Source organism: Cololabis saira, chromosome 15 (genome assembly GCF_033807715.1).
Source record: "Cololabis saira isolate AMF1-May2022 chromosome 15, fColSai1.1, whole genome shotgun sequence".
NCBI lineage: Eukaryota > Metazoa > Chordata > Actinopteri > Beloniformes > Belonidae > Cololabis > Cololabis saira.
The window spans coordinates 24,074,101-24,200,161 of NC_084601.1; the positions used below are offsets into that span (position 1 = coordinate 24,074,101).

General features: G+C 41.4%; 6 protein-coding genes across 7 annotated transcripts; 1 reads left to right on the plus strand and 5 right to left on the minus strand.

The window, feature by feature from the left end:
* Nucleotides 1-9,033: 9,033 nt before the first annotated feature.
* On the plus strand, nt 9,034-11,049 carry tnfa (tumor necrosis factor a (TNF superfamily, member 2)). Its single transcript, XM_061742021.1, has 3 exons — nt 9,034-9,314; nt 10,001-10,057; nt 10,230-11,049. Exons 1-3 carry the CDS (start codon nt 9,113-9,115, stop codon nt 10,700-10,702), a joined length of 732 nt encoding a protein of 243 aa, XP_061598005.1. The 5' UTR covers nt 9,034-9,112; the 3' UTR covers nt 10,703-11,049.
* A 15,842-nt stretch (nt 11,050-26,891) lies between these two features.
* gabbr1b (gamma-aminobutyric acid (GABA) B receptor, 1b) lies at nt 26,892-66,982 on the minus strand. 2 transcript variants are annotated; one of them, XM_061742023.1, is made up of 18 exons: nt 66,440-66,982; nt 57,611-57,745; nt 55,852-56,022; nt 55,455-55,556; nt 54,177-54,242; nt 50,545-50,736; nt 47,394-47,639; nt 42,044-42,107; nt 41,547-41,624; nt 37,459-37,609; nt 34,844-34,976; nt 34,377-34,493; nt 33,362-33,469; nt 32,413-32,506; nt 31,107-31,234; nt 28,932-29,060; nt 28,207-28,350; nt 26,892-27,237 (listed from the first exon to the last, which is right to left on the minus strand). In XM_061742023.1, the coding sequence occupies exons 1-18, from the start codon at nt 66,692-66,694 to the stop codon at nt 26,962-26,964; spliced, it is 2,589 nt and encodes an 862-aa protein (XP_061598007.1). In that variant the 5' UTR covers nt 66,695-66,982; the 3' UTR covers nt 26,892-26,961. The 2 variants fall into 2 exon arrangements, with proteins under 2 accessions (XP_061598007.1, XP_061598006.1); XM_061742022.1 differs by having other exon boundaries at nt 33,362-33,472.
* A 4,033-nt stretch (nt 66,983-71,015) lies between these two features.
* On the minus strand, nt 71,016-85,264 carry sh3bp5lb (SH3-binding domain protein 5-like, b). Its single transcript, XM_061742024.1, has 6 exons — nt 84,870-85,264; nt 84,725-84,787; nt 80,829-80,957; nt 78,472-78,633; nt 74,634-74,807; nt 71,016-71,690 (listed from the first exon to the last, which is right to left on the minus strand). Exons 1-6 carry the CDS (start codon nt 85,110-85,112, stop codon nt 71,112-71,114), a joined length of 1,350 nt encoding a protein of 449 aa, XP_061598008.1. The 5' UTR covers nt 85,113-85,264; the 3' UTR covers nt 71,016-71,111.
* Nucleotides 85,265-87,041: 1,777 nt separating this feature from the next.
* On the minus strand, nt 87,042-100,200 carry gtf2h4 (general transcription factor IIH, polypeptide 4). The gene is made up of 13 exons (XM_061742025.1): nt 99,922-100,200; nt 97,654-97,758; nt 96,747-96,878; nt 94,983-95,165; nt 94,792-94,900; nt 92,977-93,045; nt 91,973-92,056; nt 90,234-90,390; nt 89,890-90,020; nt 88,874-88,921; nt 88,707-88,785; nt 88,457-88,518; nt 87,042-87,297 (listed from the first exon to the last, which is right to left on the minus strand). The coding sequence occupies exons 1-13, from the start codon at nt 100,038-100,040 to the stop codon at nt 87,187-87,189; spliced, it is 1,389 nt and encodes a 462-aa protein (XP_061598009.1). The 5' UTR covers nt 100,041-100,200; the 3' UTR covers nt 87,042-87,186.
* Nucleotides 100,201-102,333: 2,133 nt separating this feature from the next.
* On the minus strand, nt 102,334-107,668 carry polr1h (RNA polymerase I subunit H). Its single transcript, XM_061742027.1, has 5 exons — nt 107,592-107,668; nt 106,845-106,964; nt 104,752-104,852; nt 102,751-102,860; nt 102,334-102,672 (listed from the first exon to the last, which is right to left on the minus strand). Exons 2-5 carry the CDS (start codon nt 106,960-106,962, stop codon nt 102,648-102,650), a joined length of 354 nt encoding a protein of 117 aa, XP_061598011.1. The 5' UTR covers nt 106,963-106,964; nt 107,592-107,668; the 3' UTR covers nt 102,334-102,647.
* A 3,404-nt stretch (nt 107,669-111,072) lies between these two features.
* Nucleotides 111,073-116,875, minus strand: mgat1b (alpha-1,3-mannosyl-glycoprotein 2-beta-N-acetylglucosaminyltransferase b). The gene is made up of 2 exons (XM_061741143.1): nt 115,789-116,875; nt 111,073-113,426 (listed from the first exon to the last, which is right to left on the minus strand). Exons 1-2 carry the CDS (start codon nt 116,626-116,628, stop codon nt 112,725-112,727), a joined length of 1,542 nt encoding a protein of 513 aa, XP_061597127.1. The 5' UTR covers nt 116,629-116,875; the 3' UTR covers nt 111,073-112,724.
* Nucleotides 116,876-126,061: the final 9,186 nt, after the last annotated feature.

The window sequence follows — 126,061 nt, forward strand, 5'->3', positions numbered from 1 at the left end:
ACATAATTATGCTGATCCTGTTTTTATTACTGTGTATTTGAAAGTGGTCACTAGATCATGATGAGGCTGAGTAGGACCCAGATGCAGGAGATCCAGAAAACAGATATAGAAAATAGATATTTCTACACGCTTCAAAGCATACAAGTACACATATACTTATTACTGTCCATTTATGTATAGATACACGCATACATTTAAACACATACATGGACCCACAACCACACAAGTCCAGAGACATCAATTATTCCAATTATTCCAGTTCTTATTATACAATCTGTTTAGACGTTCTTCTTGGTTCTGCTTCTGCTGGAGGTTTCCTCCAGTTAAAAGGGAGTATTTTCTTTCTTCTCTTTCTATGTGCTCGTTCAGGATTTAGCTGAACCGCTCTGAACATCTTAATTGTCTCTGTCCTGAGATGACTTCTATGTTGAATTGGTGTTGCACAAATAAACTGAGTTGACTTTGATTCCATTGAATATCAGCGGTGTCACAGTGACAGTTCATTCAGTGAGAATGACTAAACTTCACCTCAGTGGGAGGGGAGTGTACCTAAAACCAAGACAGGAAGGATGTGAAAGAAAGGCATGAATTTTTCCTAAAACTACCCCCCCAATGTGACCCACTTTCACACCCAGCCTCCAATTTCTAATTTTGCTTTTGGATTTAAGAGAAAATTTCAAGAAAAACTCCCATCACATTGCGCCACATCAGCCTGCTTGTCACATTTATTCTGTTTCTAAAAAAAAAATACATGCAACATACAAATCCCCTCGTCTAAAAAAGGATCTGATACTGTCACACAAGAGCTCGCTTCACCACTTCCTCAATTTGCTGTGGTCAGACTCGAGAGCGCTCCAATTGATGCCGATTCCAAGCTCTGCTCTTCCAAGACGACGTGATTAAAAATAACCAGCATGAATATGGAGTTGCTTGACCAGTGTGACACTGCAGAATGATAGACTGCATCATTTACACTGTGAAGTCACAGTTTAGGAGAAGTGTACCCACTTCAATAGAAGCCATCCTCCAGAAAAACCCTTTAATCTTCTCTTATTCACGTGTCTTTATAATGTTTTGCAGATAATGTATTACAAGATATTGGTATCTTTGTTTTGTTTGGTAAGTTACAGCCATGTTTCCATTCCTGCAACACGTTACAAGCAAGGTCGGGACGGTAAAGCTTTAATTGGTGGGGTGGCAGTGGCTCAGGTGGTAGAGCAGGTTGTCCAATTATTGAAGGATTGGAGGTAGATATACTGCATGTAAATTCACTCATGCACAGTGTACATGAGTCCCCTCGTGTCTGCATGCTTGTCCATCTGTGTGATGAATTGGACATGACAGGGACATGGAGGAAAGAAATACAGAGGATGGATGGATGGGTTATGTTTCTCAAAAGTCAGCCCTCATCTGTATGGAGGATTTTTTGTGCCAAAATTAAATAAATAAATACATCATTAATTAATTAAAATGGGAATGAAATATATAATTAATTAATTAACTGTGTCATTAATTAATTAAAATTAGAATGAAATATGTCATTAATTAATTGAAATACAATTAATTTTAAGTAAAAATATATATTTATTATTTCAGCATTTAATTAATTAATGACACATTTAATTAATGATTTCGTGTTGCGTGTGAATCATGAAATGTAAAACTGCATTTAATTAATTAATGACACATTTAATTAATGATTTTGTGTTGCTGAATCTTGAAATGTAAATGTAAAACTGTCAGTTTCACTCACTCGCGCGTGTGTGTGTGTGTGTGTGTGTGTGTGTGTGTGTGTGTGTGTGTGTGTGTGTGTGTGTGTGTGTGTGTGTGTGTGTGTGTGTGTGTGTGTGTGTGTGTGTAATAAACCAAACAAAGCTCCACCTGAAGTGTATCTATAGTGGGGGAGGGGTGGGAGCAACCCCTCCACCCGCGAGACCAGGGGCCGACCAGGAAGAACCCGGAACCCAAGCCACCAGCAACCCCACATCTCTTAAGTAAATTTCTACGGGAGGGTCAGGGTTGCCGTAGAGATACGCAGATTTTAGTTTAGTTTTTTCTTTTTAAATACAAACCTTTGCGTAGAAGGTGGCGTCCGCATCTTTCAAGCCCTGTTTTGTGCGCAAGCTTTATAAATGAGGCCCCAGATCTTTACTGTTCTATATTATTGCCTTTATTAGGGCATGTTGGCAAACACCACAGCTATCATGATGAATAAGAGCGATTTATCATAGCTGGTTATCCCACACTTCCCCACTTCATCTCACCCACACGCAGATGAATATACAACATCATTATATGCAAACAGACAATTGTATCTCGAAAGATCCGATAACATATTTCTAACTTTGAAACCATCAGATGTGGTTTGGTAAAAAAACTGCATCCTGGTTACCATGCAAACAGGAAGACGTGTGTGTGTGTGTGTGTGTGTGTGTGTGTGTGTGTGTGTGTGTGTGTGTGTGTGTGTGTGTGTGTGTGTGTGTGTGTGTGTGTGTGTTTTAGTTGGATGTTGAGGATGTTTTCTTATCTTTTGTGGGTCCTTGAATGTCATTTGTGGGTCCTTGTGAAAGGTTATTTTAAGTTAAATTGTGTAAATTGACTGTCCTAATAAGGATAGCTGTAAAAAATATGTGTGCACGTTTTAGGTTCTACTACTTCATGAGGACTTCCTCTTGTTTCAGTCTCTGACCTTGTTTGGAATGGTAGACCACAGCCAAGTTGTTATTATTATTAATACAAAATGAGAATATGTGGAGCAAACAGGCCTGGAATCTGGCTGGAACGCCCCAGTTACCCCAAAGTAGTTACCGTAGCTTGGCTGGCTTAGTTTATGCTAGTCTATCATGCTAACTAATGTTACCTTCATCTTCTTTTGATCAAATCTATCCAAACATCCTCATTTTAGATGTCTCTACCAAAACAACATCTAAAATTAGAGCTCCCAGAGCTGAAACAAAAATTAGCTCCACCTGCAGTCACTATGAGTACATGCACTCAGTCGAATTGTTGCCTTAGTCCGACTGATATCTACGTTTTAAAAGCCATGTATACACCTTAGCCACCTTAGCTGTAGTCGAACCGAACTGGCGCTCTTGAAATCAAGCTATTAGTGCCAGATAATGCGGTCCTAAATCGAGCTGTTCCGAGCTGTTTTGTCACTGATGGGGACATGTATAAATCCCCTTTTGGACACAGGGGTGTCCAAAGTCAGTCCGAGACGGCTGCTGTATGTTTCAGATGTTTCCCTGCACCAACAGATTTGTTTCTAATAAATGGATCGTCACCATTTGTCATCAAAGTCTGTGCAAGTCTGTTAATGACACAGTCATTAGTATCAGGGTTTGTTGAAGTAATGTTAAAATAAAAAGGATGACAAATTAGTAAGATGGTAACACGTCACTACCATCAGAATTAAACGTTGCTGTTTGTCACCAAAATTCTTTGCATGTGAATATAACAGGCTCTGCATACTAATCATTTTTTTGCACAACACTGCAGTTTTCTGACAATTTTAACAGGATGTACTCTCTGAGGGACTGTAGAAGAACTGACAGGGATCATATTTACACTTTTACAGTGGGCTGTCTTTCTACAGTGAGTTTAAAGACCATGTTCTTCAAAGTAACAAACTATTTTAGCTTGCACCAAAGCAGCATGAAAACTAGCATTATTGACTCTATGGGATGAATGTTGTGCCAATAGGAAGTGAATTTGAATTCTTTACACATGAATTCTTTCTCAATGTGATTCATTCAATTTGAAACTGTATTGAGTGATTTGAATAATTGCTTTTAAAATCTGAATCGGAATGGACTAATTTGAAATGGAATCTATGGGTTTGAATGTGTATCACAATAAAATAGAAACTGTATTTCATTCCCTAATTCATTTTCATTTTTCAGTTTCACTTCTCCTTATTCAAATTTAGCTTTTGTATTCAATATTTTGTGCCACACATCCGGGCTCTCGGGTCAGGTAAAACTAGACGAACGCAGAGGGGAAGAAGTTGGTTTTATGAACAGTAACCCGCTTTACGCCGTCTATACCTGGCGTGAACACCTGGAGGAGTGATGTCCAGCGACCATCGGGCCAATGCTCACGTTTGTAAAAAAGCCCATTACTAGCGTAAAATCAGCCAATCTGGATTTAGATGTGCATGTAACTGCACTGACTGATCTCTAAGTACAGTTAACCACACATCAAGCCATACTGGTTTAGAATAAAATGACTTCCCTGTTAGGTCTTTATTCACAGCTGCAGCAGAAGAAGCTTCTGACTGAGGACACTGTGTTGCTGTTGTAATTAATACTGCTTTCAATGTTACTCCATGAATCAGATAACATTTTGTAGTAAACACTATAATTGTTATGTAAATTCTTTAGATGACAAATGTATAGATGTTTGTATATAAATCACATAAAACAGATGTATACACATAAATCTATGTATTGATTGTCATATATGAAAAAAAGAGTTAAAGCGACACTACGTAACTTTTCCACCTTAATATCATATTTCCAGAGTCATTGTGATGGTACATCAACTTCCAACAGGTTTAATGACACCTCTGTCATGGTCTGAGGGGTCTGTATCACCTTCACTGGCACTATGTAACTTTGAGGAGCATGGTAGGAACCCTGCCACACTAAAAAACTACAAATCGTTACGACTTTGACTGCTTTACGGCATACGTCACTTCCCCCTCCTTCCCGATTCGCAGTCGAGACGAAAATGGGCGGGGCGTGGACAGCCCCCGGGTCTCCCACTCAGAAGGCGCGCCGATTTTTTCCAGTGGCCAGCCGCGGTACTGCAACCAAAAATCCCATGCGGCCCAGAAAGCTTTTTTACCATAGACCGCAATAGTAAAAGAGAAGCCTCTAAAACTGTTCACAGGACACCTCCAGCTGTAATCACCGGCTATTACTAATCTTTGTATTCTATATTTTTAAGTCATGGACTTTATATCTGTCAAAAAATGTTTTATAACGGCCAGAAAAGTCAAAGAAAAGTCTCTTTCTGGGCGTGACGTCACGGCTGACGTCACAGCCGTGTCCGTGCATTCCACGGATGTTTATATTAATATATATTATGTAATTATATTATATTAATACATTAATAATATATGTAATACTATACATGTAATAATATACATTAATTAAGATATTATATTAATACATATTATATTAATACTCGCGTCATTGCCCCGGGGCATGATGGGAGGCCCCAGAGCATCATGGGAGGTGACTCAACTGCGCATGCTCTATGGGCCGCTGTATGCGGAAGTAAACCCGGAAGTCAGAGATTTTTTCGGCTTATGCGCTGGCTGAGCAGAATGCATTGAAATGAATGGGCGGCCATTTTTGACGTCCGATCCAGTTTTATAATACATCCATGGGCGTGGAGCGCAGAGCTCAGCAGAAGCTGTTGCTGCGTTGTGGCTGCAGCAGCTCCACATAACGTGGGGAAAAGACCCTAATGGTTTAACTTTTCAACGGTTTCCTGCTCGGAGGCAGAACCACGCAGGCCAAGTATCTGATAACAAAAGTAAAAGAGTGAAAGAGCCGTCGGCTCGCTTTGGATCGCGGCTGTAACGACCAAACACACAGTAAAGCATGATTTATGGTTCTGCGTTAAATCGACGCAGAGCCACGGCGTAGGGTACGTGGCGACGCGCAACGTACGGTGCGTGTCGCCGCGTACCCTACGCCGTGGCTCTGCGTCGATTTAACGCAGAACCATAAACAGCCTTATACCACAAACACTCACACAGACCGGGGTCGGATCAAAACACAGGTTTTATTCCCCACTTCGCCAGCTAAACGCAGTTGCTGGCCAGCTCTCTGCGGAGCAATTAACCCCAATCTTCAGATAAAACTAGTTTGTTGAGGAAAAAATATTAACTCTATTTGTAGCTGCAGAGGAAAAAAATAATCTCACGAGGAAAACAAAAATATTGCTCACGCCTCTTCAACATAATATAGCAGTCAAAAAAAAAGAAAAGAGAAGTAAGAGGGATACAAAACATGTACTGTATGTTGTACTATTATACAAATTTATTGAAACACATGGCTCTTCAGGGATTCAGGGATCTCTTAGGGATTTCATATGGATCCAGACCGTTAATAATCATTATTTTCTCCATATACCGCTCCCTGGCTTCCTTGTTTAAGGTATCCCGGTAAATTCCAGTTCCTTTCCAGCAGTTTAACATCTTTTTTTTGCGTTCCTTCTGTTCACTTGGTGAAACAGAAAAGCGTCCTGTCTTCTCTCATCAAAACAAATGCACGCGACGGGATAGGAGTTTTCCAGCAGTACGCGCTGGTGCTCATGGGAAACGTAGTGTTCTTTCTGGTAAAACACTACCGATTTTGTCCACAAGATGCCGCCAAACTCAGAAAAGCTGAAAGTTACGTTGTGCTGCTTTAATGTTGTTGTAAATATGTATACTTGTAAGTACGTATAAATGTATTTATATGTGTAAATATTTATGTACAGTGTGTGTGTGTGTGTGTGTGTGTGTGTGTGTGTGTGTGTGTGTGTGTGTGTGTGTGTATATATATATATATATGTACATAAATGTACATAAATACATATATATGTGTGTGTGTGTGTGTGGGGGGCTTCATGTTTGTGTCCTTTATTTATCTGACTCTTATCATTATTATCATTATTAGTAGTAGTCGAAGTAGTACTATATGTCTGCAGACATATTTTCAGAAATTAGTATGCAGTCATGTGTATGTATGTTTTAGGTATTGCTCGGTTCTTCCATCAGTACGTGCACATCCATATGTATATTTTGTTGTAATTGTAATGTTTGTTTTATAAATGTTATGTCTATTAATGTTAATCTATTCTGCCCTCCCCCCCACCCCATGTACACACACACATTGCACACATGTGGAGAAGCATGCACACATACATATTCATCATGCACACATGTACACGCACATACTTACACATCCTAACTGGAGAATAACGAAGAAAATGCTGCTGTCCTTCTCTTAAATATCGCACCATTCCAAACAGGCTTTCCAACAGTAGATTTATTGCCAAGAAGCAATGTTACAACAAAGAAATAATCTAGAAAACACAAAAATATTCCTAAAAAATGGAAGGTGATTAGTGTAAGGGAAAGCGTGTTTGGGAAAATGTTTGACTTAAGTCTTCCTATTAGTTAATGCCTCCGCTCAACTACTGTGCACCTGTAGACACATGGTGCTTGCAGCCCTAGCAGCTTGTCTCAGTTCAGGATGTTCTCATGTGTGATTCTGCCATGGTGGAACGAGCTGATGAATACTTTAGGGAAAGTCCCTCTTTTCTTGAAGGATGTTATGAAGATTTGTATCTTAGAATTCTCCTTTTTGTAACACTTAAAACGCCTTCACAAACATTAACTTCTGCATCTGTTCTATTTATACCCTGTCAGTGAAAGAGATGTGAAACCCAACGCAGAGGCCAGAGTTTCTGTGTATGCTAAAGCTTGAATGTTTTTCCTCATTTGTAAATAATTTGCCCAAATACTAAGGGTACTTTCAGACCTGTGGCCCGTTTGTTTTGTTCCGATTCAGGGGCTAAATCGATACAGTTGTTTCATTTTTAATTTGTGTTGACAAGGCAACCGTCCGTAGCGGTTCAAAGCTGTTAACAAATGCCATGCGTGAACCAACTGTTCTCTGATTGGTCAGAAATGAACGCGGGAGTTTCCTCTTCCGTACCCCGGGGAAAAACAACTATGGTTATAACCCCTTTCACAGAGAGGGCGCAAAGCGCAGACCGCCTCCGCTGATCCTATTCATTGTGTATGTGCTACCGCGGTGCAAGAGCAGACCGCTCTGCCGCCGAGCTCAGCGGCGCCTGCCCGAATTGAACATTTTTTAATTTCACCGTGCCACGCTGTGACGACATCTCGGCACGTCCAATAGAAGAGAAGGGAGAAGAGAGAGAAGGAAGAGAGAAAGTTGTGTCCAATAGGAGAGAAGGTGGTGGAGGCTGCGCCGACTCTTCTCCTTGCGCCGTGGTAGCACATACACGATGAATGGAGTTGTGTCGGTTGCTGTGTGGATTATGTTCTCACTGCAAACGCACCGCTCCAGGTCTGGAATGGAAGCGAGCCGAGACCACCTCTCCTAGGAGATCTCGGCTTGCTTGTTTTGTCCCGCATGTGAGCGCGATTGCTGTGTTCATATACGTAGCAAGCTCGTTGCCACTGGGGCCGACCGACAGGACAGAGGACACAGGGTTTAGTGCAGGAACTCCTTTATTCAATCACACCGCCACACGTGCACCAGCAGAACCTTCTCCCAGCAGACTTCTTGCTGGTGTGCAGCCACTTCTTATGTAGCCAGGCAGGGTGGAGAGGTTGATTGGGCACAGGTGTGCCCAATCGGCTGAGTGGCTGCTCCTCCACCCTGCCACAATATATACCAAACGAACCGATCTTTAGGGGGAAACGCTCCCTGTTTCGGAACAACTGCTCCAAACGGGACAGGTGTGAAAGAACCCTTAATCTCTAAATGTAATATCATGTCTTAATAAAGATATCTGAAGAAACCTGCTTGTGGATGTGTGTTGTCGTCTTTGTTGTATTATAGAGACTATTTCTCCATGCAGTTACTGATCCTTTGGGGACCAAAGCCTGGTTCTGATGAGACAGAATCATCACCTTTCTAGTTCCGGTTGGAGTTGGAAACAGGGTTTGAATGGAGGTTAGTTTCAGGTTAGAGCCACGTTTGGGTTACGGAACAAATGAAAGTCAATGAAATGTCCCTATAAGGAAAGCTCTATATGTGTGAGAGAGCTTTGTGGGATGATGTGTGTTTTTTCAGACTGGGTTTGTCCACAGGTGATTTTGTTTTAGTGGGACAACCCAGTCATGGAGGTTGAGTGTGAGCGTGGGAGTGTGTTAGGTTAGATTCTGGGCTCGTCTTCCTCATCACATCTCCATTCAGTCACAGCTCGTGACATCACTGGAGTTTCCCTCGAAAGGAGGAAACTGTTTTAAAAGAGCCACTCGCAGTGTCAGTCACCAGATTAGAGCAGCAAGAGAAGAAGAACGCTCACGATAGAGCTCAGACTGAACCAAAAGGACACAAGTATCTTCTCTGAAGCAATGGAAGGTGAATGCAAAGTGGTTCTCGATGCTGCTGTCGGCACAGAAGTTGGGAAACAGACAAGAACAAGCTGTAAGACGACCACGGTCCTACTCGCCTTCACCCTCTGCCTGGCTGCCGCTGCCGCCGCTGTTCTGCTCTTCAACACTCACACCAAGGCCGGTTCCAGACCAGACTCCAGACCAGAAGAGGACAGTTTCGGTGAGTACCATACTCTCTGTAGCTGCTGTGAAACATAATACACTTTGAACAAGTGGACCAAAACGTCCCAGATGGACTGAACCGAAGCAACCTAATTTTTAGTGGGCCTTTTGAAAGATTTTGTTCGAGAGTCTTTAGTGACAGGGCATTTCTAACCGTTCAAGGTGGTCTATGAAAATGATGAGTGGGTCTCTTACACTTTGAAGAGAAAGCAACCTGAATTTGTAATTCTAAATTTAAAGTGTAAGTCCAGCTAATAGGTTAAACCTAGCTAGCTACAAAACAACATTTAGGAATGAGAAATTCTAAAAATTCAAGTTGGAAAACATGCAACACAGAGATTTTTAATTTATAAACTCACAAATTTGAGAAATAAAAAACTTGCACAAAGATTTTAAAAAATTGTGACTTGATGAACTCAGAAAGTGGCAAGAGAAACCTCAGAAACTCTAAGTGTAGAACCTAAAAAAAAAGAAAGTGTACAACTTTGGGGGTGAAAAAAAATCCCTTCATAAATTTAAAAATTTCCAGGAAAACCTTTTCTGATCCCAATAGATTGTGGAGATCAGAGGTGGCCACATGTACACCGGTCATATTGTTCCTTTGATTTATTGGGAAAGAAAGAAACTGCTTTGGTTTATGAATTGATAATGGAGTTTATAAACGTCTTTCTTTTCCTCTTACAGATCTTCATCACACACTGAGACAAGTGTCAAACGTGAGAGCCGCCATCCACTTAACAGGTAAAAATCCATCTTTTACATTTAATACCCAACATGCTTCTGAAAACAAGTGTATTTCTCAGCGCTTTTTAGTGGATCAGTGGGAAGATTGAAGGAAAGGGCTCCTAAGAAAAATGAGGGAGCTCTTCATGTCGGAAAATGATGTTCACCTTATTCCTCTTGTGTTGAACAGGGCAGCGCAATACCAACTTGACGACTTCGGTGGAGTGGCTGAGCGATGTGGATGACTCCCACTCTCAAGGAGGACTCAAGCTGAAGAACAACGAGATTGTGATTCCCCGCACCGGCCTCTACTTCGTTTACAGCCAAGCCTCCTTCCAGGTCAGCTGTGGTGGCAATGAGGACGATGCCAGCTCAGCACCCATGGTCCACCTGAGCCACACCGTGAAGCGCTGGTCCAGCTCCTTCGGGAACGACGACAGCGAGGAATCCTTCCAGACCATCTTGCACTCCATCCGAACGGCCTGCCAGAGGACGGCTGGCGGGGATCCGGATGTCGACGGGTACTGGTACTCGGCCGTGTACATGGGAGCAGTGTTCAACCTGAGGAAAGGGGACCGTCTGAAGACGCTAATGGAGGAGAAAATGCTGCATCTGCTGGAGGATGATGCGGGGAAGACTTTCTTTGGTGTGTTTGCTCTGTGAGGACATTGCTGTCCACGGAGAAGCTTCACTGCTGCCCTGAGCTCCCTCAGTCTCATGAGAGGAGCTTCAGTGAGCAGCATTTACCATTGAACCAATGGTAACTAAGCAAAGCTAACCTTAACTTGTTGACATGAAACCGATCTCTATGAGTCTACCGTGTTGTGTACTGTGTACTCATACCTGTGCCGCCTTTTGATATACTTGCACTGATGTGGTGCTGCTAGTGTCGTTTCACTACAAACTGATGGAGGATAATGTATTTTTTTTATATATTTATCATATTTATTGAGTTATTTATTGATTATTTATTGTGCTGAGTGTTAGTATTTGTATAATTTATTTATTTTATTTTTAGTTTGTTCTAACTTATGTGGTACTGTATTAATGGCTGAATAAAGAAAATATTTAAAAGAAAATGTAACCTGTAAGAGTCATTAACTGTCGAAACGAGGGAGGTCATAAAGAGGCGCCCTGTCGAACAAATTCTTCTGCAAATGCTTCGTGTCAGGCTTGTGGGCAGGAAGTTGCAGCATGAAGTCTGTGGTTTCGATAACAACCACACGGCACAAAAACCGCAGTATCTGAAGGGAGAGGCTGCACATTTTTATCTCTGAACCTGTTCCAGTCACGTAAAACTTTACAACTTAATCTCATTTCACGTATTCAGATATTTGCTGCAGAGCATCACTGACTTCAACAGCTGTCTGCATTCTCGGCGGAAGGTGCAGCAGACTCGCTTCTTCGAGGGAATCCTTGTGAAAGTTGCTCATCTACAAACTGACCTGAATATTTTTTTTTATTTTTTTTTTCAAGATTTATTATTTGCCCTAGTGGCCCTTATTCAAAGCTTAAACAGGAAGGGGATAAAGAGAGAGAAATGGGGACAACATTCAGCAAAGGGCCGCAGGCTGGGACTCGTACCTGCCTCAGTACATGACCTGACCTGAGTAATTGATCATTGATCATTTTCAGTGACTACGTTTACATGCAGTAAATAACCCTAACGGTACCAGCGGGTCCGACCCATCTACCTTCCCGTTGTTGTTTTGGATTTGGATACAGGAAGAAGAAGCGGAAATGACGGGAATTGCGTCATGATGTTCTCCGTGCGTTGCTGGTTTGATCGAGATATCCCAAATGATTAATTACCATGTAAACAGGGATGGAAACAGATTATTCAGAATGTTTCAATAACCGGAATATTGACCGAATTTTGACTACATGTAAACGTAGTCACTGACAACCAAGCATCCCCTAGCATAATTTCTAGTTTACACAATAAAGAGTGGGTGCTGGTTTCATAATAATATACATTTTAACTGAAGGTGGTCTGCTCATGTCATATTCATAAGATTCACTGGTACGATAAGAGTCGTATTTGTGGTTAGTAACATTTGATTGTTGCTGGTGCTCAAAGCTCAAAGACATTCGCACTGACACACACACACACACACACACACACACACACACACACACACACACACACACACACACACACACACACACACACACACACACACACACACACACACACACACACACACACACACACACACACACACATACGTATATAAACTGAAGTTTGTTTTTAATGTTTAGTACCTCCTCATCCCCTTCCTCTTCCTGTTCTTCCTCTGCTTCTTCTTCTTCAAGGATATCAAGTTCTGGGCTGGGCCCTGGTGGCCGGCTCGGGTGCAGGCAGGGGAATAGGCAGGCAGGGGGATAGGACTCAGATGCAGGTGACCAGAAGGCAGGAGTTCCAAAAGACGTGTTTATTTTGAACTTAACCAAAACAAAAAGCAATAAGCAGGATTACAAAAAAAAAAACAGAACATGAAGATATACACAGAAGGCTTGACAAGACAGGCAACCGATCACGGCAGATGGGAAGAAGGGAAGTCAAGACATAACTTAAACACAATGACACGGAGTTTCAAAATAAAACAGGAACTAAATACCAAAACCATGACACATATGAATACATTTACAAAACACAAAAAAGAACACAACACATAAGTTGATTTAACATCTGAGAAGGAATTATCCTTCCTATCCTCCATTTCATCTTCTCCTCACTTCCCCCCTTCCTTATTTTCCTTCTTTTCCCCTTCATCCTTGTCTTCTTCTTCCATCAACACTTATTATAACTTTAATTTTAAATTTAAAGTTATCATGTGGGCGATATCAAGTACCCCTACTTTAGGTTTGAATAATTTTTAATCCGTTTTTAGTAATGAAAACTCGACTTATTTGAAATGTATTAGAGATGGATTGAGAGTTGTCAGATGGAGGGATGAATTTGATAAATTACACTAAACTTGAATGTTCTTCAAGTTTTACTCAAAGGTCACAAGTGTATTTAAGTATTTCAGCCGTCATCCAACAGCCATTCAGCCTTCGCACATCAGTCTAGAGAGCAAATATTTTCTTTTCAAAGAAAGGTATCGAGCAACAGTGGTGTTTTACATGCATACAGCCTCAAACCAGTCAGATAGAACACAATATTTGATTGGGATTAAAACAGTCACTGATCTAATTACAGTAAATACACGCTTTCCATGCGATAAAACCAAAATAAAAAGACACAAATTCTTGGACCTTTAAACAGAGTATAAATGTGGTCACACCGATCGATCCCTCCTCCCTAACCTTAATGGTGCTTTGTCTCCACTAAAAGAATGACTTAGTAAAAAAAACAAAACAAAAAAAAACTATACTATACTATACTAAAACTATACTAAAAACAACAACCAAACAGTGCACCGACTTCTGTAATACACAAAGATACAAATTTTACCCTCCAACAATATACATTGCATTCAATGAAGCACATATTATAGCACTTTTCCACTAGGACCTACTCGGCTCAACTCAACTTGGCCAAGTTTCTTTTCCATAACAATTCAGCACCTGGAGCAGAAGTAGGAGGTTGTTGTCTTCTAAACGAAGAAGACAACAACACTAAAGATGTAGAACCTGGAGGAGATGATGTATGTGCTGCTGGGTCTGTGGCTTGTGTTCGATATCAAGTTAAAAAATGAGAGTGAGAGAAGCTTCAAGTGGCAACGCTTTTTAATTTTTTTTAGTTTGTCTCAGCACTTGACTTGTTGCTTTTTGTTTGTTTGTTTGTTTGTCTCGGTGCTGCTGAAAAGTCAGCTGGGAGCCGCGAGCAGCTATGAAGTGACAGAGCTCCTGGTAGATCTGATCGTTCCTTATCGCCCGTCTAGATCCCTTTTTAATTCTCTCCTCAGCCACCAGGTTTATGAACATCTGCACCTCAGAGTTGGATCAGGAAACAGACTTTTGCTGCCATTGCTGATCAAATAAAATGAACAAGACGCCGCCGTCAGTCACTCTTTCACTGATGTCACATCCTGACTCAGACGTCTGACTCCAACCCCCCGACCAATCGGTGGCCTGTAGTGTGATGACGTCAGATACAGCCGACTCAGCAGCTTAGAACCACGGCAGAATAGATACAGAAAAGTATCTACTCAGCACGTTAGACCCCTGGAGGAAAAGAACCTAACCGAGGCGAGTCCAGTCAGGCTGAGTAGGTACTACTGGAAAAGCGCCATTAATGGTGCTTTGTGTCCACTAAAAGAACAACTTAATAAAAAACACAAAAAAACAGTAAATTACTAAAACTATACTAAAAACAACAACCAAACAGTGCACTGACTTCTGTAATACAAAAAGATACAAATGTTACCCTCCAACAATATACATTGCATTCAATGAAGCACATATTAGAAAGGACACCGTAAAAATAAAAACAAAAGTAAAATCACACAACACATGCTGCTTTGTCTTGAGTATGTGTGTCTGAGCTCCTCACTGAGATGCTTTCCCGATATCCGTCTCCAGCGGTACGCGACTACGCCTCCGCCTCCCCCACCTGTCACTACAGTCATTTAGTGAAAAGCCATCAGGCTCTAGATGTCAGTGTTATTGGTTCTGTTTGAGGGGGGTTACAATCTTAAAACTACATTATGAACTACCAGGTATCTGCAATGTAAATATATATGTAAATTATATATTCTATATTCATATTTATTGTATTTTTTATATATTTTTAATTTTTTACTTTTTAGTCTTTTTACCCCTCCCCTGCATGTGTGTGCTAAGTGTACTGCTGCCAACAAAATAAGTTTCCCCACTGAGGGAGAAAATAAAGGATTATCTTATCTTATCTTATCTTATAAATGCAGGGAAACAAATCCAGAGGTTTGTTGTGGTTGGTTTGGATTTTCCCTAAAATGGAGCAGAAATAGACTGATTAAATGATTATCACGAAACAGAATGGACATTAAAAAAATGAATGTAGGGTCTTAACTCAGCTTTAGTAGTAGATTTCTGCCTACGTCCTAGAAAAGGTTGTTTTTTTAAATCAACTCCATACATTCATGACATTGGTGAAGGTTTAAGCCTGATTTTAAATCATGTCAGAATAGAAATTGTTCTTGTCAGAGCTTTTGACTTAAGACTAAGGAAACTCTGAGACTTTACTGCTTTTACGTTGGTTTGCAGCCTCTGATACACGAAACTGTGTCATCAACACTTAGTTGATATCAGAGATTTAAGTTTTTTTTCGTCAAAGCTGACAGGGAGAATTGTTCTGTTCCTCTTTAGAATTGTCTCTCATTTTTGGTCCTGTACTATTTTCACAGTCACTGTTGCCTCTGGAGTTAGAAAACATATTTCCTTTTCTCTTTTGCTGATGACATCCAGATTTATCTGCCCATTTAGTTAGACAGGGGTTCTTACCAGTTAAAATAAAAATAACTTAAAATCACAGTTAGTGATGAATGCCACCCTAGAATATTAATTCGTTTTAGTTACGGGCATCTGATAACATCGACCTGAAGGCATGAGAGTAAAATAAGAAGATAAATGTGCTTCTGATTCAAACCATTTATCCGTCTCGCTGTACTGATCCGACTCTCCCGGAGGACGCCAGGTCCCTCTGCTGAACACCAATGATCTATGAGCACACTTTAACAACGCCATTCAGGCTCTTTACCAACAGACCACTGCACCGAACAAATAAAAGAAAATGATTTTCAATAAATGAGCAATAAAACACTTGTAGGACCTTCTTATTAACACTGAATGTTTTACATCAAACTAGGTCACAGGAAGCCTGCTACTGACTCAGCCTGAGCTCAGAGTTTTCCATTTCAGTTTCAAGCAAGTGCACCTGTTAGAAAGTCATCTCAGGACACTTTAGACAGAACGTAAACAGATGCTCTGCTCTCCACCTGTACTCCACTTATATTCCAATGCCAATTTGTAAAAAGAATACAATAACTAATAGACCTGAATTTGATACTTATCAACCCCATGAACGTGACTGGGACTTGCTTTCTGGGTGGTGGTCTCATCACTGGTGATGGATCAGGACATCACTAGCGATGGTCGATGTTAGTTCATAAACCACAGGCACTTGTATCTGCATCGTGTTCATCAAGACTATATTTAACTAGAAGCAAAGTCTGTATGAAGAGAACCGGACAAACGCTTACTGAGATCTCCTACATGTTTCTGAAGAGAGGATTTGAATTTGTCACCAGCATCTTGGAGAAGCTGACTCCATCTAACTCTGACAATGTAATGAACAAGACAGACAGGTGGTTGGAGCAGCAGAATACAAGCTAGCTACTTAACCTAGCTCAGCTCACGTGATCCCTCGATATTAATAATGCTACATTACAATCATTATAATGGACTCCACCCATCTATCCCAATGTCAGATATTGCAAAGAACTTCTGAAATATGAACTGTCATCTCCAGCGATTGCCGGTTAATTACAGTTAACTTTGATTCCCTTTGCAGAGCAAGTTTCCTTGAAACAGATAATTTTAGTTAACTTTTATTTGCTTAACATTAGACTTTTACAATGGCCAGCTAATTATAGTGAATTTTAACTTGCTTAGCTTTGAAAGTGTACTGGAGCCAACTAACCTTAGCTAATTTTACATTGTATAACAGTTTCAGTTTCATTGAAATAACTAACTGAAGCCTACTAAAGTTGACCTAAAACAGCTAATTTGAGGCAACTTGATTAACGTTCCAATTTCACTGGAGCGAGTCAATGTTAACTAACTTAAGGAAAACCAGAGGTAATGCCTCGAGCAGATCAAAGTTTCCAGTGGAGAACCAGTTCCTCAGCAGTTCTACAAAGCTGACGAGGGGAAGTCCCTGGTACTCCCCCTCTAGCAGCCCACAGAGCAACACCACACACCAACAATGGAAATGTCTGATCTCATAATAAAAAAACATTTTTCTTCAGTCCAAAATGATTTTTTTCTTCTGACACTTACACCTGTAATTTCTGTTTGTGTAGACGCAACAACTTAAGACGCAGCAGCACTTGAAAAATTTAAAGTAACAATGAACAAGAAAGACGTCAAAGGCTCAAAGGAAACAGCGTTGACAACAAGTAAGATTGATGAAGCTCAAGCTGATTCACATTGAAAGCAACTCGTGGTTGAACAGCCTTTGTAGCTGGTCCGTGACGTGCTTTTGATAACTTTTGGTCAATGGTGTGTGCAGACGATGCAAAATTTGCAACTGCAGGAAGGACATCCAAGGGGTTTGTTTTCCCGTCTCTTTTTAATGAAACTGTACAAGTTCGAAACACTGAGGGAATAGAGATGTAATAATGGAGCCATTTTATTTGCCAAAATATATGGAATCAGAGATCCAAGACATTTTTTTTTTCCATCAACTGATGAGATGAGAAACTGCGAAACTGGCAATTATATATCTCACTGGCCAGTTGGTCTCAACTTCAGTTCACTTACATCATTACGAAAGATATTTAATAGTTTTATAAACATTGATCCTTTGTATTTTAAGATACTATACTCAGGTATAGTACTCAGGTGTTCATAATGTTGAACACCTGATCACCTGCCTGCCACACCCACCTCATCAGTGCAGCTTCACCTGTGCTGTTACCTCACCAGATATACACTCCTTCCACTCAGGCGTTTTGAAAAATACCATCATTTACACAAACCTGCATAAATACGCTGTTAAGGTACTGTGAGCAGCCAAACCTACAGGTGTCAGTGTAACGAGAAGCATAAAGTCATGCTAACCAATCAGAATCCTGGAAAAGAATATCAACAAATGACACGAGTAACTACGGTGGACAAACAAATTGTGAACAGGTCGCACACATGATGCTGGTGACATTTCTGTCGCATAATGTTCTGAAGGCTAAAGGCTGAATTATGGTTCTGCGTTCAACGCAGAGCCTACGCTGTAGGGTACGGGGCTACGCGGGAGGCTCCGTAGCCTGCGCCGTAGCCTGACGTGCACCTCCCAAAAATGTAACTACGCGTCGAGGCGACGCAGACCCAATGCAGACCGAGAGGGCTGTGATTGGTTTGCTTGGTAGCAACGCATTTCCGGTTCTGGTTTGTGAAGCAGTAGTGAACTTTCAGCGCTCTTTTCTTCGTGTGTGTGTGATTTTCTTTCTTTTTGTTTGTTTTTTTGCACAATAGTTGTCCTTATCTCTTTGATTCACTGTGACCGGAAAAGCCGGAAGCTAAACAAAGTAACAACTAGTGCTCTGGGGGGGTATTGCACTGCGGCGAAATGGAGTGACGGAGAAGTCCGAAGGATTCAAAACGGCGTCACGGCCACGGCGTAGGCTCTGTTTGGCTTTAATGTCCGTTTCCCTCTGTTTACAGGCAAATGTGAAGATGGAGTTTTTGTGTAAACGAACGGCCAAAACACATGAAAACACCATCGTTTTTACTACGTGTAAACGGGGCCTCAGTCTTTGCCTGATTGCTGTTTTCTCTGGGTTGTCTTGTTGGTTTCAACCCTGCCTGTTCCTGACTGCTCTGCCTGCTCGTCGCTTGTCTGGTTCCCGGTTGCTTGGATTCCCTGCCTGAAGCTTTCTGCGTCTAAGAAGGACTAATTTTTAGGTTGTGGACTACCGCCTTCAGCTTTGGCTTGTACCACCTTATTTTTGGATATAGCGAAATTCTGTCTGGGCATATAACGGAAACATTTAGATGAAATTCACGTTCACGCTACTATGGTGTCATGGAAGTCCCAGTTTCCTTTCTCTTTCTGCCACAAAAAGCTTCTGTTGGCATGCAGAGGTCACCAAGAAAAGAAAAGAGAACCAAAAAAAGGAAATACTCAACATTATTCTCAGGTCAAATGTGAGGGTTGTTTGGTTTTCATGAAACTAATTTTAGAGTTGAAGGAAACATGTTGGTTAAGTTTAACTGATACACAGAGGTAAGGAGGACTCGGGTCCAGTCGGTGAACGGTGTTCGACAGGCTCTATTTCAGATGGTCTCTTTATACTCCACTCCAGTGATGTTCATTCCTGGTCCTCAAGGGCCGCCGTCCTGCACGTTTTTGATGTTTTCCTGCTTCAACACACCTGATTGTAATGAATCATCACCAACTTGTCATCAAGGTCTGCAGAGTTCTGATGGTGACAGTCATCTGTACCAGGGTGTATAGAAGCAGGGAATTGATGGTCCAATCAAAATTCTGTCAACACATTTTCATCAGTTTGCTCTGTAGATAAAGAATCCCAAGTTTAGGAAAAATTAGATTGTGAATTTTTTACTTTAGATTTCGTTATCCCATTTTTCTTTAGCGTTATCTATTATGGACTTTACCCGCCTCTCCACCACACAATTACTTTGTTCTTCGTCTGCAAATGGTCCTAATAGGCTGTTGTGCTAGCTCAGGTAGCCTCAGCAAAATATATGTGTGGCAACTAGAATTATTCAGTTATCTCAACTTGACTTTGAACTTTAGCTTCACAAGTTTAGTTGGTTTTCTTTTCTTACAAATTTGCACATTTGATAAGTCATATATTCTGGGGGGGGGGGTTAAAAAATGTCACAAATTTCTGAGTTTTCTCTGGTATACATTTTGCAAGTTTATGAAGTCATACGTTATTACATTTTTCTGCAGAATTTTACCCCCTCCTCAGTACGTAACTTTTTTCCTGCCTAATGGTCCCAATGCGCCATTTGCTAGCTCAGCTAGCTTTAGGCAAATCCAGTTTAAATGGTTTGGTTTATTTTGGATCCTCAGTGTGAATTTCAGTGTTAACTATGCTAATCTAGCCTAATAATGCATCATTATATCACAGTCATGGTGAAGAAAGAGCTGAGTCGAAAAGCGAAGCTCTCGATTTACCGGTCAATCTACGTCCCTACCCTCACCTATGGTCATGAACTTTGGGTAGTGACCGAAAGGACAAGATCATGGATACAAGCGGCCGAGATGAGTTTCCTCCGCAGGCTGGACGCTCCCTTAGAGATAGGGTGAGGAGTTCGGTCACATGGGAGGAGCTCGGAGTCGAGCCGCTGCTCCTTCACATTGAGAGGAGTCAGCTGAGGTGGCTTGGGCATCTGTACCGGATCCTCCTGGACGCCTCCCTAGGGAGGTGTTCCAGGCATGTCCCCCCGAGAGGAGACCCCGGGGAAGACCCAGGACACGCTGGAGAGACTATGTCTCTCGGCTGGCCTGGGAACGTCTCGGACTCCCCTTGGAAGAGCTGGAGGAAGTGTCTGGGGTGAAGGAAGTCTGGGCATCCCTGCTGAGGCTGCTGCCCCCGCGACCCGGTAACGGATGAAGCGGAAGAAGATGGATGGAATGATTATATTAAAGGGTTTGATGACCTCCATCACACTATAGTTGTAAGAAACAGGGCCAAAAGCTAAAACAACCCTGAGAAATCCAAGTTTCAATAGAAATATTTCCTTATATTTCTTCCAATGTTCAATTACAGAAATAGGCAACAAGAAAAAGAACTATTGTTTCTTGTTTGTTTATTTTTAAGGATCCCCATTAGCTATGCCCTTAAACACAGCTAGTCTTACTGGGGTCCACATTAAAAAAACAATACATTAAAAAACATACAGTTAAAAACAAGACATAAAGAAAGAAAACGAAATAACACGACAAACCTACATTAAACTTTACCATACATGTAAATCATTATCTTAAAGCAAAAAAAAAAAAAACATACATAAATTATTCCAATATACAGTAAAACATCATCTAGGCCATGAAAATCAAAAATACCCCTAACCCTGTCCAGTATGTATACGTATCTGTATAAGTGTGTATGAGTGTATGGTATCCTATACATATGATATTACAAGGTGTTTCTTAATTTGCTTTTTGAATATTGATTTCTGTGTTAATTTAGTCATATAGTGGAAAAGAATTCCATGATTTCATTGATCTATATTTTACTGTATGCTTCAGAAAATTTGTGTTTTGCTTAGGAAGTGAAAACCAGCCCTTTGTTACCTGTCTAGTGGCGTATGTATATGACTCTAGATTGTGTCTTAACTGATTGTACTGATATAATGGAGTTTTGGATTGTAAAACCTTCCATATTGAAAACAGAAGTGCAGCATTCATTTATTCATCAAAAATCCCAACAAAAATCAGGGTTAATTACACCAAAATCGAAAGGAAATGAACCTTTTCTAATAAAGAGAAGTGAAACTGCATTATCTGAGTGATTCCTTCACAATTTTCTCCGGCCCACATTTTCAGCTTTACTGTGGTCCAATAGCTTTTATTATTTCCTCGTTGTTTATCATGTCTTGTTTTTCTTTCCTGGCCTACCTTGACTTTTGAAAAGGATTTGTTCAGTATTTGAGACAGATAATGTTTGTGAATATCGAAATTCTGTCTGGGCATATCACCGAAATATTTAGATGAAATTCACGTTCAGCACATGACATCAAAAGGACCACGCTACTGTGGTGTCATGGAAGTCATAGTTTCCTTTCTCTTTCTGCCACAAAAAGCTTTTGTTGGCATGCAGAAGTGTCACCAAGAAAAGAAAAGAGAACCAAAAAAGGGAAATACTCATTTCATGAAACTGATTTTAGAATTGAATGAAACATGTTGGTTAAATTTAACTGGTACACAGAGGCTGTGTGAGTCAGACCTGGGTGGTAAGGAGGACTCGGGTCCAATCGGTGAACGGTGTTCGACAGGCTTTATTTCAGATGGTCTCTTTATACTCCATGGGGCGCAGCAAAGAGTCGAAGGCCGGGATTTGAACCAGCACTCATTTTTGTTGTTTTGCGCTTTAAATTGTCGGGCTCATGACTTTCAGGCACACTTCCTGGTAAAATTCCCTCATACATGCATGTCTGAGCTGAACTTGAATTCGGTTGATGCTGAGAATAAATTTTCCCTCTTTGTTTTCAAATTCACATTTCAGCGCAGAAGTCATGCGTTAAAAATGTTTTTTGGCAAATTTCAAAAAGCAGCATTCGCAATCCTCTGAAAATGTACAGAAAGTGATGTTATAAAGTTTTTCACGTCACCAACAACTGAGGCCATGTCAAAAAAGGTTTTTGAGAGCAGAAGAGGAGGCAGGAAGTTCAATGACGCTTTCTTCCATTGAACTGATGCCTGCTAATTCCTTGGATCATTTCATAAGCACTTTATTCTCACATTGAACTGCAAATGGGACATGTATATTGAAATTTCCCTGAGAATGGACTCCCTGGCCCCTGAGGTTCGCATGTTCGAACACATCAGGCAGCATGACAAACCGTGCAACCGAGACGTTTTATGTTCCAAACAAAACCAGTCACATAAACAGCCGACTTAGGTGGTATGTCTGAACTCTTTTTAACTGCAGTTTACTTCTTCCACCATTTGTGTCAGTCTTGTTTCATTCCAAGCAGTAAGGCCAGGCTTTTAGGGAGACGGCCTCTCAGCTGGGGTTTGGCGGTACTAAGTCGGTGGCGGCCCCTACACTCTGGAATAACCTGCCGTTTCATGCTAACAGTCTGTATGATTTCACTAATCATGTCAGCAAGAGTGGCGTGTATGTCGATGGCTCTTTCATCTAACATGATTATTTTCCTCTTTAATAAGGTAAATCTTGCCTTTGTGTTGACTCACGTTGTTCTCTGTCTGGTTGGAAATGCTCGCTTGAACAGTGACAGCAGCAAGTGCTTAATTGTTAGGTTAACCTCAAAGCTTTACGTTCTATCCATTGCAAAGCCCTCTTAGCAACTCCCTGTCATGGCGCACACACGTAAACCCGGCAACGATGCCACTTTAAAAGGGCCTCAGTTAAGAACAGGGAGTTGCCAGATGAAAACGCTCACATTTTTAACCATTACAAACACATGTCTTAAAAGTAAGTGTCAGCCGTATTGACGGAGCGCTGTGCATGCACTGATTGAGACTCATGTGGAGGAGGTGCGGAGAAATGATGTACAACACTGAAAGGAAAGGGGCTATGTTTTCTCTAACTGGTCACACTGTTCAGTTAGTTGAGTGGGTTTACTGTAGGTGCAGATGAAGCTCTGAGGCTTTGTTTTTAGCTGTGCCTACAAAATATTCAGAGGTTCAAGGCTTCAGTCTATAACAACAGTGCCATCTAGTGTCACAGCAGCCTCTCGAGAACGCGGCTGTATATATATATATATACATATATATATATATATATATATATATATATATATATATATATATATATATATATATATATATATATATATATATATATATATATATATATATATATATATATATATATATATATATATATATATATATTCACACACAAAACACTTTGTGGAACCCAGCACACTTTGTTCAGGTCTGCCTCCCTCCCTCCTTCACGGCTGCTGCATCGTTGATTTGGTAGGGTCGCACAGCCAAGGTTATCCTATGATCATTATAAACTATCTCAATCACGGTGTTTTAGTAAAGGTACAATCAGATTGTACTAACTTCTGTTTATGTCTCGGCAGCCATGATTGCAACTGCTGCATTGACGCCACTGAGTCGAATTTTGTATTTTACTCTTTTACTCTATAGTTTGTTATAAATGTGAGTCATGCAGAGATGGCGGAGTATTTTTGTTTGGATTGCATGTTATATTTGCTGTTAGTTTTACCCCAACCTTAAAAAGGCGAAAACTTTTTTTTTTGTATGTTTCCTTGATTTCTGTCAGGGTCCTCCTGTCTTGTTTTATGATGGTTAGGCTGGTTTTAATTAGGAATATTTTCAAATCACTGGAGCCTAGACACTGGTTAATCCCATTCAGTTGATGTCTTTGTATGATGACGACTATAACATGTTGCATCACTCTAAAAAATATTAAAAGCAAAAGCTTTTTGATTACATTAAACCTATTCTTTGCTCCTTTTATTGTGACATTTACTTGTGCGGTCAGTGTTACAGATAGTGTACCCTCTGGGTGAGGCTCCAGGGCAGTCCTGTCTGTTTCTTAGGCTGTACTGTGCTCTATACTTTTTATTTTCTGGTTGTTTATATTTAAGCCCCCATCTGCAGTTCTGTTTTACAAACTTGACTTGCAATTGACTTGTATTCAATAAAGAATTGAAGGAAGGTGGGAAAGAGATCCTCTTATAACCCTTCCAAGTTGATTAACCACTAGCCAGCAAGGCCTCAGCTGCACTAGGCCACCCGTCACCTGGTTCCCCTTTGCTTGGTCATCTCGGTGGGCTCCAGCTAGCTTCCTGCTCTGCTTATTTCATGCAATTACAGGTTTTTGAGTCAACCTGGCTTCCAAAGTACTCTTCAGAAATTGCAGAATTATACAGGTTTGTCCAGTTTTTATACAGTCCATGTTGTGAACATGCAGGTGGACAGTTTACAACAGTCATAAATTTAGATTGAACCGGCACAATGTTGTATTGGGATCATTAGGGAAAAAAAAGAAAAGAAAGGGGGGGGGGGGTTAACAAACTAAAAGCCAGGGGAACAATACACCACAAAGTGGTTCCTGGGAGAACTAGAAATCAGCACTGCGACAGAGGCCCTTTCTGGGACACACCCTTAACTCTGGTCACGTCTCTGACACGTGTTGTGTGTTAATTCACTGCCAGTTCATAAGCGTAACATCAAGCACCTTTAATGTTGTGACACAGGTAACTCTCCAGTCAAGAATCCTTTCAAAATAAAGGCATGCTGCATCATACAGGGCTTTCAATTTGTATTGGAAGTCAGATTTGGGAATATCGCACCTTAATGTAAAGCATTCCAGATACAAGATTCAGACGGGCCATTCCAGCAACAGTCATTCATATGAATGCTGTACATAGTAATGAGTACCAACACGTAGCAATATTTCGACTTATTAGAAAGTCAAGTGTTTGTGTTCTTCCCATTGTGTATAATATAAAAGTGAGTGTTTGGGTTGTTGATGCAAGTCTCCATGTAGTGAAGTTGGGGTACACAGGGTTTTCTTCAACGTTCCAGTTCAAATTGACAACCAGGAACTCAGAAATTCCAACTTCCAAGTACAAAGGGATGTACTGTTGTCTTTAGCTTGGATGACACTGTGTACATAGGACATAATCCATAAAACCCAGTACACAGTCTGTACTGCACACTGGCCCACTGCATTATGGGACAGTGTAAGTGATAGACAGGTCAGTTGTACACTGGAAGTTGAGCTGTGAGGAGCACACCAATGTAGTACTTTCTATAATTCTGTGTATTACATTTTTATCAGATGAGTACATACTAGCAGTGTAGTATGTGGTGTCAAAAACAACCTTTATGTACTGAATGTGCTCGCTGAAGTCACCGTTTCAAAGAAAAAAACAAACAAAAAACACTTCTGCAAACTTCTACTTCTACTTTCAGCACATGTGATAATACGGGTCATAAATCTTATCTAGGAAGGTACCAGCCGACAGTCTGCCCTAGGTATTAAGTTAGCAGTGTTTTTAAGCCATAAAACAGCAACTGCACAACCACAACTCTAGAGAAAGTTGGGACACTGCATAAAATGTAAATAAAGACAATATGAAATGATTTGCAAATATAATAAACTAAAATTTATATGAAGTATAAGTTAGAAAATGCATTAAAGATCTGACTGCAGGCAGAGCAGATCAGCACCCAGACCTTCCTACGTGGAAAGCCTGCAGCCACCAGGGCCCCCCGGAGCTACAAGATCAGTCTCAACATTCAGCATTTGTGGAGGAACCAAAATTGAAACAGAAAATGGACAGACATTATTTTCTTGTCGATTTGAATTTGTTTTTTTTTTTAAAGATTTTAGAAAGTCACAAGACGGGTACCTACATCGGCATTCCAGGTGAACTCTGGTTCTGGTGACTGTGACCATAGCTGTTTTATATATCAGTACTATTTTTTATTTATTTTTTTCTTTTCTTTCTTTCCTTCTTAATTCAGGTATTTACTCATTTAACTATTTATTGTTGTTGTCATTATTTTCTGTATTATATTTTATGATTTATTCTATTTTGTTGTTGTGTATGATTTGATGAACGTATTGTGTAATTTATGATTTTTCTAATTCGTATTTCCTTTAGAGCATCTGGGAACATGGGGTGGTGAGGGTGGGGCGGCAGGGATTTATAATGTGAAGTTTCTTAACATGTGACTTGTACACGATGTTTTGAACAAAAATGCCAATAAACAGATTTAAAAAAAAAAAAGATTTCAGAAAGTCCGAAAAGATATTTCATGAACATTTTTGAGTTTATTTAACTTAAATCTTAAATATTTTAGTAACTTTATAAAGTCAGAAAATGTGAGACTGTATTTTAATAAAGAGATAATTTCCTTTTCTTCCACTAAATGTTTGAGTTCATAAGGTCTGAATATGGGGCCTTTCTGTAAAGTCATATAATTTGAGTTTTTCTTAATAAACGTCGTCCTTTTGCAGAATCAAAAGGACAGTTTTCCACGTTGCACCTGTCTATCTCAAACAAGCTTTGACGCAGAGATGACGCTGGTGTCCCTCGATTATATCCACACACAGTATCTCATTTTCTTTGCATGACTTATCGCTTTAACCTGAATTTGTGGATGGCGTGGAGAACTGTGTTCATGGAGCTTTCTGGAAGTCTTCCTGAGCCAGTGGTGTGATTTCCTTTACACATCAAGTCTGAGCTCCTGGACACTGAGGTTTGGCCTTGACTTAGGAGCACAGAGATTTCTTCACATTCTCAGAAACTCACCCAAATATTTCACTTTCAAGATTTTATACAGTTTCTGTGTTCTATTGTAAATACAATATGGGTTTCTGAGATTTGGAAAACAAAGATTACACTTGGAAAATTACACTTAGTAAATTTCAGTAAAGGTGATTTTACTGATATTTAGAAAAGCTTGACCCACAGGAAGTGCCTTTCAAATGGAAAGTTCTGAGTTTAGATCACATCCTTCTCCATCATGCGTGCATGTGGAAGAGCAGGGGTCATTGGAAATACAGTTTTTACTTGTAGAGCATCTGCAGGGGGCTGGTGTGGCAGTTATTCCTGCTGATTCTGCTGTCTGCCTGATAGAGGCTGGCTGAGTTAGTGAAGGACGGGGACATGGAGTGGGTGTCGCAGATGGGCGTGGGGTATCCTGGGGGGGGGCCCAGGGACCGGGGGTCGCTGATGGGGAGAGGAACGGGGATGTGGTTCATGCTGATGGATGTTGGTCTCCGTGATCGCAGGGCCTGGCGCTCGACCAGCTGGTTTCTCAGCTCCGACACTCGCTCTTCCTTCTGTAAAGACGAAACAAGACCACTGAGTTCGCTTTCAGCAACATGTTAACTAGCTGTTATGAAACGTCAGCCGCAGACTTTCCAGGAGTGACGACACCTGAGGGCTTGTTTTACCTCACATCTTCGAACTAGGAATGACGGCATTCCCGAGTTTAACTTGTTCCAGTTGCAAAGCAGAAAATTGATGGAATGGCGGATGGATGGAAAATTGACTTGAAAATTTTATATCGGAGTAGCCGTTGTCAGCAGTACTAATTTATACACATTATACACAATTCATTGGTATCCTTTTATGAAAGAAACAAAAATCCAAAATGGTCAGTAAAATAACTTGAAACTGACAAAAGTAATAATTATTTGGTGAACATTGACCGATAAAAATCTGACACTGTGGGCCGCTCGGTTGCACAGTGGGTTAAGCAAGCGGCTCATATACTGAGGCTACAGTCCTCCTCCTGCAGTGGTCGCAGGTTCGAAACCCGGCCTGTGCACCTTTGCTGCATGTCATCCCCATTTTCTTTCTCTACCCTCTTCCTGTCTGGTTTTGAATAAAAGACCACTAGAGCCCAAGAAAATCTTTTAAAAAAAAAACTAAAATGTGTCCTGAATCTGTACTCCAGGTTTGAAGTTTCGGTTTTTGCCGCCCACTTTGAGGACAGAAAAACTGATTGAATCCTAAAATATTTCCACTTTTTTTGCGAGAACTTCAGATATTTAATTTCCCCAACAGACAGTGAGCAGAAGATGAGGACATGTTGGTGTTTGTTCATGTGAGTAAAGCTGTTGTACAGGGAGATGTTCTGGCACCAGCTGTCATTCCAGCTGAGCACATGTAAATCCTGGTATATAATTACTTATTCCCTCATTAACTTCCTCATGTTCAGATGAGCCAGTGGTTTTCTGTTCAGAGAAGGATTTGAACACCGACAAACTAAATCTGAGCCTCCTGGGGATAAACTGGTGTCTGACCTCCTGGATGATCTTCTGAAGCTCCTGGTTCTCCTTCTCCAGCTGTCTGGACTTCTCCTCATCGTGGTTGTTGGTGGATGAGCCGGTCTTCATCGTCTCCTGAGCGTCAGAATGCCACTCGCCGCGGGTGATCAGGCGCCGCATCTGAAAGACGTTCACACAGACGAGGCCGTTTCCAGCCGTTTCAGGGAAAACATGCCGCGTTCTGGATCTGGCCTTTTGTTGTTTTTTTCTTAACTAACTGTATGAACTCAAAACTTTGAAAAAGAGATTCGATAACATGTTACTCAACTATATTTAAAAAATAAATAAAAATGATATAGGATTTTTATAAAGTTTCAAGAACAAAAACTACAGACATTTTACTGTATGAACTCACAAAATTTTTACTTGAACAGTTTCAAGTAAATAAACACACATTTTCAAGAAGAATTTATAAATCACCCAAAACTTAAAAAAAACTTAACTTTAAAGAAAAAATAAGAGTAAAGTATAAAGAAATATGCTAAAAAAGTTGGATTTTATAAATACAAAAAAAAAACATACAATCCGACAGATAAAAAATAGAAAGAAAAATCTGCAATTCTGACCTGAGTTTGTACATTTGTGCAAAAACCATAAACAGATGGATTGGCGGGGATGGATGGATGGATGGACGGACGGACGGACGGGCGGACGGGTTGGCGGGCGAGCGGGTGGGCGGGCGGATGAGGGATGGTCTTTACCTTGGGGATGAACAGAACCACCAGGGTGATGTAGACAGAGAAGACGATGGCCAGAGAGGCGAAGGCGAAGGAGGCGTCCTGCTGCGAGGACAGGATCAACGTGACCGGAGCCGTGATGAGGCACAACACCTGACCAGGAGAAAACGACCAAAATCCTCTTTTATTAGTGAAAAAAGAAGCTGCACGCAAGATAAATGATAAAGATCAAAAGAAAAATTTCATTGAAAATAAAAAGATGTAAAAAAATGTTAATATGGTATGCATAAAATAAAGTAAAAATAATACCATAAACAAAATATACAATCAAAATATATAAAAAATGTACATAAATAAACAGAGCAATGAAAACCGACTGAACCGGCCTCATGGGTGGAGGGATAGCCTGACAGCTGACTTTGAATGAAGAATTACGATAAATATATACTGATGGTCTTTCTTCTAATTTTGACCAAATGAGCTTTTGTTCCTGATTTTATGGCTTCTGGGCAACCAACACATGTAGATCCTTCTTTTTTGATTGTTTCTATGTTTTCTAGTTCTCATTTATGCCACCAGAGAGCAGAATTCAGCCACGACTGGAACATCTGCCTCACTGACTACAGTAGTAAACGTGCGTGAGTGTGTGTGTGTATGTGTGTGTATGTGTGTGTGTCTGCGTGTATGTGTGTGTATGTGTGTGTGTGTGTGTGTGTGTGTGTGTGTGTGTGTGTGTGTGTGTGTGTGTGTGTGTGTGTGTGTGTGTGTGTGTGTGATTTCCTTTCTCTCTCGATTTCGCCCACACAGTTTAGTGTTCAGTTGGGTTTAGTGCATCATCGATAATCCTCTGAGATGAATTAAATGATGATGGGAACATGAATCAAAAAATGCTGCCATTAGAATATGCTGCTGATTAAAAAGCTGCTTCAGTTTGTGATCATGAAATGGAAAGAGTTTCAGAGTCAGAGTCACTCGTCTGTCAGATTCAGACAAATATAGAAACAGGGAGCAGGAATATCTTTGAAGACATCTCCGACTGTCAGAACAATCCTGCCGCGCTGGTTCTCTCCTCACATGTCTTTTTTTTTTTGCTCTGTCAGTTAAAACTACGTCTTGTAACTGTATTATACAATGTTGGAGTGTGTCATCAGCGCCATTTCCGGCTTTCTGGGGTCCTTTTAGTGAGACTCCAGCATAGGGGAGGAGTTTAGACCACTCGTGGTGATTTATTCATCTGTTACAATCTAAGAAGAAAGCAGGCTAGATTTGTGAACCTGAAGCTCCAATTCAAGCAAAGCTAGCCGCAAAAAATGTAGCTGGCTAACAACTTTAAATGCTAGCTGAGTTAGCACGGCGACATTTCAAAGTCGTCTGAGGAAAATAAGTTGTAGAAAGGTGGGTACAAGCTTTACAGGACCAATCACAACTTTTAAATTCATATACAGTAATCCCTGGCTATAACACGGTTCACCTTTCACGTCTCGCTGCTTCACGGATTTGCATTGTTCATCGTGTTCTGCATTCTGATTGGCTAAACAGTCTCCCCACTTCTTCACTTCCTGTGTCAATAACGTTGGTCGCTTAGCAACAATGCTGAGAACGGCCAATGAGCTTCAGCAGCAGCTCAAGAACGGGACCCTTTGATGAATCGTTCATTACAGTTCTCAGATATAATCCATGGTGACATGTCTGTTTATAAGAATCTTTTTGCCCAGAAGAAAAAAGAGCGACAACAACGACCCATAACTATGTTCTTCTCTCAAAAAAACACACCTGCACTGCAAGCTTGAGAAGAAAGACGCTACAGAGCGAGTCAGGATGCAGCAGTTAGAAGAGCAGTGAAATACGCGCCAGTCACAATTTGTCCTACTGAACTTATTGTATTTTTCATTTTCTCCCGTTCAGATCCATTTACTCGGGTCGTAGTGCGGCGGGGCTGATCTCCACAATTTGAAGCCTTGTATAATAATTGTAAAAAAATTAAGGTTGCTACTTCGCGGATTTCACTTATCACGGGTTCTTTTTGGAACGTAACCCCTGCGAAAAACCAGGGATTATTGTAGGAGCAAATGTGTTACAAAAGACTGGAATGGTCCATGAGAAGTTTAGTGGCTCCAGATAACTTTATCTGGGGGTTAAAGGGGTTGAGCCTGCAGGACAGGGAGGTCAACAACATGGACACGGGTCTGTTGGTCTTACAGCAACATTGTAGATGGCCATGCCCACAGCTCGGTGGTCGTTGATCTTCTCTGTAGAGATGGACTTGGTCTCATATGCCAGGAAGATGCCGAGCAGGAGCAGTAGGCCTTTATAACCATACACCACCCCTGTAGAAACACCAAACACAGTAGTAACCAGGAATGAGTTTTAGTTCTGAAGTTCATTTCACATTATCACAAAACCACTTGTACAAAGCTTTATGTGTTAAAAGTGATTTAATTTTGTCTATACTCTACAGTTACACTTTTTATTTCTCATCAGCACAATGTTTTCTCCAAATGTGGCCCTGGACATTTCAACAAAACATCTCCACTTTGGTCTCATCTGTTATTGGACATTGATCCAGAAGTCTGCAGGCTTGTTGAGATGCAGTTTTGTGCTTCCATGTTCTTTTTGGACAGAAGAGGTTTCCTCCTGGAAACTCTTTTAAACAAACTGTACTGGTTAGGACTTCTTCTAATTGTTCTGTCATGGACTTTAACATTTAACATGTTAGAGGGTTGCCAGGGGAACCAGCCATGATATCATTGTTCTTTAGTAACACTTTTAGTAGCATTGTAGCATTTTATTTCCTGACTTCTCATTTTTCTTTCTCTTTCCTTCTTTCTTTCTTTCTGTATTTGTGTATGCATTTATTTTTCATTTTATTTACTCGCCATTGCTATTATTTCTTATACAATTTTTCCCCTTGAACACCAGACTTGGGTTTATCTGTTTGTTGAGGTCATGTTTTTCTGATAGATTCCAGTTAGTTCATGTGAATGAGGAGTCTTCCTCACTCAGAGTTGGTCCTGGTGTTCAACAGGGTTCTGGACTTTCATTTCTGTGCAGATGATTCTCAGCTATCGATCCACAAATCCACTTGAGACCCGTAAGCCTGCTGGACTACAAACATGTCAGAGTTCTGATGAATATTATTAGGAGATATCCTATTTGTCCAATTTAAGCTTATCTTAAGACAACATCTACTACTTTTACTGTATCTCAAGAGAATTTGTTGAACTCCAGATTTTGCTTTTGAAGAAGCTCTTTGAGATCAAAGTTACTTCGAAACATCCCAGTCATAGTAGAGGAGGAAAGAAAAGAGAGAGTAGAGGTAGAAGGATAATTCTGCTGATAGTTGGACCATCACAACTTGCTCCTCAGTGAATATGGAGAAGGACTTCCTTTTTGTTTCATATTTTACCTTTGCTCAGATACAGCATTTGGCTAAAACATGCTAACCAGTGGTATGGCCCTCTCTGGAAATAAAAGAATGCCCAGGTATGATTGGTGCTCCACTCACCCAGCCAAGTGTTCATCTTTTCTGAGCTGCAGTGCTCCAGTAATGGCTGGATCAGCACATCCAGGTCCGCTTTGGGGGCCTCTTTGGTGAATTTCTGTTCAAATACACCAAACATGAACAAAGAGGTCAGATAATTAAAGCGTCACATTATACATGTGTTAATCTAAAGTCAAAATTCAATTTGATATACAGTATTAAATAAATCTAGCTAGCTAATATAAATTTGATTGAGGCTAACAGAGCACAAAGACTCAAGAATTATTTTTCAAAAAAATATGGATGGATGAGGTTTACAAGAAAGATCCGAAGATCAGAAAGTAATCCCACAATAATCATAAATTGGACATTTTGCAATAAAAAAAACAAATCTTCACAATCTTGCAAATTTGTAAGGAAACTCAAATTTGCAAATATGTGGTACAAAAAATTATAATCCTTCATTTTGTAATCTTACAAATTTGTGAGAAAACCTTCCTGCCATGCAGTATTCTCTCATAGTAACTCAGTTAGCCTCATGAGGGTATATTTAGCTAGCTCAGCTTAAACTTGAACTTTAAATTCATAAATAAATGTTAACAGACTAAGTCATCTGATAATCCAAAGGGTTTGAACTCTTCCATCACACTTAGTGAGTAAGTGTTATTGAAACAGAAACCCAAACAGAATCTTGCTTTGGGAATTTTACAGCTAGAAACGAAAAACCGTTTGTGTGTTTTTCAGCTGGAATTTAACTAAAAGCATCAAAACAAATTATGTAAAACACAAAACAATGTAATATTTAAGATCTGTATTGTCTTCTTAATGATCAGGAAAAAAATGATTATGAAAAGTAACTTTCTCACTGCATGTGGCTCTTTGAGAATAGGCTTTTAGTACTTTTACACAAAAAGAGAACTTGAAATTTCCCTTTGATTAAATTATTTCACTTCATAAACAATCTCTTGCATACCTCCACTGTGATGTGTAGAGGGTCAATGATCTGCCAGATCATCAGAGACAGGAAATCAATTGCAAGCAGAATGCCGACTGTAGCATAGAGTTTCCACGGTTCCAGGTGCTGCTGGGAAACAAATGGTGGTTACCATAGCAACACTGTGACAGGTCTGGATAGCGAGGAAGGGGTTCATGTAGCTGAAAATAGAGCCAGAAATCAAAGATGCTTCACTGACTGAGGCCAATCGAACTGCAGCACTGTCGCCATGACAACAGAGGAGGCGGTGATGACATCACAGCTTCTGAAGTTACTCAGTAAGTAAAGCTGTTCCTTCATTTATTAGTAATGATATGTTCAATGTATTGGCAATAAGTCAGCAGCATGATTGGACATCTAATATTTATTCTCTGCCATGTTCCTGGTGCACAGAGATTCCTCCACAGTCTTATTATATATATTATTATATATTTTGTGCTTCAGTTGATGCGATATTCAGTCTTTGCTTTTCACTCTAAGGGAACATTACTCTGAAACTGTCCCACAATTTGTAGTTTTTTTCACAGACTGGCGAACCTTGGGCGATCTTTATTTCTGACTTTGGCTTTAATATGCATGATGGGCAGAAGTTCACATATCTGCTGAAAACTGCATCAACAAACTATGAAACAGTTTCAGAAATTCATAATCCACAAAACACAATATCATCCAATCTGAAGAAACATGTGTATGCTTGGAACAAGGCCAAAGATGAATCCTGGATGTCCAGTCAGGTCACGGAGCTTTTCATAATCAACCTAATTAGTTGGAAGCATTCCTTCTTTTTAGTAGCGCTTACTTTTCCAGCCTTTTGGTGCCCATGACCAAACATTTTAGAGACCCACTGCCACCATCCAGCTCAAGATGAGCTCATATTGGTCATGAAATGATAAAATGTCTCACTTTCAGCATTTTATATTTCTTATGTTCTATTGTAAATAAAATATGTGTCTATCTTAAGAGCACTTTCTGGACAAGTCCCTGGCTCGTTTACCTTCCTCTTGTCCTTCTTTTCGTCCTTCTTTGTGAAGACAGTGTGGACCCACCAGATCTTGGTGAACATGCTGCCGTAAGCGAGACTGAAGCCCAGACCGAGGAGCCACAGACGAAACTAGCAGACGACAACAGAAAGAAGAGTTTTCATGCTTAAACTGATGTCTGCATAGTAAAAGGAGAAATATGCAAACATATCTCCAATCTGTCTTTGAAGAAAATGGTTTTAAACATTTAAGTGATTTCTCCAAACATTTCTTGAGCTCCTTTATCCATCTTTGCTCCTCAAAGACTCAGCCGTTCATTGCTGCTGCTTTTGTACCAAATCATCATAACACTTATTCAGTTTTCTATATTATGTTTATCAGTTTTCATGAACAATAGCTAAAACTGACAACCATAATCATTACTGAGGTTCCATAAGTAAAGAAAGTTTTGTTATTTCTAAGTGTGTTTGGTGCAGTGTACCTGGCAGATGACAGGAAACTGGCTCCTGTGGATGTGAAATCCGTCGATGCCCAGAGGAAAGACAGCAGCCAGCGCCATCATGCATCCCACCGCAGTCATGTTGTTTAGGTAGGGCTGAGAGTTCTGGATGTACCTGCAAACAATCACACACACTTTCACCCACATGCACAGTCATCAACAACTACAAATGTAGTGTAGACATAGTGCAGATAGGTGCTACTGTCTCTGAATTCCTGTTAAAATTCTAGTCCCTTCACCAGCGAAACCCCATCTAACCAATACCGAACTGGTTTTCTGCATAATGTGCCATTTAATGTCATGTGATCTCCATATAAGTCCCGAATTACAGACAACTATAAATGGGGTTAAGGAGATAACACAAGAACTTTTACAATCCCTGTCTTTACTGAGCACATTCATTAAACATTAAGAGGTAAAAGTAAGTGAACCTTTGGCAGCTGCTTGATGCTCGTTGGTTGCAGTGACTCCAACAAGGTTTTTCAGTAGCATGCACATATCATGATGCTGCTTCCACCATGCTGCATCATTGGGATGTTTTGATGTAGGTACGGTTCAGCCACACACCTGCTGCTTCAATGAAAGCTTATTGGAGTCAGTAGTTTGAACCCCCTATTGAGTTTGGAGGTGTGGCTTACAGTTTGATTGATAAAAGACACGCAAACCATGCCTTGTTAAAAAGAGATCTCTACAGACATATGATCAAGAGAAGTTGATCTGCATGAGGCTTGAAATTGATTTAAAGTTATTTTGAGGTCTTTAGGTTTCCATCACTCCATAGCCAGATACATAGCCAGATACTTGTGTATAGTTCTTTTTTCAGACAGGGATAAAAAGTTTTCTTTACCTTGACATGTTTCGACTACACCTGTAGTCTTTCTCAGAAGATGTCACATGATGTTGTGACAGGCTCCTGCTGGCTGTTTTATGAAAAACGATTGCACCCCTGCTGTCTGAGGCTCTGCTAAGGACTGCATCCCCTGTTGGTGGTCCTCAAGGCAGATTTCAAATCTGAATCGCTTCCTTGATCCACCGAAGGTGTTACTTGCTTTCCGGAAAAGTTTAATAATGTGGCTACCGTAGATGACCAAATAGTCGCCCGCGCCCAAATACGCGCCTGTGCTCTAATAGCCGCCGGGGGTCCGAGCCCATTTGGCATAATAAACGCCGGTTCAATTAAACGCCCGGGCGACTACCGGTAATAACCTGGTAATAACACTGTATTTGCATTGTATTGTGTACAGTATCGTTCATACTGCTCTGATCAGCTCCGTGTGTCGCCGTTACACAGACAAACTGTCTTTATCAGAGCATGTGAGCGGAGTGAAGCGGCGAGGGGATTCTTTATTATTTTTAATTTTATTTTTTTATATATTAAAATCCCAAAATATCTGTACCGTTTCTGATTGGGTGTGTGCACTGCAAATAATTTTTAGACACAACAAAGAACGCGTACCGCAAAAGTTGTGTCTCGGTGGAGGAACCCGGCGTCCAGCAAAATGAGAAGAGAAAAAAGAGTTCAGCAGACAGCGCACACACTGAAGGCCGATTTATGGTTCCGCGTTACACCAACGCAGAGCCTACGGCGTAGGGGACGCGGCGACCCGCACCATACGTGGAAATGCGCTCTTTTTTTTTGCTATTAAAACATGATTTGTAATGTGAATTTGCAAAACTTAAACTACAAATAATAGTTTTTGACGTGTCATCAGAGATTGTGCATGATCTCTGTGAAAGGATGAGTCAAATCGGGTCGCAGCTGTTTCAACTGTGATTCCTTCACGAGGAGCGACCAGGATTTCAAACACGCTTGATTTTCTTGCGACCTCACGATTCGTGATCGGGAACTCGTCGTGAGGTGTTGTGTTGTGTTCAGTGTGTACAATTTTAGTTCCAGTGGTACTATGGTGATCTCATATGTTCTTTGTAAGTAATGGTCTGGTGCTGCTCATTGCAAAAATAAATTGTAGCCTGGTGCAAATACCCGCCTGGTTCTTATAAATGCCTGGGGTCCAAGTGGATTTAGCATATTAAACGCCCGGGCTACTAAATGGTCATCTACGGTATTCTTCTTGGAAGTGGACATCCAGACAAGAAGATGCCAAAGACACAACACAGAATTTTCAATGACGTTCAGAAGAATCCACAAGTTGCAGGCAGCTAAAGACTTGAAGATATCACTGGAACTGGGAACATCTCTGTACGTGAGTCTTCCACAAAGAAGTCAGGGAGCAAGCAGGATGTCCATGGAGGAATGTTTTGTTAAAGAAAGCCTTGGTAATCCACAACACTAGTGGGAAAATGTTTGTTGGACTGATCAAGATTGGCGAAGCACGGTGGAGGGCTGATCAAGATTTGATCTTTCTGTGCTGATCCAAAGCAACTGAAAGAGCTTGTTGAATTAATTGTTGTCAAATGTGGTTCAATCAGCTTTGAACTCCAAGGGTTGACTTACTTTTACTTCCAGTACTGTGGCTATTTAACAAGTGTGTTCAGTGTGTATTGTGACTGAGCTGAACCTCAGATAACATTGTGACCTGTTCATTCAAGGGTTTCACAGACTACTGTTCACTGGGGGTGAAGGTGACCTTCAGTACCTGACGTTACTGTTGTAGATATTAAAGGTGAGACACACAATGCCGAGCAGGATTCCCAATCCGGCAAAGACAGACATGAACACAAACAGCCTCTGGGACAGGTAGCGAAACTCTTCGATGACCACAGTCTGGTCTGCAGGAGGTCCTGGACCTGATGGACACACAGGAGGTGTGATGCGATTAACATCAACTCATGTGAGTTAGTTGTTGTGGAAAAACCTAGTAAACGCTCTTTGATATGTACTTTCCAACCCAGTGAATGCCTGCACTGAAACTGAATATATCTAAGTTACCAAGGACAAGACGTGAGAGATGATTCAGATTTCAGTAGATTTAATTAAGCAGTTGCATGTAAGTGGGTCAGAATATACATCAGGCGTCTTGATGCAGAATGACAATGAACAAAGGAAGCATGATGATTTTAAAGCGTGAATGATGAGTCATCCTTATGATTCACATAAACAGAGCTAATCTTTTAGGGACAAAGTATCAGTCTGTAGGCTCTGTTCTCTGTAAAAGGCAAAATTTGCTCCTCACAGTAGTTTTGGTTTAATCAAGTGGCCAAGGCTAAATTTTCCATCACAAAAGTGGAGCAGGAAATGTCACTTAATGTTTGCTCCAATGGTCGTATCAGTGTCCAGCTATGCCTTAAGCACCAACCCTTCAGTAACATTTGTCGTCAGTGAATCCATCCCCAAGATTGGTTTAACATTTGCATCAAAGCTATACACTATATTCCTTGGAGGGGAATAATCCTACTACACTAGGAAACTATAAACACTTAACAAGGTTAATGACAATCAGTTGACATTAACCCAATGTCTACCCAGATAACAAACAAGGGTTATCCCAAACATGGCACATATCTGCAGTTTTCTTTGTACCACATTTGGCTTTGAACTTCACCACATATCCTCCAGACAAGGCCCAGTTCTTCACTTTCTTCCGGTCTTTGGTCTCTACTTGTCAAAACGATCATTTGAGCCACATTAATCTCATGACACATATGCCAAACTCAGACTTGAATCAGTTATGAACTCTGGCACTGATCAGGCCTACAAACCACCTGCCAATGCCTGAACTGGATAAGGTTCAACGGTAGTGTCTGGATAGCGTGTCTGGGTAGCCTGTCACCAACAAACTGGATATTAAAATTTAATATACCTGCTAACTTGAAGACGATGACCAGTCTAACAAAATGAGTATCTGGTATAAAACCACGTTGATGTTCCTTGATGACAATGTCTTTTCAAGTGTCAGGCATCTAATTCAATTGTCTCAACTGAGATCATTCCTGTGGTGGGCTTATCCAAACTTGGTAAAGCTCAAGTTAGCTTGCTCCTGTAAACTTGTCATGTTCAACAAGTTAAAATTATCAAAACGTAACTGATTCTAATAAACTTTTAATGCTAAGAACTAAAAGTAGATCCAATTAGCTGGCTCCAGCCAACCTTTTATGTTAACATTACCTAAGGTTAGCTGGTTCTGGAAAACTTATACCGTTGAGGAATTTTAAACTAGCTAAAGTTAGCTGGCTCCAGTAAATTTGTAACGTTTAGCACATTAAAATAAGCCAAAAGCTAGCTCCAGTAAGCTTGAAGATTAATGTTGGCTAAAGCTAGCCACTTCCAGTGTAATTTGCCAATTTAAGAAAGTTACTTATTTTATACAAATGTGATGGTTGATAAAGTCAAAAATACCCCCCACAACCCCTCATAGTTTTTGTTTTTACTAAAGTGGCCATAATAAGGTGCTGTGCTACCTTTGCTAACGTCAGGTAAATTTATTATAGCGTGTCTTTGAATGATACATTTTAAATGTGAATTTGAACTTTAAATTCAAAGATCTAGCCTGTTTTCATATTAGTGTAACAGATTAATGCAGTGTGACGGATTTAAACCCCCCATCAATTGGAGTTTTACTAAACAGGGGCCCCCCAGACCCTTGGAAACAGCCCTCTATGACAACACATTCTTTATGTTTGATTGACTTTTCCTCTTCTAAGGATTTTTGTGTTATTCCAAATCTATAATTTGAAAATCTTTTTTAACATTACTGAGAGATTAATGTGCTCAGATACAGTGGTAGTATTTGATACACTGCCGATTTTGCACGTTTTCCCACTTGAAAAGCATGTACTGTAGAAGTCTGTAATTTTTATCATAGGTACTCTTCAACTGTGAGTGATGGAATCTAATCTAAAAAATCCAGAAAATCACATTGTATGATTTTTAAGTAATTAATTTGCATTTTATTGCATGACATAAGTATTTGATCACCTATTAACCAGTAAGACTTCTGGCTCTCACAGACCTGTTAGTTCTTCTTTAAGAAGCCCTCCTGTTCTCCACTCATTACCTGTACTTAAAAATCATACAATGTGATTTTCTGGATTTTTTTTTTAGATTCTGTCACTCACAGTTGAAGAGTACCTATGATAAAAATTACAGACTTCTACATGCTTTTCAAGTGGAAAAACCTGCAAAATCGGCAGTGTATCAAATACTTGTTCTCCCCACTGTACTTGTTTCATGAAGGAACCTCTGTAAGGTCTGACTACTTCTACTGAAACTAATCAAAACAAATAAAAAAAGAAAATCTCCCAGTGGAGATGTTTTCATGGTTAGACGAATCGAAATAACAGCTTAAACTATTCATCTCGTGTTTTCTTCTTCATGGTCCTTTTAAAGATCACAAAGCATCACTTACTCTCAGTTACCACTCCTAGTTTTGAGATTTTCTATGAAATGCTTCTAATCTTTTTTTGTATTAACAAAGCAAAGTGTTTTTCAGTGAAAACAGGAACCAGTAAGAGCAATAACTAATGATTATGAGTGGGTGTGTTTGCTCAAGGCAGAGATCTCCTACACTAAAGCCTCTCCGTCCCCTTGATGGAGGAATCACGATAGTACGTTACCATGGCGACTGGCCCCATAATCACTGCTATGGCAACAGGAGAGGCAGCGATGCAGCAATGGTTGTCAGGGAGACCAAATGAATGAGCAAATACTGAAGAGCAGCTTCAGAGCAAATACCAGGAAAGTGTTGACAAGACAGAGTCAAAGGATGTCAGATCGATGAAAACAGCAAAAGAGATTGAAATTTAAAAGGACAAAATGGCTGGAACAGATCAGCTTGTACCAATTTAGGTCCAGAAAGGACCTAGTTAGGCTAATGAGGACTAATTCCGCCAGGTATCACCCCAGGAAGGACACTGCTGACCATCCTTAAGGGGAGGAAAAAGCAGGTCATCTTCAGAAGTGCTTTAGATACTGTCATACAACAAGATCACCCGGGCCATGGCATCTGTTGACTCCAGACACTGAAAGCACACCCTTATTGTCTATTAAAGACATTTCACTATTACATTTCTAAGAACCTGCAGTGAATTGTCACCGCAATGTAAATCTCTATATCACATTTAGTTACAATAAAGTTGACCAGATTCCATTTGCACCAAATAAAATGTATAATTAAAAACAAAAAGGGGAAGTTTTAAATATAAAAACACTATGAATAAGAATGAATAAACGGTGAAATACAATAACTGAACAGCCCAGCCAACCCAAACCTCTGTCAGGGTGCCGTACTCTTCTCTGAAAGCCAACAAGAAGAAATGTGTTTTTACCAGACGCTAACTTTCCCACTTCAAGGTAGTAGTCATTAGCGGAACTAAGAAAAACTGCAGTTCCTCTAATGGCCGCTAGGGGCAGGCTCCGGCAGTGAGTCGATCTCAAGATGTTCCTCATCTGGCAGTTTAGCAGGATGGTAGCCTTTTATGGAAAACCAACCACCAACATTCATACTTATGGGCTGAGGCGAAGGAGAAAGCAGGAAAAAAAAGCTCACTGATATATATGAATAGGGATCAAAACTGCATTATACGGGAACTTAAAGTTGAGTACCCATCACAGCACATAAATGTGAGTTTATTTGGTACTGACCCAGCTGGATATGATGTAGAACAAAAGCAGAGCAAAGGAAGCACATGAAGAGGACCTCTGGGAGAGAGAAGGTCAGACAAAACAGAACACAAGAGGGGAGTGAGGACAGAGGTGATTGGAGAAATGAAGATGAATGCCCCTCACCTATCCACCTGTCATTCCCATACCAGGAAAGATTGCCTTTGCTGCTGTCGTAGTATCCAATCTTCTTATAGCTCCCTCCTAACAAGGAAAGAAAGATGAAAGAAGGATGTTTCACTTAATATCCAACCGTATCTACAGGAAACGGTCAGTCCATCCGTCTGTCTGTCTGCCTGCCTGTCTGTCGCGGGTAGAGGCGCGGTCGTCACGTGATCCCGCTGCACCAATAGGATGCACGTTACTAGTAAACACAATATATTAATATTAATAACCCAATATCGCGCTACGGTTTGTCACCTCTACAACACGTATCGTGACATTTTTGTATCGCGAAAATTCGTGGCACGATATATTGTTACATCCGTAGTAGGTAGGTATGTAGGTAGGTCAGTAGGAAGGTAGGTAGGTAAGTCGGGACGTACGTAGGTAGGTAGGTAAGTTGGTACATAAGTAGGTAGGTAAGTAAGTTGGTACGTACGTAGGTAGATAGTAACACATACCTTGAAGCTGTTCAATAAGAGTCCAGGCCATCCGAGAACCTTGAGCATCAAATACAACATGACCCTGAAAGAAAGTTGGACATTGTTTATTATTTAAACAGATACCCCCAGCCTTCACTTCTTTCTTTATCCCTCTTGAAGTGACAGTATCATTCCATCACACTTCATCCTGCATCATTCTCTGTCTATGCAAAGAAATGTGTATCAAAATGCTCAAGGGTGTGTTTTACCACATGTCCAAGTAAGGCTTGTTTTTCAATGGTAAATGCTCTTTACCTCACTAGCATCTTTTAACATTGGCTAGAGTTTACAGAATATTTTCTGTAGTAACTGACATAAAAAAATTAATACAATACATTTCATTCTTGGACACCAAAATGATGAATAGTAACCCTCTCTGATTGGTGGATGACAGCACCACTGTTCAATGCTCTTCTTTTCATCATGAAACAGGGATACTAATGCTTATCATCAGCATATTTTTTTAAATACCTGTTGATGAAAATGCTGAAGGAGTAATGCACAGCAGTAATAATAAAACACGGAGGACACCAAGAGGAAACTGTAGATGAGTTCAATTCATCTGGAGGTGATGTTGCTAATCTGGTTTGTCTACTTGACCTGTGACGATGAACCTGGTGAGGTTAGTTGATGAAGTCACACATAAAACACAGGCAGCACCAAAAACCGAATAAGTCAAAATCTAGGCTGTCCCCATCGTGTATGCTGTGGACCTTTTCTATAACGCAAATTAGTTGAGTTCACCTTTACTTTACTTCAATGCCAACTCACAACAAAAGTAATGTAAAGACACTTCACACAGAAAACAAGTTCAATACAGATCATCCATGACAACCCAATTCAGTAATTTACAAAAACAATGACCAAATGACGGAACCCAAGACATTGTATCAAATCTTTCTCGTAATTCCCATCCTGAGCAAACACAAGGCAACAGTGGAGAGATACATTCCCTGAATAACAGGAGGAACTCATATACATATACACACACACACACACATATATATACAGTATATATATATATAATGTATATATATATATATATATATATATATATATATATATATATATATATATATATATATATATATATATATATATATACATACATACATACATACATACATACATACATACATACATATGTATGTATATATATATATATATATATATATATATATATATATATATATATATATATAAATACACACACACACACATACATACTGTATATGGTACATATAAGGTAGAACTAAAAATGGCTGTCTGCAGAAGTAGACTGTTTTACAGTATTATTTTTTTTGTTTGGATAACCAGCACACTCAACCTTAAAGCCTTCTACCGTGGCTAAATGTTCATTCAGATTGTCTTTATTTGTTACATACACATTCCACATGGTACAATGTGCAGTAAAATGATTTGTGTACCTGCTCCAGATGCTTTACACACTAACAACAACATACCGTATTTTCGCGACCATATGGCGCACTGTGTGGAAAGGCGCACCCTCAGTTTTGTGTGTCATTTTTGGTTTTAAAACACACATATGGCGCACCGACCCAAAAGGCGCCGTCTACGGAGACGGAGCTGCACACACGCACGCTGCAGAACACACACGCGCTAAAAATACAGCGGAAGCAAAACTTAGTTTGATATTTTATTTCACTTTTCACATCAATCAAACCCTTCAAAAGGTTCATATTCTGTTTCTGCATTAAAGAATTTAAAAAAACCACCGGGTTGCTGCACATAAACCTGTCTCAGCCACTGATCATCTCCTCATCCATCCAGCCCTTTTCATTTCACTCTGGCTGGAAAAGTCTCTTTAGGGAACGCTTTTCTTTTAAAAATCCCGACCGCGGCGGTCCCGGGTCCCGCTCCCCGTCTGCTCCCTCGCGCTGGACCGGGTCCGCTCCCCGTCTGCTCCCTCGCGCTGGACCGGGTCCGCTCCCCGTCTGCTCCCTCGCGCTGGACCGGGTCCCGGGTCCCGGTCCCGGTCCGCCCCCCCCCCCCGCGCTGGTCCCGCGGCTGGTCCCGGCTGGTCCCGCGGCGGTCCCGGGTTCCGGGACCGCCGCGCTGGACCCGCTCACACACACGCGCTGTCGGGGAGCCGGTACCGGGTTGTATGCGACAGGAGCTCCGTTAATTCAGCTGCCAGTCCGAATTTCCAGACCTGTCTCAGCTTCTTGATCATCATCCTTTCATCCAGCCCCCTCTTTTCATTCACCCTTATAATGACTCCGGCTGGAAACGTCTTATGCAAAGTTTTTATTTTAAAAATCCCCACAGTTTCTGTCCATCAGCTGCGCCAGGCCAGCGCCACATAAACCAGTAAAGCCGCGTTTATACTTGCAGTTCAGAACGCGTACGCGAGACGCAGGATACGCGTGACGTCACGTCTCGCGTATCCTGCGTATCCTGCGTACATTTGACGCGTCGACATGCACGTTCTCAAAAAGACACTGAACGCGTACGCGACCTGCAGTTCTCGCTCTGGCCGCTAGTATCGCTGTTCCCGGTCTGATCCCAGCTGGCACGACTATGCTGCTCTCCCCTGGAGAAAGTTCCCCGTGCATATATTTATGCAATATTTAACTTCCCCCCAGGGTTTCCGTTGTCCGGTAAAATATGCCGAAGTCCGGTATTTTATAATCTCTCCGGTCAAAATACTCACTGGTGCTGCGGGACTAGAGTCCCCGGGAGTACCGCGGATGGCGAGCCCCGGCCGCCGAGCCCCGGACAACCCCCGGCGGCCGAGCCCCGGTGGCCGAGCCCCGGTGGCCGAGCCCCGGCCGCCTAGCCCCGGCCGCGGAGCCCCGGCGGCCGAGCCCCGGCGGAGGTACGCGCCGAGCCTCGGTGCCTCCCGGAGCCGGGAGGAAGCGGAGCCGGGAGCCGGGAGTCAATTGACGGGACTTATTTTATTTTAAATACTCTGTTTTTCAATAAAAATACTATTGAATGACTTGCAAATGAATGACTTGGAATCATATTAGGAACAATACATTTTTTTACCATGTTAATCTTTCTTATATTGACATCTACTTCTCCATATGAACCTAAAATTAACTGGATTTATTGTTTCGTCATTCTTGTTGAGATGGGTGAGGAGAATGCTGGATAAATTAGTCTGGAAAGACTATCCACTTTTGATAATAAGCAATAATAATAAGATAAGATAAAATAGTCCTTTATTACTCCCTCAACGGGGAAACTCACGTAGCAGAAGTACACACACACACACACAGGGAAGGGGGTAAAACAGTAATATAAATAAGTAATACACATTAAAAAAAGAGTAATAATAATAATAATAATGTTATGGTTTTCTTTAGCTTCCTTCTAGGCACCCAGAGCTTTACAGAGATCATTATTCATTCACACACATTCTCCCCGGTGGTAGCTCCGTCTGTAGCCGCAGCTCAGCTGCCCTGCAGACTGACGGGAGCGTGGCTGCCATATCGCGCCAAACGGCCCCTCCGACCACCACAAACATTCATACACACTCATACACATTCACACGATGTTATAATCTCCTACATCATCCAATATTGTCCTGTAAAAGTGTTTGTTTTTCTAATCTGCTACCGCTGCTGCTGCTACTACTTCTGCTACTTAATATAAGTAGCTTTTCCAACTGTTGCTCTGCTTACTGCCCCCTATCGGTCACCATCGGTATGACAGGCTCTACTCGGGTGGTACGCGACGTACGCAGTGGAGCATGAACAGACACAAAGCAGGCTACGCAGGCTACGCAGGTTACGTGCGTAGAGTATATTTCCGGCTTAAGTGTGTGTCGCGCTGCGAAAAACACCCGCGCATGTCGGGATCCGGTACCGGGTTTATAACCGACAGATTTGGCTGCAAATTTCGGAGGGTGAAGCTGATCTGACCTGAGACAGACCCCAGAAATCTCTGCTCGTAAAACGGCCGGGAACCAGGTCATCGGACCCGCTTTGGGAACCAGGAAGTCGGCTGCAGCAGCGCGCATCACCGCGCTGCTCCAGCCGCGGCTTTAACCGGGGAAAGTGACCGCTTCCGACCGGCCGGGACCGGAGGAGCCCACATGGACTTGTAGTAGGGACTCCCGGGGTAAGAGCACCGGCACTTCAGCCGGATCTGCCCCGGGATGCGGCGATCGGACCCGCAAACCCACGGCAGGTGCATCCTCGGTTCTGACATGCAAAACACACGCGCTGCAGAACACGCACACACAAGTGTGCTTATTTAAATAGAGCGGAACAAAACTTAGTTTGGTTGTATTTTACACATCAAGCAAATCCTTAAAAGTTTTCATCATCTGTTTCCGCATTAAACAGCTCAGTGGATTGTCTCATTCACGTCGCAACTCACGGGGGCTTCACCCGCCCCCTTCTCTTTTTACAGTTCTCATGGTGGCCGGCCTTACATTACCGTAATTCAGGTAATAGACACGGCGCACCGTTTCTTAAGGCGCCCGGCACATTTAAAAAAAAAAAAAAAAAAAAAAAGTTGCGCCTTATGGTCGCGAAAATACGGTAACATAATACAACAGCAGCACAAAACAAGCCAGGAACAAATACGTAAAATAGGACCAGAATGTAAGTGTGCTTATGCAAAAATGGATGTGTGCTAGTTTACATCATACTTCGTTCTTAGAAACGAATTATTAATTAAAAAAGAAAAATCCCTAATGCCCCCGTTTCCCACCATCACTTAAACACAGCATCCATTTGTGGCTGACCGTGGTGCTGAAATCTGTTAAAGAAACTTATAAAAACGTATTAAAACTCTTTTCACATATGTGACCTGAAATCTGCATGTCAGCTGGTATAAACACACATTAAATGTTTTTTTAAATTAAAATGGAAAAAAGATAATGACACAAATCATGGACAAGAGATATTAATAAGTATATAGTTGTAAAATATGTGCTGGTAAAGCGTGTTCAACTACTAGCCTATTATTTGCTGGTTAAGTAACGTAAACTTTGGACAAATCATTGTATAATCATAAGTATCTTAATTTTCAACTATATCTCATAAGACATGTACATGTTCTTTTTAGGAGACTAGTGTCCAGACCTGTTCCAGACCTGTGTCTCGTTATACATGGACATGCAAATGTGGGAATATTTATATTGTTAGCTAAAGCTTTCAGTTTTGGATCCCTAAATCCAGACCTTTGTTCTTCTTAAAGTGTAGCAGATTAAAACATCGCCACGGCTCATCTTGAAGGTTTTAAACTCCCCCCTTCACACTCTAGTTTTAATAAAAATATGAGATCCAGAAAGCTAGAAGCATCATTGGTAGACTAAGGCGTCTGCATTTCTACCTGGAGTTTTGGGACTTACTGAAACTCCTTCAAAGGAGCTGGTGTTCATTGCTCTGTAGATCTCAGCAGTGATGAGTTTGTTGTGGTAGTTGAAATCTTCCAGACGGTAGCCCTTGGCCTTTAGGGGCTCCACGGTCTTGTTTAGGGCCAGGGCTAGCGCCCACACAGCATCATAAGCCAGCGGAGCTTCCTGGAAACCACCAGTCTCCTCTGGATTTTGACCCCCCAGTTTAGACGTTAACTGGGAGAGGAACTCCTGAGAGGTCTGAAGAAGAGAAAACATGACACATGGGAATGGTATTTGTTCTTATTACTGATATGACTATCCAACATGTTTGTGCCAGAGCCTTTAACATGATTGAACTGAACTAAACAGAGATGAAAATATGAACATCTGTCCCCAATATTAACCTTTTGTCCAGAGACAAGTGGGGCATTTGCTGGGACTGTAAAGCTTGTCTTTTTAATGATTTTACTTTGCCCTCTAAAGTCATTATATAATCACAGTGCAAAAAATAGCTCAACTGATTTTTTTGCTCGCATCCATGGGATTTTTACATTTTACTTTAATTTGTCGAAAAGCATGCCAACCTGGTCAGTCATACCCATTAACAAAATTATCTCTGGTGAAACAGGTCTGGTACCTCCCATTCAAAGTCATTTCTACCAACACAGAACAAACTGATCCCAACGAGGCGGCAGCGGCGGGCTTTATGCAATGACTCTCACAGGAGCATCCAAGAGTCACAAGTCAAACCAACCACTATGACACCTTTCATTTCTGATTAGGTGAGTGTCTAATTGTGTCCAATTCTGCATTTGTTTGTACTGAACCCTGGAAATCAAAATTGAATTCATAGGAGGCAGGTTGATTCTTAGTGTTGATGAGGTAAAAAAAAAAAGAAAATCAAGAATGTTGGCCAGGCTACGCTCATACAATCCGAAATCAGGAAAATGTAGGATGATATGAAAAATGCAAACTAAAGAAAAGGGGAAAAGAAATTACTCAACTTTTTTCTTTGTAATCAGTATGAAACCAATATAGTTCATATGTTACAACTTATACAATACAATACAACTTTATTTATAAAGCACTTTAAAAACACCAACATGGTCCAAAGTGCTGGACAGGCAAATGAAAGACAACACACCATAAGGCACAGGGCACATAAATAAAACAATCATGATAAGTTAAGTGAATAAAAAGGATAAAATAGAAGATAAAAGAATAAAAAACTAATAAAAGGATAAAATAAGCACAACTGTCTTGCTAGGTGTTAAAAGCCAAGGAGAAAAGGTGGGTTTTAAGAAGAGATTTAAAAACAGACAGAGAGGAGGCCTGTTTTATTTGCTGAGGCAGGTTGTTCCAAAGTTTTGGAGCTGCAACAGCGAAGGCGCGGTCCCCTCTGAGCTTCCTCTTAGTTTTAGGATCTCTCAGGAGCAGCTGATCAGCTGACCTGAGAGGGCGACTGGGGGAATAAGGGTGTAGGAGCTCAGAGAGGTACGGCGGGGCAAGACCATTCAAGGATTTAAAAGCAAATAAAAGAATTTTAAAATGAATCCGAGACTGTATGGGCAGCCAGTGGATGGAGGCTAAAATGGGGGAAATGTGCTCAAATTTGCGAGTGCCAGTTAAAAGGCGTTCTGCCTCATTTTGGACCATCTGGAGATGGGAGATGGAAGAAGCACTAACCCCCACATAAAGGGCGTTGCAGTAGTCCAGCCGAGTGGTGACAAAGGCAAAGAATTGGCTTTATTTTAGCCAGCTGCCGCAAATGATAAAAACTAGATTTGACAACCGCCCTGATCTGGCTGTCAAGCTTTAGAGCTGCATCCACTTTGACCCCTAGGTTGGTGATGGTTGGCTTTACATGCTGGGCCAAGGGCCCCAGATCTGGAATGGGTGTTCCAGTGGTGCCACCAAAAACCATCACTTCAGTCTTTTTCTCATTGAAGTTTAAAAAGTTCAGAGACATCCAGGCCTTCATGTCGTCAAGACACTTAAGTAGGGCAGTAATTGATTAATTGTCTTTCTTCTTAAGTGGGACATAAATCTGACTGTCATCTGCATAAAAAATGATAAAAAATCCCATGCTTCCTAAGTATGGAGCCAAACGGGAGCAAATACAGGGAGAACAAGAGAGGGCTGAGGACCGAGCCCTGCGGAACCCCACAAGAGAGAGGAGCGGAAGAGGAGACAGAGTCGCCAAGGCTGACACCTAACACCCCTGGAGATATGTTCTCCTCAGATGTATTTATTTTAAATACTGTACTTTACTGTGTAAATAATAAATCCTATTGTTTCCCAGAAGTGACGTCAAAACATCTGGAGTCTGAAATATGTACGGTACTGTGGTCAGATGAATCAGTATTCAACACATTCCAAAGAAATGACTGATGCCACTTTGAGATATCAAGCAGTGAGTTACCGTTATTATTTTGCCCCCGTCTTCCAGGAAACATATCTACAAAAAATAAATGACTTTTGCCCAGAGCACTGATAAGACCCTGTACCTCACATAGCCTGGCAGACTGGCAAAAGTCTGGATGCATCTCTTTTGCATTTCTTCTAAACAAATCTGGAAAACTGACTGGGAACATAAATCACAGCGTCATCTATGTATAAACTGATGATAAGGAGTGTTATAATGTAAAATTAAATCAGCAGGGATCCTTATACAGAGACTTGTGGTACTTCACAGTTGGTACAATCCATGTTTCCATGATGATGAACCCTCCCAGATGTCTCCAACTCCAGAGTTTCCACCTCTGGAGGCCACAGAATATCTATACAGTCTTATCTAAACTGAAGATGACAGGAAATGGCTTCACTTGTTTGAAACATCTTTTTTTTTTACACTTCCTTACTATCATGAAATTCCAAATGTCTTTGTTATCTGGTGCATGTATAAAATGTAAAAATGGATGTATATTAACAAATTAAATTAAGATGATGAGAAAGAAACATGAAATATCCTGAGTTCATACAGTCTCCATAGTAATAAGAGTTAAAGTAACCATAAGCATCTTTTTAATGCCCCTAACCTTTCTTGATTTGTAATTGTATAAATCCTGGAAATAAATAGATTAGGTATTTATTCAGATAAGATTTTCCTGAAATTTTCTGAATCTCACTGATAAATCACAGTTGAAGATAAAGCATGTCCTACCAGGTTGGACGCTCCTCGCACCGTTTCTGGATTGAGCATAACAATCTCAGTGGTCACATGACCCTCCACAGCCTCCGTCATTTGCTCCACTGTACAGTTGATGGATGGGTCTTTAATTCTGAACCAGTTATCCCCGTACCAGCCAATGAGGAACCAGACGTACTTCTTCCCGTAAAGCTTCTCTTTGTACACCTGCGGATGGATCAGTGACAGTGGTGACCCGATGGAACAGCACCTTGATATGTGGTTCATTGTTTAGAAAAGGTTTGCTCTTGAAGACAGACTTGACAACTGACTTAGTTTCTGACATTAATTGTGTTATTTGTGTTTATTATGCCATTGGTAAGGTGTGTTAGTGGATATTTTACCCCATGAGGTTTAAGTTTTGTTTTTAAATAACACATACTGTGAAAATTAATATTAAATTAAAAAGAATGAAACAAATGAGATGCAAGAAATAAAGGCTACAGTCCATTATGGGAGATTACTGAAATGCAGCAGTAAATAAAAATGTTTTCAACCTTGAGCTAAAGCATCTGAATGTTTCAGCAGCACTGATGCATTCTGGGAGTTTGCTACACAGGTGAGGAGCATAAAAACTGAATGCTGCTTCACCGTGTTTGGTTATAACTCTGGGTGCAGAAAGTAGGCGTGACCCTGAAGACCTGAGGGTTCTGGTTGGTTCAGAATGGACCAGATCAGTGATGTGTTTTGTTCCGAGACCATTCAGAGATTTAGAAACACGCAGCTGGATTTAACATCTGTTCTGGGACGGACAGGAAGCCAGTAAAGATCTAAGACCTGAAGTTATATGGTCCACTCTCTTAGTCTCAGTGAGGACTCTGGTCTCCTGGTCTCAGTGAGGACTCTGGTCTCCTGGGGCCTGTACTACGAAGCAAGTTCAACATACCCAGGATATCTTTTCCTTATCCAGATTCACTAACCCGGACAATTGCAATCACGCTAAGCGGTCAAACGACGGTGGTTATCAACTCGGTATACAACTCAGGTTTCTCCAATCTGGATATGAGCGCGTGCACATAAAAGGGGCGGTGTTTTCAGCGCATGACCAATCGCAAGCATGGAGAAGTCCGCTGTCAGAGCCGCTTATTTCAGTAGCGAAGAGCAAACAATAATTTTACGGAAATATGATGAGTATAGGCATATAATACAGGCAAAAAGCAACACAGTTGCAGCTGCAAAATGCAGGAAAGACAGCTGGCAAAAGATCGCTGACTGTATAAATGCGTAAGTTCATAGGGATATAAACATCACTGCCCCATCATTAGGGCATAAGTAGATCTGACTATAATTACAGTTGTCTATTCTGTTAAATGCATGTGTTGCTTAGATGTATTCGTATGGCGTGTATGACAATTGTAGCCTCATTCCTTCAGCTGCAACCCCAGCGGAGTGAAACGCACATGGGAGCAAATAAAAAATAAATATAAAAACATAATTCAAAGCGGTAAGTAGGCTCACTTTCATATCTTAGAAGTACAACAAGTACAAGGCTTTAGTGTTTCTATCACTCTCTGTTTTAGGATGATATCAGTATACAAAAGCACAATGAAATAGCATTGACATTACTTGCAGCAAACAGAAAAAAAAATGACAAGAAGAAGATCGGAGGGATCCTCTCACGATCCGCGCACCGAGCTCCACTGGATTCTCTTCGAAAGGGCATGCCATTTTCCAAGAGAGCTGATTGGTCAGTGGGCGGTGCTTTTATACCCGGCGATCTGTATCTCGAACATAACCTGCTCCGGACCTGGTCTCAGTGAGGACTCTGGTCTCCTGGGGCCTGTACTACGAAGCGGGATTTGGGGTTAGCGAGGTAACTTCAGGTTTAACCCTGGGTTTTCAGGACTACGACGGTGGTTCACTTCTTACCGGGGTACATCGCCATGGTAACTTATGCTGAACAGCTAACCTGCTCCGGAGCAGGTTATGTTCGAGATACAGATCGCTGGGTGTAAAAGCACCGCCCACTGACCAATCAGCTCTCTTGGAAAATGGTATGCCCTTTCGAAGAGAATCCAGTGGAGCTTGGTGCGCGGATCGTGAGAGGCTCCCTCCGAAGAGAACGCGTGTTCAGGGACCGCCAAAACCCCTTTGCTTTCCCTGATGAGTACCTGTATGAACGATCCAAGAAAAAAAGGAAAAAAAGAAAAAAGAGGTGGAGGAGAAAATAAAAAATAAATCAATCAATGAATAAATAAAACAAATCATCACCCAAAATCCGATGTACAGTCAATCCAAAACTAATACCAATTAAATAAATAAATCAAGAAGAAATCAAAAAGAAGATGCATTTGTAAGGGGATAGCAAAAAAGGGATTTTCAATTTCGTCCCTCGAACATTCTGAGAAGTCACTTTAAAATACTAAATACCCCCCTCCTGAAAAAATAAAAAACTAAATAAAATAAATAAAAAAACCCAATTCTTTGGTACAGCATCAGCACAAGTTATCGGTCAACAACAATAGTTATAGAACCAATATATACAGGACTGTCTCAGAAAATTAGAATATTGTGATTTTCTGTAATGCAAACACAAAAACAAAAAAATGTCATACATTCTGGATTCATTACAAATCAACTGAAATATTACAAGCCTTTTATTATTTTAATATTGCTGATCATGGTTTACAGTTTGAGATTAAGATTCCCAGAATATTCAAATATATCCCTATGAATTTACGCATTTATACAGTCAGCGATCTTTTGCCAGCTGTCTTTCCTGCATTTTGCAGCTGCAACTGTGTTGCTTTTTGCCTGTATTATATGCCTATACTCATCATATTTCCGTAAAATTATTGTTTGCTCTTCGCTACTGAAATAAGCGGCTCTGACAGCGGACTTCTCCATGCTTGCGATTGGTCATGCGCTGAAAACACCGCCCCTTTTATGTGCACGCGCTCATATCCAGATAGGAGAAACCTGGGTTGATATACCGAGTTGATAACCACCGTCGTGTGACCGCTTAGCGTGATTGCAATTGTCCGTGTTAGTGAATCTGGATAAGGAAAAGATATCCTGGGTATGTTGAACTTGCTTCGTAGTACAGGCCCCTGGTCTCAGTGAGGACAGGGTTCTGGTCTAACTGCAGCTGGTTGATGGAGGTTCTAGACCCGTGAGACCAGCGTTACAGTAGTCCAGTCTACTGAAGATAAAAGCTGGACCAGGTCTTCTAAGTCCTGTTGAGACATCAGTCCTTTAATCCCAGATATGTTATTTAGGTGATAACAGTCTGACTTCACTACTGTCTTAATGTGACTGTTGAAATTCAGGTCTGAGTCCAGAACCACTCCCAGATTTCTGACTTGGATCTCGGTTTTTAGCTTCACTGCTTGAAGCTGAGTTCTGACGTTTAATCTTCCTTCCTGGGCTCAAGAACAAAAACATTGCACCAGGTCTGAGGAGGTTAATGCATCTTTTAAAATGTTTTCAAGCAAAGCACTTTGAATTGTCTTGCATATAAAATGTGCTATATAAATAAACTTGCCTTTCCTTAATAGCTAGAAATAATGAATTCATTTACACGTGAATATATACCGTCTCAGCCAATTATATGAAGCATCTGTATTTTTGTCTTGATACTTGGAATAATTCAGCCAAGAAGACCTCACCTCACAGAAGACCTTCCTGGCCTCGGTCTCGTAAAACAAGCCAACCATAATTCTGGCATCTTGTCGCTTTGAAGAAAAAGAAAAAAGGTCACACTCTTGGAGGTAATAAAGACATGATGTGAAACATTCCGAGGTGTTGAATGGGAACCAAAGAACCAGTTCTTGGTCCACACGGCAGTAAATGTCGAGTTACAGAAATGTTTTGATGTAATTTATCTCACACTCAAACTAACCTGTGTGTGAAACCAAGAAAAGCCTATGATTCAACAGCTTGTACGTTCATTTACATCACCAATGACACTGAAACAAGCTAAGTTTATCAAACTTTAACCTGCAATCTTACTGAAGCTAGCTAACTTTGGCTACCTTCAACCTTTATCCTACCTTCCTTTTAACTAACTTTACTGAGCCAAACACTACAAGTTTACCGCAGCCAGTTCAAATGAGCAAACTTCAAATAAGGGTTACTTTTCTAGCATTCAAATTTGACCGGAACCAGATAACCTTAGCTAATTTTAACTTGATTTATTACACGTTTACCAGAGCAACCAAGCTAACTTGGATGTCTTTAACCGTACAAGCATACCAGAACTCATTTTAATTTGCTTATTATTACAAATTTTGATTAAGCCCACTAACTTTAACTAGTCTTACATTACAACTTGTCTAACGTAAGTTTATATTTATCAGAACTTGCTACCTTTACCTAACGGTACTTCTTTGAAGTTGACTGGAGCTAGCTGACGTACAGTATCTACTGCCGCCCTCCTTCCTGAAGTTGGAAGTCAGAACTGGGAATGATGTCACATCCAATCATGTTCCAGTTAGAAAGTCAGGAAAAACACAGACACTCACTCACAAAACTGCATCTGGTATTTATACACACACCAACAGTGTAGCAACACGTCTACTGATAAAACTAACCGTGCTGTGTGTTTGTCTGGCGTAAAGGTGAATAAAATAAGACAGAAGTGTCCTCAAATTAATGAGTGTTTACTTTGTTGACGATGTTGGATATGAAGTCAGTGTAGGCCATGGGGAGGTTTCTTTTATTTTCTAATTGGAGTTCTCTCTTCAGAGCGCAGCCCAGTCACAACTTTCAACTACAAACTCAAAAATTCTGACTTGTAATCAAAAATAAAACATACCGGTACTATAATTTCTTTACCACAGTTTTGCTGATTCAACTTCTTATCCAATTACTTTACAGTATTCTTATAATTCTGCCTCTGAAACACCTGACTAACTGTGTTTGAGAATCATCATGATGTCTGGCACCTTCAGATTTTTGACGGCGACTGCAGGGTCAGTGAGGAAACTCTGACGGACAGTGATATCAATTCCAGCCTCCTTCACTCTGTCCTCCAGGTCATCAAGAGTCTGAAACACAGAGATATGTCTTTACTGATGATGTCACCTGTGTCTCTTTAATCTATGTCTTTAAAGATTGTACCCCGTGTCTGATTAACCTTTGTCTTTGGTGATTGTGTCACCTGTGTCTCATCAACCTATCACTATTTATTGTACCTTTTTATTCATATTTTCCAAATTGGCTCAATCCATTTGCAATTAGAAGAGGGGAGGGATCCCGAATCAGAGGTTACAAATATTGTATCTAATTGCCATGGGGTATTTAATATTCTGTTCAGAAATATACAAAAAAAATACGACACACCGATGTAAAAACCTCTGTGGTTTGCTGAATTGTGGCGATCTTGGTCCATTTCCACTTCTGGAAGAGCTGAACTCTGGTGGGGTTGTGCAGCGTTGCAGATGGATGAGTTCGAAAGAAGGTGGGAAAGCGCTGACGGTTGGACAAGGCGGGAGAGCTGGAGCCATATGACAGCTAAGACGAGAACAGACATGCCAAGTTAGAGATCAGCGCATGACAAAATCACAATCTAGTGTTTGCTTGGATGGAGTTCAGAGTTGGGACGAATGAAGTGTTCGGCCAATATAACCTTTGATGGAGCAACACCATTGATAAGAGTTGGGTTGCAGAAAGTGAAGTGTTTTAGTTTTTGCCGTAGTTCTTTGAACACCAGCCGCTTGTGGACTGAAAGTATAAATCCTGGTTACTACTTGCCATGTACCTGAAATGACTCTTCCTTGTAGTTCAACGCCAAACTCCGACCAAGTCCCTACATCTCATGAAGTGGTAGAAAAGAAAACAGAGCAACCTCTCTAACCCAACCCCTTCTTACTAAACTAGCAGCTGTTAAGCAGCTGAGAACAAGAATGTGATGACTGTGTCTATGAAGATAATCTTGAATATTGTAAGAAGCTATAATTACAGAAGCATAGGTTCAAAAGAAAGAGATTCACTTGTTCCGTTTAGCCTCAGTTAAATGTAAAACCACTCAAAATGAATTAGTTTAAGAGAACTTCAACATTAATGAGAGTCTTCACTGTCTGCTGGGTCTGAAATATTTAAATCTTCCAGAGCGCAAAAACATACATGAGGTCCGCCTGGAGGTCTGCGGATAACTGAGATGGAAATAAAGAAAAGCAGCTGCAGAGAAAAGCCGTAGTAGAACAAAAGTGGGCACAGCATAATCACCTCTTTTAGGCCTTAATCCTTCAAATAACTGACACTAGATCTAATTTAATTTGAATCAACCTTTTTATTGAAAATCCACAGTTTTAGGAAGAATATAATGAAGTGGTAAATTACATGAATTTTCCCTGAATTAATTGGCATTAATTCTGGTTGGAAAGCTCCATGTTAAAGGTGGGATGATGCAGATGAAAAGGCCCCACAACACAGGGACAGCGTCCACATTTGTGACCGTGGACCGGTTCATTTTCAAGAGATGTTTGAGATGGAGCACCTTCAGTACGGAAGAGTATTAGGGCCATGCAGGAGAAAAAATATTTGAGAGGGGAAGATTTTTTTTTTATTGTGCACTTCAACTCAAAATGTCGAGAAAAAAGTCGAAATGTCAAGATTAATGTTGAAATACAATTTCGAGAAAAAAGTCGAAATGTCTACTTTATTCACGAAATTTTTACTTTTTTCTCGACATTTCAATTTTTTTTCTAGAAATTGTACTTCAACATTAATCTCAACATTTCGACTTTTTTCTCGATATTTTGACTTTTTTCTCAAAGTGCATAATGAAAAAAAATCTTCCTCCTCTAAGATATTATTTTTATTTTTCTCCTGCCTGGCCCTAATACTCTTCCGTATCTTCAGAGCTTTTTCTATAATAAGATGAGTTTTCATTTGAGGGATCTGTGGTGTAACCTAGGACACAGAAATCGTGCCCATCATGGCCCACCTCCGCCACAGTCCTCTGGGCTGTCTGCATTACAGTGGAGGACCCCGGCAGGATCCACTGGCCTGTGCTAACCACGTTTTGTACACATTATTCATGCTAATCATCACTTTCTGTGCAAACAACTGTTTCCATAGAAAGACCCTCACCACTCACCACTATGAGGTTCCACATGCGAGCAGCTTCAGCCACCAGCGTGGACACGGAGCTGCAGCCCGGCATCAGCACCATCTTGATGGGCTCCGTGTAGAGGAGATCATACAGCAGCTTGGTGGCCTCCCCGGGATCGCACTGAAGACACAAACACAACCAAACTCTCTCAGAAGAAGGTTTCCTGAAAGAACAGGGTTGAAAGAGTCCCAGTGCAGCTCCTGACCTCTGTCATTCGGTTTTCCTAAATGTTATCCAGTATACATTAAAACATGGAAATGAATGAAGAAAACGTGAACAAAGAAGGCTGCTGGTTCACTTGTTTTGGTTCACTAAATGTGCTATTTGGGATTTATCGCAGGTTAGAGGGGGTCAAGTTTACCCGTTTGAAAGACTTCAGGTGTGATGGTTTTCTACTGAGTTTAAAAAAAGTCATTCCCTGTTTTCTGGGGTCATTTGAGAGAAATTTCGAAAGTCTATCACTATGAAAGTTACACTGAGTGAAAGAAGACAGAAACACCCATATTATGATATTTAAACGTGTGGAGGTGGATGGGAAAATCTGGGGGAGAGACACGTAAAGCAGAATTTTTCAGGTCATCTCGCAGGTTCAAAACTTGGAGTGATCAGACACTGACTCAAGAGAAAAATCCTAAAAATAAAGAAAAACACTGTCATCCGCAGATCCAGTATGTAGTCCAAAGTCTTCAGGCCTGTTTAAAGCTGAGACGATGTTTCTGCAGTGAGCTGTGTCCGGGCTACCGGGCTGGGATTTGAGCTGGTTTGAACAATCCTCCTTGTTTACTGTGGAACTGTTTTTTTTATAAAATACTATATGATGAATCATTACTCTGCACCAATTCGGTGCCCCTTCTTGCTTTTCATCTCATCTTCACATGAACAACATGCTATGTGGCAGCAGCAGAAGAGCAAGACATCTAACTGAGGTTGGTGAAAAACAGAAATCTGAGTCACAAAAGTCCGAGTCTGAGATGTAATTTCCTGCTGCAGCCATGTATTTCACTCCTTAGGCCTCCATCACACATGATATGCAGGATTTCTTATCATTTCCTGTTGGTTATCTTAGTGAAAATGTAGACTTGGAAACAATTGTTGCTGGTGTAAAACTGCAATGTCTAAATTTACACAAATTCTTCAATTTGACCAATTCACACACATATATATATATATATATATATATATATATATATATATATATATATATATAAAAATGAAAAAGCCCCTTGCATGTGTAAGATATTATCACTAGGCAAGGTTACAAGTGTGTTGGAATCTTATTAGATATATAAAAGGTACCGTGGAAATAAATACTGAAGATAAATAACAATTCCTGTATTTCACTGTCTCTAAAACAGTTAAATAACTGTAGAGCTACGAGTGTTTGAGATTAGCTTAGACTGACCACTAACATCAGAAGATGAGTGTATACACTAGTATTCAGCAAAAACACAAATCAGGTCAGGTACGTGTTTGCTGTACCTCAAGAATAGTGCTAAAGGTATAAGGGCAGTGCATATTTTAGCGTACTATAAAGCAACCTAAATCTAAATATTTATTTCATACTCTAATGAAGCCGTTTCAAATTTAATTCATAAATTTGATTCATGCAACATAGGAACACAGCTCAAAGTCTTGTTGGTTAGATTTCACACGTGAAAGATCTTGAGGCGCTCAGCGTGGAGTGGTTCATCACAACTCTTGCATCCGTACACAATATGGTTGTGGCACCCAGTGGCGTAGGCAGAAATATTTTTTTGTGTGGGCCAGGACAAAAATGGGTGGGCCATACTGTCCCAGAAAAAGCGGACTCATAAAAACTTTTAAGCAGAAAACATGACAAACAGATTAAAGGCCGTGTCAATTTTACTATGTAATCTGCATTAAAAATGCATTATGACAGTTAAACACAACATGCTCAACCAACAGACCATGAAAGCCTGTCTGTCTATATAGGCCAGTAGCCTATTTGCAACTATTGTAGCCTATTTGCTGAACTGGCAGCGCATTGCCTCTGCAGCGCGCAACACAATAATTAATAATTTAACTGGTGGACTTAGTCTGAGGCACTGGCAGTGGCGTGTCTTCAAGTTTTGATTTGTTTAAATAATTAATCAATGAACTCTGTTTAGCCATTGTTGTGGTGATAAAGTCGGCTGCAACACCGGCTAGCTTGCTGGCTAAAGGCAGCTCAATCTGTCGGAACCAGAGCAATCAATTATGTCCCGAGGCTCCTACAACTTGTTTCAAAAGTTCCATTTTAATCATATCAGAAGAAAAACGATAAAGGCTGAACACAAGTCAACAACAAATCACATTGATATTTATACCCTTTCTCATATAATTTTTAAGAATATGTTTATGTGAAACATGTATATTGATCAAAGTTGGCTGGGAGGGCCAGTGAGTATGTGGGTGGGCCAGTGCCACCCAGAACCATTACTGGCTATGCGCCTGGTGGCACCGTCTGCCCCTTCGGAAACCCTTTTCCATGTTGACAGGGAAGTGATGTTTCCTAACAACCCAATCACAGATCTTCAGCTTTGGCTAAGACGTTGTTTTCCATACCTCTTACTGTAAATAGTTCCAGGGACAAACCCCATAGAGAGGTGAGGAGGTCGTAATCGCGGCCAACAGCATCTCTGAAGAACAGCCAGCTACTCACTGCTGCCCTGTAAAGGCACCAAGCCAGGACAGGCCACCACCTCCTCTTTGACCTTACTACAGGTCTATATCTCGACACAAGGAGATCATCCAGATCCAGCTCACACGTGCTGTGGTTGTAGGCAAGAAACGCAGAAGCTGTGGCACGAAGGCTGGTTTTTCCGCTGTGCTCCACCTGGAGGCCTTCTTGTTCGGCCATTTCATCAGTGAGGCTGTAGCAGGGCGAGTGCTACGGGGGCCCGACCGACAGGATAGAGGAGGACACGGAGTTTTCGTGCAGAAACTGTTTATTCTCACCAAACACTCTCACACGTGCAAGCACCTTCTCCCAGCAGCAGACCACCCATCTCAGCAGCAGCTTCTCCTCTTATAAGGCTGGCAGGGTGGGGCTGACGGGACACACCTGTGTCCCATCAGCCTGAGTGGCTGCACCTCCTCCACCCTGCCACACACCCCCGCGGGGGTCCGTCCGGCCGAGCCTACTCCCCCCCCCGCCCCCCTCAGAGCGGGAGAGGAAGCCCGGGGCTGCCGTCTGCGCCCCCGGGCCTTCCTGGGTCGGGAGGCCGCCCTCGGCGTCGGGCCGACCAGCGGGACTGTTCGGGAGGCCGTCCTCGGCGACGGGCCGACCGCCGAGGAAGCCGCTTTCGGGACCGGGCCCATGGTGGCCTCGGGCCAGACGGCATCCGCGGCCGTGGCCGGGGTGCCTCCAGGACCACCCCCTCCTCCGTGACGCAGCCCTGCGCGGGCTGCTGGTCCGCCTCCAGGACCGCCTCCTCCCCGACGCACTGCTCTGGCCGCTGGTCCGGCCCCGTCTCCGTGGGACCCGCCGTCGCTGGCGACTCCGCCTCCGTCTCCCCCGCCGCCTCCGACTCCATCCCAGGAGCCGTTGCCTGGCGGCCTGCAGCGACTGCCTCACGGCCGGTCGGCTGCAGCGCCACCAGCGCTGCCGCGGCAAACCTCAGACGCGGTGCCGGGGTGGGCCGCTCCGCGGGTCCCGCCGCCTCGGGAGCCGTCGCTTGGCGGCCCGCAGCTTCTGCCTCCCGGCTTCTCAGCTGCGGCGCCGCCAGCTCCTCCCGCGCTGCTGCGGCGACCTCCGGCGTGGCGCAGGGGTGGGTCGGTCCGCGGCCACGAGCGCTTCCATCCTCGCCAGCTGCTGCTCGCCCTGGTCACGGAGCACGGCTGTCAGGTCCGCCATGGCAAGGGCGAGCGCCTCCAGGGCCCGCTCCGTGCCTCCCTTCTCCATCCCGTCGGGCCCCACGTTGGGTGCCAGTGTAGCAGTGTGAGTGCCACGGGGCCCGACCGACAGGATGGAGAGGAGGACACAGAGTTTTGTGCAGAACCCTTTTATTCGTCAAACACACTCACACACCCAGGACACAGTGCACAAGCACCTCACGATCAGCAGCTTCTCCTTCTCTGCAGCAGCTTCTCAGTCCGACCCAGCTGCAGTCTCCCAGTCCTCCTTATCAAGGCTGGCAGGGTGGAGAGGCTGATGGGACACACCTGTGTCCCGTCAGCCTGAGTGGCTGCAGCTACTCCACCCTGCCACAGAGGCTAAGTGATGTGTAAAGGTTATCGTGCACAAATGTGCATCCAGAACCTCTGCAGATTAAACCAGACCAAGGACTACACTTGGGCCTGGTCCAAAACCAGTTTTAGGCAGATGTGTGTCAGGACTCCACGGGAAATCTGTACAAGGTGTGTAAAGCAAGGCTCCACAGCTTGTACCCAAACCGGATTGGTTTGCTCCTGATAAAGCACATGCAGCCATGAATGCCTTAATAGGGTATCGTGCTTAATCAGTTGATAGCTGGATTGACTCCAGCATCTCTAGAAGGGGTTGTCTGTGGCCTTCGAGTTATCTACCAGATGAATTGAGGCCATAACTTTGTCAAGGCTGTTCCTTTCCATTGTATCTGAGATGGCTTCATTGTAGACGTCAGGCGCATGTGAGCAGTACATGTGCTTCAGTGGCACACAACAGCACCCCGATGTGAAAAGAATCCCATAAGAAGTCAGCAACCCATCCATGCGTTGAGCAAGTGCACTTCCTTTTGTTAGCAAAGACATATGTGACATCTCAGCAGTAAGCTCCCTCGGAGTAGGAGGATGCACCAGGAACAAATCAACAGGGTCAGGCTTCATTTGTTTAATGCAATCCGCTGCAACAGGGTCATAGGTCACAACATCTGCTATATTGGATGTTGCTGGTCGTCACAATCTTTAGGGAAAAGAACTCAGTCCCTATTTGACTGCATCTTTTTCAACTGTAGGATTGCCCGTGATGTAGCACATATATTCGCTCTTCCTATGATTAAAAGATACATGAAGGCGATGTACTGTATAAAAAATATTTTAGTTATATCTGCTGAATAAGGTATTTTATTGAATTCCTCTTGTACAAGTCTGAGGCAGATTCTCCTCCCAGAGGTGCAGGCAGGAGACACAGAGGCCTGTCCATGTGACCGTTCACGCTAGCTACACGACACTGGTGCAATTTAGAGAAGACAAACTCCTCTTTTATTCTAACACTTGCTTTAGTTGGCCTCAGACAACACTACACTTGTCGAGCTTCAGGAATTATAAAAAAAGACCAGCAGCAATTGTTGCCAGTGGGATTAAATGGATTAACATGTGATGTGGCAGCAGCAGGAGATCAGGATATATAACTGAAGGTTGGGGAACAACAGAAATCCGAGTAACAAAAGAGATGTAATGTTCTGCTGAAGCCACTTAGAGGACCTGGAGCTACAAGGTCAACCTCTATATCAAGTATTTTTAGAGAAATGAAATTAGTTGTCTTCATTTGTGAGCTAAACAAGAGCATTAAAGTACTTCACTGTGAAGAACTGGACTTGGGACTCGGACACAAGCCCGAGAGGTTGTGTGTAGAAAACTAGAGAATCCTATAGCTGCAAATGTATACAGTTGTGTATTTCTGAAATTTCTCACACATACTTATGAGATTATTAAATCAGAATTCATATATTTTTCTACTGTCAAAGTTTATAAACAATATTTATTCAGTAGTTTTACTCCCCGACCCCCTCTCTGCTGCACACGTCGGGTGAAGTGGCCCCGGTAGATGCTGTGTGAGCTCAGACTCAGAAGAAAGTAAGCATTTGAACATTTTTGAGTTTACAAAGTATTCAGAATCAAACAAAAAGTAAAGTTTGAGGGATTTTTTTCCCTTTTAGTTTTTAAGTTTACCAAGTCACATCCATCCATTATCTACAGTATACCCGCTTTATCCTCTGCAGAGTCACGGGGGTCTGCTGGAGGCTATCCCAGCTCATTTCCGGTGAGACCCTAGACAGGTCACCAGTCCATCGCAGGACTGGTGCAACAGTGCTAACCACTAAGCCACCGTGCTGCCCCAGTTTCTGATCATTTTATCTTATTTTATCATGTGTGAGTTCTGATTATGAACGTATAGTGTGAGCAGACGGGTCGCATCAGAGCATCGGGACGTACAGTGTGAGACCATAAATCATGGGCTGTGAACTTTTGAACTCAGCGATCTAGTCGTGCAGTTTGAGATGGGGCTGAATCAAACGATTTAAAATATCGCACAGTGTATGCCCAGCTTAATACACATAACTTCATGAAGAGTCCCTTTCTGGCCATGTTAAATGCAGCATGATTAACAGTCTGCATCATGTTTCCGGGAATGTCTACAGTAGAACTGTGGATGAGGCTGATCTTTGAGCACACATTTCTGTGATTAATAAAGTAGGTGCTTGAGCCTATAAAAAGCTCTTTAAACCTGATTTTCTCTGAGTGAACGTCATCTATTTGTTCATTTAAAATAGCTCGCTCCGTCCAGGTTTATAAACGAGGTCTGTCATCTAGCTGCACTTAATTCCAGAAGAATGTGACAGAAATGACAAGAAAATAAATAAAAAGGTAGGTTAACAGTGATTGTGAATGGACGTGCACGGCCGTGCACAGCCCCAGCAGCTCCACCGTGATGCGTTAGTTCCTCTGGAGTTGTGACCCATTTTAAAGCAGAACTGAAGACAACAGATATATATCTGATATGTGTGCCTTTGCTGTGACTGAAAACACAAAAGGTTAACCGTTTCTGCTCTTTTTTAACCCGCTCTTAGATAAGCTTCATCCTTGGACCTGTCCAGACCAGCCCAGGACCAGTCCCAGGTCTGGTACAATAGTTATTTGTATTTTGTAACTCTCGTCCTTGTAACTGCAGCTAGTCTTGGCACTCTTGAAAAAAATATTTAAAATCTAAAAGGTTAAGTTCCCATGATAAATAAAAGCTATTAAATAAAAATAAATAAATGATAAGTAGCAAAAGTAGTGACAACTAGAGACTGCCTGAACTGGTTGCCAATCCAAGGGCCGTGCCCCTAATTACACATAAATGTATTCCTTTATATAATTTTGCCTGCTGAGGAACATAACAGTTATGATGGAAGGGAACTCCAACTATATTTTACCAGACTATAAATATGTTTATTTCTGCTGTGAAGTTGGACATTTAAAAATGGATATGGAGATTAACTCGTTGTTGGATCCAGACTGGCAGCACGGTGGCTTGGTAGTTAGCACTGTTGCCTCACAGCAAGAAGGTTCCCGGTTCAACTCCCTGGCCCGGCAGGGTCTTTCTGTGTGGAGTTTGTCATTACAAGTGTATTTGTAATGACAGGGAAGAACATGAAAGAAGTTTGTAGTGGGTGTGTGAATGATCAATAATCAGTATTATTGGCAGTAACAGAGGGCCCCAAAATCAAATTTTGCTTAATGCCCCATGGAGGCTTGGGCCAGCCCTGCCGGTTGCCCAGCCCTTCTTCTGATAGATCCTGAGTACATCCTCTCTGGTCCTCCTCCCTGTCGTTCTCACATCTCCAGGTGGGGGGTGTTGTTGTCTGATCAAGTGTCACGTAATTCTGAGTTATTGCTTGTTTAGTAACTTTACAAAATCTATACAAAAAATTATGTTACAGTTCAGAAAATAATAGCTACAGCACAAGACATGCTTTCAGAGGTAATTTTTCACTGCAACTATGGTAAAAGAACAGTGATGTATAGAGCTATGTCTGCATGGAACCCACTTCCCAAACACTTTAAGTAAACTATGAACATAAAAGAACTCAAATTGTTAGTTTGTTAGAAACATATCTTGAATAGATACATATAAAACTTATTTAATTATTAAATAACAAATAAATAATTTAGATAGTATATGGGTATGTGTACATATGTATGTATAGATAGATAGATAGATAGATAGATAGATAGATAGATAGATAGATAGATAGATAGATAGATAGATAGATAGATAGATAGATAGATAGATAGATAGATAGATAGATAGATAGATAGATAGATAGATAGATATTTATTAAAAATGGTTACTGGGTTTTTCTTTTTGTTGATTAATTGCTAGTATTGGGATGTGTATGCGAGGGTGTGTGTGTGGATGTGAATGTGTGTTTGTGTGAGAGCGTGTATGTGGGTCAAGGAGGAGACAGACAAGCATAAATATGTACAGTATATGAAATGTTTTTGTTTTGTTCTAACTGTTGTAATACATTTTTGCCCCTGTTTAAAGTTGGCATAAAATTAATAAAAAATTGTTAACAAAGAAAATGGTTATTGGTGCAAACTATGATAACTATACATTATTTGAATTTGTTGATGTTATAAAATGTATGAATATGTATTGTTTTTTATTTATATCTAAATGTTAAACGGAATGACATTTTATTTGTTCTGTCTTTCCTTTCTTTTTATATATATACACCTCTTTAAGGTTTGCTTTTAATTTTTTGTTGTACTGTGTATTATGTGTCGGACCCCAGGAAGAATAGCTGCAGTTTTGCTGTAGCTAAAAGCTGATTTATGGTTCCGCGTTACACCAACGCGTGCCCTACGGCGTAGGCTCTGCGTCGATTTAACGCGGGACCATAAATCAGGCTTAATTGGGACCCAAATAAAACTATTAAAAAAACTCCCTCCCTCTCTCTCTCTTTAGAGTTTATGTCATATCAATTTCTGATTTTCTTTTCCCCCAAAACTTTGTAACTCTAATGTCACAATTTCAAATATTTCTTCCTTTATAATTTTGCAAACTCCCATTTTGTTAATGCAGAGAAGCAAAAAAATTGCACATTTAAAACTCTCCCCCCTCACCCTGCTGTCGTGGTGGATCAGCTCCAGCTCGTAGTCCGGCAGGATGTCCGTCCTGCGGTTGACCAGCTCCAGGGCCATGCGGGCGGAGGGGAGGCAGGCCTGGCCCCCGGGCCAGCCCCCGCTCATGGGGAACAGCGCGCCGATGTACAGCTTCTTCCTCCCCGCGGTCCCCGCGGCCGGCCAGGCGCAGGACACGAGCACGACCAGGAGGAGGAGAGGACCGGAGCTCCGGAGGCTGGAGCCGAGCAGATGCATCCCTGAAAACCTGCTGCAGGGGACCCGGGGGTCCGGGGGGGTCCGGGGCGGTTTATAATCCCAGTTCAAGTGGAATAAAATAATCTAATGTGACCGGAGTTGATGTGAAAAAAATCTGCAGCATTTCTGCCCCCTCCTCCCATTTTCTCCTATAAATTGAAATCAGCAGATTTGCAGGATTGTGATCGGCCAGCCCGGATTTTACACCCGGATTCTGCCCGGGTTCCGCGGCGGGAGCTGTCCATGGTGCTGAAACCGACCCGAGCCACGTCCCTTCTCCTGCAGAAACACGCGGGGAGCCGAGCACAGCGTTACCAGAGAGAGAGCGTTACAGCAGAGCGTTACAGCCTCTTCATCTGTCCGCCCACAAACTCGCGGGGGGGGGGGGGGGGGTTCGTGTCGGTACCACGCTCGGCTGAGCCGGAGCACCGCAGCAGAGGACGGTCCGGTCCGGTCTGTGCTGGAAGAAGACGATCAGAACCAGGGGCGTCAATTGGGTATGGCAAGGTACGGCAGCCGCCACACCTTGGCTTCAAGGGAAAATGTAAATGTTTGTTTTTTTAAATACATTTATGGAATTACTCTGTGTCTCTTTGTATTGATTATTCTATTACTTAATACATATAGAATAACTACAAATGCAAATCAGAACAACATGATCGATTTCACTAGTTATTATACACTGCAAAAACTGAAAATCTTAACAAGAATATTTGTCTTATTTCTAGTTAAAATGTCTAATTTTTAGTAAAAAAAAATCTCATTACATTTAAGACAAGACTCAAAAACAACCATTTTCACCTGTTTCAAGTAGATTTTCACTTGAAATAAGTGGAAAAATCTGCCAATGGAACAAGATTTTTTTGCTTGTAATGAGAAGATAAATCTTGTCCCACTGGCAGATTTTTCTACTTATTTCAAGTGAAAATTTACTTGAAACAGGTGAAAATGGTCAAATAACAAGTTATTTTTCTGGTGATTAATCTTGTTTTAGGCATAATGAGATTTTTTTACTAAAAATTAGACATTTTAACTAGAAATAAGACAAATATTCCTGGTAAGATTTTGAGTTTTTGCAGTGAGCGAGACTGCATTTGAAAAAGTTCCAATTTTCTTGACCACAAAGATAAGCCACATAGCAGACTTCTGTGATGAGTATTTGCTGGACGTGTTGATTGATACTCTAGTTCTGTTCTGTGACTAGTAACCTTGCCATACCTTAGCTTTGACTGAATTGACGCCACTGAGGAGGAGGAGGAGGAGGAGAGGAAGAGCGGTGTGAGGAGGATGCTCACTCCCCCGCACCACCACAAACTTCTCTGAATCTGCTTCCTTCCACCTCAGACCACTCATTAATGTACGGAGGCGAAGCTCGTTTCTGGTTGGATGTTTCACACACATTCAATCCAGATAAAAATAAATGGTTTTCTTCTTCAATAGCTCCAAACCACGTGACCCTGAGACTGAAAGTCAAATAACATCCAATCTCTCAGAGAAGACTTTTGTTTTTAGGCTTGACAGCCGCAAAGAAAATGCTGATAATGAGGTGGAAACCCCCGCACTTACTCCATATCTCCCAGTGCACTGGGATTGCCATGCTGTATGATACCTTGACCTTAGACCTTTCTATTGCCCGTTCTAACGGGGCCAAAGCAGAAAATGTTGAGGGTCTGTCTACTATGTACATAAAATAAACGTATTTAAATGCACATCCAATTGTAAGGAATGAAAGGAGGTAGTGACCTCCTACATTCTTCCTCATTCTGCTGCCCTTTATGTCATTGAATGAGAAGAAATTTTTTATTTTTTTTATCCTATATTACAGATATTTACTTTTTCTCCACTTTACAGTTTTCTCTTTTCTCCTATGTTTAAATACCACATATTCTCTAAGCCAGCAAGGGGAAGGGCAGGGAGCAAGCCAGAGGGGTGGGGTGTCACAGAGTGGTTGGATGAGGACCCAGACGCAGGAGAGCGAGAGGCAGGAGTTCAGCCAAAAAGGGTTTATTTTAACAAAAAGGCAAGAACCAAAAACCAAATCGCTGCTTAGCAGGAACAAAAAACACAGAAACAGGAATCGAAAAACTATGGGACAACACGGAGGGAGCAAACGGTACGGAACCACCAGGAGCAAGGGGAAGACCAGACCAGATATACACAAGGGGGTAACGAGACACAGGTGTGAACAATCAGGGCAGATGGAAGACAGGCGGGGCAAAACAGAAACAAACTGGGGGAAATGTCACACACTGACATGGGGGAGGTAGGGGTGGGGGAACAGCCCAGTTATCTAAGTTACTAGTTGGGGGGGAGGGGGTAAAAAAAAAGCTCAATAAAAAACTTGATAACAAAAAAACATCCAATCTTTGACATGATCCTTTATTCAATCTCGCTTCTCGCTTTGTGGATGGGACGATCTTTTTAAAGCCAAACATGTTACTGACCTGTTGATAATGAACCTAATTAGATGGAGATGTTCCTCCAGGCATTTCCTTTCAGTAAGGGGCCCAACTTTTTAAAGACATTTTTCTGGAATCAAATTCAAAATGAGCTGATATTTTTCATGAAACGGTTAAATGTTTCCCTTTAAGCATTGGGTATGTATTTGATGTTCTTTTGTGAATAAAATGTGTGTTTATCAGAATTGAGAGCATTCTATTGTTTTAAATTTATATTTTACAGGGGGCCGTTTTTAATTATTTGGAGGTCCTAGCTGACATTGTAGACTGGTGGCCCAAAACACCAGTGTGATGAATAGTTCTTCAAATCTGAATTTCCACCTTCACAAACTAGTAGATTTTCAAGAATTGCACATGTAGGCAGTCGGAGTGGAAGAGAGGCTGCAGGTAGGAGTGGGACTGCACCGAGGTTTGAACCTGGGCACCTTCTCGTTTCCATAGTGATGGACATGCTGACAGACGAGGTCAGACAGGAGCCTCTGGACTGGGATGTTTCTAGATGAGACGAGATCTCCAGTGAGAGTGGAGAGCAGGTGGGAAGAAACCTGGAGAGATGAGGATAGAAACTAGAGAGAAGGTGCTGGAGCCCAAACACCTGCTCAACTGTCCAATTCAATTTCAATTCAATTCAATTTTATTTATACAGCGTCTATTACAACAGAAGTTGTGTCTAGGATCTTTCCAGAGACCAGAACATGACCCCCGAGCAATTATTACATAAGCATAACATAAACAATAGCAGGTAAAAACTCCCCTAGTGGGAGAAAAACCTTAAACCAAACAGTGGAAAGCAGGTGTGGGATGACGGGAATCTTTGTTCTCTTTGAAAGAGGAGCAGTGAGAACACAGAGGAATGTAGTTTGTAGCTAAAATGAACTTGCTCAGACAGAAAAACTCAAGCACCGACAGCCTTTCTTCATCTGCCGTTTCTCTCCTCTAGTTTTCCAACAATCCGCAGCCTCGTTCTCATCTCCATTCCCTCCTTCCACTCGTTTCTCCCTTCTGTCGCTCTCTGTACTCGTTACCATCAGAGTAATCACGTTAATGGGATCTGCAGCCGTCCATGAAACTCTCTAATCTTTCAGACGAGCCTGAACCTCGGCAGATTTCTCTGCTCCCTGTTATAGCAACCTTGCCATCGCTGAAGATCTGAGAAACTCATCAGACCATCAGCAAAGTTTTGAGTGACATCAGGAAACAGAGACGCACTTGTGCCAATAATAAAGGACATGGGTTTGTTTTAAAATGCCTTTTATTAGCCAGCATCTATGTAAACAATGAACACCACCATCTCATAATTTAAAACTTCATTAATTACAATAAATTAATAATAATTATTTTGTGTCTGTCATTAATTGTTCTTAAATGAGGCTGTAAAGTGTCTGGACATGATGATGTAACCCTCACATCAAGTTTGAGTGATGGAAGTGTTACGTTACAAATAGATTCAGAAATGTTCTAAAGCAGCGCCGTTTCTGGATGTTTGGGAAGAAAACCGGTTTAATTAATGATCTTAAGTTCAACTTCAGGTTAACTGGTTAACATGAACTTAGCTGTGGTTAGCTAAGGTAACACAACAGCGTATTAGGATCATTTCAACACAAAAATCATGTTGAGGAAAAGAGGCCTAGTAAAAAATAATCAGAAGTTATGACTTAATAAACTTGCAAATTTGTTTTTAAAAAAAGTATGATTTGGACAATATAAACTCAAATTTCTTTAAAATAAACTAAGATAAACATTAACATTTTAAAGGCAAATTTTGACTTGTTAAAACTCAAAAATGTGCAGTCATAATTTCCAAATTAGTTTAGAAAAAAAATTTTGCAAGATAAAACTCTGAAATTTTTATGTTAAAAATCACAAGAACTTAAAACCTTTTTTTGATGAACCTTTTCCAAATAGTCATGACCTTTTTTTTGGTTTTCAAACACTGTGAGGACGTCTGCTGTCGCCTGTCAGAGACTGACACTCCGGTTATGTTGTTTCACGAAGCCCTCCTTCTTCTCTACGCAGGCCCCTGCCGTCTCTTTTGGGGGGGCCTCGGGGGCCCTGCTGATCCCCCATCCAACCGCTTTCCTGCCGCAGTCGCCGTCCTCCGCCTGCACACTCCCCACGTCACTGAAATTCCCCAGGTGCTCTACCGAGTCACACTTTTCCAGGTCCGAGGCGATGGTTTGCAGGCTGATGACGGACATGCCGTCGGAACTGGCGGCCTCCGCCTCGTGCCCCTCCCGGTGGCCCCAGCCGCTCTCCCTGTGCCTCTCCACCCACAGCCGGGTTTTCTCCCCATCGGCCCAGTCGCCGACCGGAATCCCACTGACGGGAACTCCGACAGCCGCCCGGACCTCAGACTCCGCCCCTACGGGGGAGCTCCGCCCCCCACACACGGCAGGACGGCCCCTGGCGGCGAGGTGACGCCCCCTCTGAGCGTGGATCTGCTCGCTGATCTGCTCCAGGTTCCTCAGCGCCACCGAGTAGCGCGTTTTCACCTTCGCCACCTGCTGCTCCAGCTGCACCACTTTAGACTTGTGTTCCTGAAAGAAAGTCAACAACAAGTCAGCAACAAGTCAAATATAAGTCAGCAACAAATAAGACACAAGTCACCAACATGTTGGGAACAAGTCGGCCAGAAATCAAAGAGCTGGAAACAACAGAGGGACAAGGGGCCAGTAACAAGTAGGGCTGGGTATCGATTCAAATGTCAAGAATCGTTTCGATTCCGATTCTTAAGATTCAGAATCGATTATCAAGATTTGATTCGATCCGATTCCGATATTGATTTGGGTTATTAAAAATATTTTGAGCTGTTGAATGAATTATATGACTGTGTAGTTATGCAACATATTAAATACTAGTATTATATTGAGATTCAACAGCAAGTATTGGCAGATAATGATGCTGTAAGAACTAATCACCTCCCAAAATGCTGATAGAACTGCTTTCAGAAACATTGTGTGGATCAGAATTACCAAACAGATCCAGGGCAGCAAACAGAGGAACTATGAAATCGTTTAAATTTTTTTCCACATTCTGTTTAAATTTTTTCCATTTTCAGTCTATTTCGGTTTTTATTTTTGAGAATTTTGTTTTTAGCATTTTATGCAAATGTAACCACAAGACAGTATATAAATAATGAAATATAGACAATTTATGCAATTATAACTGAAAACTTTAATGTTTTCATACTTTTAAACATATTTTTTTTGTTATTAAACTTTTTATTAAAGAAATAAAGTCAGCCATACAGGATTTTCATCATCGCAGTATAAATATTACATTGTTTTTCATAAAAAAATAAAAAATAATAAATAAATAAATAAATAAATAAACCAAGTAAAACAAATGTGTTTGTTACTACTACACATATACTTTTTTAAAAGGTCAGCAACATTAACAAGTCAGCAAAAAATCAATAACAGCTCAGTAAGAACTTAGTCAGTAACAAGTCAGCAACAAATCAACAAGTCAGAACCAAGTCAACAAACAGCAACGAACAAGTCGGAACCAAAAAAAGGACAAGTGAGCAAAACAAATGAGAAGAAATTAGCAACAAGTTAAGTTAAGTCAGAGACTCAAGAGGCGTTCAGGAACAGATCATGTGGCACTTTTCCACTAGTATCGGTTCAACCCGGCACGGCTCGGCGCGGCTTTACACGGCCCCACACGTGTGTTTTCGCACTGCCAGGGGAGAAGTGGGCAGGATTGGGTGAAGCTGCTGTGACGTACTCGATTGCGCAACCGCTTTGTTCATGTCGGCGCTGATCAGAAATCAGCTGGAGCCGGGAGCGGCTGAGAAAAAAACAGCCCGTCTACATCGCTTTTTAAATTTTTTCTCGACAGCCACCAGGTTTATGAACATCTGCACCTCAGAGTTGGATCACCAAACAGACGTTTTGCGCTTTATAATAAAATCGCCGCGAGCCGCGAGTCCCCTCGCGCTGACTCCCGCTTCCTGATTCAAACCTCTGACGTCCCCGCCCCCCGACCAATCACTGGCGCGGAGGTGGTGACGTCAGAAATAGTCCCTGCTCAGCCCGCTTTCAGAACCTCACTGAAATGGTTACAGAAAAAAGTATCGACTTGGAGCGGCTCTACTCATCTCAGCCCTAGTGCGAAAGCGCAAAACGGGTAGAACCGAGCTAAGGTGATACTAATGCAAAAGCGCCAAAAGACGTATTCAGTCAGAAACATGTCAGAAACATGTCAACATTTAGAAAGAAGTCACTTTTTTTGTAAAAAAAAAAAAAAAAAAAAAGAAAGAAGTCACTGAAGTTTCCATATAATCAACGACTCGGAAACAGAGGAAGAAAAATAAGCGACAGGTCAGTCTGTAGAAAGACAAATGTCTCAGAAAAACTAAAACTGGGCCTGGGCGGCAGACCGAAGATTTACCGTTACCGACATTCACTGCAGACCAACGTCAGTTTTCCTGTGTCGATAAACTTGGTGTATTGATAAAAAAAAATTTTAAAAAAGGGGAAAGAAACGTCTTTTTCTCCGTTTTGTACGGAAGAGTATTAGGGCCAGGCAGGAGAAAAATTAAAATAATATCTTAGAGGAGGAAGATTTTTTTTTCATTATGCACTTCGATAAAAAAGTCGAAATGTCGAGAAAAAAGTCGAAATGTCGAGATTAATGTTGAAGCACAATTTCGAAAAAAAAAAGTCGCAATGTTGAGAATTGGCTTTACGATAACACATATCACACATATGCAGTTGCATAACTTCAAAAAACGTACCCTTAACGTTACACTCCAAGGATGTAAGTTAGTTAGTTAGTTAGTTAGTTACGGCTGCTGCTGCATAGCTGTCAGTCGCTCTCCTAACTGGAGGAGACATTTCGACTTTATTCACCAAATTTTATTTCAACATTATTCTCAACATTTCAACTTTATTCTCAAAATTGTATTTCAACATTAATCTCGACATTTTGACTTTTTTCTCGAAGTGCACAATAAAAAAAAAATCCCTTTCAATTGTTTTTTCTCCTGCATGGCCTTAATACTCTTCTGTAGTTTTGACTGTGCGCGCACACGCACACGCACACACGCACACACGCGCACACACGCACACACACACACACACACACACACACACTGTTTCTCTGTTTAGAGCAGAATTATTATTATCATTATTACTAGAGACATTGTGAAGAGACAACAGCCACTGCAGTGTTTTCCTTTGTTATAGAATAAATAAAAGTGTATTTGGCAGTCAAATTTGTTCTTTCTGTAGAAGCTGGGACCATGGGACACTGGGAGGGAGTCACTCCACGCATGGCATTTAAACGCTTCATGAAAGTAGCCAACAAGCTGCCCGACCATATCGCCCAGTTCTATCTAAAATATATCTGAAGTCCGTAAAATAGTTCAGTTAAAGGAAGCAGGACTAGTTCTAGTTTTTTGTGGACCCTATACAAGATTCTTTTTAGTTGCCACTTTTACTGTTGCACAGAAATCCAGCGGTCCTTGAACACACCTCCAGAATGTGGTTGAACTGAGCCTTGAGCTCGAAGTAAGGTTTGGACTTGAGGATGACCTTCCTCAGGGTTTTCTGAAGGGTCTGCACTCGCGCCTCTGCGTCCTGGCAGAGCTGGGTGACCCGCTGGTGCTCGTGCTCGCTGCGGAGGCGCTCCTCCTCTGCCTCGTTCACCTGGGCAGCACAGGACAGGGACAGACCAAAAAATACCATCAGGTAAAAAGAATCAAACTAAACCACTCGACTGAGGAAACTCAAGATCAGTAATGATTGGATCAGGGGGACATTGAGAGTCTGGTCAATAGTGTGAAAGAAACTTAAAATGTCACATTCTATTGGTAGGGCCAATAAGATTGCTACAAACCCAGACTTTTTACCTTCTAGTATGGACTCAGGGTACAACAAATGGGCCAGTAAGGGACTGATATGTATTGGATAAATGTTTAAGGGTCAAACCATGAAGTAATTTGAGCAACTAACTCAGGAGTTTGATCTTCCAACTCAGGACTTTTACAAGTTCTTGCAGCTGAGGCACTATCTTCAGAAACATGAAGAATGGACGGTTAGTGGAGATCCATCAAAACTAGAGGAGCTATTGATATCCTTTACAAAGGAAAAGACTAAAAAAGGGATTGTATCAAGGATTTATAAAGCCCTACAACAGGAATCAGATGGTGATAATCTGGGGGTCAAAGAAAAAGGGGAATTGGAAGCGAACATTATAATAACTGATGACCAATGGGAGGAAACATTTAAGGCAGGACATAGATTGACTAATAGCCCATTATGGAGGGAATTTGACTGGAAGGTGAAGATGCGGTAGTTTGACGCCCCTGTCATCACATCAAAATACAGAAATATGTCTGAGCTGTGTTGGAGAGGCTGTGGTCTGATTGTATACACATATATTTTGGGACTGGCCAAAACTCGCTGGTTTCTGGAAGAAGGTTGAATTAGAGATTACACAGATTCTGCATGTTGATTTTACGATGGGGCCGGCCCTAGTCATACTAGCTATACCTCCAGATGATGTGATGGAGAGAGATCTGGCTTCTCCACTGAGAATTCTGCTTTTAGTGGGCAAGAAAATGTGGCTTGATGGTTCGCACTGTTGCCACGCAGCACGGAGGTCGGCGATTCTCAGTTGCCCGTGTGTGTGTGTGTGTGTGTGTGTGGGTGTGTGTGTGGGTGTGTGTGTGGGTGTGGGTGTGTGTGGCCCGGAGGGTCTGGGGACCTGTTCAGGGGGCCCCTGGCTCCCCCCTGTAACGAGGGTAGTTGCTAGTTGAACTTAACTTCAACTAGCAAATTCGAGAGAAAGAAAACTCACACATTAAGAGTGCAAATGTAAAATTTGGAAGAACAAAACAAACATTTCAAACTAATAAATTGTCAGAAGAAAATTCTGAGTTTATAGTCATATTTAAAAATAAACAAACAAACATACTTTTGACTTTATAAACCCACAAATCTGAAGAAAAAACACACAAACAAACCCCAAAAGCTGCCATATTGACACATCATCACACGGCTTTCTGGTTCAGTCTCTACAAATTAAGACGGGTCGCTGCAGCTAACGGTGGAGCTGGGGGGCCCTCTGGTGGCTGCGGGGGCTTTATACTAAGGCTGAAACGATTCCTCGAATAATTTGAGTAATTCGATTACAAAAAATGATCGAGGAGTTTTCTCTGCCTCGAGGAATCATTTAATTTTGCCAGATCAAAGCTTGGTATTTTGCCCAGACTACGTTTAATGTGGCACAACGCGCTGACACCACGCACGTAAAGGAAGAAGAAAGAGGTGGCGGATATGTTTGGTTTTAACTAAAAGAAAAGTGTGGGAGCATTTCCAGCTGGACACCAAGGCAACACTGTTGCATGTATCACTGTGAGACAGAGCTTGATACCACAACAGTACGTCCTTAATGCTGCAGCTTCTCCACCAACACCCTGTTTACTCCGAGAGCGGAGGACCGTCAACCGAGACGAAGTCAAATTAAGTTAATGTAGCGCTAATTAATGAGATTAACGTTACGGTACCTTGCTAACATAACGTTAGCCCTGTGGAGGGCGAGGTTTCTATTAATTATTACTACTGTCGATGCGGCTAACGCATTTAATCTGTAAAAACACAGAGCTGTAGAGTGATGAGGGTGAAAAATAAAAACGTAATAAAGCTAACTGGGTAGTTGTCAATTTTAGCTCTGTAGTCATTGATGGATAAAACATCAAGCAGCTCTGGTGCCTAATGTTCTCCAATACAGCAGGGCTAAGAATTTTATTTTGAACACTGGCAAAACTCAAAATCTTATACTTTAACTTTAAACTTAACCAGAAAGTTCAATTGAAACACGTGGGAAAAACACCTAACCTTTTAAGTGATATGTATTATCAGGTGTAATGGCATTTTTAGGTTAGAAATAAGAACATTTCTTGGTAAGATCCTTAGTTTTTTGAGTGAAGGCAGTGAATTTGGTGTAAGTTCAGGGTTTTTAAAAGCACAGCCATGAACTTACTGTATTATATAATTTAGTCTTAGTATTGTCAATTAACATCTAACATCTTATGTATATTTATAATTGCTCTTTAACTAAACAAAAATATGTTTTATCAGATTACTCGATGGAATTTTCAGTAGAATACTGGATTACTAAAATATTCGATAGCTGCAGCCCTACTTTATACCTCTGAACATTCTGGAAACAGATGAGACAACTTTCCCAGGAGTTGGTGTTTCAGTTCCTCTCATCTTTTCAGATGGTGATATAAACAAAAGGCCCAATAAGATCTGAGCCAGTTTGTTGTAACTCTGATATCATCCCCACTCAGCTCTCATCCCTGAAGCCTCACCTGGAGGATGACCAGTGTTGTGCAAGTTCATACTTCTCATGAACTAGTTCAAAATTCAGTTCACATAGTTTAAAAATGAACAGTTCACGTTCATAGTTCACTATTTTCATTTTGAACTAGTTCAAATTCAGTTCATTTCAATATTTTTAGGTGAGAACTACGAATGAAACGCCCCCCTATCCTAAAACTGTTCACTATGTACAATCATGTTTTGTACTAGTGGCTTTTCAACTTTACTCAGAGGCTGTAAATCCCCAACAATGTAGTCCATTATTAATGTGTCTCCCTGTTGCTGGGAAATCAACCCCCTGAAGATGCAGCAGTGGGACTGGGGTCGTTTGGGGCTGTTGGGTCTTCTTGGTCTTTCCTGAGGACTTTTTTGATTGTCAAGGACTTTTTCTCACACTGGACGGATGCTTTAACTCCACATGACGTTTACAATTTGAAGTTGACGAGGCAGACGCTCGGACTTGTTTTCTCACCGCAGGTGGACATAATTTGCACAGAAAGGTTAGATTTTTACCGTCGGACTCTTTGGGAGACGATGTGTAAAATTCCCGCAGATAATGATAAGCGGATCATCATCTGACGGCTCGATGACACTGCGTCTGCAACTTCTCTCTCTTCACTGGTCATGTAAAGACTGCACCGGGCTCAGGCCGCCGTTGCCATGGAGCTGGTGCCCGTTGCTATGCAAGTGTGTGCACTGCATTGTGGGTAATGTAGTGTGAAGTCGTCATCTCGTTGAGTATTTTAAATGTGTGCTGCCCGCTGGTGAAATGTATTCCGTAATAATTGGACCTAAACATTGAAGCTGAAACTCACAATCTGAACAGTTAAAATTCCAGTTCATGATATGCAGATCTGAACAAGTTCAAGTTCTTTATTTGCAAATATGTTGCGTTCAGTTCAATGTTCTCACAGAAATGAACATGTTCTATGAACGCGTTCATGCACAACACTGAGGTTGTCCTGTGTGTTAGAAGCGTTACCTTGGCTGTGGCGTGGTTCAGCATCTCCTGCCATGTGGGGTCCATGGTGTTCTTGTCAGCCAGCAGGCCCTGCTCAGCCACGTACACCATCTCCCTGGCGGCCGTGTGCATGGACACAGCCCTCTCGTACCTGAGAGCTGCCTTCTGGGTTTCCTGTTGGGCCTGTGGAATCAACAGTGACTCAATTTAATAACTGAGGGGCTGCTTCTCCAGGTTACCGGACCTCTGAAAGAAAGCCTGGCTCGGCTGGGAACCCACAGCCTCTTCCCCCGCTGATAACAGGCCATGACATATGCTGCTGTAGAGCTACGCTGCAGGGGGAACCAACATGATCCACTCAGCGGTGCCCATCACCCCTCCTTTTCCCATCTTATCTTTCTCTTTTTCTCTCCTATAGATGTTTGCAGGCCAGAGCTTCAGAAGCTGCATACTGACCTGCAGGAGGTCCACCCTCATGATCCGGGTCCTGATCCAGATCCAGATCTCTTCCCTCTAAAAGGGTTTTTACCTGCCAGTGTTTATGTTATGTTTATGCAATAATTATTAACACAAGATTTAAATTGCTGCAGTATGAATGGTTAATTAGGGTTTACATAACCCCTGTTAAACTTCACCATTTTTCCCCTAACATTCCCGTTGTTTGTGTTGAATGCCTGACTGAAAAGGGAACTTTGAGATTCTGTTATTTTGGGAAAAAAGGTAGTCAAATGTTTATTATTGATGACCAAATTTAACATTACTTTGATGCCGACAATCTGCATACTTGGAATATACCCCAAAGACGCTATCAAAACAACAAAGCAATTGAAAATGACAGATTTTGGACTTCTCCATGCAAGTTTATAGATATTTGGGACTCTCGTCTTTCTTGACCAACAAAATGGATAACACTAACTGAATAACAAAACTTACACTGGCAATGTGAATGTGCTGATCCTGCCTTTTAATTTAAATTTTACTTTACGACACTTTATCAGTTTGATGTCTGTAGTCATTCTTAATTTTTTTTTTTCTACTGTCTGTGTGTATGTGTGATTGTTTGAGGGGATATATATGTATACATATGTGGAAAATGTTTGTACATTTGGCATAAGTTTTGATATACATGTTGAATTTCAATAAAAAATATTGTTAAAAAAAATGTTTATGCAATAATTGATATGGGTCATGTTCTACGTTTCTGGAAAGATCTTAGAGACAACGTGTATTGTAATAAACACTATATTAATAAAACTGAATTGAATGACAACTAGTTATTAACCATAGCCAGCCATCAATCAAAGGACCACACCCCTAAGTATTCATTAATTTTACCTGATGTGGCAAATAATTCCCCCTCATGCATCTGTCGTGGTCCTGGATATAAAGTCTAGCTAAGGAAACCAAAACTGTGGATGTTTATTTGTGCTGCCAAGCTGGACATTTACACATGGAAGTCAATGGTTATGGGGCCAGCTCGTGGTGGTCCTTGGAGGACCTGAACTGGTCTTCACTTCCTCGTTCATGTTGGACCAGCCAGCCGGATGCAGCTCCTTGGCTAAGCCCGGTGAACAACTGAAACATCTGCTCCTCACGTGCCGAGCTCAGACTGACGAGCACTAGACGGCTGCGTTGGGATTGGGTTCTGCAGGGTCCCGCGGGACCCAACGCAGATCTGGCGGGAGCGGGGGGTTTGAACTTTGCTGCGGGCGGCTAAAAAAAACACTGCGGGATCGGGATGTAGCCTAGCAACAAGATGGAAGCCAATGACGTGTAAAAGAACCTCAAACAAGGTCTTTACAAAACAGAGACAAAGCAAGGCCAGTCAGATATTTGGAGGAACTGCGTTTAGTGTCTGTGGAACATCTTGGAAGAGAAACGAGGGATTGGGACGCAGTCGGTCAGCAACATTCTCTTCCTCTACAGCAATGTAAAGGCCAAGTGATTCATTTGTTAAATTCATTTGTTTCATTCGTTAACTATGTTTATTTTATGTTATTTATCAGTGTTATAGCAACGAGAGTAGGCTGTGAGTGGCTCAAATAACCTCAATCACAAAATTGATGCGGGTGCAAAAGGCAAAATAGCTTGTGCGATGATGACAATGATGGATTTGCATCTAACTTTCGGTCAGGTGACCTATGAACTGTCAATTATCCATCAAGCTCCACAATTACCATGTTAACATTAAATCAGATAGATTTGTCCAGGACATTTCTCCTGCGGGACGGGAGAAGACACAAAATCAATGCATCTCTATTAATGTGCGGCATGAATTCATGAGTTTTGCGGATGCGGCCGGGAATGTATATAAACACGGTGGGAGTGGGATGAAGAAAACAGTCCGACGCAGGGCTCTAACCACCTCAGACACGCACCTCTTTGGCCAGCCTGCGGGCTTCGTAGTAGGGCCTCGCCTTCTCGATGCAGGCGCCCAGCTGGCTGCCCTGGGCGTTCAGCTTTCGGGCCGAGTCCGTGAGGATCCTCCGGTAGCTGGAGCGAGCATCCTGAGGAGAGGACAAAGTTGCCTGGAGTCAGTCTACAATGGACCAAAGTCTACAGCTGTCCTGAGACGACCAACAGAAGATAAGAAGTGCACTGCCCGGTGCAGCCCTCACACCAACTTCATTATCTCACTTTGATTCCCAAGTTACCACCAGGTAGACTTAAGAGTTCTCCAGACCGGTCTTGGTCCTGAGACCACTTTTTTGTGGTCTTGGTCCCGTCTCCGGTCTCTGGGTCTCACCAGGTCTCGGACTCGGATAACTGAGATGCCGTTGCACCAAGGCGACAGAATCTGGTGATCAGCTGTTCTTCCTCTTGTTAATGTACAGTTTTGTAAACTATTTGTATTTTACATCTGTTTTACATCCTTTCCCCGTCTTCCCTCGACAATGACTGTCTACTGTACTGCAAGCAGCATTTTACTTTTTAGCCTAGTGTCCTTATCGTTTAGTGTTTAGAGTTTTTTATTGTTTTCATTTTTTTCATTGCTTGCTTTGAGCCAGTGGCAACAAAATTTCGTTCCACTTGTACTTGGACTTTTGGAATGACAAAGTGAACCATGAACCTTTTAATGTTTTGGTGCATCTGCATGTGTGTCTGTATTAAATTACAGTTTTGTGTTCATAACGGCCTTGTTTCAATAAATATATGAATAATATTTGCATATCGTGATTGATTAAGCATCAGGTCTATTTCAGTTATGCTGATATACAGTGTAATCTGATTACTATAATGGTAAATAATGTAATTTCAGGTTGATAATTTTATCTTCGATATTTAAAATTCCAAATTAAGTCCAATTTAAATCAGTAACATTTACTATTCATTCCTTTTCTGAGGTGGAGGGGGGTGTTGGAGGCTGGTTATTCTGTTAGAGGACTTTGGGACTAGTTAGTAGTCGTGTCAATCCTTAACAGCACTGGAGTCAATCCTCCAATAGTGTAGAAATAGCAGTAGTGCAGTCGCCACACATATCTGATCTCAGCTGATGGATGGAAACATTTATAGTGAGTTCAACATCATCATCCACTTCTCTATGTTATTGTGCTGCAGTTGAAAACAACCTCATATGGAAACTAGCTGAACCAGGATGGTGCTGATGTTCTACATTCTATGTTCTACAGCCATTTGGTTTCAGGTGTGGTACAGTCCCTCCATGTGTCATCATGAACGTCTGTAAACATCAGTCTCCAAACATTTGATTTGCTCTTAAACATCCATCCGCTAACAGGCACATTTGTTTCCATCTGAAATGTAAACTTGGTCTCATCACATGTTGCCACGTGAGTTGAAGCGCCCCCGATTGATCACATTAGTGAAGTCTGCTGTGCTTCCAAGAAACAAAGCCCTGGTTGTCATTATCAAGCTTGGTTAACTTTATTATCATCACAAATTACGGGCAAAATGGTAACTTTGGCCACGCCCAAAAGTTTGACTGGCTCATAACTTAGTCAGAACAGTTGTGGGCGGAGCTTCACAAAGTTTCATGGAAATCAGCTGAACCTCGTAACGACGGGTTTGATGTGAGAGCTTCAGGCATCGGAGGGATAAATCCCTTCATTTCAGCCCCTACAGTTCCTCCGATACGAGTTCAAAAGGAAATTTTCTCAATTAAGTGCTACCTCAAGAGGTTAGATTGGTATTTAAATTAAAAGTCAGAATTTGTGAGCCTTTGTGGCACATTTTCATCAAAAAAATTTGCAAGTTTGTGATTTTTTTCAGGGAATTTTAACCTCTTATCATTGTGGCTTTATGCGCCTCTGTTCCGAGAACTGGCGTGCTTCAACTACGTCAAACTACTCCCTTGTCAGTAGGTCACAGTTAACTAGTGGCTAGAAGCTGAACCGGGACACCAGAAGGCCTAGGGCAGGACTCAGGGCAGTTTGGAGAACATACAGCAGGCTTACAGTAGGTCAGCGCCGCTGCTGCATAAAGGAGTCTTTTGTACTTTGGGACCAACTACAGACGTAGGATGTTACAAGACTTCCGAGATGGGACACGGCTGCACAAATATTACTCCTACAGAAATAAACATTACTACAGAAATACTATGGCGCTTTTCCACTAGTACCTACTCAGCCCGACTCGCCTCTGTTCTTTTCCACTAGGGGTCTAACGTGCCGAGTAGATACTTTTTCTGTAACTACTCTGCTGAGGTTCTAAGCAGCTGAGTCGGCTGTATCTGACATCATCACACTACAGGCCACCGATTGGTCGGGGGGTTGGAGTCAGACGTCTGAGTCAGGAGGTGGAAATCAGAGAAAGAGCGACTCTGACGGCGGCTTCTTGTTCATTTCGACAGACAATGGCAGCGCAGAACTCTGTTTGGTGATCCAACTCTGAGGTGCAGATGTTCATAAACCTGGTGGCTGAGGAGAGAATTAAAAAAGGGATCTAGACGGGCGATAAGGAACAACAAGATCTACCAGGAGCTCTGTCACTCCATAGCTGCTCGCGGCTCCCAGCTGACATTTCAGCAGCGCAGAGACAAACTAAAAAAAAAGCATCGTTGCTTGAAGCTTCTCTCACTCTCATTTTTTTAACTTGATATCGAACACAAGTCAAAGACCTAGCAGCACATATATCATCTCCTGCAGGTTCTACATCTTTAGTGTTGTTGTCGACTTCGTTTAGATACACAATCAAATACGTCACAGCAGCTTCACTCCAACCTCCTACTTCTGCTCCAGGTGCTGGATTGTTATGGAAAAGAAACTTGGCTGAGTTGAGTAAAGCCGAGTACCGGTAAGTACTAGTGTAAAAGCGCCACTAGAGTCCCTTTTCGTAAGGATTGGTATCTTTACAGACCCTGCTATATTTAGTTTTAGAAAATAATTATAGTTGTGATTATTGTTTTCAAAACTAGAATTAACATAATCTTTACAGGCCTTAACAAGAAATCTATCAGGCAGCTGCAGCTGATCCAGAACGCCGCTGCCAGAGTCCTTACAAACACCAGGAAACTGGACCACATTACACCGGTCATGAAATCACTACACTGGTTTCCAGTGAGTCAAAGGAGAGAGTTTAAAATCTTACTGCTGGTCTACAAAGCACTGAATGGTATTGGACCAAAATACATGCTGGATCTGTTAGTTCCTATGAAGCTCCCAGACCCCTGAGGTTCATCTGGATCTGGTTTGTTGTGGTTCCAGAACCAGAACCAAGCAAGGTGAGGCAGCGTTCAGTTATTCTGCTCCTCACCGGTGGAACAAACTTCCTGTAGACCTGAGGTCTGCTCCAACTGTAGATCCTTTAAATCAGGGTTAAAAACATTACTGTTTACTGAAGCATACTCCTAAATTAAATACTTACCTGCTGTACTCTACTGCCCTTACTTTTAACAGCTTGTGCTTTTTATTATTTTACTTCTTTTCTTATCATCTTATTCGTACTTACTTATTTGTTATTTACTGTCTAATTATGTCTTGCCGCTTTTAATGTCAATGTAAAGCACTTTGAATTACCTTGTGTTGAATTGTGCTACATAAATACATTTGCCTTGCCTAATGAAGCTGACTCATCACAGTTTCTGGGGCGCAAACATCTGAAGGGCTCCTTCAGCTTCAGGAGGTGATCTGAGGTCATCACACTGGGGCTTGTAAACACTAACCCCAAGAATAACATGAACCCCCCAGAAAGCTAGAAGGAACCTGCAGAGATGTTTGACAGGGACTTGCAGCCCGGATGGTGATAATAGTGATGAAACCAGCAGGGATGCATGAACACGACCTTTATCAGATAAGTTGTGCACAAACATGGTCCTCACATCCAGCTGCAGCTCCAGCCTGTTGATCTCCTCGCTGGCCTGGTTCAGGTGCTCCAGCTCCTCCTGCCATCAGGAGGAACATGTCAGAAGCAAACTCGTCGTAAAAATGAATCCCTCCTTTAAAAACACATGTTTTCTAACATGCCTGAATCCTGGGGTCTAGCTCCTCCTCGTATCTGCCGTCTGCGTCCTCCTCCCCCACCTCTCCTCCGTCGTCCCGGCAGCGCGCCCTCCTCTCCCCGGGCTCCGCGCCGCCTCCCTCGGGCTGCGGCGCCGCGGCGCCCCGCTGCCCGCCCCGCGCCTCCTCTCCCGGGGTCTCCTCCCGGCGGCAGGCCGCTCCGGAGCATCTCGCGCCGGCAGGGGTCTCACGCGAGGCCCCAGGCTCCATTCGCGGCCCGTTTTTATTCCGGGAGCTTTTCGACAAATGCTTGTTTCCGCCAGTGGACAGTCGGAAAACGATGATTCATTTCTTCAGCTCCGAACTTAATGTGCGGCAACAACAGAGCCACCATGATGGCACCGACGCCGCAGCCAGACTGCTCCGACTGAAGGCTGAATTATGGTCTGCGTTAAATCGACGCAGAGCTTACGCCGTAGGGCACGGCGTAGCTTACGCCGTAGGTTTCGCAGGACGCGCACGGTACGGTACGTGTCGCCGCGTACCTACGCCGTAGGCTGCGTTGGTGTAACGCGGAACCATAAATCAGCCTTAACCTCCTCACCGACTTTATCTGACATAAATACCGCTATTTAACATTTCATGGCTGGTACAACAACACCTGCTACTACAACTTGATAGTTTTTTTATGTTTTTTTCTTTTTAGTAACAAATATGTATATTTATAGTCTCGGAAAAGGCCGGTTGCAGACTTTGGGGACCTCATGTCGGCGTCTCTGGGGGCCTCTAGTGTGATGGGGGACTTAAAACCCTTCAAAAGATCTGAGGTCATAACATTGATATGTTGCACTTTCACAGACTGAGATTTGTGAATATGTACTTGAACTGGCAAAAGTAAAACCAGCAAACCAACATCCATCATCTGAGGCTAAAATAACAAAATATGGAAAGGAGTCAAATTTAAAAAATCAAATAAAAATAAATACATTTCTGGTTTCCTTGTATGGAAGCCCATTTCCGCCAGTAAAAGAAAGAATAAAATATGAAAACTTAGCCTTAAAAACAAAAATATCCCCACGGTAGGTCATAATTATGAGATAAAAATTCGAAATTATGAGAGAGAAAGTCGAAATTATGAGATACAAAGTCATAATTACGAGATAGAAAGTCGCAATTATGAGATAAAAAGTCATAATTATGAGATAAAAAGTCAAAATTATGAGATAAAGTTATAATTATGAGATAAAAAGTCATAATTGAGATAAAAAGTCATAATTACGAGATAGAAAGTCAAAATTACGAGATAAAAAGTCATAATTACGAGATAGAAAGTCGAAATTATGAGATAAAAAGTCATAATGAGATAAAAAGTGCTCATCTTTGTAAGTAACCTTGGATAAAAGCTATAGAAAATCTAAACAGTGACTGTATGAACTTGCAAATGTGCAAAAGAAACACCTGAATATGACTTTATTAAATTGCTAAATAGGCTATAACTCGGAATTCAAAAGTTAGAAAATAATTTATTGAAAAAAAATCAAAATTTTAAAGTTGGGAAAGAAAACTCAAACTTTTCTCAAACTCAAAATTTTCGAGTCTGAAACTTGTCACAAAAAAAGCAAAATTGGAAAAGGAAATGTACAAATTCAAATTTAAGAATTTTAAGACGTAATTAAGAAACTTACTTTGTAAGAAAAACTCAAGACTTTTTGCAAGATTTTTTTTAAATATAGCTCATTTCATTTTATCCCAAATACTGAATTTTGAGTCTTGAACTTGTGGGTTGGAGTCTCCTTGTGCCTACAGGGGCTCTCTCTCCGTAGATACACAGATAAACTCTGATATTTAATAAATGCTGCATGAGGAGCGCCACTAGTATGGGAAGGTTCTGGTGAGGGCTGCCAAGTCTGGTAAATGCATGTAAACAAATATACTGTATTTTTTCAAGTATTATCATCAGACATGGCTAACATTTATTTTTTGTGTTTTTTTCCTGAGAGCTGAATTGTCACTAATCTGAATCATTTCTGAACACAACTGTTCCCCACACCCACAAGTAAACTGACCGCTGGCCGCGGCTATCTTTGCATTAACTGGGGTTAGGAGGAATCATTTTCTATGATGATGAGTTCATCAGATGTGTCAAAACACGATACCTTTACACAGTAGAACATTCCCACATACGAAAAATAAACGATGAACAGGGTTCGGTCTTTTAATCAAAATCACATGAAGTCAGAATTTTACAAAACATACAAAATCTCCATTGCTGAACAGTAACTAAGAGAAAACAGTGGAAATCCCCCAGCAGTGATGGTCCTCCGGGGACTGGGTCATCTTCTGGTCACGTCTGAGACCTCTGGCGCTTCCAGAACCTTTTGACTTCGCTGTGTCCCTGTGGCGACACCACCATGACCCTGTGGGCGACGTCCTGCCACACCAGACAGCCCAAACCCTGCACCAGAACACCAGACAACCAGAGAAGTTAGCGAGTGTGGTGTGCGTCCATCTAACCCTCCGCACCAGGGACTGATTACCCCGCAGGGTGTCCACATTTCATACAGGGCTGGGGATCCATTCAAATGTCAAGAGTCGATTCGATTCCAATTCTTAAGATTCAAAATCGATTATCAAGATTTGGTTCAATTCGATTGGATTCCGATATTGATTTGGCTTAGTGTTATTAAAACTTTTTTTCAGCTGTTGCATGAATTATATGACTGTATAGTTATGAAACATATTAATACTCTTATTATATTGAGATTCAACAGCAAGTATTGGGGGTCAGAATTATCAAACAGATTTGGTTTTTAGCATTATATGCAAATGTGATCCCAAGACAGTATATAAAGTAATGAAATATACACAATTTATGCAATTATAACTGAAAACTTTAATGTTTTCATACCTTTAAACATATTTAAAAGGCAAAAACATTGTGTCCAACAAAACATCCTTTTTTGGGCATAAACACAAAAATACCAAAAGTTGTAATGTAATGATGAAAAAAAAAAAAAACCATCAAAGACATACGAAATCGACATACGAATCGATTTTTAGGAATTAATAATATGGATTTAGAATCGGAAAATTGATTTTTTGAACACAGGCCTAATTCCATACCGGTGTTCTTACCTCCTTTTTCCAAGTTGTCAAGTTTAGATGGTTTCTTGGACTTTGGATTTCTCCACATCCTGGTTTAAACTTTATTTATGATGTATGAACCCTGCCTGCCCTGGGGCAGCATATCTAAAACTGAACCAGATAACCAAACCCCAAGTTTTGCTATTCCCATTTACTTTGTACTTAAGAGTCTGTCTTTTAGGTTTAGGTTAGTTAAGGTTGCAACGTGCTGAAACATCTGGAAAACCTATGGTAAACTGAGCTGATATTTTGTAAATATTCTAGTTTAGAAACTAACAACTCTGCCCTCTTGCGTGAATATAAATCATGTGAACAAAATTCAATTGAACCATCTGAACCAGACACATTTTGTTGTGAACATGATTCCTACCTGAACACGGACACAGTCACAGTTCACCTGCTCGGTTTTTACAGAAATCACTTTATTAAAGAGAATTATGCTTTTTTTTTTTAAGCAAACAAAGACTGACCTGAGCTCGGTCGCGCAGCACCTCGAAGTCTGCTTGGGACAGGAACTGGTTGTAGAGAACTCCTGAGGACGAAATGAACATCAAGTTTAAGCTTACGTTTATTTGAAATACATAATTGCATAACAGGGACTGATGATCAGCAGAACCTGACTGCAGCTTTTTGGAAGAATTTGTTTTTGTTCAGTAAATAACAACATGACTTAAAGCGAGTCATGTGTACATCAGGTACGAAACAAAGATGCTTCCTCACCCTCGGTGAACTGCAGTCGATCTCTCTCTAGCTCCCAGAGTCTGATCTGATCTGTGATGGTTGAAGGCAGAACTGGAGTCTGAAACACAGAGACGGAGGTTGAACGTGGCACCAGGAGGCCGCTCATCAGCAGCTGAATGAGAATCAGGCACATGAGGTTCTGGTACCTGTTTGAGCATGACAGGGTGAGCTCTGGTCCTGAGGAAGTGGATGATCTGTAGAACAAAGACAACTACCTCAAATTAACCACTTTAATATTTAAAAAATGTTAAAATGTGCACCCTGTTTATTCTAAATGTTTGCAAAAAACAGCTCATGGGAGGGAAAAACCCTACAGGGTTGTTTCTAGCTTCCTGGGAGCCCTGGGCAAGATTCTGTGTGGGAGAGGGGGGCCCTCTTTACTAAAACTCCAGAATTTCTGATTTTATTAAATCACAAACTTGTGATTTAGTTTTAGATTTTTATTTTAACATTTTTTTGTTTTAGAAATTGTGACTTAAACTTGAACATTTTCAGGAACTAACATTAAAAATGTTCAAATGAAATAATTTGGAGATTCCAGCTTATAAACCCACAAATGTGCAAAATGGAATACATTTTTAAACAAAACAGACATTATATACTTAAAAAATGTCAGACTTAATCTCTGAAATTGTGACTTTAAGAACTTAGAAATTTAGAAATTATAAACTTACAACAAAACTTTCAAAAGAGAATTTAGCATCTCTTATTTTTTAAGTCAATTATAAGATAATAATAATAATAATAATAATAATAATAATAATAATAATAATAATAATAATAATAATAGATTTTATAGAGCCACAGATTAGTGAAGTTCTGCTGTATTCTGCCAGCACTTGTGTATCTACAAATCAAATTCAAGTTGAGCTAGCAAAATAAGCGCCTAGCTAGCGCCGCAGTGTCTTTGGTCCATTTAAGTTACGATTAAAATTCTACTGGGGGAAGAAAATAAATCTAAGAATGTCTGACTTTACAAACCAACAAATGTGCTGGGAAATCATTCAAAACTGCACTGAATTTTACCCAACTTCTAATTCTGACCTTAAAACGCTGTTGTGCTAGCTCGGCTAGCCTCAGCGGGGGTCAAACGAAAGTCGGAACAACCTGCGAACACCCTTAACTTCCTGTGCAACAGCGGTGCGTGTGGGGGGGCGTTTACCTGCTGGGCGGTGATGCCGTTGGCGATGGCCTGCTGGACAGACTCACGTGTGACCTGAGCCACCACCACGTTGGGGAAGCGATAGAGCATCTCACTGAAGAGGGCCACCAGAGCAATCTGAAGTTCTGAACCTAGGAAAACATTCATGAGCAGTCTGAAATACTGCATATTTAAAATCTACCCTTTAAATATTCCACTCTACGTGTTTGAAGTAAAGAGAGGCGGTCGGAGGCGTCCATAGCTCCACTTCGGTGGATTTAAACTTCCTTAACTGCATCACAGCTTTAAACAACACTCCACTTGGAGTAGAGCACATAGATTGTAGAACACATGCTGAGACGTACTGGTGTAGGCGTAGATACGGTAGTTGGTCTCCACCACGATGAAGGCTGTGTCTCCAGCTCCAGGGGTGGAGGGCAGGGTGGACGGCGAGGAGTTGCTGGTGACCCCGGCGGCCAGGGTGATGGCCAGTCTGGTGGGGTAGTACCGCCGAGACTTCCTCTGAAAACAAACACTTCTGAGTTTAAAAAGCAACAAAGGTGCAAGAGAACTTGATTTGTGACTTTGTGTTCCTAAATGTGAGTTTATCAACTCAGATTTGTGAGAAAATGCTTTGAGATCACGAGTCATCGTTAACGGCAGCAGTAGCACTGGTGAGCAGCATCATCACATCAGGTCGGTGGGCCCCCGGTGGGCAGGAGTGGTAATGCCGCATGACATGGCTTCAAGTTGAGGTACTGTGGGGCCCCATGGTAGCTGTACAATTAAAGCTAAACGTAAAGTGCACAAAGCACGAAAGGAGGGAGAGAACCCCTCTCAAATCCACTCCGATTATTGTAGAAAATGTATAATTTTATTTATAGAAAAATCGCTTTGGTCTCCTAGGTCACCTTTGTACAGACTCATTACTCCGGCAATTTAAAACCAACATGTTGTAAATTCTTTCTTTTAATATTATTTGTTTCTTTGTATTGCATCAAAGACCTTAACTAATTCCTTGTGTGTGTTAAACTACTTGGCAATAAACTTCTTTCTGATTCTGATGCTGATTCTTTTTACAGTTTAATAAAGTTTAATTAGTTTGACTGCTATTTACATTTACATGCTGGTGTTGGGCATCGGCATCATCATCTTCATCATCATCATCATCATCACCCAGGGCAGTTGCTAGGAATTCTGAGCCCCCTTAAAGAATATTGCCGTGGGCCCTTTTTTTTTTATTGCTGTAACGACAACAAATCTAACAAAACTTTTTTTGTTGTTTTTGGCTACTCAAATGTCGCACTAACACATCTTTACAAGACCACATTGAACACATGATGATAACGTAACAGATGTTTGTTTGATGCTCATAATTACTGATTAGGCTAAAAAAAAAAAATATATATATATATATATTACTGATTAGGCTTGAATGCGTCACAATACAATCCACTGCAGACAGAGACAGTCACTGTAGTGGCAACGTTATTAGTAACGTTCAGTTAGCAACTTCTTTTTATTCATGACTGGTCCAGTCCTGAGTGTAGCCCAGCCGGATGACGGCTAGTAAGCTGCAGCTGCGGCTCATCAAGGTAAACTAATAGTTTCACTGCATTGCACACTCTAGCCAACTTTTACTCTCACCATTCTTGGAGAAGAACAGCTTTATGTCCTGGGCCCCTGCTCTGCTGCTCTTATTTCGGGCCTCCTTTTCTAACCTTTTCTGGTGCCCGGATTTGTGCTTTTTGGTGGGCATGATAGCTTTCCACCATCTAGCTACTGCACATCTAGTCCAGCTGTGATCTCACGTTCTCGCAGCGCTGCTCACTCGCACAGAGTTGGGTGGACCAAACCATTTTTAAGAAGGGAAGGGGCAAAGGGAATTATCGAAGTGATTTAAATTAGAGAATATTGTGTCACTGGTGGCTCTGTTTGAATTTGGATTCAGTAGTATGAGTATATATTGTGTATTATGTATGCATAATTATTTTATCATAGGTTACTGGGGGGGGCATGTGTGGGCCCTTGTGGGCTGTGGGCCCTTATAATTGTCACCACCTTTCTCCCCTATACGACGGCGCTGTCATCACCAGATCCTCACCTTCCTCTGGAACACCAGTCCGAACTCTCGCAGGTGCTGCAGGAAGGTCAGCAGAGACTCGCTCATCCCCTCCACCGAGTAGTCCTGAACGACAGACAGAACACTGAAAACCCAGATCCTAAAGCTGCGAGCTCCGCTGGCTGGTTCTCCTGCAGCTTCTCATCCCCGGGCCCCCCAGGAATGGGCCCTCGGGTCGACCTCAGCACCCCCCGCCAGCACGAGTGCCGCATGCTCAGCTGAGGATTCACGACCCTATGAGAACTGCCGGGATCTGCTGTTCTACTTCTACATCTGGTTCTTTTTGTGCAAAACTACGGAAGCATATTGCATTCATTTGAGAAAAAAAAAATCTGCTCTGTTTCTGAATTAACGAGTTAATTATCTCAGAATTCTGAGAAAAGTTTTAATGAAAAAAATAATAATTCTGCTCTGTTTTACTGAATTAACAGATACCTGACAACATGCAAGAAGCTGTCGTTCACTTGAGTGCTGGAATTCATGGAAGCAAACATGTTCCGCATGTCCAGTTTAATCCAGTTTTATTTTGCTTTTGGTTTGAAACATTGGGAGATGCTCTTGTCTTTAAGTTATATAGATGGTATTGTTATTAGTTTGTCGACTTTGCGCAGGCACCTCAGGACTTTGCGGTTGTTCGTGAGAGCTTCTCCCAGGTTGTAAACAGAGCACATTTATTTTTTTTCATTAAAACTTTTTTCTGAATTCTGAGATAATTATCTCGTTAATTCAGAAAAACAGAGCAGATTTTTTTTTTCTCAAGTGAATGCAATACGCTTCCGTACAAAACACATAAAAAATGACAGATAAACTTTTAAACCTCTCAACGGAAACTCCACTCGTATCTGGTTCAAATATCTTCTAAAGCTCTGAATCTTTCCCCCTCACCTTCCACAGGTTAGGATCGACATACAAGTGCACTGGATAGCCGCTGGAATGTAAGGCTTAGCACGTCAAGCATGAAGACAAACACAAGGTGCTCTACTCACTCTGCCCAGAGTAGAGAAGCTGAGCTGGAACAAGAAGGACAGGATCTCCACCAGCTCCATCCCTCTGGACTGCAAGAGAAAGAGCTACATTAATAGGAGCAAACTTTATCAAATAATAGCTAGAATGACATAACACCAAGGTACTTTCTACATATTTTGCGTAATACAGGACTTTCTCAGAAAATTAGAATATTGTGATAAAGTCCTTTATTTTCTGTAATGCAAAAATGTCATACATTCTGGATTCATTAAAAATCAACTGAAATATTGCAAGCCTTTTATTATTTTAATATTGCTGATCATGGCTTACAGCTTAAGAAAACTCAAATATCCTATCTCAAAAAAATGTGAATATTCTGGGAATCTTAATCTTAAACTGTAAGCCATAATCAGCAATATTAAAATAATAAAAGGTTTGCAATATTTCAGTTGATTTGTAATGAATCCAGAATGTATAACATTTTTTTTTTTTTTTTTTTTTTAAATTGCATTACAGAAAATAAAGAACTTTATCACAATATTCTAATTTTTCTGAGACAGTCCTGTATGCATAGTTCCTGGGTTGCATCCCACAGAGGAGTCGAGTTTAACCGTTTCTGCCCTGCTAATCTCTCTGAGGCATCAACAGTTTCATCTGAGGCACTGACTTGTTTCCTGGGCCCAATCCCAACCAGACTGACAGACTCTTCAGGTCGTACAAAACTCCTCCTAACGAGACCTACTTCTGAGTTTCCTTCTCTAAAATGAGGCAGGTGATTTAAGATGAGTTTACCTCAGAAACCACGAGGAGTAAATACAAAGCAAAAGTAAAACAGGAGAGATTCCAGAAAAATGACTAAATCTTCCGCTTTTAGAGCTCAAATCTGTATGAACTAATGTTGTGGAAACCTAAACACTCCCATCCCTCAACATCTCATTTATTTTGCTGAGACTGATTTTATTTTGTGTAACAGTTTTGTAAACAGACTGGTACATTAATGGCACTTTTCAACTAGCACCTACTCGGCTCTACTCATCTCAGCTTGGCCAAGTTTCTTTCTCCACTACAATTCAGCACCTGGAGAAGTAGGAGGTTGGAGCGAAGCTGCTGTGACGTATTTTTCATTGTGTGATCTAAACGAAGAATACAACAACACTAAAGATGTAGAACCTGGAGGAGATGATATATGTGCTGCTGGGTATGTGGCTTGTGTTTGATATCAAGTTAAAAAATGAGAGTGAGAGAAGTTTCAAGCGGCTGGGAGCCGCGAGCAGCTATGAAGTGACAGATCCTGGTAAATCTGGTCGTTCCTTATCGCCCGTCTAGATCCATTTTTAATTCTCTCCTCAGCACCAGGTTTATGAACATCTGCACCTCAGAGTTGGATCATGAAACAGACTTTTGTGCTGCCATTGCCTGTAGAATAAAATGAACAAGAAGCCGTCAGAGTCTCTCTTTCTCTGATTTCCGCCTCCTGACTCAGGCGTCTGACTCCAACCCCCCGACCAATCGGTGGCCTGTAGTGTGATGACGTCAGATACAGCCGACTCAGCCGCAGAGAAGTTACAGAAAAAGTATCTACTCTGCACGTTAGACCCCTAGTGGGAAAGAACCAAAACGAGTCGAGTCGGGCTGAGTAGGTACTAGTAAAAAAGCACCATTAGTCATACCCGTGTCTGAGTTTTTGCACTTTTCCGGAGTCTGCAGAGACGTTGGACAGTTTCCTGTTGTTGGGAGGCCTCAGTCTGGTGGGATCTCACACACGCTCAAGTATAAGCTCCAGAGTACAGAAGGGATCAGCTCTCCATCCAGGACTGAGAGGGGGTGCTGCTTACCTGGGCGGTTTTCAGGTACTGCAGGGTGAAGTACCACAGCTGGGAGGCCGTGTCCAGCAGGAGGAACTGGAAACCAGCCGAGGTGATGTAGGGCGCCTCTCCGGCCTCGCTGGCGACACAAACACCACAGCAGTTAGAGCAGCTCCTCTCCTCTCTCTACGAGGACGGATCCGGCTGCAGGGGTGGCCCACCTCTTCATCAGGCCCGCCTGGACCAGCAGCTGGGCCAGGTCCTGGCTGACGGCGCTGGGGGACCCCACCATGAACTGCAGGATCACCTCCCAGCGCTCCATGGCGTAGCGGTCCAGACTGTCGATGTCCCGGGCATGGCGGTCCGGACCCAGAGAGCTGCCCTCGTCAGCCCACACCGCACCCCTGCGGTCAGAGTACACGCCACGTTAATGCAGAGGAAACACGCCTAGCAGGTTGAGACAGGAGCGTTTGAAGCTGCTAAATCTGATTTACCTGTCGGGATTATTAAAGTATCGTCAAATTAAACTCACGTGAAATTCTAGATAACGGAGGTTTTACGGAAGAGTATTAGGGCCAGGCAGGAGAAAAATAAAAATAATATTTTAGAGGAGGAAGATTTTTTTTTCATTCTGCACTTCGAGAAAAAAAGTTGAAATGTTGAGGAAAAAGTCAAAATTTCGTGAATAAAGTTGAAATGTTGAGAAAAACGGCGAAATTTCGACTTTATTCACAAAATTTCAACTTGTTTTTTTATTTATTTATTTTATTTTTTTATTTTATTAGTTTGCACACAATAAAATTAACACTTGCAATCAAAATAGTAAAACAAATGTGACAGGAGAGGTCAAAAAGCCAACAGGCTTATGCAACGGACCTCCCCTCAATTTAGGAAGTAAAACAGTAATTACAAAAAATCAAAAAACAAAAACAACAAGACGAAGACTATAAACAAAAACAAAGAAGGTTTGACTACATAGTTACAGATCATCAACACACACACACACACACAAACAAAAAAAAAAAAAAAAAAAAGAAAACTTGACATTTTTTAAATGTGAATTAAATGAGATGATAAATTTATTTTAAAAATCTCTAGAGAAGCAGAGCTTTTGATAACGTGAGATTTGGAGTTCCATATCTGTACACCGCGATATCTGAGGGAAAACTGGCCGTGTTTAGTTTTATAAAAAGGAAAATGAAAATGATTAACTTGTCTAGTATTATATGAATGTATTTGAGAATTATAAGTGAAAAAATTACTAAACGATAGTGGTAAAGAAAAAGGCAAAAACATATGTTTGTATAAAAACAGACATATCTGATGAATATTTATGTCATATACTGAAAGAAGTTTGAGTTTTCTGAACAAAGGAGTAGAGGGTTCCGTAGAGTTAGAAAAAGTTGCCAGTCTTACAAATCGTTTTTGCATTAAATAAAGTTGATGAAGACTGGAAGGGTATGTATTTGCCCAAACAATATTACCATAAATCAAATAAGGATAAATCATAGAATAATACAGAGTTAATAAGCAAGAAATATTAACGAGATTTCGCAGTTTGCTGATGATGCCCAATGACTTCACAGTTTTATTATGAATGATGTTTTTTCCAATTCAATTTCTCATCAACCAAAATACCTAAAAATCGAGTATGTGAGACTTGGGAAATTTCATTTCCATCTACTGCTACAATTTCAACTTTATTCTTGAAATTGTATTTCAACATTATTCTCGAAATTTCAACTTTTTTCTCAACATTTCGACTTTTTTCTCGAAGTTCACAATAAAAAAAATAAATCTTCATCTCAAATATTTTTTCTCCTGCGTGGCCCTAATACTCTTCCGTACTTATGCTAACATGCTAGCGGGATGATTTAACAGAACTGGTGACGAGGGCTCTGAGCGCCATGAACACATTTACGCAGACATGTTCCCACTGAGGAGCAACAAGAGACCAGGGTGGTGAAGTGTGGAGGTGTACGTACCCCCCCAGCAGAGCAGTCCTCAGGTTCTCCTTGAAGATGGGATTTAAGATGTAGCCCTGCAGGCCGCCCTGCAGCTGCTGACAGTGCCAGAGCCGGAGACCCACCAGCACCGACACACACTCATCATGATCCCTGCAGGACCACAGAAAACAAGAAGCTGAGCCACCTCAGACTCCCTCCTGTAAGGTGTTTCAGGCCTGAAGAAGATCTGCAATCCTCGGGGGGTTCTGGTGACCTGGATCTGAGGAGAGCTTTCAGGCCTAAAGTCCTCAAACAAACCTGTTCTGTTTGAAAAGTGAGATAGCAGATATGAACAATAAATCATCTTAAACCATGAGAAGCCAGTGCTTGTCCTGAAACCCAACGCAGCTTGTAGGCCGTCCAGGTTTGAGAAGAAGTTTCAGACCTCAAATATAAACGGAGGTCGGGTTCGAGCTCTCCAGTTTGGGATGAAGGACCTAAGAACTATCACCACTATAGTCACATAGGATGAAAGAAGGTGAAAACTGGTCTAATTTACCACCATGGAGTGAAGATTCTAACAAAAAATAAATAAATTTACTCTAATTTCTTGACAAAAGTTCATTGTATTAACAAATGGAGCCAGAGTATTATTGAGCAATTTCTCACCAGCCATTAGACTGAATGATGACTCTACTATTGACGCTGGAGGTTTTTTGTTTTATTTCACCAAAATCCCATTAACTTTTACGGGGCATTTTTGATATTTATGATATTTTGGTATTTATCATTTTAAAATCATAAATATTTGTGGTATTTATGATTTTAAAATCATAAATAACACAGCATGAATTGCTACCAAAAGCCCCAGCACACTAGAAATCACGATACATGAGAAGATGAAGAAGAAATGAGAGTGATGACCAGGATGAGGTGGGAGACTGACCTCTGACTGTCCTTCCTCACCCACAATGCCACAGCTGCCTGGGGGAGGGGCTGGTCCAGGAACAGCATCCGCATCACATAGTTCTTGGCCAGTGAGGGCAGTTCCCTGCAGGGGATTCAATGTGGCATGAAACAACTCCATCACACACCAGTGAAGACGAGTGAAGGCAGTGAACCTTCATTCAGGATCTCATTTCCTCCCTAATCGGTTCAAAAATGTACTTGTAAAGAAAACTGCAGTTACAATAGCTCTGAAATGCAATATAAGAAGGTGATTTGTGCCCTGTGCCACTATGTGGTCACATGACGCGGATTGTGTTGACCGAACATACATTTTTTTGCATAAAACCATTATTATAAATTGAATAATCATTAAAACACAATAACATTGGGCGTTACCTGTAGACGGCCAGGCATTGTAGATGTCTGCTATATGCTTGCTGACATCCTGCCCCCCCCTTTTTTTACTAGGGGGTATTACTAGGATTTTTTTCTCCCACTAGTAATATACTAATATAATAATATATAATACTAATAATATAATACTAATAATTTCTATTTCTATTAATAACAATGTTAATTTTGTTTACAATATTGTTGTGTTTATAATGTTGTTTATAAAACTAAGATGATTCCTTATCTCATTGTTATGTCCTTTATATATTTGCATGATAAAGACCAGTTTGTGACATCAGCCTCGTGGCTGTTATAGTTTCATAGGAGCCTAATGATGCTCTTCTAGTTTAAGGCTCACAATGACCTGTAACAATGATATAGTATAGGGTATATTATACATTTCCTGAATCCTTATGGTCCTGTGAGTATTCCAGTTTTTGTATTTTGTGTCTCTGTTGTTCCTAGGTGACACAGGGCTAAAAGATAGTATATCATTTAGGCGAAAATTGTGTAAAAATGTGTGTTGTTTAGAGTTTAAAGAGCTGCAGTGACCTCTACGTTGGTCAGAAAGATTCACATCTTATCTTGAATGAATGCTTAAAAGCCCCCCTTTAAAATGATACCAAAGACAATATTGTGACACATTGACAGATATCCTGTCGTGAGTCTAAACCAGGACATGCACCAGCATCTAAAATGTAATTTTCTGAAGGGGGTTTTAACTTCATGAGCTGATAACTATGATACAGCTGCCACTCAGGAAGGGTTATCGTACCAAAATATCATCTATAGACATGGATCTTTAACAGAGGTGTCAAGTAACGAAGTACAAATACTTCGTTACCTTACTTAAGTAGAAATTTTGGTTATCTATACTTCACTGGAGTAAATATTTTTCAGACGACTTTTTACTTTTACTCCTTACATTTTAAAAACAGCCTCGTTACTCTATTTCATTTCGGCCTTTAAAAAAACACTATCCAGTTAAATTGCTCCATCCGGATAGAGTGAATTTGGTTGTGGTTGTTTCAGATGTTCTTGTCCAGTTTTGTCCTTACATCCGTTCCCTCAGATTCCTGCAACTAAACTTGGATGTACATTCCAATAAAGGTTAGGATAAATGATAACATGCCTCTGAAGTTTGACTTTTTGCACCATTACAATACTTATAGGAAACTAGTCATCATATCTCCTGCTCTCTGAAACACATGTTAATGCTCAATAGTACACATATATGGTTCTTTAATATATTTGCATTATACTAAGATGCATTCATTTTCAATGGCTTTTGTCCTTAATGGCTTTTTCCCCCTTACATTACTTTTACTTTTATACTTTAAGCAGTTTTGAAACCAGTACTTTTATACTTTTACTTGAGTAAAAAACTTGAGATGATACTTCAACTTCTACAGGAGTATTTTTAAACTCTAGTATCTATACTTCTATCTGAGTAATGAACGTAAATACTTTTGACACCTCTGATCTTTAAAAAAATTATAAGCAAGTTTGGTCACCTTGAATGTTACTGATATCTGGTCCGGCCCATGGACTATAGGGGAGTTTTTACCTGCCACTGTTTATGTTATGTTCATGTTGTAATAATTACAATAGTAATAAATAGTACAATAGTTACAATGTAATAATTGCTCAGGGGTCTAGAGACAAATTCTGTTGTAATAGACGTATGGAGCCAAATCAAGGCCAAAAGTTTTGCTAATTTGAAAATAAAATTTGAACCTGAAAATTCTTTTTTACAGTTTAATTTTTTTTTTTTTCCGTATCAGATCTTTTTTTCAGTTTCAGAACTTTTTATTTCAGTTTCAAATCTTTTTTTCAGTTTCACATCTTTTTTTTCATGTGATGTCTGCCTGACCTGTAGACGGCCAGGCAGGTGGCCGGGTGGTTGTACAGCTGGTCCAGGATCTCAGGGCTCAGCTCCCGCAGATACTCGTGCAGGTTCTTGCACTGCAGCTGGACGCGCAGCTTCATCATCTCCGCGGCTGGGCAGGGGCTGGTTTTACCGAGAAGAAGTCCGGCGATGAAGACCTGCGGTGTCTTGACGGTCAGAGATCACTGTAAACTTAAAAAACTGCATCAGTCCAGAGCATGGATGTATTATCCAGAGCTGTTGTGGTTATTTGGTCGCCATGTTGGTCACGTCACATCCGTGTTGCTCTTCTCTTGTCTTCCGTCGTTTCTGGTGAAGCTCCAACAGCATATTCTGATTTTATCAGAATAATAATAATCAGATTTTATCTGATTTTGATCCATGATTCTGACGAACCGCTTTATTTGCGTTATCCAGAATTTAGAGAAAAATAAAAAGAGATGTATTTATTTGTAAGAACATTTATGAACTCAACAGTAAAGTAATTACTGAGATTTCTATGGTGCACTGTCTGGGTTGAGATACGAAAAGAAAAAAAGAGAAATGAACTTTTAGTCTTGACAGAAACGATTTATGTATTTAAACACTTGATTTAAATGTAATTTTTCTTTATTTTTTTCCCCCTAAAAACATTCAAAGTCAGAAGATTAAAGTGTTTTCATTGAAAATGTTTCGATCTATGCTTTGCATGCCAGATTTACTAAGAAATTTCAGATTTTTCATTTTATTATGTGATTTGAAAGATTATGAAATCTCAATTGAGGGTTTTTTCCCTTCTCAATTTGCATGTATACACACACGTATGTATGTGTAGTGTTGGAAAAGGCGCCTCAAATTAGAGTTTTATAAAATCAGACACCCCCTCATTTTTTGGAGATTCAGCTATTTAACCAATTTGAAAATAGAGAACATTTCATTTATTATTTCAATTTACTCATATTCTTCTGTTCCAATAAATATTTGTGTGGATCGTTTTCCACTAGAGGGCAGATGTAAAATGGGTAATGGGGGAGGTATCAAACTCAAGTTAGGAGCATGCACAACCTTTTTTTTTTTGAACACTTGAATATTGTACAAATCCTTGAGGCATATAAAACATATAAAACAGCATGTAGATTTATTAGCCACACAGCACATTCTGCATCACTGTAAGAGTGCAACAATACATTTAAAAGATAAGATGTAATGCAAGGACATAAACAAAAGGAGTGTCAAAAATAAAAGTAAAAAACAACTAAAGATAAATAAATAAATACAATTATAATAATAAAATGAGAAAAACAGTGCGAAGCAGGGGCATTAGTCATCCTCAAATATCTTAAAATCTATATAGGCGTTAAGGAGTTGTTTACCATGTTTGTTTTTAATCAGTCTTAAGGCACTGAGATGGTTGTTTATCAGGTATCTTTTAAAAGCTGAAAAGTTTCCCCATTTGCATGTATGAATAAAGAACTTGGCAAAAATCAACAGGTTATTGAGTAAAGGTCACCTATTTTATCTTTGAGGATGGTCCCAGATATAATATCCTCTCTTGTTAGAAGAACTTCTGTTGATATCCAGTCTTGTAAGTCTTCCCAGAAGGTAAAAGAATAAATGGTCTGTTTCAATATCATTACAGAAGGTTCAGCTGTTAATGCCCGGATTGAATCTTTGTGTTAATAGTTCTAAATGGAAAAATATTACTAAAGGATTTTTAAAATATTTTTTTTAGCTTTGGGGCTTAAAGGATATTTGAGGTAAGTTGATCTCCACCTTTTCATTCTGAATTTGAAAACAGTTGAATAATAGAATTTCTATTTGACCAGACTGGATGCTTTTGAGAAACTGACAACAGCTACCTGTTTCCTGCTCTCCTTTCATTACCATTTAGGAGAGTGTTTGCTGCTAGCCCAGGCACCCATAGACCTGAGACTCAGAAATGTAATTGTTTTCCTCTTCAAGAGTAACAGATCTATGCACCATCAGGGATCATCTTAAAGATTTTGAACCTTATTGAACTTGAACCCACATTTGACTTTCAACAATTGGACATGAGCTTTCTCTCATCCCAAGCTTCAGTCTCCCGACATGGTCAGTGGGGAGCTCCTCCAACAATAACCTACAGATGTGCCTTTGAACTTTTATTGAACATACACAATTACAAAGAAAATGATGTTCACTGTGTTCAGAAAACATGAACTAGAAAAAAGTTGGGAGACAAAGAAAGAAAGGTCTCGAAAACATACAAGCAACATTGTTTAATAAGATTGTAGAGCAGCGAGGGCTGCCAGGGCGCCACCACCGGGTACAGGACAAGCAGATGAGTCGTAGATCAACAGATCTCAAACTTGGTACCAGGAAGGGTCCCGTAGGTGACAGTGAACCGATAGTTCACATACTGGAGCCACCGGTCAGAAACCAAACATGAACCATCAGTCTAAGTTCACGTGGGCTCGCTGCGTCTCCCTTCAGGTCTGTTCCTGGGGTGACGTAGCATTTTATGGGAACTCTGCAATCTTTTCATTTTTCCTTTCTTTTAATGTTTCTGTATCGTTGCTTCAAAAACTGGATGTAAAGCACTCAGAAAAACCCAGATCTAGCGTGTGTGAAAGCACTGGCTCAGACGGTACATTAGTTCTGAGAGCAGGATTCCTTGTTGGCAGGCGGGACACGAAGCTGAAGCCACAAACTTGGGAGCAGCTGTTGGGAAAAAGTAGCGGATGTGAAGAGTGTCACGAGTCCTCCTTCTCTTGAAACCTGCGACACCAAGATCAAACCGTCAGAGACAGACCTCACTGCAGCAGGGAAGCAGACATGGTGGCTGGAGTTACTCACTTGCAGTGCATGCAGGTGAAGAAGACGGTCTGTCCTTCGTCCGCTGACCTCATCTGTCTGGTGTGATAAACCATCCCCTCTTTCCCACAGCGGGAGCAACGCCGGTCCACCTGCAGGGACGTAGCACGGAGCCGTTACTGGGAGTTAGCACGTCATACTAGCATTACATGTTAGCAGAAAAAAGAAAAAAAAAAGTTAGCATTACATGTTAGCATCATGTGTTAGCATGTTGGGGTCCAATTAGCATAACACATGCTAGCAGACATGTTGGGGTAATGTGTTAGCATTAGGCTTGGGTGGTATCCAAATTTTGATACCGTCAAACTTCCTCCACATTTTACCCCGGTATACGGTATTACCGTGACTAATTAAAAATGATGACGTAAGCCTCAAGTGGTATTACCAAACTGTTGGCTTGAGCCTTCAACGTTCAGAAACTGAATACCAAACACTATTACTGAACAATAACAACATAACATGCTTAATATTAACAACTTTTATTAACAACAAATGCAGCTTCTAAAAAAAGTGCAAATACAACAGTCGCGCACAAATCAATTTGAGCGAGCCGGTGCTGTTATTTTAGCAACGGTAACGAGGGTCGAGGAAAGTGCACTTTCGCATTAATTTGCGCACTGAATCAGATTCATACTTGGCCTCCAGCTTTTTTAGAATTGCAGTTTTTATTGACTTTGTTAGTTCGAGTTCGTTTTCTTTTTTTTGACAGCAAGTCACTCGGTACGGGACCTGCCAATCTCTCTCCCCCTCTCTCTCCCAGTGCGTCTCTCTCCGCTCCGCGCTGTCAGGTGATGACATCACGTTCATAAACTTTATGGAAAGTCTCAAAATGTAGGCTAAAACATATTCAACTATTTAATTAAAACTGAAAATTCAACCACACATAAGTGCTACTGGACATAGAATCAATTTTAGGCATTAAATGACTTATTTGATATTTAATTGTTATCTCTTATATAAATCCATTGCATTTTTTCATGACGGTATTGAAAATGATTTTTAGACACCGACAGTATACGGTATTACCGTAATACCGCCCAAGCCTAGTTAGCATAGCATTTTACATGTTAGCATCATGTGTTAGCATGTTGGGGTCCAATTAGCAAGACACAATCACACCACATGCTAGCAGACATGTAGGGATAATGTGTTAGCATGTTACATGTTAGCAGCGTGGGCTAGTATAGCAGCCAGCACCACATGTTGATGTCACAATCAGGAATTACAAGTTGCTAACATGTTGCCGTAAAATATATTAGCATTATGTGTTAGCAATAAACATTAGCTCTACATCTTACAATCACATGTTAGAAGCAGGTGTTAGCGTGCATGTTAGAATGATATACAAGCATTTTTGTAACAAACAAAAACAAGTTTGTTTCATGTTAGCATTGTCAGCTAGGACTGTTAGCATTAACACAAAGGCCCGTTTACACTCAACTTTGAGACAGATACGGACGGAAAGAAAATGATCAACACTAGTAAAATCCTGCCTGCTGGATGCGTGGCCTGGCAACCACAGGAACTCAAATGACACCGAGGTATGACCTCGCTTGGAACGAATGTACGAAAACAGCGAATAAACAAGGATGTTAGCATCAAATGTTTCATCGTGAATCCACAAATGTTATTAGCCACGCGTTAGCATCATGTGTCTGAAACGCCTCCTGGCTTACATGTTAGCACAACGTACTAGGGTAAAATGCAAGCATTACACGCTAGCAGTGCAAGTGGGCGCCCTGGCGGCGTTTGGTTGCTCCACCGTGTCTGCGGGGGTCGCATCGAAGGGCATGGAGCAGAAAACATGACAAATATGTGGCGATGCCTCCGTCCAGGGAGGGGCTTAGCCAAAACATCACTGCCCTCGCGTTAGCGCTGCACGCTTACGTCACTCGTTCGCACCAGATGGTGGTGATAGTCTGCTAGGTTCATTGCAGCAGTTGCTGCGTGCATTAGCAGGTCATGGTCCTGCACCGGTCTTACCAAAGGCCCGTTCAGCTCAGAGTCCTCGTCCTCCAGGTGTATCAACGTCTGCTGCTCGGAGTTGAAGACCACCGTGGACTCGATCTTCTGGCCGCAGAACTCTGGCTCAGAGGGGGAGATGGAACTTCAGAAACAATCTGTGCAGCCACCAAAGAACAACACGTCTTTACTGATTTAATCGCTTGAGAGTTTTGGATTAAAAACAAATAAAAAAATAACGCTGTGGTTCCAATGTCATTTGGAAGCTTCTGGGAAAAAAGTAATGTTGACATTAATTTTGCTGTTTTGATTAAAAGTTGATCTGTGCAGAGTAGAAATTCTGGCCTTCAGAGCCGGTTAAAGAAAACTTTCAGCATCCTGCCGTCTGCTACATTTCAATTATTTCCATCGCTGAACATTTAAACCGACACATTGCTGTGAGGATTTCTTCTGATGAATTGTTGATTTATTTCTAAAGTGGAAAAATGGTTCATCCAGGAATAAATGAGTTTGACACAAAAGACCTAAAAAGATAAAAATGCACAAATAAAAACTGAATGCTGAGGAGCTCCACACGATGAAACCTTTGCTTTCTGGAATTGGATTCCTTCAAACACTCAAGCTTTACAAGGACGTGTGCACCAAGGTTTTAATTTGTTTTTAACACTTTTTATATATTTGATTCCCTTTCAAAAAAGTCTGTTGATCGAGAGCCTAACACTTTAAACTAGAGAGTATTTAACCTAATACGGCACCTCTGTGACGTGTCAAGCGGATTTTGACCACATGATTCTGCTACTGCTTTTATAAAATTAGTGAAATGGTTGAAGTTTATGAATATTTTTGCTAATTTTTCAGTTTTTAATGGATTCTTATGGAACTGAACGCTAGTGTCTTATCGTTGAGGTCCCATCACACTGCAACCTTGAAAATCGTTTTCAATTAACTCCTTTGATTATTTTTGATCTATTGATTCCACTGTCGGCATTCGCACCTGCATTTTCACATGACACGTGATTGTGTAGTGATGAATGTTACTGTGTAGTTCTCATCTTTCAGAAGATTCCAGCAAACAGAAACACAACGCTCCCGGTGAACATTGTGTCCAAGTGTCTTCGCTGAGCAGAACCAGTTCAATTTGAGCCTTCAGAAGATTATATCCTTCAACACCAGGTTGCTACAATGAAGTTAGTTTCAGGTGGATAATCAACAACCATTTCTTCAGGATCACAGTCGTAAGATTTTTCTAATAAACCCCACTGACGTGACTCAGTGACTCCAAACCAAATCTGATGGTGGTTTAACATGACTAATGAGTCTTTTACTGGGTCTGAGAGCTTATGTTGTATCTTAATTATTTTATATAAAAAAAATGTAATTGCTGAAATTAATTTTAAAGTAATTTCTAACGGCTTCTACAACTGCAGCAGAACAAGAAATCAATTTGGCATCTATTTCTAGTTTTAAAAGAAATTAAAAAACAAGCTCCTGCATTTAAAACACTTGTGTCTCAACTGTCTCATGTCGTATTTCAAGTCGGGCTCAGTTTGAGACTCATCCAGTCATGTGCTCCAAATTCTGCTGAAAGAAATGTGGATTTTTCTATAAAAGGTATTCACAGAAAATAGAGGAAACTGCCAATGAAATTGGAAAAACAAACAGAGTCTTGTTTGTCTCTTGTAGTAAGACAGTCCGGCTTTAGTTGGGAGTCACCGAGTCATAAGGTCATGAGGTTGGTGAAGAAGTTGCTTGAGACTTTTCCTGACAGCAGCAAAACCCTAGCAGCTCTCTGGGCTGCGCGTTGTGGCCTGGACCTGGTTGGGTTACGGGGTTGTGCCAAAAAGTGATTGCCTGCCAGAATCTGATTTCTTCTGATTTCTGGTCGCGGGAGCGCGCACAGCAGCCCGTTGAACGATAGTGCTAAAACGTCAGATTTTCAGATTATGAAGCTCAAGAATGAGATCAAATCATATTTAGGTAGAAACAACCTTTCATTAATTGTATTTGGCCTTCAATCAATTTTTGGCAGGTAAAAAGACCAATTTTCAGGGGAGAAATCAGATTCTGGCAGGAAATCACTTTTTGGCAGGACACATGACAGTCCCCCACTGTACCTGTCACAGGGATAACGAAGGAGCAGCGGGGGCAGCGGACGGTCTTGGACTGTCCCGGCAGAGGAAGGACGTTCCCACACTCAGGGCAGAAGTTGGGATCTCCAGCGAAACACGACATCTCTGCGGGAACGTCAACAACAGGAGATCAGTCTGAGTAGATCAGTAGGACAGTATCCACAAGTCCCTTTAAAGCCAGTTGTTAAAACTCGTTTTGGATTTTTGCACATCCTTGTTTATTTTTCCAATATTTGAAAGTTTACAGCAGCAAAGGGGATAGTGCAAAACAAGAGGCATCAATAAAAATAGAAATAATAATAATATAATAATAATAATAACAGAGTATGACACACTATTAACAGTACTGATATATATAATAACAATAATAATAATAATAATAATAATAATAATAAATAGTGGTTACAAATAAGATAACAGACGGATATTTACATAATTGCACGTTGTAGTGAATGATATTGCACATTACTCCTAGATACTTGATCTCAGTCTTAATTGCAATTGTTGGAAATTCCCATCATGAACTGCAAGTAGCTCACACTTTGTTGTATTTAACTTTAACCTAGAAGCTTAAGGAAATAATGACATTCCAGTTTTGTATCGTTGAAATTATTATAACTACTGATCCGAGAGAATCGATACTAAACTGAAACCAACTTCACCGCAAGTCTGTTATATGTTACAGACATGTTGCGTCCCAACTGTCTTTCCGAGGAGAACTAATTTAATTACCTGTTTAATGAGGTTGACGCGTTTAAAGCAGCAAAAATATCCGCAGTTTGCGTGTCCAGTTTACGCCAAACCACGTGCGTGGTTCCCATGGACGCACGTCTTCTTCTTCTTCGGTTATATGGATGTAGACCACGGGACGGATGTCTGGGAGCCACCGCCACCTGCTGGACGGCAGGGCGAAACACAAGGACTTCGGGTTCAGGTTCTGTGGAACAAAACTCGGTAAAACTCGCGCCCCGGTGTCAAATCATCGCTAATATTTGGTACATTTTCATATATTATCACGCCAAATCCAAATCATATTTATCCCACCTCATTGTTACACACACTTGACTGTCGGGATAAATATACACATTTGAGTGTTCAAACCCTATGTTTGAGGAAGACGTCATGATTTTCCCCCCTTGAAAAAGCCAGAAAAGTTTTTACATGTTGTTGGACCTTAGTTTCTCGGAGAGAAACTCCCCCAAAGATCAATAAAGTTCTATCCGATCTAATGAATGAACTGACCGTACAGATGCAGAGAGCCGCCGTGGCCACTAGAGGGCGCCCATGTTACAAACTCAGCCTCCTTACGCAGAATTAAAATCTTAAAATGAGCTGTCCTCATTTAGCCACCTAAATAAGAACATTTATGTGTTTCACTGTAAAGAACTGGCGTTTGGACTCCTCCTATTTTTTCTGCTGTGCGTGTGTGTGTGTGTGTGTGTGTGTGTGTGTGTGTGTGTGTGTGTGTGTGTGTGTGTGTGTGTGTGTGTGTGTACATAGGCATGTTATAATATAATATATTTTGTTTCTAGTGGGTCTTGATAATAGAAAAAAAATGCATTATTGAAACATTTTATCATTAGGTCATTATTTAACAAAAATGAATACAAGAAAAAAGAATAATCATGTGGGCAATTTAAAGTCCGCCTTTACTTATCTGGTGGGGTTTAGGGGGAGCTGATAATCGTCAGCCTTTGAGCTGATAATCAGCAGTTGCACAGACCTCTATAAAAGCAGATGTCTGCAGTGGAGCATTCAGATGTGTCATCACATCACTGCTTTTAACCTTGTGGAACGTCAGCTCATGGAGCTAAAACTTGTTTTAAATGCTGCCAAAACTAAACTGATCATTTTCTCTAATGGCAGAAAAGTATATGAGCCCCTTCCCAGCATTTTATTCATACAAGGTTGCAAGATTGAACTTGTGCACTGTTACAAGTATCTCTCGATGTTTTAATTGATGATTGGCTCTCTTTTAAACCCCACATAGAAAACCTGAAAAAAACATTATGGTTGAAACTGGGATTCTTCCTTCGTCACAGAACTTGTTTTTCTTTTGCTGCCAGGAGAAAGTTGGTTTCTGCCACTTATCTCCCTCTGCTTGATTACGGCGACCTTTTATATATGAATGCCTCAGCGAATTGTTTGCAATCTCTGGATTCAGTGAACCATGGTGCTTTAAGGTTCATCACTGGGGGCAGAGCCCTCACTGCACCTTATGTGACAGAGTTGAATGGCCGTCTTTGACGAGGCACCGTCTCATCCACTGGTACAGTTTTATCTATAAAGCTAATCCCACATTATTTATGCTACTACATTTCCAGAACCCACAGCAATTACTGCTTACATTCCAATGATTTATATCTGCTAAACTTGCCAAAGGAGCATTCCAGGTAAACACTGTTTTACGTATCTGCACCTGCTGCCTGGAACTCCCTACAGAAGACACTAATCTGAAGGATTTCATCACTGTTGGAAACTTTAAAAGCCGTGTGAAGGATCTTGCAGCAGCTACTTTTGACACTTGTTGTGTTAATGCAAATTCTTAATCTTGTGTTTTAACCTAGCACACTTTTTTAGTGAGTGTTGAGTATTTTATTTATTTTTGTATTGAGGGAGTTGGTGGTGTCTGTTTTTAATTGTTGCGCTTTTAAGGTTTCTCTGGCTGCTGTCTTGGCCAGGCTTCCCTTGAAAAAGAGGTCACTGTATCTCAACGGGACCGACCGGGTTAAATAAAGGTTAAATAATAAAAAAAAAACATTCAGGACCGACTCTGGAACTATGGACTCTGGATCTCTGGACAGATGTTGGACCTAGGAATGACCCTAGATGTAGATGCAGGGGATGGAAAAAAAACATAACCCCACTCCCCCCCAAAAGAACAAAAAAAACACTTCTCTTTCTGGAAAACATGACAGGAATAACAAGTGCGGACAGGATGACCTGGACAGATGATTTCCAGCCTTTTGGACTTCCCTTTAACATGTTTGTGAAACAGGTCACAGCACAGGAAGTGAACAGGATGAGCAGAGAAGTGCTGACCTCAGCTCAGTGTGAGCGACAAACAAGCCCAACTCAACTCTCAGACTCACTTGTGTTTGAAAGAGACCAGCAGTATATGTGTGTCTTTGTTTGATAGTCAGGAGTCACATGTAAAAGCTCAGAATTCAACAACAGAAAGTGCAGATGTCTGCAGCCGTATCCAGGGTGGAAGCAGTGACGCTGAGCACAGAAACCTGCTTCATTAACGGGGCTGTTTCTACATTTTTGGGGGCCCTGTAAGATGATCTGTGGCGACGTATTAATCCGTCACACTTTGAAAAGACAGCAGATGAGATGAGAACTCAAACTTGAGTTGACCTAACTAAATAAACCTTGCTAGCTAACAACCTTTTCTCAGACAAGCTGGACTAGCATGATGGCATTTCAGTTAAGAAAGAATTGATGGTGGGGCTAACATGAGGGCGTATCAGGGTTGAAAACAAACGGGCCAGATTTGTGTTCAAGTAAAAAGGTTTACTTTGAAAATTAAAAGAAAAATTCAAACATGAATTCAAAAATCTGGAGAAAACGTATTCAAACGAGACTTGGAGAACCCCCCCTAACCTTAACTTCACAATTCTTACTTTTTTTTTTTAACTCCAATTTTAAGAGCCTGGACATTGACTCTGCAATCTTGCAAATGTGATAAATAAAATGAAAAAAAAGGAGACTTTGTAATGTAAGCAAATTAGTAAATAAATACCGAAAAAAGTTGAACTGCAGATTCTGACATTTGTAAGTGAAAGCTTTTGCGACGGTGCATATCTGAGCACGATTTCAGTTCTTCACAGTAAAATACTTGGATGTTTTTATTAAATGTTTATAATGAAGACTCGTTTTATTTTCTCCACAAATACTGGAAACTGCTGCCGGTGTTGCAGCTTGGGGCCTCCGGCAGCTCAGCCAGCAGGAACCAGACTTCTCACTGAGGGGAAACGGTTCAAAATAATCCTTTTTATTTCTTCTGTATTAAAGTTAGAAACAGTTCAGGCAGTGGCTTTTACATCACTGGACAGAAACAAGAGTCGACCGACTGGACCACAACTCAGTTGTCGGATCAGTAAGACGTAATCATTAGGACCTCAGAGGCCCACCAGTCAAGCAACATGTCACATTAACGACACTTAACAACCGTGGTTAAAGAGCCTTTCCTTCACAGTTTCATTAGATCTTCTTACTCCGGTCTACTGCGTTAGTTCACTCATCCAGACGGGAAGCAGAATTATTACAGCAGCGTCTTCAGATCAAACCTGTGATCAACCTTCAACTGCAAGTCTGCACCACTGTGATGAAAATCAGATCATCTTCATCATAATTTCATCGAGCAAACCAACAAAAAAAACAATGATTAATTTACCACCTACAACCACGAACCAGAAAAAGTTGGGAAAATCAAGAAAATGTAAAAAAAATAATAAAAAATCTTAAATTTTTCAAGATATGTCCCATTTTTCTACATTTCATCCCTGCAACACATTAATCAAAACCTTTGGTATTTGGTGCTAATAAGGAGGTAAAAAAAATAATTATCCCTCTGAACTGGGAAGCAGCTGGGATGGACCATCACACACTGAGGAGTACCACAAGGCTGCATATGAGGACCACTGCTTCCTTAATCACACACTCCAACTCAGCATGTCAGTTTATATGCTGATGACGCTCTGATTTACGTTACCAATTAGTATTCCAGGTTTTTTTATATTGGAACAACTTGACATATGCTGAAAAGAAAAAAAATGACAGGAGAGAAAAAACATCTGAAACTTCATATCCGTAAAGCAAGAACTCCCTTTTAAATGTTATGAGACGGAATAGTTGAGTTATTTCTGTCTTTATAGATCATACAGATGTCTAGAGCCCCCGTTATTCTCCTGTTTTTAATTTAAATTTTCTCTGGCAATTAGGTAGTTTCTGTGGAAATAAAAAAAAAACCTAAACAAAAGTTACTGGGTTGCCCCTTAAATTCTTTTGAGTTGATTAAGTTACAAAATTAATTTTATCAGGCAAGTAAGTAGTCAGAATTTTAATTAAAAAAAATTAATTTCAAGTTTAAGTCAAAATGTCCATGTTTTTCTATCAAAAATGTGTCAGTTTATAGTCATAACAGCTGAGTTCCCCCCCACTGGGAAATGTTTCTCAAATGGGCCTGAACACATTGTTGTAGTGTCAGTAAAACGTCTGCTAACCAGCTAGGTTTACTGTGCTAGCTCAACTTCCCTTACAAATCCCCGAACCCCCTAACCCTCCTCCTAAGAAGACGATTAACTAGGGTCCTCAAAAGACAGAAATGGTCCCGGGAATGTAACTTTTTGGGATGTCCTCACCTTGTTTGGGATGTGTTGCAGGTCTGTCAGGCTAAAGTAGATATACATTGACAAATTAAATGAAGTTATCAAGAAGAAAACAAAATCCTACATTATTACTGTCTGTAATAAGATGACAGTCAAAGAAAGACATTTTAAGAAGGGCCGCATTTCTTTATCTGCATTTTCCTAGACATCCCAGCTTTTTCTGGTTTGGAATCACAAAACCTTGGGTTGTTTTTGGTTGTCACAGAATCAGTTACATGGTTAACTCTGAGCAGCCTCTGCCGTCGGGTTAGGCCTGCAGCTGCTGAAATGGACTCGCTGTCATCTCAAGTCTTAATTAAAAAAAGAACGAAAAGAAAAAAGGTCCAGAAAGGAAGGCACATCGCCAGAAGCTGTTGTCAAACACTGGTTTTTGGGTATTTTGAACCCATGCCTTCGTGTCGGTCATTCTTTGGTCTCAGAGGCCGCGCCTCTTCATCGGCGCCAACCTGTCTGGACTCCCGGTCCGGATCCTTCAGCTCCAGCTGGGGTCGTACTGCGTCCAGCCCTCCAGGGGGGCCAGGAACACCCTCCGGCCCCGGTGCAGGAAGCTGACTACTCCCCTATAGCCGGTGCGAGGGACCCCAGACTTGAGGTCGTCCATGACCCCCAGGTTCCGGGCGAACACTTTGAAGCTGTCCCGGCTGGAGTACTGCACCCTGAACGGGCCGGGCCCCTTCAGCGTCCCCCTCTGCTGCAGCTCCTCTATCTTCACCAACGGCGCTCCGTAAACCTCCTTAATGAACATGTCGTCGTACTTCTCCTTCAGCAAATACGATAAGTCGTGTTTGGTAAAAGGCACAAACTCGGTGTTGAGTTTAATATAGCGGAGGTACTGATCGAAGAACTGGCCCAGACTGACGCCTTTGCGGCCGAACGTGATGGTCCGCGAGATCTCGGGCCGCACGCAGGAGCGGCCCCTGCGCTGCTCCGGCTGCCGCATCCAGTCGTCCCAGAAGGCGGTGGGCCACTTGGGCTCCAGCTCGTCCCAGAGCTCCCGCAGCAGCATCCAGCCCAGACCCGGGAAGAAGTCCGTCCGGTATAGGAGCTCCGCCTTGGCCGGGTCCACCAGGGCGTCGCGGCCGTTGTCGTTCCACGCCGAGATGCACCACAGGTTCGGGTCTGCGCGCAGGATCGGGTACAGCGCCCGGAAGTACTCGAAGAAGTCCGGCGCCACCTGAAGGAGAAGAGAAACACTCGCTAGCATCACGCTTCCAGAGCAGTCTGGGTCCATCAGGGACCCGCCTCCAGAACCAAACACCAGCAGAATCACGGGGTTTGGGAGGATCACCCGAGCTCTTATCATGCGGTGAGAGCCCCCGACAACACACATCAGCGCACTGCACCATTGGGTGCGCCGCACTGAAAGAGATGATTTTAGAAAGGTGTGTAATATCTGACTTCTTGGTTTCTTGGTAAGCTTTTGTTTTTTGGTTTCATAAACCTAGGTGTTGAGTTGATGTGAAAACAGGTTTTAACAATATTTTCCAATTGTAATTAGTAGTCAACACTGTGGTAAACTATTTTAATATTGTAGTTTTTTCCATGTTACTACCATGTATAATTCTATACTTTATTGTTATTTGGTATGTTTTTATTATGTATAGAACCCCAGGAGGAATAGAGCCATTACTCCCACAACAGAGTGATGGCTAATGGGGATCCTAATAAATAAAAAAATAATAAACCATTATTCTCCATCTGTGTTCCACCAGTAACCAGAACAGAATGTCACAAAAACACCAAACCTCTCGTCTGTTAACTGTGGTCACCTGGGCTGGTGCTGGTACCTGGCTCTCTGTGTGTGTGTGTGTGTGTGTGTGTGTGTGTGTGTGTGTGTGTGTGTGTGTGTGTGTGTTGCCCGGCTGTAAAAGCCCGCCTGAGAAGAGGGACTGAGCCGGGACGTTTCGGCTCAGTCCCTCCCACTCGTCTCCAGTGGTCCGATCAAACCTTTGAAAACTGAAAATATAATATAACTACAGTACAGTAATCCCTCTCTATAACGCGGTTCACCTTTCACGTCTCGCTGCTTCACGGATTTGCATTGTGCATCGTGTTTTGCATTCTGATTGGCTAAACAGTCTCCCCGCTTCTTCACTTCCTGTGTCAATAACGTTGGTCGCTTAGCAACAATGCTGAGAACGGCCAATGAGCTTCAGCAGCAGCTCAAGAACGGGACCCTTTGATGAATCGTTCATTACAGTTGTCAGATATAATCCATGGTGACATGTCGGTTTAGAAGAATCTTTTTGCCCAGAAGAAAAAAGAGCGACAACAACGACCCATAACTATGTTCTTCTCTGGAAAAAACACCTGCACCGCGGCTTTAGAAGAAAAACATGCTGCCAGTCACAATTTGTCCTACTGAACTTATTGTATTTTTTTTCATAATCATTTTTCATTTTCTCCTGTTCAAATCCAATTACTCGGGTCACAGTGGGGCGGTGCTGATCTCCGCAATTTGAAGCCTTGTATAATAATAATTGTAAAAAAAAATTTTTTTAAATAAAGATTTCTACTTCACGGATTTCACCTATCACAGGTTCTTTTTGGAACGTAACCCCCGAGAAGAACTAATTAAAAAAAACAGTTGGAGGTTTTTCATCCAATTGTTGCTGACAGAATTTTGGTCAGACAATTTTTTTCAAAATTACACACCAATCAAATTGAAAAATGAAATGAATCCCAAATTAACCAAACTTTAAATGTGCAGGTGCAGCAGAGGCCCGGTACTCCGGCAGGACCAGGCACTGAAAGGTTCCCGGTCTCACTGCCACAAGCCCAGAGGTGGGTAGTAACGAGTTACATTTACTCCGTTACATTTACTTGTGTAAGTTTTGTGAAATTTTGTACTTTTAGGAGTAGTTTTGAATCACTATACTTTTTACTTTTACTTGAGTAGATTTGTGAAGAAGAAACTGTTACTCTTACTCCACTACCTTAGGCTACGTTGAGCTGTTACTTTTCTTTTATCCCTTTTATCCACGTACGCGTCAATCTCATGACATCACTGGTCGATTCTTTGGGAAAAATGTTTGTTTTTACATGTTTTGTCACATTTACACAGACTCAAACACACACAGAGTTTCTATGAGTTCATGGGCTTGTTCTAGTTCTGCCTGGTTAAAAAAGAAAAGTACAAAGGCTTGAAATTTTGTGCTACTTGTGCTTAATTTATTTTTTTATTCTGTTATTTTATTATTTATTAAAGTACTTGAATTTACTTTAAGATTATTTTAATTTAAGCTATTTTTTATTAATTTTAATTTATTTTATTGATTTAATTTGCCTGAAGATGATTATTTTGCACTTTTGTCTGTTTGAATGGTTGTGTTAAAAAAAATTAATCAGACGTTACTCAACAGTTACTCAGTAGTTGAGTACTTTTTTACTTTTACTCAAGTAATTATTTGGATGACTACTTTTTACTTCTACTTGAGTCATATTATTCTGAAGTAACAGTACTTTTACTTGAGTACAATCTTTGGCTACTCTACCCAGCTCTGCACCAGCGGTACGGGGCCTGCGGGGCGTCTCACCTCCAGGTCGTCCTCCACCACCACCACGGTGGCCCGGCCCAGCGTGTGGAACACCTGGTTCAGGGCCCAGCGGTAGTGCCTGGAGATCTTGTAGTAGCCCTGGAACTTGCGGTGCTCCGGCCGGACGCGGATGTCGGCCAGGTCCGGCTGCCGCAGGTGCATCACCTGGTCTCCGTAGGCCCCGATCACGCGGGCCGTCTCGGCGTGGCCGCAGTCCTGGCTGACGATGATGGGGTAGAGTTCTGGGGAGGGCCGGTACTGGATCAGCCGGTCCAGACTCCGCTTCACCGTGACTCGGTCGCAGGCGATCACCAGGATGGGGATGACGGGCTCCTGGGGAGGGAGGAGCGTCGTCGTCCTAGCGTTGCTGCCGTTCTCTCGGGGCTCCCCCAAATTCCCCCCTGGACCTCCGGTCTGGACCAGGATCTGGGTTTGTTTTAGGGCCGTTTGGTCCTGGACCTCACGGTTCCCGGGAGGACCCGGAGTTCTGGGCGGCGGCTGGACGGCCGCCTCTTTGCCCTCTTTGACGTAGGCCATCTCTCTCTTCCCGTCCTTGCGGTGCGCCCACGCTGCGCGGTTGTCCTCGATCTGCTTCAGCAGCTTCTTCTGGGTCTCCAGCTGGACCTCCACCTCCTCCGCCAGCCGGATCACCTCCCCGGCCAGGTTGGCCTGGCCCGCCTTCCCCCCGCCCCACTCCTCCTTCCCCCCGGGCTCGGCCCCCCCGCCCTCCCCGAGGCGGCCCAGGGGGGGCCGGCCCCACAGGTAGAGCAGCAGCAGCGCGTTCCAGGCCACGAAGAGGAAAGCACCACAGAGTATGAGGGAGCCTTTCTTACGAACCATGGCCCAAGAGCACTAGAGCATGGATGGGGGGGGCACCAGCGGTGGGACGTCTCTATGCGCAGGTACGAGTCTCAGATTCACACGGGAATCACTCCACCCCGTCTGGCGCTCATGAGGGCGTCCAGCAGAGCAAGGCCAGCGGTCCACATGTTGCCGTGGGAAACGAGCTTTCATGAAATCTCCGAATGCACCAGGATGTAGGACAGAAGAGGAAGGTGGGGTCACGCCACTCCGTGGATGTTATCGTTCATCCTGGAAACACAACAGCAGATCAGCAGTCAGCACTTTCACTCACAGTTTGTTAGGTTCATACACTTAACATTCGTATCATCAAACTTTCTGGAGACAAAGAAAGACACAGCACGGTTAAATGACTTGCGCAAGGAGACTACTCTAACTCGTCTCTGCTGCTCCCTTGCTTTTATTCACTCTGGGTGTGCCCTAGTTTACATAAGCTGACTAAAGGGAGGGGGAAAGGGAGTGGTCGCAGTCAGTGGACAGGTATAGATTGTTCCTGTTTAGCAACAAGAAGTTTCCTCTTCTCTGCAGATTTCTGCTTTATGCTGATAATTAGGAAACTTCTTGTGTAGCACTTTTTAATCACTTAACACAGCATTGTTTTATCAGTGTGTCACAGGCGTAAGCAAATTATCATACGTTCTGTTAAAAGCGAGCATGATAACTTACTACAATAATTCCAACACAGTTCTGTAGGCAAGGCAAGTTTATCTGTGTAGCACAATTCAACACAAGGTAATTCAAAGTGCTTGACAACATTAAAAGCAGCAAGACACAATTAAACAGTAAATAGCAAAAAAATTATAAGAAAATAGTAAAATAATAAAAAGCACAAGTTGTTAAAAAGTAAGGGCAGTAGAGTACAGCAGGTACATCTCATTCTTAAAATGGCGAGAATTACGTTTCTATACGGTCAAAACGTACAAAGACCAGGTAAAATACAATATTACAAAAGTAATCTGTAACAATTCGTACGATGAATTAAACCAATTTGAGAATTCTACATCACAATGCCTGCATTCAGGGCTTATCCATAACGTGTTTTTCAAAAATCATAAGTATTTAATTAGAGTACGCTTAAATAACAAATAAAATAAAATAAAATGATAAGAAGAGGAACTGTACTGAAGAAAGTTCTGGTCGGGGTTCGTTTCCTCGGGCTGATCAACAATATTTATGTCTTAGGTCGACAACTGGCTTTTAGTCTCATAGGCTGGACCAAAATACCCGGATGTCCATATATTTATTCACATATATGGAGGTATTTGCTCAGTAAGAGATGTTTGGGATTAAGTCGGGTCAGACAGGAATATCCAGTGTTTGTGACTCTTGTACAGTTGGACCTAGGGCTGGGCGATATATCGAGATTTTAATATATATCGATATATTTTCAAACGCGATATGGTAATGATTTTGATATAGCTTATTTTGTGACAAATTGACTTGAATGTTTTATTTGAGATTTGCACAAATGTTTTGTTATTTGCACAACTGTCAACCTCAGTGGAAAAGTCTGCCTGTTACTGTCTACATTGTATTAATTGCACAGTGTATTTTAATTTAATTGTTATGCAGGAAAGGGATATTTGTTTTATTTTATTCAAGAAGCATTTTTATTCTATATATGCAGGCAGTTTATTTTTATTTAATTTGTTTTATACATTTTGATATTGTGCAGACCTCTGTTAATAAAGGAACCTGTGTGACATTTGGCACGAGGCTTTGTATTAAAACTGACTGTTTTTTTAAGGGTTTGCCTCAGAAAAAAAATGAAGCTAACAGAGATGCTATGCTATAATGCTTTGGGGGAAACCCCAATTAAGGCACAGAAAAAATATCGAGATATATATTGAGTATCGCCATTCAGCTAGAAAATATCGAGATATGACTTTTGGTCCATATCGCCCAGCCCTAGTTGGACCACATGTCTGGTTTGGAAATGTAGTCTTGAATTTGGAAGGACCTGACCGAAACATGGCGATACTCAAGTCAGATGTCAGGATTACTGGACTTGAGGAAGTTTTCCAAACCTTGTACTACACTACGCATTAGTCCGGACGAGAAGAGACCTGTGAGGTTAGGGACCAAAGACCAGGATCCAGCTAGCTGGACTGACACCATCTGGATCCAGACCTGCAGGTCCTTTACTGACCATTCTGGTACAAAAACAAAACAAAAACTGCAGCACCGGAGCGTGAACTGTATTATTGACAATTGAGACAACTGTATCATGGTATTTCAACGATTAAATGAATTGTCTCATGGTCTCAAACCACCACCGGTCTCATTAGGTGATGCAGCTTCAGTCGACCCCGATGCCAAAGAGAGTGCTTGTCAGACATGGTCCTACCAAACTGTACAATCTACCACCACTGATACTGATACTGATATTGCTCCCAGCACTCATCCAGCTGGTACCGAACTCTGAGCAATGAGAGACGTCTCCTCTCTTGGGGGATGAGATGACTCACGCAGGATCCCTGTGAATTATTTCACAAGTCGGGCTGTACAGGGTTAAATGTGCAGCAGTGCAAATACGGATCAATATAACTACCTTCTCTGTGCCATCAAACTGTAGGCCCAACTCCACGTTTCAATTGACTGCAAACTATTTTCTCCAAAAGGTGTTTTCAGATCAAAATCACACACTTGAGGTGTTTCATGCTGTGAAGTAGTGTTTGTGCATCAATGACTCGTCCTGGAGGTCACAAAGGAACTCAGAACAAGACCTGGGGACCCGCAGACCTGCAGACCTGCAGACCTGGGAACCTGCAGACCCGGGGACCTGCAGACCTGCAGATCTGGGGACCTGCAGACCCGGGGACCTGGGGACCTGCAGACCTGCAGATCTGGGGACCTGCAGACCTGCAGACCCGCAGACCTGGGGACCTGCAGATCTGGGGACCTGCAGACCTGGGGACCTGCAGACCTCAAGACCTGACTCATCTCTGGCTAGACATGTGAAAACCACACACTTAGTCCAACTGCACAAGAGTCACAAACAGCCGTCCACCTAACGGGCCAATCACCAGGTATGTGTATGTTTGGGTCCAGCCCCGTTGGGATTCAACAATAAGAAATAGTACAAAAACGCCTCCGTGAGAGCGTTCCAAGAACAAAACTACAGCTGACCAAAAACATTTCATCCCCCAGTGAAAAGAGGAACTTTTTGGAAAAGTGTGCGTCCCGTTACATCTGCCGTGAACTAGGGCTGTTCGATTTTGCCCAAAAATAAAATCTCGATTTTTTTCTCTCAAAATACGATTTTCGATTACGATTATTTTGTGAATTGACAAAAGGCAAAGAAATTATTTCAAATATGCTGTTTTTTTATTGAACATTTGCCCCATTGGGCTTTAAGTGCAAACTTTGCTCTTATTAAACCAAAAATGAATGAATAAAGGGCAAAACTCTGTCAAATAAGTTGAAAAAAAGTTTTAAAAAATATAATAAAATATAAAGTTTTATCTCTGAAAAAAGAAAATCAGTAAATCAGCACTTGCAAACATACAGTAAGTTATATTTCCAATTAAATAAAACAAGACATTTTCTAATTAAACTAAACTGGGTCTTTGCATGCTAAATAATAATGCAACCCATGAAGGAGGTAGAGGTGTGTAATGTCAGTCATTACATTTGCTATTCACATTTGCAAGTTTTTTGCAAGGAACACGAGCCGGTCTACCGCATCTGGCTTGAGGGATGCCCGGTGGCATGTTACAACGCCCCCTCCTACACTAAAGAGCCTCTCCCATGGGGCACTTGTCGCAGGTATTGAGAGGTATTTCCATCAATCATTAATATGTGTGCAGACAAGGTTAAAAAAAACAAAAACAAAAAAAAAGTGAAAAATCGATTTTACGAGTTTCACGTTTTAACATCGTTCTAATTACATAATCGCGATTACGATTTAAAATCGATTAATCGAACAGCCCTACCGTGAACCTAGCAGCACTTCAGAAGAAGAGCACCAGAACCTCAGTCAAACATGGCGGTGGTCTGGAGCTGCTTCAGGACGACTCGCTGTAATCAACGGAACCCTGAGTTCTGCTCTCCAACAGACCGTCCTGAAGGAGAAGGTCAGTTCCTGGCCTTCAGATCCAGATGAGGCTCAAGCATTATTTACTGGATGGATGAGGTTTCCTTTATGCATCCGACGTGACACTTTATGGCACAGTTAAGTCTTTGTGAGTCGTTGCAGAGAAACGGAGAGATGAAGGAGGTGGAGGAGCCAGATCAGAGGATGCAGATCATCAACTCGGTCTCGAAGCTTCTCGGCAGGAAAAAAACTTCAAACCAATTAGTGCTGATAATTATAGAGCTTCCATAATCTTGTTAGGAGATCGTTTGAAGACCAGGACAGGCGCTGCAACCACAGCTGGACCTGGGACGGCAGCGCTCTGATTGGACCAACCCAGCTCAAACTTTGTCCAGCAATAAAACCATATAAACAGCTTTGCTCAGGTCTCCAGCTAAAGCTGCTCTTCAGTCTCCACGTGTCTCATGTCAGCATTAAATGATATGTATTACTGGATTAAACGATTAGTGCTGAGTCCTACAACTACAGAGATGTCCAGTTTAAAACCAACGTGACATTTTTGTCAACTGTACATGAGTATAAGCAACTCTTTAGAAGATATTTCAGACAGGATAATTTCAAAGTTTAAGCTCAGAAATTCATTCATTTTTTCTTCTTTCAAATTTACAAGTTTATAAAGTCTACATTTCAGATATTTCTGTCAGTCTGATTTTCTGAAGGTTTTGCGTCGGTGTGAGTTTTGGAAGATTATAAAACTCAGTTTCTTCTCTCAGGAAACCAGACAGACATTGTAAACCACTTTGGTGCAGTTTTTCTCCTGAGATTTCTCTCACAGACATTCATGCTCAGAAGTTCTTTTTTTACACGATTTACTTTGAAAAACTGTCTTTTTTCTTACAAATTTGGGAGTTTATACCGTTTTATCTACAAAATTGTGGTCATAATCCAAACATCTTTTTATTTTATTCATTTTCTAGGAGGAAATCTAGGAGTCATATTTGACTCTGATTTGAATTTCAAATCACATGTACGCTGTGTCACAAAAACAGCATTTTATCATTTAAAAAATATTTCTAAGGTGAGGCCGTTTCTCTCTCTGAGCCACAACGAGAGACTAATGCACTAATCCCTTTATAACTAGCAGGATCGACTACTGTAATGCTCTTCTTACTGGTCTACCCAAGAATACCATCTGCAACTGGTTCAAAACGCTGCAGCGTGAGTTCTGACTCAGACCAGAAGGAGAGAAACACATTAGGCCCATTTTAAAATCCTTACACTGGCTACCTGTTAGATTTCATGTTGATTTTAAAGTTCTTTTATTAGTTCATAAAGCGCTACATGGGCTTGCACCAGAGTATATTTCACAGATGTTTTTATTCTATGAACCAGGAAGGAACTCAGATCCTCTGGCTCTTCCTTTCTAGCTGTTCCACAGAGTAGAATTAAAACATTTGGTGATGCTGCTTTTAGCCACTATGCTCCAAAACTGTGGAACAGCCTGCCGGAGGATCTGAGAGGAGCTGGAAATGTGGACATTTTTAAACGTAAACCAAAAACTCATCTCTTTGGTTTGGCTTTTATGTAGCATCAAATGTTATAGTTTTATTCTGTTTAACATTTTTTTAGGAGGTATTTGCTTTATTTATTTATCTATCTATTTCTTGTAATGTTTTTATTATTATTATATTTTATTGTTGTGGACTGATTATTTTTTAGCCTTAATTCTTGAACTTGTATCATTATTTCATTTTAATTAACTATATTGTGCATTGGTCTCCCAGTTTTTATTTTTGTTTTTATTATGCTTATTTTTCAGTCAAAATGTTAAGCACTTTGTATTTCATATACCTGGATGAAAGGTGCTATACAGGACTGTCTCAGAAAATTAGAATATTGTGATAAAATCCTCTATTTTCTGTAATGCAAAAATGTCATAAATTCTGGATTCATTACAAATCAACTGAAATGTTGCAAGCCTTTTATTATTTTAATATTGCTGATCATGGCTTACAGCTTAAGAAAACTCAAATATCCTATCTCAAAAAATTAGAATATTCTGGAAATCTTAATCTTAATCTGTAAACCATAATCAGCAATATTAAAATAATAAAAGGCGTGCAATATTTCAGTTGATTTGTAATGAATCCAGAATGTCTGACATTTTTTTTTTTTAAATTGCATTACAGAAAATAAAAAACTTTATCACAATATTGTAATTTTCTGAGACAGTCCTGTTTAAATAAAATGTAACTGATTGATTGATTTTTTTTTATAGAAGTGTTCAGGTTTATGAAGATAAGCTGATTTACAAAGTTCAGTCAGCGACAGCGACTTTATCTGGCAGGTTTATTTAGTCAGCTCGAACTGAACTTTAGTCCTTTAGAGCTGCTGCCAGCTCCGGTCCAGACACCGGTCCATAACCGGGGCTGCTCACCTGCAGGTCCGGCTCATGCAGGGCTGGTACCGGCTGACACCGGGGCGTCCTGGTGCTCCTCCAGACCCGCTGACAGAACCCCGCTGCGGGTTATTCCCGGGAATCCTCTCAGTGTCTGAGCTGTAAATCCGGGTTAAGGTCCTCGACCTGCTCCGTGGAGGCCGCGGCAGCTGCGACCGAGCCGGGACTCGTCCAGCTGCTACCGGGCAGAGCGAGGCGGCGCGGCGGCGCTGTTTCCCCGGCCTCACGGTGCCGTTTCCCCGGTCACACCAGCGCTCTTTCCCCGGTCACTGCGGCTCCTCCCGGGCTCCAGGCCGGGGCCGCTCTCACCTCCAGCAGCCGCACACACCGCACCGTTATCGGCTCCAGTCAGCGGAGCCCCTCGCTCTGCAGCCGCCCCTCATGCACACTGACGGCAGCTCCGGTCCATAGAACCAAACTACACTTCCGGATTCAACCATGGATTCAACACGTTCACGGCCGAGGGGAGCCGAGGGGAGCCGAAGGGATTCGAAGGGATCCGAGGGGAGCCGAGTGAAGTCGAGTGAAGCCGAGGGAAGCCGAGTGAAGCCGAAGGGAGCCGAATGAAGCCGAGGGGAGCCGAGTGAAGCCGAGGGGAGCCGAATGAAGCCGAGGGGAGCCGAGGGGACCCGAGTGAAGCCGAAGGAAGACGGACGGGAGGCTGGACTGAGCCGTATTTTTTCTTTTTTTATTATTTACATAGGTGTCAAAAGTATTCACATTCATTACTCAGGTAGAAGTATAGATACTAGAGTTTAAAAATACTCCTGTAGAAGTTGAAGTATCAACTCAAGTTTTTTACTCAAGTAAAAGTATAAAAGTACTGGTTTCAAAACTACTTAAAGTATAAAAGTAAAAGTAATGTAAGGGGGAAAAAGCCATTAAGGATAAAAGCCATTGAAAATTAATGCATCTTAGTATAATGCAAATATATTAAAGAACCATATATGTGTACTAGCCTATAAGTATTGTTATGGTGCAGAAAGTCAAACTTCAGAGGCATGTTATCATTTATCCTAACCTTTATTGGAATGTACATCCAAGTTTAGTTGCAGGAATCTGAGGGAAACGGATGTAAGAACCAAACTGGACAAGAACATCTGTGCCACAACCACAACCAAATTCACTCTATCCGGATGGCGCAATTTAACTGGATAGTTTTTTTTTAAAGGCCGAAATGAAATAGAGTAACGAGGCTGTTTTTAAAATGTAAGGAGTAAAAAGTACAGATAATTGTGTGAAAATGTAAGGAGTAAAAGTAAAAAGTCATCTGAAAAATAATTACTCCAGTGAAGTATAGATAACCAAAATTTCTACTTAAGTAAGGTAAAGAAGTATTTGTACTTTGTTACTTGACACCACTGATTATTTATCATTTTTATTTTTCAAAATGAAGACAAAAAAAGAGGTTAACAACACCACATTTCACATAGAAAAAAAAAACCATTACAATGGCAAAAAAAAAAAGAAAGACAAGGGGGTACAGATAAACGTTGGAGATGATGGTGCCTCTAGCGTCAGTTCTGGTCCAGCTCTAAAAGAAAAATAAGTAAAATAAAATAAAAAGCATGTGATCAACACAACAGGTCATGTTATTGTTCCATTATTCTCAGGTGTTCTCTAATGACAGTCCATGGGGCAAATTGGCCATTTTCATTGTCTTTAAGGATTGAGGTTGCCTATCCCATTGACAATAAATCCAAAAAGTCCTTCAGCCAATTATATTTATGAAAGCATTTGGCCTGCGAATCTTCCAATTCATAAGTATTGTCCTCTTCACAGACAGAAAAGCTAGAGTAATAATACGTTGCATCATTTTTACATGTATATTTTCCACTGCAGTCCCCAATAAACATACAACAGGACATTGAGGAATATGAATATTCAAAATAGCTTTTAAAATGTGAGACATTTTAGTCAATTTATTTTAACTTATGTGGCGTGATATAAGCTCTATGTATAATTTTAAATTGTATAATTTTATATCTCACACAACTGCAAATGGATGTTGACTGCTTTAATATTAGATTCAACTGATCTGCAGTGAGAGATGAATGTCCCATTCCCATTGTGACTAGGTGGAAGTAGTGCTGGAAGGACCCGTATTTTTGGTTTGAAGGGCCCCCGTAAAATTCTAGTGCTATGAGAGAGTTCAAACCCTCATGATAATTTGTCATCATGCATCAATCTGTTACACTCTATTAAGAAAACAGGCTGGAGTTCAAACTAACTAAGATGCTGGTGAGGCTAACTGAGCGTATTATACTGCCATCTCACAAAGGTTTAGAACAAAGCAGCTGAAAGATCTTAAAGTTCCTGTTGTTTGATCTTGAAGAACAGAAGAAAAGGACATCCAGTTGCCTTGTTTAAAGCCTTTGGGAGTTGCCATTACCTGGATGACAGAGCGTAGCACCATCTGATAAGAGGGAGTGGATCATAATTCCACAGGGGACAAAATAAATAAATAAAAATAACAATCAGAAAGTTAATTTGTAGACTTTCAAATTTACAAAAGTCAATTCACAAATTGTGACATTGAAAATGTGCAAATTTGCAAGAATAAACTCATATATGGTGCCCTGGATAGCTCAGTGGGCTGAGCGGGTGCTGTTTGTAGAGGCTGTAGTCCTTGTGCGAGCAGCGCAGGTTCAAGTCCCAGCCTGTCACTCTATACCCATCTCCTGTCCACCTACCTTCTCAATAAAGGCCACTACTGCCATAAAAAACATTAAAAAAATTAATAAACTCATATATTATGACATTAACACCAAATGTATAGCCTGGCTTTTGAACTCCTTGCTGATAACTGTAACTTCATCTGGACCACATGGCACCCATTTCTACCAAAAGATAGAAACCATGAGTCTGAGAGAACCAAGATCACATGTGGGGTTCCTCAAGGGTCCATTCTCAGACCA

What these genes read in the sequence shown, in the direction of transcription:
- mgat1b (XM_061741143.1), bottom strand. Translation starts at nt 116,628, where the DNA reads ATGGTTCGTAAGAAAGGCTCCCTCATACTCTGTGGTGCTTTCCTCTTC. An exon ending in TGGTGGAGGACGACCTGGAG is followed by an intron (nt 113,427 to 115,788) that starts GTGAGACGCCCC and finishes CTTCTCCTTCAG; the next exon opens with GTGGCGCCGGACTTCTTCGA.
- sh3bp5lb (XM_061742024.1), bottom strand. Translation starts at nt 85,112, where the DNA reads ATGGAGCCTGGGGCCTCGCGTGAGACCCCTGCCGGCGCGAGATGCTCC. An exon ending in TGAACCACGCCACAGCCAAG is followed by an intron (nt 74,808 to 78,471) that starts GTAACGCTTCTA and finishes TGTGCTGCCCAG; the next exon opens with GTGAACGAGGCAGAGGAGGA. An exon ending in AGTTCAACCACATTCTGGAG is followed by an intron (nt 71,691 to 74,633) that starts GTGTGTTCAAGG and finishes ACTTTCTTTCAG; the next exon opens with GAACACAAGTCTAAAGTGGT.
- gtf2h4 (XM_061742025.1), bottom strand. Translation starts at nt 100,040, where the DNA reads ATGATGAAGCTGCGCGTCCAGCTGCAGTGCAAGAACCTGCACGAGTAT. An exon ending in AGGACTGCTCTGCTGGGGGG is followed by an intron (nt 95,166 to 96,746) that starts GTACGTACACCT and finishes CTCTGACCGCAG; the next exon opens with GGGTGCGGTGTGGGCTGACG. An exon ending in TGCTGCGCGACCGAGCTCAG is followed by an intron (nt 87,298 to 88,456) that starts GTCAGTCTTTGT and finishes GTTCTGGTGCAG; the next exon opens with GGTTTGGGCTGTCTGGTGTG.
- tnfa (XM_061742021.1), top strand. Translation starts at nt 9,113, where the DNA reads ATGGAAGGTGAATGCAAAGTGGTTCTCGATGCTGCTGTCGGCACAGAA. An exon ending in ACCAGAAGAGGACAGTTTCG is followed by an intron (nt 9,315 to 10,000) that starts GTGAGTACCATA and finishes TTCCTCTTACAG; the next exon opens with ATCTTCATCACACACTGAGA. An exon ending in AGCCGCCATCCACTTAACAG is followed by an intron (nt 10,058 to 10,229) that starts GTAAAAATCCAT and finishes TGTGTTGAACAG; the next exon opens with GGCAGCGCAATACCAACTTG.
- gabbr1b (XM_061742022.1), bottom strand. Translation starts at nt 66,694, where the DNA reads ATGCATCTGCTCGGCTCCAGCCTCCGGAGCTCCGGTCCTCTCCTCCTC. An exon ending in TCGCCGTCAAAAATCTGAAG is followed by an intron (nt 54,243 to 55,454) that starts GTGCCAGACATC and finishes TTTTCTTCAAAG; the next exon opens with CGACAAGATGCCAGAATTAT. An exon ending in ATCTACAACAGTAACGTCAG is followed by an intron (nt 34,977 to 37,458) that starts GTACTGAAGGTC and finishes GATTGTTTGCAG; the next exon opens with GTACATCCAGAACTCTCAGC.
- polr1h (XM_061742027.1), bottom strand. Translation starts at nt 106,962, where the DNA reads ATGTCGTGTTTCGCTGGAGATCCCAACTTCTGCCCTGAGTGTGGGAAC. An exon ending in CTGAGCTGAACGGGCCTTTG is followed by an intron (nt 102,861 to 104,751) that starts GTAAGACCGGTG and finishes ACGTCCCTGCAG; the next exon opens with GTGGACCGGCGTTGCTCCCG. An exon ending in TTCACCTGCATGCACTGCAA is followed by an intron (nt 102,673 to 102,750) that starts GTGAGTAACTCC and finishes TTGGTGTCGCAG; the next exon opens with GTTTCAAGAGAAGGAGGACT.